The sequence below is a fragment of the Phascolarctos cinereus genome, unplaced genomic scaffold (genome assembly GCF_003287225.1).
Source record: "Phascolarctos cinereus isolate Bilbo 61053 unplaced genomic scaffold, phaCin_HiC Scaffold_5;HRSCAF=322, whole genome shotgun sequence".
Taxonomy (NCBI): Eukaryota; Metazoa; Chordata; class Mammalia; order Diprotodontia; family Phascolarctidae; genus Phascolarctos; species Phascolarctos cinereus.
The window spans coordinates 216,618,308-216,762,486 of NW_027555958.1; the positions used below are offsets into that span (position 1 = coordinate 216,618,308).

The 144,179-nt window shown below is 38.9% G+C and overlaps 1 protein-coding gene across 3 annotated transcripts; it reads left to right on the forward strand.

Moving 5' to 3' along the window:
- Nucleotides 1-17,159: 17,159 nt before the first annotated feature.
- Nucleotides 17,160-109,445, forward strand: ELOVL5 (ELOVL fatty acid elongase 5). Of its 3 annotated transcripts, XM_020993914.2 has the most exons (9): nucleotides 17,160-17,546; nucleotides 66,310-66,477; nucleotides 79,641-79,706; nucleotides 81,958-82,145; nucleotides 95,648-95,725; nucleotides 99,511-99,682; nucleotides 102,741-102,865; nucleotides 105,659-105,793; nucleotides 107,403-109,445. In XM_020993914.2, exons 3-9 carry the CDS (start codon nucleotides 79,649-79,651, stop codon nucleotides 107,532-107,534), a joined length of 888 nt encoding a protein of 295 aa, XP_020849573.1. In that variant the 5' UTR covers nucleotides 17,160-17,546; nucleotides 66,310-66,477; nucleotides 79,641-79,648; the 3' UTR covers nucleotides 107,535-109,445. The 3 variants fall into 3 exon arrangements, with proteins under 3 accessions (XP_020849573.1, XP_020849574.1, XP_020849572.1); XM_020993915.2 differs by lacking the exon at nucleotides 81,958-82,145; XM_020993913.2 differs by lacking the exon at nucleotides 66,310-66,477.
- The last annotated feature ends 34,734 nt before the right edge of the window (nucleotides 109,446-144,179 follow it).

Consider the following 144,179-nt stretch of genomic DNA (forward strand, 5'->3'; position numbering starts at 1 on the left):
TTTTCCTAGCTCTATAAAAATAATTCTTTGGTTTGTCATTTTTACAATATTGGCTCAGCCTACTCATGAGCAATCAATATTTATGCAATTATTTAGATCTTCCATTATTTGTATGAAGAGTGTAATTGTGTTCATATAGTTTCTATGATTGTCTTGGCAGGTAGACTCCCAAGTATTTATAAGGTTCATAATTATTCTAAATGGAATTTCCCTTTTTCTATCACTTTCTGCTGGATTTTGTAGGTATTATGCACAAATTCTGATAATTTGTGTAATTTTATTTTATATGCTGTAACTTTGCTGATGTTAATTGTTTTGGTTTTTCAGTTGATTCTCTGGGGTTCTCTAAGCCAGGGGTATCAAACATGCAATCCAAAGGCAGCATGCTTCCCACAACAGTCCTGAGTGTGATATGAACCAGATTAAAATGTAATTGGGGAATATTTAATAAAATAAACAGATAAGATAATAAAAAGATAAGGTGATAATAAGATATAGATAATATTACTTTTTAAAACTAAGTCAGGGAACCATATAGATTAGTGGCCCCCATTTCAATTTGAGTTGGACACCATTGTTCTAAGTAAAACATCATGTCATCTTCAAAAAGTGATAGTTTTGTTTCCTCTTTGCTTATGTTTATACTTTCGATTTCTTTTTCTTGCTTTATTACTATAGCTCACATTTCTAGTGCAATACTCAATAGTAATGATGCTATTATTGTGGATCTCCTGGCCTCACCCTTGATCTCAGTGGAAAGGCTTATATATAAGATAACCCCGTTACAGATCATGTTTACTCTTGGGTTTAGTTAGATACTACTTATAATTTTAAGGAAAGCTCTATTTATTCCTATGCTTTCTAACAGGAAAAGGTGTTTTACTTTGTCAAAAACTTTTTCTGCATCTATTGAAATAAACACACAATTTTTGTTGGTTTTGGTATATGTCAATTATACCTAATATTGAACCAACCCTGCAGCCTAGTCATAGTGTATGATCTTTGTGATATGTTGCTATAATCTTGTTATTATTTTACTTAAATTTTTTGCATCAGTAATCATTAGGGAAATTGATCTGTAGTTTTCTTTCTTTGTTTTGACTCTCCCTAGTTTAGGTAATAAGGCCGTATTTGTGACATAGAAGGAATTTGATAGGACTCCTTAATTTTTTAAAATAACTGGTATTGGTATTAGAATTTGGTATTGGAATTTCCTGTTGTTTAAATGTTTGGTAGATTTCACTTGTAGTGGTTCTGTGTTTTTCCCCTTTTTGGGAATTCATTTATGAGCTTATTCAGTTTCTTTTTCCAAGATAGGGTTATTTAAGTATTCCATTTACACTTCTGTTGATATGAGCAATTTATATTTTTGTAAATATTCATCCATTTCGTTTGTATTCCCAGATTTCTTTGCATATGGTTTGGCAAAATAGCTCCTACTAATTGTTTTTGTTTCTTCTTCATTGCTTGTAAATTTATTTTTTTTCATTTTTATACTGGTAATTTTGTTTTCTTCTTTCTTTTCCTTAGTCAAATTATCTAATGCTTATCTATTTTTTTTAAAAGCTCCTACTTTTAGTAATTCAGTTTTTAATTTTCAATTTTGTTCATCTCTCCTTTGGTTTTCAGGATATCTATTTTGGTGTTTAATGGGGGGGTTAATTTGCTGATTTTCTGGTTTATTTTTTCAGTTGCACATCTAGTTTGTTGATTTATTCTCTCTCTTATTGATTAAATAGTTTAGAGATATTATTTTTCTCCTAGTTACTGTGTTAGCTGTCTCATTTGACCTGCACCACAACCCTAGGAGGCAAGTACTGTTATTATCCCCATTTTATAGATGAGGAAACTGAGGCAAACAGAAGTTAAGTGGCTTGCCCAGGGTCAAATAGCTAGTAAGTGTCTGAGCTAGGATTTGAACTCAGGTCTTCCTGACTCCAAGCTCCTTAATATTTACATTAATTGTCTATGGTACCTTTTAGCAAAATGTAATTTCCTTCATCTCTTTTAATTTGTTCAATATTTGCTTTTGCTCGATACCTCGGCCTCTTACTTCAGCTGAAGTGTAATAGATTCTGATCTAGCCCTTTATTTTTACTCTGTATTTTTCTGTTTCAAGTGTATTTCTTGTTTGTTTGTTTTTACGAGTCACTTGCCCAGGATCACACAACTAGTAAGTGTCAAGTGTCTGGTCTGAGACAGAATTTGAACTCAGGTCCTCTTAACTCCAGGGCCAGTGCTCTATCCACATTGCCACCTAGCTGCCCCTCAAGTGTATTTCTTGTAAACAATATATTTTTGGATTCTAGTTTCTAATCCATTCTACTATCCTTTTCTGTTTTATGAGTGAGTTCATATCTTTATTCCATTCATATTCAGAGTTATGATTGCTAACTGTATATTTTCCTCCATCCCATTCTCTTATACCTGTTCTTTATCTCCTGTCCCATCTTTAAGGGTCTATTTTGCTTCTGATTAATGCCTCTTTTAACCTACCCTCCCTCTTATCCTCTCCCTTTTCACTTAATCCCTCTTCTTCCTTTAACCTACTGGGTAAGGTGTAATTCTCTACCCAACTATGTGTATATTCATTCTTCCCTTTTAACCAATCCAGATGAGAATAAGGTTCAGATGTAATCAGCTAAAATCACCTTTGCACACTCCACTTCTGTGAAGTAATTTTCCCCTTTCTTCTTCTCCCTTCCCCCTTTTTCCAGTGCATTCCTTTTCCCCACTCATTCCATTCTTTTGAGATGATCAAAACACAACAGAATCACACCCAGGCTTTTTGTATAATTAGACCTCTGTGACCCCTGGTGATGATAAACTTCTGAGGGGCTATATGTAGTATTTCCCCAGATAAGAAGGTAAACAGACAAATTGTTATCAGGAGGCAGATTCAAAATGGTGGCGTCATAGGAAGCAATGCAGTGAACTCTTCTTCACAAACTCCTTTTAGCAAGCAGATCTAGAAAATGCACCAGACTGAATTATGATGGGGAATCTAGAAAAACTCACAGTGCATCCTTTGTTGGGCCCAACTTGGCATAAGGAGACATATAGGGAAGTCTGTGGTCACTAGAGACCAGTCATGGTCAGAATTATGCTACATGTGGAGCACTCCAGTGCCTGGGGAGAGGCTGTATATAAGGGAAAGAATAGGTCTTAGACCCATACCAGGACACCCCACCCTGCCCCAGACCCCCACTGGGGCACTGCAACTGGGACAAGTGCCAACTGGTAGCTTTGTCAACCACTATCCAGTCCCTCATCACAGATTTACAGTGGAGTAAGGAGACCCAGTCGGGGGAAGCCCTGTATAGAAAAAGGAGAAAGGATACAGACAAAGGAGAAAGTTCAGAAGCCAGTAGAAACAGCAGCAACAGCAGGCACTAGTAGTGTGTCTCAGACCTCAGGCAGAAAGCAGGGTCTTTTAACATCTAGCTCAATCTGCAGGGGAATAACCAGGACAGGAATCCTAGACCAAAAGGAGCCTAAAATGCTGTTGCTCTGAGACAACAGAGCCTTTCAGGTGGCGGATAGGGGCAGAGTCCAGCAGTAGTCTTGTTAAGACTGAAACCCAGGTCAAGAACTTGCAGAGCTCAGACCAAGGAGGCATCATTCAGACTTTGTACTGGATCAGACCACTTTGGAAACACTAAAAGCTTGTAGGTCCTCAGCCTGTCCCTGAGACCCTGGAATAACATAACCCCAAGAAAGCAGCAACAGAATGAGCCCAGACTTCCCCCTCCAGAAGTTCCACAGCCTGGCTCTTACATTAAATCCAAAGTCAGGAAGAATGAGCAAACAAACAAAAGAACCCCACCATAAGGACTTGTTGACAACGTTCTCTTCCAGTATATTCTCTCCTATCTGATTTTTTATGACAACACTATCTTGATTCTCTTTTCCACTTGTTTCACACCCCCCCGGGTCTCTTCTGCTGAATCTTCTGACTACCCCCCCAACTTTCCCTTCCTTTTATCACCCCCTTCCTCTTATCCCTTTCCCTTCCTATTTTCCTGTAGGATAAAATAGATTTCTATGCGTAATTGCATGTGTATGTTATTATGTCTTTGAGCCAAGTCTAATGAGAGTAATATTCTCACCCTCCTTTACCTCTGCCTTCTTCCCCTCCTTTGTAAAAGCCTTTTCTTGCCTATTTTATGAGATAATTTACCCCATTTAACCTCTCCCTTTCTCTTTCTCCCAGTACATTCCCCTCTCTTATCCCTTAATTTTATTTTTTAGATCTCATCCCTTCATATTCAACTCATACCTGTGCCCTCTGTCTATATATACTCTTAACTACCTTAATAATGAGAAAGGTCTTATGAGTTACAAATATTGTCTTCCCATATAGGAATGTAAACAGCTTAACCTCATTATGTCCCTTACGATTTCCCTTTCCTGTTTACCTTTTTATACTTCTTTTTGAGTCTTTTATTTGACAGTCAAATTTTTTACTCAGCTCAGGTCTTTTCATCAAGAATGCATGAAATTCCTCTATTTCATTGAATATTGACTTTCCTCCTGAAGGATTATACTCAGTTTTACTGGGTAGGTGATTCTTGGTTGTAATCCTGGATCTTTTGCCCTCCGGAACATCATATTCTAAGCCCTCCAATCCTTTAATGTAGAAGCTGCTAAATCTTGTGCTGTCCTGTCTGTGGCTCCATGATACTTGAATTGTTTCTTTCTGGCTGCTTGCAACTTTTTCACCTTGACCTGGGAACGCTGGAATTTGGCTATAATATTCCTGGCAGTTTTCATTTTGGGATCTCTTTCAGGAGGTGATGGGTGGATTCTTTCATTTCTATTTTACCCTCTGGTTCTAGAATGTCAGGGCAGTTTTCCTTGATAATTTCTTGAAAGATGATGTCTCAGTTCTTTTTTTTGATAATGGCTTTTAGGTAGTGCAATAATTTTTATATTATTTCTTCCTGGATCTATTTTTCAAGTCAGTTGTTTTTCCAGTGAGATATTTCACACTGTCTTCTATTTTTTCATTCTTTTGGTTTTGTTCAATTGTTTTTTGATTTCTCATAAAGTCATTAGCTTCCATTTGCTCCATTCTGATTTTTTAAGGAATTATTTTCTTCAGTGAGCTTTTGGACCTCCTTTTCATTTGGCCAATTCTGCTTTTTAAGTTGTTATTTTCCTCAGTATTTTTTGTGTCTCCTTTACCAAGTTGTTGACTCGTTTTTCATTATTTTCTTGCATTTTCTTGCTCTCATTTTCTCTTCCCAATTTTTCCTCAACTTTCTTACTTAATTTTTAAAATCCCTTTTGAATTCTTTCATGGTCTTAGACCAATTCATTTTTTTTTTTGGAGGCTTTGGATATAGGAAGTTTGACTTTATTGTCTTTTTCTGAGTATGTGTTTTGATCTTCCTTGTCACCATAGTAGCTTTCTATAGTCAAGAGGTTTTTTTCCATTCTTTGCTCATTTTCCTAGCCTGTTACTTGACTTTTAACTCTTTGTTAAAGTAGAGTTCTGCTTCCAGGGTGGAGGGTGCATTGTCCCAAGCTTCAGAAGTTTTGTGCGACTGTTTTCAGAGATATTTCTAGGGACCTCTAAGTTTTCAGTTTTTGTGCTCTGGTCTCTTAGTAAGCACAAGCACTCTACCCTGGAACTGAGGAGGGTTGTCCCTCCTCTGTAGCTGCAAGCTCTGCTATGCTAATGTTCTCCTTGCCTTGTGACTATCACTCAGGAATGTGACCTGGATCTGAGTATGGGCAAAGCAAAAAGATCCCTATAATCTCCTTCTGACCAGATGTTTGACCTCCTTACCATCTGTGGGCTGAGAGGTCTGGAAGCAGCTGGTGCCACTGCTGATTCAGTCACTCTCAAGGCCTACTCCTGGTTTGCTGGGGTCAGGACTGTACTAGCATAGCTTGCAGCTGGACTGTGCTCCTCTCTCACCCTGTGCAACAGACCTTTCCTGCAGACCTTACAAGTTGTTTTGGGCTGGAAATTTGTTTCACTCCATCTTTTTGTGGGTTCTGCTGCTCTACAATTTGTTCAGAGTTATTTTTAAAGGCATTTGGAAGGGTTGGGGGGGAGCTCAGAGAGTCCCTGCCTTTACTCTGCCATCTTGACTCTGCCTCCTGAAGGTTGTTTTTTTTTTTTTAAGGATGAGGAAGATAGAGCATATTTGTAGGCAGCTGGGGGAGAGAAGCCAATAGAAAAAGACTGAAGGTTATCAAAGTGGGGGAATCCAAAGGAGATAACAAGAGGAGATGGGATCAGGGCTACATGAGAAGGGGTTGTTTTGGCAAGCAGAAGAGTCGCTTCATCAGAGACTAGAGTGAAGGAAGAGGCGAGATAATGTCAGAGAGATGAAAGATGAAGAGGAAAGGGCAAATGGCTTAAATTGTGGTGTTATTGAAGAATGAGTCCAAGTCCTCAGCAGAGAGTTGAGTGACCAAGTGTTATGGGAAGCTTGAGTAGATGTTAGGAACAGCTGTTGTGAGTAATAGAATAGTAAGATTGCCTTGTGAGGACTCATTTGACATTAAGTTATTGTAAATTTGTGTGAAACACAGTAAGCATGGTTTGATCCAGTTCCATTCTGCTGCAGATGAGTGGGATCAAAGGAAGAGGTGGGAATAATACTGGCTGGGTTTGGCAAGATGTGATTGATGACAGGACAAGGGAGCATAAGATTAAAGAGCAGAGGACAGTATAGAGTTAAACTGCTTTATTAAGAGGGTTTAAATTGGGAAGAGAGAACAGAATAACCAGAGCAGTGGTGATAGCCTGGGATTGTCCTGAGGGATAGAGAGATTGGAGATCATGGTGAAGATGAAGAGTAGATTTAGGAGAAGTGAGGCATGGAAAGATGATAAAAGATTAAGATCAGATAAAGGAAATCCAGAGTTCTTGACCATTCTGGAAGCACAATACTTGTGGGTGATAGCAGGATCAAAATATAACCATTTATACCTGTGTATAGTTGAGGTAAAGTGGAGGAGTAGGAAATAGGAGTTGAGTAGATTGCGTAACTGGTAAGTTAAGGTCTTTGAGGGAGCATTTATATATATATATATATTATATATATATATATATATATATATATATATATATATATTATATACACACATAATATATATGTTGAACTCTCCTTGAATGAAGGAAGGACTTGAGTGAGGTTTTGAGCCAGCCAATTAATTCATTGAGAAAGGAGGGAGAATTTTCTAGGAATCAGTAGGTAACAGCTACAAGAATCTTGATTGAGTGATAAATCTGGATTTAATGAACTTCAAGAGTTGCTATAGAATAGAATAGTGACAATAGAGATCAAGGACTACTCTGACTCTACCACCATGAGCAGTGAAGGGAAAGGGGAGGATGAGTGAAAGTGAAACCAGTGCTAGAAAGGGTGACAAGGAAAACAATGTCAGCAGGAGGAAGCCAGATCTCAATAAGCGCAAGAGATAAAAAGAAGAGAGAAAAGAAGACATTTGAGATGAAATCTCTCTGGACCTCAGTTTCATCATCTGTAAGATGAGAGGGCTGGGCTAGGTTACTTTTAAGGTTTCTTCTATTCTAAATCTACAGTTTTATTGTTTGTGAATTTTTTAGTTTTTAGTCTGTTCTCCTTTACTTAGGGAACATGCAATTTTCAGGGAGTTATAAAGGGACAGTAAATCTTGTTATTTTTAGATTTTTCTTTAAGACCAGTTATGATGAATCTTTACATTTCTCTAGCATTTTGAAGTGCTTTCCATATCTACTGTTGTGATGTGAAAAATCTTTGGAGGTGGGTCAAAAATTAATCATTTGTTTTTCACATGAGTGAACTGAAGCACAAGGGGTATTGCACTTTGCTGAAGGTCATAAGACTCTGGGAAGGCTTCTGGACACCTAACAGTGCTCTCACTGGACCAAGAAGGTCAAATTAGGCCCAGCCCTTAGCAAATTATGATTTAGTTGAAGTTAGTTTTTGGCACCTCCTCTAGGAACCATTCTACAGAGAATTCTAATAATTTATATTGGCTTTAAGATTTATAAGGCTCACTATGAATATCATCTCATTTTATCCTCACAACAATTCTGGGAGATAGGTACTATTATTCTCCCCATTTTACAAATGAGGAAACAAAGGCAGACAGAGGTTAACTGACTTGTCCGGGGTCACATGGCTAGTATATGTCTGAGGCTGCATTTGAACTCAGGTCTTTCTGATTCCAGGTCCAGCACACTATCCACTGTACCATCTAACCACCTTTGGACACTTTTCCACTTCCCTGGCCCTGTATGTTCATGATTATCTTGAATTGAGATTCCACTAAGGTATTTCCCCTAGGTTTAGCCTCTACCCTTTACTTTGGACTTACCTTAATTTCTTAAGTCCAATAAGATTGTGTTTATAAGATTGAGTTCTATATCCTGCCTTGTAGTAGTTTAATGAAATTAATTTGTGGTAAATAAAGTACTAACTGATGAAAAACTTTACAGTTCCCAGGTGATACATTTGCATTTTAGTGGGTCCTTAGTGCCTTAATCCAAAATACTAACTAATGTAGAAATCTGGGACAAAAAGCAAAGCTATTTATATGAATAAGAGCTTTTTACTTATATTTATTATTTGGGACAAAAAGAAAAGCTATTTATATGAATAAGGAGGAGCTATTTCTTGATGGTCTTGTCTCAGCCCCTCAAATCCCATTTCATTGAAAGCAACCTATTCTTAACAAGTATAATCAGCCCTACCTCATGTTTCAAAATTTGGTAAAGATACTTCCACTGATTTGCTCTATAGCTTTGAAACATGGAACACAACAATTTCTGAAGAATTGAAAATGTATATTACACCAAAGACAATGAAAGGAGAGGTGCATAGTGGGTGTGAGGAGGTTGCAACATAAAACCAATGAAAAAATTTTTTAAAAATTTTAAATCAATCTTATTTTTAGTTCCAAATTCCTGACCTCCTTTCTCCTCCTCTCCCACTCATTGAGAAAACAAGAAAAATGGGTTAAAATATTATAGTCAATCAAAATAAATTCCCACATTAGTTATGTTCCTCCCCCAAAAAATGTATACTTTAGTCAGCACACTGAGTTTATCACCTCTCTATTTGGAGATAGCATGTTTTATCATGAGTGCACTAGAATACTGTGATTGGTTCCTTTGTGTTGATCAGAGTTCCCAAGGCTTTCACAGTTGTCTTTAGAGTATTGTTGTTATTGTATAAACTGTTCTCGTGGTTTTGCTCATTTTACTTTGCATCAATTCATATAAGCCTCCCTAGGTTTTTCTGAAACCATCCCCTTCATCATTTCTTATAGCATAATAGAATTCCATCATATTCATATACCATAACTTATTCACCTCATTCTCTGTGGGACACTCCCTCAGATTCCAATTCTTTGCCAGCACAAAAAGAGGTTCTATAAATATTCTTGTACATATGGGTCTTTTACTTTTTTCTTTATCTCTTTGGGTTATTGACCTAATAGGGATATCACTGGATCAAAGGATACACACAGTTTAGTAGCTTTTTGGGCATAGTTTCAAATTGTTTTCCAGAACAATTCAGACCAGTTCACAATGCCACAGCAGTACATTAATGTACCTGTTTTCCCACAGTCCCTGTAGCATGTCATTTTCCTTTCTTGTCACCTTTGCCAGTCTGATGGGTGTGAAGTGGTATCTCAGAGCTGCTTTAATGTGTGTTTCTCTAATTATGAGTGATTTTGAACACTTCATCCTCTGAAAATTGCCTATTCATGTCCTTTGACCATTTGTCAATTGGGGAACAGCTTTTATTAGTATAAATTTGAATCAGTTATCTGTATATTTTAGAAATGAGACTTTTATCTAAAAAATTTGCCAAAGATTTCCCCCCTAATTTCTTACTTCATATACACTAGTTTTGTTTGTGCAAAAACTTGTATATTTGATATAATCAAAATGATCCATTTTACCTCCTCTGAACCTATCTGTTGTTTATTTATGAACTCTTCCCCTAGGATGATTTGTAGTGAACTGATGGAATGATACATACAAGAGGCACATTAAGATGGCCTGGTATGGATGGGTTCATCTTTAAAGGTAACATGAATAACAGACCCATTTGTGTATTTGAGAGTATTTCCATTGGCTATGGAGATGTAGTTTTGTACTTCACAGGGAAATTAGTATGAAGAGAATACAAGGCTTAGAAGCTATAATGGTGATATAGTTATCAAAAGCTATGTAGATCTTGCATTCTGTTTCCTGTGAGAGTGTAAACTCATTTCATTTCACTCTTTGCATCTGTGATGCAATCTTAGTGGCTTCAAAGTATTGCTACTGTCTCAGTAGAGTATGCAGATACAATTACATTAAGCTCCCAATCTCCCTTTTATAATAAAACATGAGAGACAGCTTCTTGACTTCATATACTGAATTAGTAGTGAATGAATATACAAAAAATAATAACATATTTGAATAGCCCCTGACAGTTTTAAAAAGTGCATTCACATACATTATCAGAGAGGCAATATGCTGTACTGGAACTCAACACTAGATCTGAAATCAGAGGATCTTCATTCCAGGAAGCCACTTAATGTCCTAATTTTTCTGAGTCTTTTACCTCTGTAAAACAGATGGGATGACAGACTTGATAATCTCTAAGATCTCTTCAGCTCTAAATGCTATGATCTGGTTTCATTCTCATATAACCAACCTTTGAAATAGGTAGAGTAGGTATAAAACACCTCGAGGTCAGGTCCTGGCTTATTTATTTTTGCCTTTGTATTTTCTCCCCCAACTCCTGGTTTCCTTAGCTATTTCCTTGCACTTAGTTGTGTATTTACTACTCCATTTGTTATTCATTTATAAATGATTGCTGAATGTTTGAATGAATTTTATAGATGATAAAACAAATTCACATGGTTAAGTGGCTGGCCCAAGGTTATGTGGTAAGTGGCAGAGCCACTTTTTTTTACTCCAAGTCAGAATATGTGTGTGTGTGAGCACGCACATGCGTATGTGCACACACACACACATTTTAATAATCTAAAACTACCCAAAAAGACATGTTCAGAAAGTGAGACAGATGAGGAAAATATTATGTGTAGATGGATAACGTAGATTTGATTAATCAACAACGTGATATTAGCATTATAATACATCACATTTTACTCACCATAAAAGAAACTGAAATAGCTTTGTGGTTCAAAACATATTGTGACTATTAAAAATTAAAGGAGGAAAAAGCATCTTGCAACAGAAAGAGTGCTGAATTAAGAGACAACATAGGTTCAAGTCCCAGTTCTGCCACTTCCTAGTCAAGTAACATTGGGCAACTCATCTAACCTTTTTCAACCTCAGGTTCTTCATCCATAAAATGGGAATAAAAATATTTTTCATTATCTAGTTTACCAGGCTACTCTGAAAAAAGTAATAGGACATAAATGACAGGATTTAAAGCTAGAAGAAACTGTAAAGATATCTAGTCTTAGTCCTTTTTACAGAAGAGAAAATTGAGATCAGAGACAGAGATTTGATCAAGGTCACACTGGCAGTAAGAAAGAAGAGCTTGGATTTGAACCCAGGACTCCTGACTACAAATCTGTATCTCTTGAAAATTACCAAGAGTGATGTTAGTGGGAGTTATTTGATATATATGGTAAGACGGCATTTGGAATATCATTTCACAAATTTAATTTCACAGCTGATAGAAAAGGCAGAGTCATTTTAACAGGTCAAATAACAAAAGAGATAGTAGGTAATATTATAATACTATCAAACCAAAAGGTCAGTTTATTTATCAGGTTCAAATGAATTGGGTCTTGGGATGTGTCTACTTGGAACAGAATTGTGCTGTGGGTATAAATACTCTTTTGTTGTAATAGCCTCTACATAGGATTTAATTGTATCTTCATTTTTAAAAATTGCACTTCACCTATCCCCTACTCTTCAACTACCTTATCAAGCTTAACCTCTTTGGAACTCAGTTTCATCATCAGTAAAATGAGGGGGTTGGACAATATGATATATTGTTAAATTCAGTTTTGCATTTGTCATGGTAGGTTCTAGAAAAAAATACTTAGCATATAAGAAAACTGATTTCTAGAAAAAGCAGAAGAAAAAAATTTATACAGTTTTAAACAATAGCCTAATTTCCCTTTTCTTCTAATCCGTATTCACTGATTTTTTTCCCTCATCTATACCTTTGAAATAGAACATACTTTGGAAAGAGAATATTTTTCAGATTTTAATACTTCAGAGAAGATGTCAGTAGTTATGATAAAATATATTCAATTTCACTTTAAAGGGGAACAGTTCAAATATAAACAATCTTTTTAAAAAAATTTATATTTACAAGCATATATTATTTCTACTACCTCTCCCCACTTCCACTCCAATTGAACAATTAAAAAAAACAAAACAAAACAAAGCTGTCACAACAAACATATATAATATGTCCAGCAAAGCAAATTCCCAAATTGGCTATGTCCAAAAATGCATAGACTATAGTAAAACTCTCAATCTATTTACCAGTCACTTCAGCCTTCTCCTTGTGCCTATGTGTAAATCTAAGCATCTAGCTCACATGATCAGTAAGTGCTTAGTAAACTGTTGAATTGAATTTTATCTACTCTCCCTCCTCCCCCTACATCCTGGAAAAGACTCTGATGACAGTGAATTAAAAGGGGGAAGAAAAGATCCCAGAGAGTCAACAAATTATTAATCAATTGATGCATAACAAAAAAGTTGAATGTAGATTCAACTATTTCTTGGAAATGACAGGAACACTAAGGAAGAAAGACAAGTCAAAGTGGCAAAGGAAGGGAATACCCTGACATCTGAAGGTGAAAGAGAACTGTTTATTGGTGTTTTTTATCCTTTCATGCTATGAGTAAGACTGTGCAATACTTATGGGCATGGCACTCAGATGGAAAGATAATGAACAGGAGAAAGAAAGGAAATGTATATGGCAGGTGATACCTACCCTTGGTCTATAAGAACTTTCCCTTCATCAATATGGATCTCAACTTTTCTACAACACAATTAAGTAGCAAATTTTAGGAAATTGCTTGAGGCAAGCAAGATGTTAAATTACTTGCCCAGAATCACAAAGCTAAAAATTTTCAGAGGCAGGACTCCAACCCAGGGCTTTCTGAGGCCAACCTCAGCATTCTATCCACTATTACACCACAGTAATACTACTACATATAGTGTTACTACTATTATAGTACTACACCACTGTGTAATAGTACTACATAGGATTACACAGTAATCCTATTTTGCTCTTAATCCTAAATTACTGTGTAATCCAATTTAGTAGTAAACTTTAAAGTATTCAGAGGCAAGCAATCTAGTTAATCCATTCTCAGAGACTGGACTTCATTGTGTCTCTTGCATGTATCTTAGGCACATTATGGTATAATTAAGTCAAATAATTCTTGCTAATTAGAACAATGCTGTAATTAGACTTTTAGTTGTTTTCTTTGAGTCAGCTCCAACAATATAACAAATTTCTCAGTGTGTTATATCTTTTTCATGACTCCAAGTAAGAATAATTCTGAATCCTAAAAAACATTTGGATTAGGTAGTATTAAGATTCAGGACCATGAGGGAAAACTGACACTGGGGGAAAAGGGTTCATTCTGGGAGACAAAGGGACAGGAAAAGTTGGACCTGGCCATTGAAAACTATACAATTTAACTATATAGTTTATATAATTCAATTAAACTAAATTGAACAAGCATTTATGCATTTAATCAACTTCATTTTTCATAATGAAGGAAAATGACTCATGATGCATAATGGTTTGGTTGTACAAAGGGAAGCCTCAGAGTAGTTATGCTTTTTCTAAATTCAAATTTGGGAAGAAAGGAGGACAGGGGACAAATGAGTGATGAGAGAAGAGAGACAAGCTACATACATGGACAGTAGTCATCTGAACAGTCTTTAATGCACAGTTTACCATGACACATGAGACAATTTCTGAGACAGCCATATAATGGTTCTAAGACTGATAAATTTTGGATGCTGTCTTTTGATGAGCCTTATATTGTGTCTTATGTGCTCACCTGTGTCAATTTGAAAAATAGATAAAGGGAAGTATTTCAATTCTGCTTCTTCCTTTGGTTACCTCCTTAGCTTCTATGAGTTCAATGATATTCTTTCTGAAGGTGACTCCAAAAATCATCATATCCAACTGTAAGGATAATTCCTCCATCATTTCGATAAGTTTATAAGACACTGAGCCTTTGTCTGAAAGCATTTCCACCTACAGAATATAGATATGCCCTCTGGGGCCTTGTTAAAATAACAAACTATAACTTGCTGATTCAGACCCAGTCAATGACACTTAATATTTTGTCATCTTCTTATGAGATGCCAATGGGTGCAGCTTTAACCTTGCTACTGAACTCCAGTTGCATATTATTGGCTTCTGTATTTTACCTTGATGTTCCTTGATGTTTGAAGCATGTCAAATTCTACATGTCTAAAATGGACTAATATTTTCTTAAAAATTCATCCCTCCTCCAAACCTCCCTGTTATCTGTTGTTGGGACCACCATCCTGCCTTACATCTCCAGAACCTTCATTCTTCCAATCTAATAAGTTGGTGCAATTTGTTAATCTTATAGCCACAACATTTCTTACATTTGTCTCCTCTCCATTCACAATCCACTACCCTAGTTAAGTTCTCATCTTTCACTTAGATTATTTTTATTAGATTAGATTATTTTATTTTTTCACTTAGATTATTATTAAGTCTTTCACTTAGATTATTTCAATGGCCTCATATATTCTCCCAGTCTCTATCTCTCCTATCCTTCACATCATCATCACATAGCTGGCAAATTGATATTCCTAAAACGTTTCTGATTTTAATCCCTATCCCTTGACTCAAAAAGCTTCAACAGCATTTCTCAAGGATAATATACAGAATTTTAGTTGGCATTTATTAAAGAGCTCCACAGTTCAGATTACATCTGCCTTTCAAGTCTTATTTCATACTACTTCCCTCAACCCCTCTCATGCACTCTCCAGTCAAATTGGTCTGTTAGCTACTTCTTGTATGCATGTTCCATCTCCTTCCTCCATGACTTTATACAAGTGGTCCCTCAGGTCTCTAATTTCCTTCAAAGCACAGTTCAGATGCCACATCCTACATGTGTCCATTTCTGTCCCTTAGTTATTGCCATCCTCTTGAAATTACTCTGTCGATTTTAAATTTATCAACTTTATATTTACTTACACTTATCTCTGTACATTTTCAACCTCCCTCTCCCTCAAGAATAAAAGCTTTTGGGGGGCAGGGACTGGTTCATTTTTGTCTTTGTATCTCCAGGACATGGTCCTTAGCACAGAGTAAGGTGCTTTAATAATTTTTTTAATTGAATGCATGCTTAAGCTTGTTACTATGTCAGTAAGAATCAACCCCCTCAGAACAATGAGAATGAAATACTGCATACACTGTCAGATTTTGCTGATGTATTTATTAGTATTTCTGACTTTTCTTAATTTTTTTATTGTTATAAGAGCCAGCTCCTTGGGTGGGACAGGAAAAGGGATATACTTGGAAATGAAGATAATATAAAAACAAAAGTTATCCATAAGAGAAAATTTTAAAGAGGACTTCCATCTGTCTACTAAGGATGTCTTAGGTATTCTTTCCACCACAACATAATGTAAGTCATTTACACATTTGCTAACTACGACAAAAGCAAAAACCTTCCTTTTCCAATCACATGTGGACCCTCAGTCTGGCTGGAGCCAGAGTAAGCAAAATGCAGTTACACTGTAGAAATGGCTAATGTTTATTGCAAAAGAGATCATAGTCCAGAGAGATAACTCTCTGGGATAGGTTTGAGAACAAAATAGGAGAGAACGTAAGATCTGGTATAATGAGTGATTTCTGTAGGGAAGAAGTTGTGTGGCTTTCAGAGAAATTGTGAAATCAAAAGGGATGAAGAAAATTATACAGCAGAAGACTGCTAGAGCAAGAGCATTAAGGAGGAGCTTAGGCCAGCGGCTCTGTGCCAAATTCAAAGAAGATCATAGGTCTGACAATCCAGGAGAGCCACAAGTTGGGCATTTCAAGTGGTTTAGGGGAGAGGAACATTATTCATTAAGCAACCATTCATTAATCATCTATTGTGTGGCAAAGTGCTATGCTTAGCAGTGCGGAAGATAGAAACACAATTGAAGATGTCCAGTAGGTGAAATGACAAACACAAATATATCACAATTTGGTTATCTAAGTAACAAATCTGACGTTTAAGGCCAGACCTACTTTGTTAAGTCGTTAAACTGGTTGTTAATTACGGTTAACTACAGCCGAACTAGAACAGGGACGATAAGGCTTCTGTGCTAGAGGGCACTTAAGAAATCACCTGGTCCAACCCTATTATTTTACAAATGAAGACACTACTAATATCCCGAAAAAGTGAAGTTACTTGCCCAAGGTGATATAGGTTACTACGCGATAGAGCCAGAATTCAAACCCAGGTTTTCTGACTCCAAATTTAATGTCTTTCCAACTAAAAAGGAAAACTAGCAATAACTGTAAGTGCTTCAGTAATCTGTAAGGAAAGGTGAAGATAGAGAGGAGCAAAGATTTCTAAAGGAGAAACCCTGATTCCTGAATGATGGAAGCTGAAATTAACTCAAGCGATGGCAAAAAACGACGCTGGGCCCAATTCTGTCTCAGAAGTTACCACATTTGCCAACCAGCAAGGACCCTCTACCCTTCCACCATCCCAGCCATCCCGTCGGCGTCCTTCTTTCCCCACCCAAAGAACAACATCCATTATAGAAACATCTCTCTCAAAAACAAAAAAAGTATTTGATTTACAATACTATCAAGGCAACACCAGACAACATATTTTGAATGGGTTTCCATCTTCCCCTGACGTCCTTGCCCTTTTGCGATTTTAAAAGCCATTCTCTCGCCCGTCTCCTTGTTCCTTCAAATCTTTCTCGTAAAATCCTGAAGTAGCGGTATGCTGTCCCGGCGCAGGAAACAAGCCCTCCTGCTGAGCATGCTCAGTACAAGGGTAAGCTTCTTGCTAGAACAGTAACACAATATGGTATTCTTTGGGATTAGGACTATTAGAAAGAAGAGTTTAGGGCAGCGGGAACTTCATTGCCGCTACTGCGCAGACTCTTCTTTTCACGCAGGCTTATTGGGAAGAAAGCGGCTAAAATTGACGGTAGACACGTGAACTAGAGCGGACCACCCCTCCTTCCCTCAGCTGTACTGCTTTGGATTCTCAAATTTACAATCACGAAAGTTCTATTGTCTCAGGATTGGCCCTTTGTGACACATGACATCATAGAACTTGATTCATAATTCGGCTTCCTATTCGCCCATCGCACCATTGTGACGTCACAATCAGCCCACGTTTTATTGTAGGTACCCAACTCCCCCCTCTCCTCATCTTCGTGGTTCATCTCTGCCTCGGCCCTCCCTCCCACATCCTCTTCGGTTCTAGCGTGACAGTCTGGAAGAGCCGGCTGTCCCTCCAGCTTTTACTGCTGCCGTAGCTGTTGCTGCTTTCGCAAAGCTGCTGCCACTGGGTCTAAGGAGGTAAGCTATTAGCGTTAAGGAAACTTCGTCCTGGAACTGTGTTCTGCCATGGCAGATATGAAAAAAATGAAGGAAGCAGAGGGGCATGCCTTCTAGCGTTACATTTTCTCTGCCTCGTCTCTCTAGGCTGGACCGAGCCTGAGAGTGGTTTATCTTATAAATGCAGCTGTTGCCGCTCCACCACAGTGGGTTGGAAGAGCTATGTTTTATTTCGGCCGCCTTTTCGGGCATGGAAAAGTATGCCTCTTTGAAAGGTGAATGAGCAAGGGGTAGATTTTGTAGGTTCTCTCCTCTTCTGCCCCTCCACTCTGCACCTCCTGCTTCATTTTACTCCAATCTTATTAGGAACCGAAGCTTAAGAGTTTTTGCCCTACCAGTGCTTATCGCACCTGTTAGGCTAGTGGAAAGGACTGCAAGCTGGTTTTCTACACCTAGCAGATTCTGTGTGGATGCACAGACTCTGCAAAGAGAGCTAAATGCGGGGCGGGATAGGGTTCTCTGTGGTAGGTCTCTCTATGGTTGTCGGCTGACCGGCTTTGGATGGATTTGCAGAGGGGAGGTCGGGGGAGCTGTTGCTGTTGCTGCGGCTTCCGTTTGGGTGGATTTACAAATGTTGAAGAAAGAGGGGAACGCTTTGGAGTAGGGTTTCCCCTGCTGTTGTGAGAAGCTTGAGACAAAAAAAGAGAGAGAGAGAAGACATCAGCTGCTTGAGTACATTTCTGCTCCCAGGGCCGTGAAAAGAGGCAGATGTTAGGTTCTCAGCTGCCTTGGCCGGGTGACTTAACCTCCCTAGCAAACCAAGAGGGGTTTTAGGAGGGTGGGGGAGCCTGTTTGTCGGTTTGTGACTGTGTGTGCGCCTGCCTGTGTATGCCGCCCTTCCCCCAGGACCCGGGTGGAAGGATTGCTTTCCTGGGACTGCTTTGGTTTTATTAAAACCAGATAGGAATGGCTTTAAAACCTTATGATGAGTGGTGAGAAAGATGAGATTGGTGAAGAGGCAGAGTGGCTCCGAGGGAACGACAAAGGCAGCCGTTTTAGGGAGGCAGGGAGCGAAGAGCCTCGCTGCCGACCCCGTCTACCCCCCAACATCAGCTCATGAGAGCGGTGGGAGCTGGTTGGCTGTGTGTGAGAGCCTAAAGCCGACTACCTCTAGGGAGAGAGGAAGGGGTGGGAAGGAAGGGTTGCTCGGAAACTTGAGTACAGGATGGTGAGCGGGCTAGGGGGGGGAGAGAGAGAGACTGGGAGGAGGAGTGTATCTTTTTTTTAACTTTATAAGGAAAACAGCTTATTTAGCATTTTCATACAATCCCCTTTTCCTTCTCTTCTCCCCCCTAAACAAACGAACAAACCCTGTGTGCTAGAGCTTTTAGAGACTGTCTTGTAAACGTTGAGTGCGATTGCAAGTTAAGGGTGAGAATTTCCCCTTTCGGTTGTGAGTTGACTTCACCCCCCCACTCAGTTCCAGGTGACAAATCTGGAATATAGTATGTGTTGTCCAATTCAGGTCACAGAAACCCGTACAATTGAGAAATTCGGTGAGTGGTTATTAGCCGGGTGGGAAGGCATAAAGGCGGAGTTTCGAGTTGGGAACTGGTAACGGTAGGTAGAGACTTAACTGGATCAGTTACAGGAAGGGCTGTATTAGTGTTAAAAAAGACGGAAGAGCTGCAACATTGCAACCAGGTCCCTCCAACTTTGCAGATGTCTTGTTTCTCGATGTTGTTTTACGTGCTTGCTTTCTTCAGTTAACCAAAAAGTTAACATTTAACTAGTTTTTTACTGGCTTGTTGGGGAGGAAAAGGTACTTAATAATTTTCTTTTTACGTCTTAAATGGAGTACATTTTAAAAGATCTGGAAGTCTAGTTCATTGAATCAACTCTGTGATATAGAAGCTAAAAAAAACAAAAAAAAATACCCGAGGATATAATGCTCACCTCATGAAAGGTAAAAGTCCAGTTGTACCCTGCCCTGGTCAGAACACATCTGGATTTTTGTATTCAGTTCTGGGTACCACAGTTTAGGTAGGACACTGACAGGTGGGACCATATTCAATGGAGAGCTAGCAGAATGAAGAAAATAAATAGAAATCATGAATATAGGGAGATCAGTTGAAGGAACTGGAGTTACTTAGCTTAGAGAAAAGACTTTGAAAGGACAGGATAGTTAAGTGAGTCACTTTGTAAGACTGTCTGGTAAAAAAGCAATCAGACTCCTTCTGCCTGGCCCAAAATGAACCTTAAAAAAACCCCAAACACTATTTGTGATTCTCCAGAGAAGTAACATCATAAGAATCCCTATTTCTGGATGTGATTCCAATTTCTTTCTGTTACTTAAGTGTTTGCCTTTTTCTCTCCTGTGTGTTTTGTTTGTTTGGTCTTCAGGCTAAAAGAAAACTGTGGTTGACAGTTACTGATAGATAATTTAATAAAATTGTGTCTTTTGCCTGAAGATGAAAACCAAAAAGAAACTCTTGCAATTGCCAACGTATACCTGTGGTGACTTCACAGACTTTTCCCTCCTTCCCCATTTTTGTAAAGATAAAACCCCAAGACACTTAATTTGCAGGGTAGGGGTTGGAGGAGGAAAATTAGATGAACTTATTTTTTCAAAACTACCCTCAGAGGTTCATGATTCAGAGAGCAAAGGAGCTAGGTTAACTTGGATTTCCTCACCTCTGAATTTACTTTGACAGATACAATTAAAATTAAAAAGACCTATTTGTTTGCATCTTAGTATTTGTAGTAAATGGTAATCACTCATCTTCCCTAGTATTAAGAACACTGGACTAGGAGGATACTTCAATTTCTAATTTCAGCTATACCATCTGCTATACCCCCAGGCTGGTCACTTCGATATGCTGGGTCACTTTTTTCTTATGTAGAATGAAGAGGTTGGACCAATTATCTCTTAAGTCCCTTCTAACTGGAAGGCTGACAGCATCTTTTTCATCCTTCTTGCTCTCTACTGTCTCTGGAAGTTTTTCTCTCCTCATCCATCCTTTTGACTGCTAACCTGAAATGAGACAGCTCGAAGGAGAAATGTTTGTTTCTTTTTCTGCATTGCAACTTGTGTGGTACTGAGGGTAGATAAAATTTCGCCTATCAACCTCAAAACATGAAACTTTGTAGTTATCTATGGTTCTTTATCCTTTGTATTTTAATATCCACTCCAAATGAAGTTCTCCCCCCTTTGGGCAGTTTGAATGTCTTCGTTTTCCCAGACAGATCCTTTAACTAAATACTATTTTTTTTGTCTGTAATGCTCTAACAAAATTATTTTCTTGCCTGCTATATTGTCCTAGTGCTTCTTAGGTATGTTGGCATTTTTTCCCATCATTACCTAAAGCTTCCCCCATTGAATTATCTAAGAATACCTGTTCGTTCTCCTGTCTACCTAGTCTTTGTTTGCTACTGAAAACATATCCCCTCACTGAGACCATGGGGTCTCTCAATACAACTGGTACCAGCATCCAGCTTTCACTTAAAAAGAAGTCTTGAGTGGATCGATTACCTCTAGAGGGAGCCCATGGTACTTTTGGATAGTTCTGTGATTAAGAAGTTTTGCCTTGTGGGCAGGAAACCTGGGTTCAAATTCTGTTTCCCATACCCTATTGTGTGACCAAGAGAAAGCTACTTAACCTCTCAGGCTCACTTTCCTTTGCTGTAAAATGGGAGTAATTAATGTGTTCATCACCTTACGTCATGGGGTTGTGGTAAGGAATTCCCTTTTTTCAAATCTGAGTTGTCCAATATTCTTTATTAAAGCAAACCTAAGTATGCCTCTTGAAGCTTCTGTGTGATGCACCTTATTCTGTAATCTGGTGCCAGGCAAACTATTATTTAAGCCCTTTTCTATGGTGACAGCTCTTTAAGAGCTTCAGTACAACTTATCAAGAGGGCAGCCAGGTGGTGAAGTGGATAGAACAATGGTCCTGGAATCAGGAAGACCTAAGTTCATATTCAGCCTTGACACTAGCTGTGTGACCCTGGGCAAGTTACTTAACCCTGTTTGCCTCAGTTTCCTCATCTGTATAATAACCAGGAGAAGGAAGTGGCAAACCACTCTAGCATCTTTGCCAAGAAAACCCCAAATGGGGTCACAGAGAGTCAGGCACCACTGAAAAATGACTCAAAAACAACCTATCATGTTCTCCCTGAATCTTTCCTCCTCATTTCTTTCAACTCATCTTCTGTCATAATTTCCATTTTCTGCACCATCCTGCTTTGCTTGTTCACCATTAGATATTCTTCAGCTTGTCAGCATCCTATCTAAACTGTGGTGTTTAGAACTGAACACACAAAATTCCAGCTATGGTTTGATCAGGACAGAGTACAGTGGCCTGTCGCCTTCCATAAGTTTAATACTATACTTTTCTTAATGTAGCTAAAGTTGCTTTAGTTTTTTCAGCTTCAGCAATCAGTAAGTAAACGTTAAGCACCTCCAGTATGCCAGGTGTTAATGATTCTGTACGTAGAAAATGAAGCAGTGTCACAGTGTTGAGTCACTGACTTTGCAGTCCACTAAAACCATAACTTCTCCATAGGCACCTTATACTTGTGAAGTTGATTTTTTTTTTTAGAACCCCAGGTGTAAGACTTTACATTTATGTCATTAAATGTCATCTTATTCAGCCTGTCATTCCAGCCTGCCAAAATCTTTTTGGATTCTGACTTTGTCATCCAGTGTAAGGTATCCTCTCCCAGCATCAGGCCTTTTATTTTCAACTCCCTCTCCAAACACACCATGCTGCTTGGCTACGTTGCTTTCAAAATATAATTTTCTATGCTTAGGGCATCCTTTGTCTATCCTTAACCATTTCCCTTCTCTGACTTCCTCAAATCACTTCACATACCTTCTCTAAATAATAATAAAAGATAAATTATGCTTTTACTTTTTTTTTTAATGCTAGTGATCATATGAATCAACATGGCTATCAGAGTTCATATATATTGTTCACAATATATAAACCTCTTAGAGGAATTTCCACTTAATTTTCTCCTGTTTTTTGTGGTTTTTAGATTTTCTGTGTCTGTAATTATCATTCCTCTCCTTAGAAGCAGGTTTTTATAAACTTATGCAATGACGAAAAATGAGAGTATTGCTCTACTGTTGATTAATCATGGTAAATTTATTGCTTTGTCAGTTGATTTAGGCCACATTTCTCTATATCTGTCTTATATAAAATCTAAATTTGGTTCGTGGTCTATTTATTCAATATACATCCTACATATGCTTAATTTATCATTTTTATATGAACATCTCAGTCACTCAGTTAGCTTTGGTCTCTGCAGGCATGGGACCTTTGGTATGACTGGTTTTATGGCTTGTCATACAGAATGTCACGCATAGATTTATTCAGCAAAAATTTTCTTCCTCTGTGTGTGAGAGATATTGAGCTAAGTGTTAAGGGGCCTTCAAATAAATATATGATAGATCTTACCCTCAAAGAGCTTACTTTCTAAAAGAGAGACAGTATTTATACAAAAATAATCGTAACACCATAGGTAGACAATACACAATTTTAATAGGAGAAGTTAAAACCAGGAACTGTGGGATATCAGTGAAAAGATTTCTTTTAGCTAGGGAGATAAGGAAAGGGCTTTGAAGAACTTTAAAGTGAATATTATTGAAAAGGTGGCTTTAACTAGGGGTGAGGGGGGAGAGGAAGCTTCTTAGAAGGGTGAGGGAGAACTATGTAATGGTGGCATGGAGGAAGGCGAGCATATAGTATGTTCAGGAAGGATTAGTCTGGTTTGGTTGAATTTAGGTTAAGTGAAGGGAAGAAGTGACATAAAGCAGGTACCACTTGAATTCTGAACTAAGACATTTGGCCTTTAATTGAAAGCCATTGCAAATTTTTGAGCAGGAGATTGACTAGACCATTGCATATGTCCTTTTGGGAAGTTTAATTATACAGTGCGGTGTGAAATAAATTGGAGGATAGGGGATGGAGAGGTAGTGGGGGAACTATCAGTTAACAGGCATTTATTAATCATATCTGTATGTGCCAGCCACTAGGGAAGCAGCATGGTATAGTAGAGAGATCAGTGGGCCTAGAGTCAGAAAGAACTCTGGGTTCAAATCCTGCTCTTAGATGTTTATTAGTCATGTGACCCTAGGCAGTTATTTAAACTCTGAGTTTCACTTTCCACATCTTCCTCCCTTCCTCTCCCCTTTCCAGCTTTTTTTGCATGTTGTCTTCTCCTATTAAATTGTTAGCTCCTTGAGGACAGGCTTTTTCATATTTGTATGCCCAGTGCTTAACACAGTGCCTGACACAAAGTAGGTGCTTAATAAACATTGAATATTATCTGATTAAGTGGTGTAGGGATATGGATGTACATTTTGTGAAGGATGGATTGTATAGGGGAAAGACTTGAGGTAGGGAGACCAATTAGAGTCTGTTGTAATGGTATAGGTAAGAGATAATGAGGTGTCCTGAACTACAGTGGTATATATGAGTAGAAAGAAGGAACAGATCCAAGAGATGGAGGTAGAAATGTCAAGATTTGGCCATTAAATGGATACGGGAGGGGGGAGGAGTGAGAGAGAGTCAGGATTCAAGCATGACACAGACTATGAACCCAGGTGATTAGAGAGATGTTTTTTGTTGTTGAGTCATGTCTAACTCAATTATGACTGTTGGGAAAGATACTGGAGTGGTTTGCCATTTTCTTCTCCAGCTCATTTTACAGATGAGGAATTGAGGCAAACAGGGTTAAGTGATTTGCCCAAGGTCGTGAAATTAGTAAATGTCTGCGGCCAGATTTGAGCTCACAAAGATGAATCTTCCTGATCCCAAGCCCAGTGATCTATCCACTGGGCCACCTAGCTGCCCCAGAATAAAATAGTGCCCTTAATAGAAATAGAGAAGTTCAGAAGGAGGGTTGGGTTTGGGGAAAAAGATAACAAGTTATTTTGGAAAAGTTGAATTTGATATGGTGGTGTTGGTATGAGGAAGACTTAATCATATTCTGCCTCAGACACTTACTTAGCTGTGTGACCCTGAGCAATTCACTTATCCTCTGTCAGTTTCAGTTTTCTTTATTTCTATAAGACTGAGGATAATAATAGTACTTATCTCAAAAGGTTTTGAGGATCTAAGTAGATGTGAAGTTCTTTGTAAATGTGAAAGTGTTATAGAAATGCTAGTTTTTATTATATAAATGTTGATGGGATATTTAGTTCAGAATGTCTAGTAGGCAGTTGTTGCAACTAGGGCCAGGAGTATTTTTATATATATATATATATATATATATATGTCTAAGAGTCCTTAGCATAGAGAAAATAATTAAACCCATGTGAACTGATGTGAATACCAAGAAAGAGAAAAGAAAAAAAAAAGAGTCCAGGACAAAGCCTTGGGGTTACATCCGTAGCTAGGGGGCATGTTGTGGATGATGATGTATCTATTGCAATATTCCAGTCTGTGACAATGAAAGCCTTGAACTGGGATTGGAACACAGAGAATGGAATGTTACAGAGTGATGCCAAAGATATTATGAAAAAAATAATCCACAGGATTTGGCAGCTGATTGGATGTAAGAGTAGAAAGGGGGGGAGACAAGGAGAGAATATTCAGATTTGGAGCCTAATTAAGTAAGAGGATGATGGTGCCATTAACAGATACACAGAGGTCAGAGAGCTTTGGTTGGGCTTATGAGAGGTTGAAAGTATCATGTGGAGATGATTACAGTTTTGAATTTGGTGAATATGAGTTGCTGGATGGACATCCAGATATAAATGGCCAGCATGCCTGAAATACAAGTTTAAAATTCAAGAGACAGGTATGAGCTATCAAATCTTTTCTCCTTTTCTCCCCAGTAGTCCTCTTCATCATGTCTCTATTGCCTTCATTCTGTGACTTTTATTTTTTCTTCTCTGTCTTTATCATATTTAAGATATAGTTAATTTTTTCTGTAGATTTCTGACCATTGAGTTGGAAGAATCCCACAAAGCCTCAGTTCTTGGCTTTGTTTTCTTCCATCCTTAGAGCCCTCTTTTCCCTTTAATACATCCTCTGCCGTGGACCCTGTTGGGGAGGGGATAATTTCTTTGGAACTTAAAAGAAAAAAATTTATCCAGACAATTCTGTCATTTGGCGCACCCACAGAAAATCAATAGAACGTTACAATGGAAAAGCACCATCCATTCTAACCACTGCCTCTACCTCCTCCCCTGCAGAAGTTAAACATCCATTAAAAGGCCCTTCAGGCCAATTTCTATTTTACCATTGTATCCCTATTGCTTAGCACCCAGTACTTTATACAGTAGTATCACTGAATAAATGTTAATTGAATTGAAGTCACCGGTCCCTTGACTTATTTCTAGTCCAGTGCCTAAGGTGATAAAATAATCATAAGAATTTATGTTTTAAAGTAGTATTTTACATAACATGTGTAGAACATAAGGTCTAGGCTTATGCTCCCAAGTCACACTCTTGACTAGTAGGCTGAATCCACAGAATACACGTGGTTTGCTATGTTTTCTTTCAGAGTTCTTGGGGGAGAAGCTGAGGGTAGTTTTCTAATGCTATCACACAGAAGCCCCCATTCATTTTGTTCCCTTGGTATCATTTGACCAATTATTATCCTGCCAATATCAGTTTGGCCAGTTGATCACTCCTTAGTATTAATCAGTTAATATTAATTAGCTTTTACAAAGGGATGTTTGCTTAGAACGTATAGCAAGGACAGTAGTACAGAAATATCCTGGCAAACTAAGGCACACTCTCCTTTTCACACCAACTTGGTCCTTGGGAGTGTGGGCTCACACTTAAAAGTGATGACTAACAAACATATGTCCACCAAGTTCACTTCTGAGTGTAGACAAGGTATCTTGGCTGCTGGGTCAATTTACTTCTGGGCTATGTCAAGCTCCATGCCACTATCTCACTAAGCTCCCCTGCTGTGGCTACTTCGTAGATTCTACCTATTGCTGGACCTCTAGTGGCTCTTCTGATCTCCTGAAACTCATAAGGTTGTAACCTGGTTAATTCTATTTCTAGCTATAATCAAGAAAGAATAAGCACAACAGAGATAAGACACATTTGAACCACGTGTTCACAGCCACATGGTGACAGAATGAGAAAGAAGCCAAGCTCCATCCTCAATCCAGATGGGTACAGCAGTTCTTGCCTTTATTCACTACTGGGTAATGTTCTTTTGAGCCTTTTGTATGCATACTCAATTCTGGCTCAAAAGACAGTTAAAAGGATTTGTATCACCACATTAAGATTTGTACTTGTGTGCAGAGAAACAGAGTTTAAGGCCCCATCATCTCTCATTTCCAGAAGCAGACTCAGCAGCTGTCCCTGTGGAATGCCAAAAAGTAGAGGATGTTATGAATGATGTAACCCTGGTTCCAAACACCTTCCCTCCCTCCCTCATCCCCAAGTCATTTAATTTTTAGCTGTGACTTGCTTGCTAGTATATTGGTAGTTTCAGCCTTTGACATTTAATAGAGAAGACACCATTGTTATGGAGGATGTCTGAACACTGCCACAGCATCTGGTGTTACCATTCTGCAATGCCATCCTTTTCCAAAGCAGTTCATTGCTTTTTGCCTCAGGGCTGTATAATGGGACCAAAAAAGAGACAGACTATATTACCTGAGGGTTCTAGATTAGATTAGTAAATAAGACATAGGTAAAACACAGCCTTTCTTTCTGTTAACAAAAGGTAAATTTCAAAATTTCATGGATTTTTCTAAGTAGTTATTTATTGTTTAGTAACTTTCAGAGAATATGCTTACTTGTATTTTGTTGGTTTGTTTATACTAGTCATCTAGATTAAAAGCAAAATTAATTAAAAAAATTAAATGAAAAAAACTTGTTGCTGGCGACAGCAATAACAGTAATAGGCTGCTATTAACAGGCTTTTTTAAGAGGAAATTTTCTGTGAAGTACATTGTACTTAAAAATGAAAAAGATTTGACCTAATTCAAAGTTTCCATTCCATAGTAGAACATACCACCTGACTAATTTCTAAATGTTATCATTCCCAAGCTGTTCAACTCCTACTGAACTATGGCATGTTCCCACTGTGGGAACATTTTTAGTTGATTTGTGTCTATTTGTTTTTATAATTACATGGGTCTTGTATCAAAAAGTATCTGACTGGAAAATTTTTAGAAACATTAAATAGCCAACCGAATTCTATGCCTCCTCTAGTTGAGCTTCAGCTGGTGCTTTTAAAAAGAAGAGCCACTCTGCTAGAGAGGAATATAATTAAGCACGATAGAGACCTTTGCTCTTGTTTTTTGGCAGAGTCCTAAGTGGCTGAGATTTAGGGGGATATATTTAATCATTTTTCAGTCATGTCCAACTCTTTGTGACTCCTTTTGGGGTTTTCTTACTAAAGTGGTTTTGCTATTTCCTTCTCTAGCTCATTTTACAGATGAGGTAACTGAAGCAAACAGGGTTAAGTAACTTTGCCCAGTGTCACATAGATTCAGGGGGATAGCATCTCCTTTTAGAGTGATGCATAGACCCTAAAGGAAAGAATAACAGCTTTCTCAAAACAGAGCTGTGGTTATGGATATATCTATCTGTCTATATAGATAGATTAGATATATCCATAACTACTATACTAGCTTGGGTGGGTGGAGTTCGATATGTATCTATGTAGATATATATCTAACTCCACCCACCCAAGCTAGTATATCTATATAGATATAGATATCCAACTCCACCCACCCAAGCTAGTATAATATCAGTTACTTTCTCCCTACCTTCATGAATTTGCACTTTCCTCTCTTGCCTTCACCCTCAGCAACACCATCTTCTAAAAACTTGTCCTTATCTTCTGTTGTTATCATAGGATTATAGATTAGTAATGTACCTCATTGATCATTTAGTGCAATCCCCTGATAGTACAGATGCGGAAACTGATATTCAGAATGGTAAAAAATGATTTGTCCAAGAACACATAGCTTTTCAGTAGCAGAGCTGGTATTCAAAACCAGTTCTTCCAACTCTGGATCTGGTGTTCCTTCCACTCTACAGAGCCAGAAATTATTCCTGTGAAGCGATTGTTATGAAATTCTTCTTCCCCAAGGAATAGTTCTCAGGAAACCAAATTCAGTAATTATTCATTTGCTTCTCTAGGGTGTAATAGCTGTCTGGTGTGCTTATCCCTAAGGGTAGTATTCAGGGCACCTCTGCTCATGTCTTTGGCACTCTTTGCATTGCTGTACTATAGAAGAAATTACTTTCACTTTTGAAGGAAAATTTATAGATACTGCCTTCCCTTTATTTTAATTGATCTCAGCTTTGTGTAAATCTGAATTTAATACCAATGGCTTCTCAGCTTTGCTTCACACATTTTAAGTGATAGTCTTTATTTAGACTGGAAGCTTTGTGGAAGGTAGGGCAGTTCTTAATGGTGTATCCCTGTCATAACAACCTAGTCAATTTCTTGAGTAGCAATATGGTCTAGTAGTAGAAAAGAGTTGGAAAACTTCAGTTCAAGTCTCAAGTCTACCACCTTGTGTGATCTTCCCATTTAACCTTTCTGAGCCTCAGTTTCGTTCTTTGTAAAATGAAGATAGTTTTTGGTAGGGTTCTTGAGAATCTAATGAAATCATGATCATGTATATAAGTGTTTTGTAAATGCAAAATGCTGAATGTTGATGGTGGTAATATAATAATTCTTTTAAGTAGCTTTTTTCAGCAGTTGAACTGAATTCTATCTTAAAAGCTTTGTACCCAATTTGCTTTAGAGTGGCTTTTTGATCCTAGTCTGCAGGTGGGGCCAGTCATGTTGACTGAGCAAGAGATAATTGATGGAGACTTGCATGTACTGGAGCATTGTAGATATTTAGAAGAAGCCTGTTGGGTGAATTCTTTGTGGAGGAATTCCTGGATAATGAGGAAGAGTGGCACAGTATGAGGTGGCCTGGATAGGTTAAGACTTGAATTGTTTATGGGAGAGAGTCCTCAAATTGAAGACCACACATCCATGGAAGTATTTACCTATATACATGCAAATTTAAAGTCTTTTCTGGTTTCTTCCCCAACTCCTAAAGGAGGTTGTTTGATTTGTAAGTGTTCTGCTTGTAAAATTTTTGGCTGTAGAACTTTTCTATTTCTTTGCTTTGTGAATTTTTGCATTTATTTTCTTTCTCATCCTTTCCTCTCTTTCCCTGTTGAATCCATATAAGAAATAGAGACTTTCAATTATCTTTAGATAATGCTGGCTTTTGAATGTTTTTTTGTACCTACCAGATTCTTCCAGAAGTCTGATTTTTCTTTTTGATCATGGAAATAGAGGTGACAGTTTTGTGGGACAGCTCTATGGCTAAAAAGTCTGTATTCTAGGCACTAAACCTCTGCAAATTTGTGGCATTGTAGACTCTGAAAATTTAAAGGACCAAACTAAACTAGCCTGCCCCTCACTCTCTGTGTGTAAACACACACACACCCCTCCCCAGACCCACATCAGCCCCAAGGGGCTGACAGTATTCTTATGATGCATATACTATATGCACTCAAAATTAATTGCATAATTTACTACATATTTAATAAATGACCTAATTTTTTAAGTCAAAATTTATTTTATCCAATTATCAAGCATTTTTCCCCCTCTCTTTTCCCTTCATATAACATCTGCTACATGCTAGGCACTATACTAAGTGCTTTAACCAAACTTTTGTAACAAATATGTGTAATCAAACAAAAGAAATTCCCACAGTCATTATGTCCAAAAATGTATGTCCCATTCTACGTATTAATCAATTGCCTGTCAGAAAGTGGGCAGCATTCATCTGTCCCTTAGAATCATAGTTGATAATTACTTGGTCAGAGTTTTTTTATGTGTTTCAAAACCATTTTACAATGTTGATGTCATATAAATTGTTTTAGTTAGCTCATTTCATACAAATCTTCCCAGGTTTCTCTGAAACCATCCTTTTCATTATTTTTTCTTCTAGCACATTAGCATTCTGTTACATCCTGTAAATGTGCCATGATTTCTTCAGCTGTTCCTCAATTGATACACACCCCCTTAGTTTCCAGGTCTTTTTGCCACTATGAAGAGTTACTATAAATATTTTTCTTATGGTATATCCTAACACTTGAAGAATCTAAGAATGTTGTTAAGATGGCCAGACTCTATTTACTCAAAAAATTGATTGCATAATTTACAAGGCAGGTTTTCTGTGAATTTGACATCTGATGAAATGTTAAAGCAGCTCTTGTTAAATATAAAACAGATAATTATATTAGCATTTGACCTTGCTTCTTTTAAGAACCATGCCGCCTATAGGATGTTTAAACTTGCTCTAGCAAAGGAAAACCAGCACATATATTTGAATAGCATTTAGGAAGTGAGATTGAGTTTGAAGAAGAAAGTGACTTGGTGTCCCTGCCTCCTCAAGGTATGAAATGAAGTAATCTATTGGGTTTTTTTAGGGAAAGTTTAATGTAACTTATATTTGTGACTTTCCATTTTTGGGGTTGCATTTGTTTGGAGTTTTTTAGGTCGCCTCTATTCTGCACTCTTGAGCCAGAGGAACATGACTAATTTAATTGCATATTCAAGTAATCTCATCTGACTGTAATCAGCTAAGACTTATAAGCAATTTAGGCACAGCATAAAATGTTGATTAAAAGCCTTTAGCATATCTGCCTCTCCCAGTTATCATCCTATAGTTTGTTCATTTAAAAAATTCTAAATTACTTTTTTTTTTTAAAGAGCCTAGGTCTCTCCAGTCTGGAAATATCTACCTTAAAATGGGAAGCCATTTTTGGCAGCTTTTACTGTAGACAAGAATAACTTTTGCTGTATGTTTCAGCCTTAAAGATGCATCTAGACTGCCATACTAGATTCCCAATCCCAGAACCTCTAGCCTAGCATTTGGAGATACTAACGGCCAAGAAATTCTAGGAACACCCCAATAGCTCCCATTTACGTAGTACTTTACTTTCATTTTCATCATTTCCTCTTTGCCTCCCAAGGGGATACATTTTTGTATAGGCTCAGCTGCCTAAAGGGGCCACTAGGTGGCTCAGTGGGTAGAGTGCTTGGCCTGGATTCAAGAAGTTTCATCTTCCAGAGTTCAAATCCAGCCTCAATACTTATTATCTGTGAGACCCTGGGCAAGTCACTTAACCCCGTTTGCCTCAGTTTCCTCATCTATAAAATGAGCTGAAGAAGGAAATGGCAAACCACTCCAGTATCTCTGCCAAGAAAATCCCAAATGAGGTCATGAAGAGTCAAACATGACTGAAATGACTGAATAACAACAGCTGCCTAGAAGGAATTTATTATTTCATGTAACAACCTTTCAATTAATTTCCCTACCTCAAATATGGCCAATCTCCAATCCATCCTCCTTACAAAATACTTGGTTTTCTTGTTTTAATTTTTTTTGCCAATTAACAATCATTTGTTTTCTTTACCTCCCACTTTCCCCTCCTCTCCGTTGGAAAAAAAGAAAAACAAAGTCCTTGAAACAGATATCCATAGTCAAACAAAACAAATTCACACTATGGCTATGTCCAAAAAAATGCATGTCTCATTCTTCATATTTCATCCATCACTTCCTTGTCGCAAGAGATGGGTAAGATCCTTTATCATCATAACCTCTGGTGTCTTGGCTGGTCATTGTATTGATTAGAGTCTCAAGTTTTTCAGAGTTACTTATTTTTGCAGTGATAATATTAACAATAATGTGGTTCCCAAGTTGATTTTCCTAAAGCACAGGTCTGACCACATCACTCCAGTGACTCAGGAAACTTCGGGTCCTTATTACATACAGGGTCACATATACCCTCTTCTGTTTGGCTTTCAAGCCCTTCATGATTTGATTTCAGACTACTTTTCCAGGCTTAATATTTATTTTCCCTCTTTACACAATTTACACCCCAACCAAACCAGCCTTCTTGCTGTCCTGTATACAAGTGCAACCCTTGGATTTACTCCCAACTTCCTGTACCTTGAAAGATAAGATTTACAGAGGAGATAGTAGGGAATGAGAACTGAGGCAGTGTTTTTAGGAATTTTAATGCCATTGTTTAGGGATTGGGGAACAGTCCAGTTTGATTAGAATGTAGGCTACATAAAGGTAGTGTAATATTAATGTGATCTTCCTGGTTTTAAAAAAATTGCTAATAATTATAACTTAATAGTACAGACTTTTCATTTTATTTAAATCTATGACCATTAACATGTGGTAAGAATATTTGTTGTAAAAAGTTTACTGGACTGGAATTAGGAGTTTTTGTTTTTGTGGTGTTCAGCTATTTTTTAGTTGTGTCCAACTCTTTGTGACCCCATTTGGGTTTGTTTGGTTTTTTTTGGCATAGATATTGGAGTGGCTTGCCATTCCTTCTCCAGCTCATTTTATAGATGAGGAAACTGAGGCAAATGGGGTGAAGTGACTTGGCCAGGGTCACACAGATAGTAAGTGTCTGAGGCTAGATTTGAACTCAGGAAGTTGTCTTCCTGGCTGTAGGCCTGGGACTCAATCCACTGTGCCATCTATATTTAAATCCTGACCATGTTAATAACTGAGTAATATTGGTAAGTACTAGGAAAAGACTCTCTGGGTTTCAGTTTTCTCATTTGTAAAATGAGGAATTTGGAGTATATGATTTTTATGTTCCCTTTCACTCTAAATCCTATGAGAAAGGGCAGAGGAATTATATCATTAAAAGAGTCTTTGCCTGTTCTCACATTTATTATTAAAAAAACAAACAAACATGCTATTGATGTGTTTCATTTGTTATAATCTGATCTTTTGCTGAATAACAATGTTGTGAATAAAAGAACTATTTAATCAGCTTCCTGTAACCTTCAGTATAAATATATTTGTAACAAATTAAAACAACAGCAATTCCTTTTTTTGTTTGTTTTAATTACATTTTAAAAAATTAATAACTATTTTTTCTCCTCCTTTCCCTACCCCCCAATGTTTAAGGGAAAAAAAAAGACTAAGCCTTTGTAACATATGCAATTAAACAAAATAAATCCCCTCATTTGCTGTATCCAAAACAATATGTTAAACATTCTGCATATTGAGACATTCACTTCTATGTCAGTATCAGTTCTCTGGAATCATGGTCATTGCATTGATCAAATTTTTTTTGTCTTTCAAAGTTTGTTTTTATACTATTGTTGTTTTTGTTGCATAACAACAGTAGTGTAATCTCTTAGTTCTGCTCACTTCATTGTTAGGTTTTGATGAAACTCATTTCTTATGGCACAGTAGATATTCTGTTCATAATATATAAAAATGTAATACATTTTCATAGATAGTAATCGTTGACACTAACCTTACTACTCTTCCACCATTTAATCACTTATCATTGCTATTTTGCTCCTTCCTCCTAGCACTGATGGGATTATATGTATGGTATCTCACTACTTTCCTCTGTGGACTCAATGGTATCTGCCGCATATAATTTGAGAGCCTTGTCTTTTTAGAATTGGAAGCAACCTTCAGCAGGGACCTAGTCCACTCCTTCTTGTAAAGAGAATGAAACTGATGAAGTTGGTCACATTATCAAATACAGAGCTTCATTTAGAACATGGCTTCTTAAACTTTTTCTATTCTTGACCCCTTCAGTGCTTCTTAAACCCCATATGGTGTTGCAACCCACAGTTTAAGAAGTACTGATTAGAACATAGGTGTCCTGCTTCCTAATTGACTATTCTTTCTACTATGATATTCTTTTTACAATTCTAAAGGGCTTTATTTTTATTGTTTTTGGTTTTTTACTTTTACTTTTGAGGCATTTGGGGGTTAAGTGACTTGCCCAGGGTCACACAGCTAGTACATGTCAAGTGTTTGGTCTGAGGCCAAATTTGAACTCAGCTCCTCCTGACTTCTGGGCCAGTGCTCTATCCACTGCACCATCTAGCTGCCCCTGGGGCTTTATTTTAAAAAAAATAAAGAAGAAAAAGCTAATGTAGAACATTTCAAAGGAAAAAAAATTCAGAAATGAGAAAAATGAATATTAAAAAAGACAGTGGTTTCTGGAGTCTGTCCTCAGAACCATGCTAATAATCGTCTGGTACAGTAAAGTGAAGGAAATGAGTGGCCTCTATTTTTCTTTCCTGTCTTATCCAACTAAACTCTATCTCCTCCCTCTTTTCTGCCCTTTGGTTGTATTGATTAAAGATAGGCACACGATGCTTTAAAGTGGATTGCAGTGTGTGGATTTGGAAATGGGTAAAAAGCCTATGATAACCATAAAAGATGATTATGTTTTAACTTGGTCTACCCACCAGCTTCTGCTGTATTTTCTTGAACTGTTTGCTGGCCTAGAATTTAGAATGTTAATGAGTTCTCTCTTGCTATCAAAAGGTTTCCCTAGTGAGACAGTCTGTTTCTCTGTATTAATTTTCAGCGCTAAAAAGTCAAACAAGAATATTTCTCAGAAAGGAAATACACAGATGTTTGCTTGGTACCAGTAGCCTGATACTGGATTTTTTTTGTTTTTCATTACTTCATAACACCTATGAAACTTAAAAGAAGGATTACTGTTTTAAAGTAAGGCCTACTTTTCCTGGGTGGTGGAAAGCACTCCTAGAAGGATGAAGTATCTTTTTTGTGTGTGTGAATTGGTGTGTGTCCTCTAGCCATTTGAGGGACCAGGAGAAAGAAGGTTACATTCTTATACCATGGCATGACCTCTGCTAGTGAGATGTAATTATTGATATGTTTAAGGTGCTTTTTACATTTCGACCTATAGTCTGGAAAACCATTATGTCCCCCTCCCCACCCGAAGTGATGGTAAGTGGGAAATGGGACCTGAGAATGAGTCATTTAAAAGGTAGGGAAAGGGAAAGTGGATCTAATAAGTTAAATGTGTGTGTGTATTTTATTGAGGTACTTTTTTGGTTCACATCTTTGTCACTTTCCAGTGATCCCCTTGAACCAAACCTATCACACCACACCCCAGGCAGCTCCTGCTTTTGTAACTAGGAAATACAGTTAAAACAAATCGACACTTCCAGTAGTGGGTTGGTGTCTGGCACACCTGTGCCTTATTTCTCACCGGGTGGAGAGGAGTCATGTTTTACCTATTTTCTGAAATCAGGATTGGTCTATAAATTGATCATAGTTCCAGTGTCTTTTCAGTGTTTTCTTTTGTTTAGTAAGAAGCAGCCTCACAGTTTTTCGTTGGCCCCAGAGTATATCTATTATCACATTTCTACCACTGACCTTAAAGTCTGAGAGTCTCAAGTAAACATTTTGTGTGAGAGAGATGCAGAGACCACAGAAAGAAGTTCAATTTGAAAAGAGACCCATTTTGCTTCCCAGAATGAGATATGAGATTTTATGTGAATGAAGTGAGGCCAGAGCTTCAGTGAATGTTGAAAAATAATAAGAGCCCCAGGTTCCAGCCTAGGGTAATGGAGTAAAGAATTTTATATTTTTATTTAAATAAATTTATGTATTTTATCATGAACTTGACAGATACTTTTAAAAGTGAATATTTCAACTTTTAAAGAATGGGAAAAGAATTGTATAAACTGAATTTTTATGTAGTTTGCGTTTTTCCAAAAAAGTATATATTAAATTTAACAAAACTGCCCTGTTTGTCATTGTCTTCTTTTAAAAGTGCTTTCTAACCAAAAGGTTAACTTTATCAAAAAAGGTGGCACCAACTGTTAAAGCTAGCTAGCAAAGGGATCTGTAGCAGCTAAATCAATCATATCTGAAAGAGTAGTGGGTCTGGAGCCAGAGAAAACGCTTCCAGGGGCTATAATCATTCATCTTCCCATACAGGAAGAACAAATAGATGACCACTAGAGAGGCTGAATATCGGGTAGCTAGGTGGTGCAGTGGATAGAGTGCTGGATCTGGAGTTAGGAAAACATCTTCCTGAATTCAAGTCTGGACTCAAGACACATACTAGTTGAGTGACCTTGGGCAAGTTAACCCTATTTGCCTCAGTTCCTCCTCTGTAAAATGAGCTGGAGAAGGAAATGGCAAGCCACTCTAGTATCTTTGCCAAGAAAACCCCAAATGGGGTCACTAACAGTCAGGTACCATTGAATAACAATAAAGGCTGAAGCATTGGTGTGGCTGGGGAGGAATCTTTGGAGACTAGGTTGGCAAGGGTCTTTATTGTTTGGGGAGGCAGGAAGGGCCGGTTTTAGAAAGGTGATTTCAAGTTTCTTATAACCTGAAGTTTCAGCAAATGACTTATTATGTAGGGGTGGGGGAATGATAGTGTGCTAATATCTGTCTTCCTGAGATCAAGAGGTTGGTTCCATGTCCTGGGATGTGGATACAGGGAAGGAAACTGACTCTGGGGACTGATGTGTAACTAACAGCCTTACCGAATCTACATGAGGGAAATCTGGATTTTGTCCCAATATCTGGTACTGACATTTTGCACAGTGAACCCTAGAAAAAAGTTGGGGAGAAGTGGATCAGGAGAGGGAGGGAGAAATGAGAGTTCTCTTAGAAGACCAGGATTAGCTATTATATAGTTAACTTACTAGTATTAACTTAAGAATTTTGTAACTTTTAAGTACATATGTTTGCTCCTTTGAGAAACTTCTTTATATTTTAATTTACTACCTAGTAGTAATAACATCCAAAGGGAGGCCATGTGGAGTTTTTTTGGGAGGAATGGGAGGAAGGCAAAGAAGAAGGGGGAAAATAACCCCAACCTAGGGTTTAGCACTATGCCTGGCACTTAATAAATGCTTGTTGACTTGGAAACTTAGAAGGAATGAATAAAAAAGTAGGAATAGTTGTAAGTTTGGTTGTATTTGGTTCAATATTGTTAATAATCTTTTTTCTCCCATGAAGAAAAAAGTCATGGGCCAATTTGCTACAGTAAAGGAACCCTGATTCAGATGTGTGAGAGGCTGTTTAATGCAGGGGAAAATCAAAAGGAGGGGGAAGGGGGCACCAGTTGGTCAAGCTTTGATTCTTGCCAATGGAAGAGAAGCATGGGTTCTTTTGGTATAGTAGCCTCTGATTTCACATTCACTTATACTTTTTTGTTGTTATTATTATTACATTTCCCCCCCTCTAAACTGGCCTTATGACAGTGAACATGGCTAGGATTGATTTGGACACTTGTCCCTACTCTGTGTTAGGAACCCTTCTGTGATTAATGCTAGTCTTAGAGGAAAGTAGAATGGAAGGCCTGAGAGCCCATCAGTAATTCCGAAAATAGAGATGACTTTGTCAACCTTACCAGTCTAAACTGATTGTAGTCCTCTGGTGGAAAATGCTGATATTAAAAAAAGGGAATGTATATGATGAGATCAAATAAGATAATGTATATAAAGTGCTTTTCCTGCTTTTCCCCCATAATTCTGGTGCCCTCTATTGATTATCTGCCCTCTGTTATCTCTAATTTATTCTGTGTATATCTTATTTGTATATAATTGTTTTCATGTTGGGGCAGTGGGTAGAACACCAAGCCTGGAGTCTGGAAGACCTGAGTTCAAATTTGGCCTCAGACACTTACTAGTAGGTATGTAACCCTGGACAAATCACTTCTCTTTGCCTCAATGTCCTCATCTGGTTCTAGTGAGGATCAAATGAGATAATTGTAAAAGTACTTAGCACATTGCCTTGTACGTTGTGCCATGGCACATATTTTTTTGTTGCTGTTTTGTCATCGTTGTCATCTGCCCCCATTAGACTGTGTTTTTCTTGGATCAGGGACTGCCTTTTGCCTTTCTTTGTATACCCAGCATTTAGCACCTTGCCTGGCATGTAATAAGTGCTTATTGACGGGCTTTGTAAATCCTAAGTTGTTATATAAACATCAATTATTATTTATTATTGAATTTTACTTTATAATTGAATGATAACTAAATATCATTTATAATTGAATTTATTAATTGTTGAATACTGAACCATTTAAAAGGAGTTTTGAAAGAGGCCTCATACTCTGGTATTGTGAATTGCCTTGCAGAAATAATCATGGAAAGTCATACTTGGTGAAAATGTGATGCCAAGATGGCAGGAGGGCAATGGAAAATGTTAGGGTGACATTTTGTTATGACAGGTTGCAGTCAGGAAAAAAATAAACTTAGGTCAGACTTGTTCAACTCTTCATTTCTGAATAGCTGCAGTGCTTGGGTTGAGAGGCTTTTGGTGGATGATAAGGAAAAAAGTTCTTGTGGCTGTGTTGCAGGAAGCATTCACTCTTTTCTTGCTTGTTTTTAAAGACTGGACTGAATTGGGATGATAATGTCTGGAAAATGAATGTATTTGTCATCCCCCTTGGAGGTTGGGGAGAGGGAAAGGGAGAAGGAGGAAGAGCGAGGGGATGGAGAGGGGGTAGAGTGAGAGAGAGAGAGAGTGTGTGTGTGTGTGTGTGTGTGTGTGTGTGTGTGTGTGTGAGTGTGTGTGAGTGAGAGACAGAGAGAGAGAGGGAGAGAGATGCATGCAGTACCGTCGTTAGAAACCAAGAGACCTTTGGACCAAATTCTTAAGTCAGCAGAATACTGTGAAGTTCAACACATTCTTCTCTGGTTAATCACAGTATGTTCCTGTAGATCCAGGGTTCTTAACCTTACTTGTATCTTGGGTCCCTTTGGCAGGTCTGATGAAAACAGTGGACCGCCCCCTTCTCAGAAGAATGTTTTTAAATGCCCAAAGTAAAATACTGAAATACAGTTATCAAAATGTTAAAAAAAGACAAGTTCACAGACTCCAAGTTAAGAATTCCTTTTCTAAGGGACACTGGCAATTTGGGATGTGTATATTTCTGTTTCTGTGCCTGTATTTTGTGGTATCCTTAATTTAGGCCACTGAGTATTGTTCTACTCCTGGTATTTTAACTAAGCTAGAAAGGTTTGGCACCCTCTATCAAACTCTACAGTGTTTTTGCCTTGGTGTTCTTTTCTTAAGCATAAATTTTCATCCACTTTGTAGCTAACTAATCTTCCTGTAAAACATCTAATTATGATGACTATCTTCCTTGATCTCTTTATCCTTAGTAGATTCTAGGTCCTTTACACCTCTCAATTCACCACCTTTTTGTTCAGCCTACTTTATCACTTTTTTCCCTTTCTCTCCCCAGCCTTGGTTGACTTTTGAAACATTTTTTAAGTTGCATATTCCCATTTGGTTCATTATTGCAGTATGCTCTGTAATTGTTGAGAGATTCTTGGTGAATGAAGAGTTGGCCTTAGAGTCAAGAAGATCTGGGTTTTAGGCCCTCCTTCTGACATATGTCATATGTAGTCACTTAGTTTTTGTTCTGTTGAATACCGTTTGTGTATTTACATTTCACTACATATGCATATTTTTATTTTACCTTATATTCAGTAGCCTTTTCAGGATGTGACATTTACTACCCATGTGACTGTGGGCAAATCAGTTAACCTCCCTGAGCCCTAAGTTTGGGTGAAATCCCTTGTAACTCTAGATTCATGATTCTGTATGTAAGCTAAGGATCTATCAAATCTGTGTCAGATAACAATACTGAAGATAATGTAACCCATTTCTAGGGTGATTTTTTTTTATTTGTCCTTTAGAATGCTTGTTTTGAAAGGAGTGGGCTATAGTGAACTCACGATTCTGAGATTCTGTGATGCTAATATAATAGAGCTCTGCAAAGTTAGGATAAATCTCTAGTGATCAACTTACGCTCCTTGATCGTATTTTATTTTACTCATTATAAATAGCATTAAACATCAGTGCAACTGATTTTTAAACATTTTTTAGTTAGACAAAATTAATTTCAACACATTGGTCATTATAACTTTAAATCACTGTCTCTAAGTCTCCTTCAGTATTGTCTGTTTCAGTACACTAAAATGTTTTGCTCTTTGCCTTTTTTTTATGCCACTGTCACTTCCCAGGTCCTTCCTTCCAGCATTCCCTTGTAACAAAGGAAAAAAAAAGTTTAAAAAAAAACACCAGAAGAGTAACTGCATTTGAGAATTTATGCAACATTCTGTATCCATAGTATATACTACCTGTCTCCTAAAAGGAAGAAAATGTGTATTATCATTGGTTGTTGAATTTAATATGGATTCTGATGTTCTGAGGGCTTGTTTTTTTCTTATAATGGTCCCTATGTCTCTGTTGTTCTCTTCTTTGTTCTACATCAGTTCATACAAGTCTCCCCCAAATTCCCTGAATGCCACATTGGTTTTTCCTTTTGGTGCAATAATATTCCATTTATATACCATTATTTCTTTTTTTCCCCTTTTCTTTCTTTCTTCCTTTCCTTTTTTTTTTTTGTGAGGCAGTCGGGGTTAAGTGACTTGCCCAGGGTCAACACAGCTAGTTAAGTGTTAAGTATCTGAGGTCGGATTTGAACTCAGGTCCTCCTGACTCCAGGGCCGTTGCTCTATCCACTGTGCCACCTCGCTGCCGCTATACTGTTATTTCTTTAGTCATTCTCCAATTGATGGACACCCACTTGATTTCCATAAGTGTTTTAGTATTTGTAGGACCTTTTTCTTTGATTTTCTTGGGCTCTTTGATTTCCCAGTAGTGGGATTCCTCAGTCAATGGGAAATGAACAATTTAGTAACTTTTATACATAATTCCAACATGTTTTCCATCATGATTAAAATAGTTCACAGCTCACCAACTGTATATTGCTTCCCACAGCCCCTTTTAACACTGACTTTTACATCTTTTGTCATGTTTGCCAATTTGCTGGGTGTGAGGCAAAACCTCTGGCGTACTCTAATTTGCATTTATCTCCCAAAAGTATTTTTAGAAGCAGCATAAAGCTACTTAGCAGCCTGATAGAACTGTTTTCTTACTATTGTTTAGATAGAACTGTTTTCTTACTATTATTTAGGCTATACTGCTTCCTGAAAGTCTGAAACTACCTAGATCTGTCCGCTTGTGAGTCAAGGTCTCATGTCTGCTGCTATTTTGGAGCTCATTATCTTAGGATACTGACATCATTTAGAGAATACTGCTTAGATGTACTTGCCTCAGTGAAAGGCTGTGTGTGACACTTAAAAGTCTGATACACTTGTCCTCTTTCTTCACACACCTTGAAGGAGGCAATGGGAGGCACAGATGAGTTGTCCTTTTTGTTGTCTCCATTACTCCACTCATCTTCCTTCCATTTTCTTACCTTTCTCAGAATGGCTTCTATTGGGCCTTGAGTTAATTGTATATGTTCAATTCTAGGAAAGTCATTAGTTAAGCTGGAACATGTCTAGAATAGGGTGACAGGATGGCGAATGACCTCAGAATCTTGCCATGTGAAGATCAGTTGAAGAAAATGGAATGTTTAACCTGGAGAAGACTTAGAAGAAACATGGTAACACTCTTCAAGTCTTTGAAGGGTTATCTTGTTGAAAAATGATTATACTTATTCTGCGTGGCCTTTGAGGAATAAAACAATAGGCAGAAGCTGCAGAGGGCCAGATTTAGATTTGGTTGATATAAGAAAACATTGTGACAATGAGAGTTGTTAAATGACCTGTGGGTTTCCCCTTTACTGGAGATATTCTGACAAGAGACTAGATTCCTTGGAATTTCAAGGGAATTCTTATGCAGGTAGAGGCTGGACTAAACAGCCTAAGAGGTACCTTCCAACTGGTAATTCTGTGGCTAGCAGTTGTGACCTTTAATAAACAATGTTATAGAGTCCAGGGCCTCCTTAACAGGGTAGGAGTCACAGAAGAGCCAGCCAAATTCAGAGAGCCGTGAGACCATATCAGCTCCTCCTTTACTCTTCCCCAAGTAGAGACTAATATACAAGTGGTGTAAGATGACTCATGGAGAATTTAAAGTTCTTATGCAGATATATCTGTTAAGTTGAATAATTAACAGAGATAAGTAACAGCTGACTGTTGAAGAAAATTGAAATAAAAAAATTTGGTTCCGTAAAACATGTTAAAGGCAAAAGTTTTTTTGGTCTCTTCAAAGCTCTTTCCCTAAAGAGGCTCAAACTGGGCCTCCTTAGATATTTTACCTAAAAGAGGTTAGTCCCCAGTGAACTTTAAACTTAGGAAGTTAGTGGGGGAATTTTCCTATTATTCGTGAAGCTACCACTATCCTTCCAGTTACCCAAACTTGACACCTCGGTATCATCCTAGACTTTTCACTTTCTCTCACCACCCATCCCCATATCCAGTTGGTTGCAAAGTCTTATCAACTCTACTTTCATAACACACATTGTTTTTCCTTCCTCTGTTTGTTCTGTGTTTACTTCATAGCATCTCTGATACTGCCGTCAGCCTGGTACAGATTGTCATCTCCTCACATCTGACTATGGCAGTGCTGGATGATAGATCTTCCTGTCTCAGACCTCTCTTCTCTAGTCCATCCTCCACTCCTTTGTCAAATCGATCTTCCTAAAGTGAAGGCCTGACCACATGACTCCCCTACTCATCCTGTTTAGGATCATATCAAGTCCTCTGGCATTCAGAGCCCGTGTTAACCTGGTCTCTGGTCCTCTTCTATCTTTCCAGCCTTCTTACATCCGTACTCTACAATCCATTGACATTGGACTCCTTTGCTGTTCCTCAAACACGAAGCTCCATTTCCTGACTCTGCATTTTCATTAGCTCTCTCCCAGGCCTAGAATTCTCTCCCTCATCATCTTCACTGCTTTGCTAGCTTCCTTCAAATCCCAGGAAAATTTCATCTTCTACAAGACGCCTTTCCTGATATCCTTTAATACTACTGCTTTCTCTCTGAAATCATCTCCAATTTATCCTGTATGTATCTTGTTTTGCATAGTTGTTTATATGTTGTCTCCTCCATTAGACTCTGAGTTCCTTGAAAGAGGGACTGGCTTTTACTTTTCTTTGTATCCCCTGGGCTTAGCACATTGTAGGTGGTTAATGAATGCTTGTTTATTGACTGAATGAAAAAGTGCTCTGCACATGCAACAGTAACAACAGTAGCTAATATTTTTATAGCTCTTTAAGGTTTGCAAAGTAATTTACAAATCTCACTTGATCCTCAACCTTGGGGAGGGTGTTATTATCCCCACTTTACAGATGAGGAATCTGAGGCAGACAGAAGTTAAGTGCCTTGACCAGGATTCTACAACTAGTCAAGTGTTGAGGCTGGATTTGAACTCAGTTCCTGACTCCTCAAGGTGTTCCATCTTTTATGCCATGTAGCTGTACAAGGAAAGCTGTGATATGCTGAGGTAAAAGGATTGGGTGTAAGAAATCTGATCCTGAAAATCTGTACTTGAACAGTCCTTGCCCCACTTTCTTCGTTATGGGTACCTTCTCCACCCCCCTTACAGATCACCTTCCCCTCTTTTCAGGTTCCATTTATGTTCTGTCTTCCCTTGTTAGAATGTAAGTTAGGTAGTAAGTCCTCTCTTAAAAGCAGCAAATTCGAGAGCAGCTAGGTGGCACAATGGATAGAGCTCTGGCCCTGAAGTCAGGAGGACCTGAGTTCAAATGCGGCCTCAGACCAAACACTTGACACTTACTAGCTGTGTGACCCTGGGCAAATCACTTAACCTCAATTGCCTTGAAAAAAAAAAAGGCAGCAAATTCATCATGGTGTGAATCAAATTTATTAGGCTGCCTCATTCTCTTGTTTCTGAGTGGTCGTATAAATAGCCCTTAACAATGTAATATAAAACAGCTGTCTTAGGTTTATGCTAGTAGTTATGACAAATTTTTGCTAAAGGCCATGGTAGCCTCGATTTTCTCTTAATATACCTTATCCACTAACATGTTGCATTCTCTTAAAATCTTTGCTGGTGTTGCTGACTTTTTTTTAAGAATTGGTTTTAAAAAATACGTTTTGGTGACTTTTGCCTTTACATCATAATCATTGCATTCCAGCTGCCCCTCGTCCTTCCCCACATTGAGTTCCCTCCCTTAAGACAAAGAAAAAGAATATCCAGTATATAGTGACCCTCTTAAGTAATATATACACTTTCTGTCATACCACTCAGCCAGGAGGGAGGAGGGATCCATGTTCTGGTATTGGACCTTCAGTGTCCTGATTCTGAATTTTACTTAGCGTGATACTGAATTTTCAATATAATCATGGATCCAGGTTTTGCTTTTCAAATGTTTTACATTTTCATAATGGGAGTAGGGTAGAAGGAGGTAGTGAAGAAAACCAAACTATTGCTTTACCAACCAACCAAAACTGTTGACCATCTGTCTCCTAGATGTCTATTTTCTCTTTCAAGATCCATATAGAATCTAGAAGATAAAAACCCTAGACTCTCTCAAGTGAGTGCCCAATCTAACCTAAAAGTAAGGGCAAGAATTAAAAATTCCTAATTGGAACACATTCATGTGATAGAATGTAAAGTACATTCCTGTTCATATGAGTAAAAGTAAAGAACCCTAGAACTGTGGACTATCAAAAACTCCATATAGAGTTGTTCATGCTTTTAGAACTTTTGCTTCTGTGTATTTGGGGAGGAGGGAGGAAACAGCAGCACACCCTTGATTTTTCTATGTGTAGGGGACTCCCAGAAACTCAGTCTTCCAGGGCAGATCAACAGCTTTTCTGCAATTTATGACTTGCCAAAGTTGTTATGACCAGTCTCATGTCTGGTATTTGACTTAACCCAGGTCTTTCCTGGTTCTAAAACTGCCTCGTTTCTGTGTACTTGGTGGAATACCTCAAAGTGTGCTCTTCCTTTGTCTTTGTTCCTCTTCCTTGCCCCACTTTCTTCGTTATGGGTACCTTCTCCACCCCCTTACAGATCACCTTCCCCTCTTTTCAGGTTCCATTTATGTTCTGTCTTCCCTTGTTAGAATGTAAAACCTTTGAAGACCTGTGCTGTCTTTCTTATTACTTATAGTTGTATTCCCAGTGCTTGGCACACAGTAAACACTCAATAAATGCTTGATGACTTGCTTTCTCTAATCTAGGGGAATCAAAGCTTGCTATTTTCAGTAGTTTTTCACTTGCTAAAGTAGAGAACCAGAATAATGCTATAATTGTAGTGACAGCAATAGCACTCAGCATTTTCAAAAGAAAAGTGGATGAATGTCGTTGCTGCTGATGGGACTTAACTGGCATATAAAACAGGAACAGGAACATTTCCTTCACCTGGTGAATTTTAGCCTTTCCAAAATAATGTTGGAGTGCAAACTCTTCTTTAAAGTCTACCATTGGGTAACAAAAAGCCCATGGCTCATTTGTGGCTCCACATCTCCTGCTTGTGCCTGACACACTGAGTTGGTCATAGGAAATGTTAAACACATGACATCGTTGTGGGAGACCATTTCCTGTGTGGTCTCAGGCAAGACACTTAACCTTTCTGGGGCTTTGGCTTTCACAGCTTTCAAATGACTAGTTTGGGTTCAGTGACCTCTGAAATCCTTTCTGGCTCTGACTGATGGTCCTAAAATGCTTGGTGGATATCATCTAGCCCAAAGGTGAGGAACCTGTGGCCTCAAGGCCAAACGTGGACTTCTAGGTCCTTGAGTGCGGCCTTTTGACTGAGTCCAAGTTTTACAGAACAAGTCCTTTTACATAGGGGATTTGTTCTGTGAAGTTTGGATTCAGTCAAAGGGCCACAATTGAGCACCTACAGGGGTATGTGTGGCCTCAAGGTCACAGGTTCCCCACCCCTGATCTTAGACTATAGGTGAGCATATATTCCTCATGGTACTAGAGTTATCTAAGGCCTACAAACCTCTTTCATCCTGTAATCCTATTTTTTCTTCTTAGGGAGTGTGATGCAGTAGAAAGAATTGATTTGGAGTCAAAGAATGACATTTGAATCCTGACACCATCACTTAACTGTGTGTGATCTTGGGCATGTTACATGGGCCTTAGGATACTCCAGTGTAAAATGAGAGGGTTGGACTAGATGACCTTTTAAGGCCCCTTCTTATACCTCTGATTATGTGTACAATGGAGCCACGCTCTAGGAAACAATCAGCCTTCCTTAGCGCCGGCTAAGAGGGCCTTCCATCAGGTGACCCTGGTGCTTACATCTAGATTTATGCCTGCCATTAGGATGCAAAACTCTAGCTTAAGTTGACCATTGCCACTATAGAAAGCATAAGCCCCAAAGAAAAGCCAAACATTCCAGACAAGCCTCCAAGTTTATACTGAATCACTATAAACTCAAAGAGTGCAGCTAGGTGGTACAGTGGATAAAATGCTGGGTCTGGAGTCAGGAAGACTCCTTCCTGAGTTCAAATCTGACCTCAGATACTTACTAGCTGGGTGACCCTGGGCAAATCATTTAACCCTGTTTTCTTCAGTTTCCTTATCTGTAAAATGAGCTGGAGAAGGAAATGGCAAATCACTCTAATGTCTTTGCCAAGAAAACCCCAAATGGGATTGTGAAGAGTCAGACATGACTGAAAATGACTGAACAACTACAAATTCAAGATGTTTGGTTTTGGGCCACAGGTTACAGGAACAGAAGTCCTTATGTTTTAGTCCTGGTCCCTTCACCAGCTAGCTTTAGGGCAGTTAGCCTATCTTATCTCTCTCCTGTGTGAATTTATTTTGTTCAGCCTTAGAATTGATGGTTCCTCAATTCTTTTTATATTTTCTTTGAATTTGGCTGGCCAGTGCTATCCATAGCCCTGTGGAAACTGCTTCTTTAGCCTTCAAATCTATCCCTAGATTTAAGCTGTGAGAGAGGATAAACTGTGTCTTACCTAAATTTGGTATCCTCCCCAGCACCTGGAACATACCAGTTCTTTATAATTAATAAATGATGTTGAAATGAATGGAGTGACCTGCCAGAGTCTGAGAATAACTCCTTCTTTGACATCTACTCCAAGGTTTTGTGATTAAAAAACAAAAAACAAAACAACCCTACCTCCTTAGATGATCTCAATAGCCACATCTGAAAAGAGACATAGAGAAATTCCAAGCTAGTTACAGAACTCATAAGAAGTTGTTGTTTGATTGTTCAGTTGTGTCCAACTCCTCCATGGCATTTTCTTGGCAAAGATACTGGGATGGTTTGCCATCCTTCTCGTAAGTCACAGAGTAATATATGCTGAGCATACAGAAAGCATTGCTTTCTGACTTCTGTGTCTTAACTCCCAGTAATATACCCCAGGGATCACATTTGTTATTTTGGCAATATTGCTGACTCTTTCAACTTGGTGCCTTCTGTTCTTCTCTGGGTCTCTCTAGCTTTATTTTTTCCCTCTTAGTTCCTTTTGGATGACTTAATTTTTCTTCTCCCTGTACCACTTAATACTTTATCTTTTATTGGACTTCACTGTGAAAAATCAAAGCATTAGGTTTACTTGGCTGGTTAGGATTACTCATAGTGTGGTAATCAGCAGCTCATTGTCAATCCAATTGTGGATATTTTTGATTGATATTGCAGAGGTCATTACTGACATTTATTTGCTATCTGGATGAGTGATACGGAAAATGGAACCAATATCATGCTAAATAAATTCGCAAATGACACCAACTTTGATGGACCTGCTGATGTGTCGGAGTGTTTAAAATGACCACGTTCTTGATACATACTTTTGGGCAGAATACTCCAACCAAATCGATCCACCTAATAATAATAAGGTTCAGATAATGAAAATTGACATTTATATAGCACTTTACATGTTTTGCCTTATAACAAAAGGTTCAAGGGGGATGATGCATGTAATAATTATCATCATCACTTTACCGATTAGGGCAGCAGCCTGAACCTAGGTAAATGCCTTAACCTCTCAGAGCCCATCTGTAACTTCCTGCCTGAGATTTTCACAGAAGTAAGCCTTGCTGAAATGTGGGTATATTCACAGAAAAGCTAACTTCTTCTCCTAATGATACAGTACTAACAGGTTTGGATTTCAAGAGAACTTAAGCTTGATGCACAGCTCTGCCACACATGATACTACCCTTGTGATTTTGGACAAGTCACTTGATCTATCTTGGCCTCAGTTTCCTCATCTGTAAATGGAGTTGGATTTGACCATTCTCATTAAATTGGCCTAGTACATTGTGTAAGCACACCAAAAATTTATCAAATGAGTCAATTCAATAAGGGGAAAAAATAAGTTAAACCCTTTTTCTGTGTTAGATATGCTACAAGACAGAATGACATAGTATATAGTGGAGTCAGGAGGACTTGGCTTCAAGTCCTGTGTCTGACATGTATTAGCTGAGGATGGCCACATCTCTTTACCTCTCACCACCTCCAGGCTAAGGGAAAAAAAAGTTCATCTGTCTGGACAGAGTTTTTGTCCCCTGATAAGAGAAAAATCTGGTCTAGACTTTTGAAGAAGATGTTCAGAGTAACTCCTTGGATGAATGACTTCGTATTTTTGAATTGTTTATTTTTATGTTATATACCTAGTATCTGGTTTCTCTTGCATAGGTATTTGGGTAGTATTGGATTACCTTTTTCCATTTGTGAAGAATCTTACAATTACCTTTTTGAATAGTTCAGTACTTTTCCATTCTGTCCAGAGAGGAAAGGGGGAGGGGGGAAGAGAACAAACATTTATATAGTACCTACTATGAGCCAGGAACTGTGCTAAGCGCTTTTACAAATATTATCTCATTTGATCCTCATAACAATCCTGTGAGGTAGGTGCTATTATTATTCCAATTTTACAGTTGAGGAAACTGAGGGAGACCAAAGTTGTGGCCTGCTTAGGGTCACACAGCTGGTTAGTGTCTGAGACTGGATTTGAACTTGGTTCTTCCTGACTCTGGGGCTCTAACCACTGTGCCACTTAGCTGCCTCAAAATTCACTCACAGCCTTTGTAAAAGACTGTATTATCATCTTGCAGTAAAATTCTGTCAAATATCATAAATGATACTATAAATGAAAGGTTAACAAGGCTAGTGAATAGAATGCAAACTTCTCAAAAGCAGAGATTGTATCCCCAGCACAGGTCCTAGAACCTAGTAGGTGTTTAATAAATGCTTATTGGTGTAGCTAGGTGGCACAGTGGATAGAGCTCCAGCCTTGGAGTCAGGAGAACCTGAGTTCAAATCTGGCCTCAGACACATAACCCTTACTGGCTGTGTGACCCTGGGCAAGTCACTTAACCCCGTTGGCCCATCAAAAAAAAATGCTTGTTGATTGATAATGATGTAAGATCTGTTTGAGGGCCAGCATGAATGCTATAGGGTAGAAGGCTGGCCTAGGAGCAAAGGAGACCACTGTTCAAGCCTCACTTTCCATATGTACAGGCTGTGTGGCCCTGGGCAAGTCATTTAACCTCTTTGTGCTTGAGAAGATGGCTAAATCTGTATTGGTAGAGGGGACTTCCTCATCTGGGAATTTCCTGTACTAATGAAATCAGACTTGCCCAACATTTCAGTGATATCATTCCTGCCAGCGTTAGCATGAGTTCTTGGCCTGCTTGCCTACTCTGTCATTACTCTGGTGATTGTGATTTAAGTAGGTGCTTGTCTGATTCTAAATTGAAATCATCCTTTAGTCCCCTTTGTTTATTTTAAGTGTGGTGATATTACAAAGTGGCTTAGAAAAAGGATTCCATGTTTATTCCCTATGACAGCCATAGGGACTATCTTTATGAACAAGTCAAACTATTTTTCTAAGTGGTCACTCAGTGCCCTTCCTGGGATTAGAAAAATCAGACTGTTTTCTGCTGATTACATGAGGCTAATTGACTGTTGAACTTGAATTTGTCTGACTAATGCATTAATGGAATCTTCTAGTTTCTAGAAAATGGAGTGCACAAGTTAATATTTGTATTATTACCAGGTTGAGGTAAGAATCTTCTTATTTGAAGTGGGCATATCTTAAATGTAAAATAAAATTATTTTGTAAGAAAGAAGACAATTTTATGTACTTCTCTAACTGAACTTGGCTTATTTGATTCCTATCTTTGCTATTTGTGCTTATTTGGAAATAAACCAGCCATTTAGGCAAAAGGAAAGAACAAATAGCAAAATTATAAAATATGCTTCTGTTTCTAATTGTTCTCAGGGATAATTCTTTGTTTAAGTAATGGTTTAGGACATGAGTTCAAATCCTGTTTCTATTTTCTGTGTGTGACCTTAGGTATGTCACTTAACTCTGAGTTTTTCCTCATCCGTAAAATGAAGGGGTTGAACCAGGTTGGCTCTGAGGTCCTTTCCAGCTCAAAATCTATGACTCTATAATTAGATCGTTAGAAATGTTCATCTTTAAGCCTGTTATCTGAGTGTGTCTTAGGTGAAATACAGACATAGTCCATTAACCCAGTGAGGTGAGAACCTGCTGCCTAATAAACATATAAACAGTAGCTTTGCTGATCTTCTTTCTGTAGACATTCATTGGATATGGACTACAAGAAATTGTGTGTGTGTGTGTGTGTGTGTGTGTGTGTGTATACATATACATGTTACCTGCCCAGCTAATGTATGTCTATAAATATAAATTTGTTTCTGTTTTTTATTTTCTATAAAATAGAAGATCCTATTAATGTGTAAGATAAATTTAGTATATTTAGATAATCTGAGGTCCCTTTCATATCTAGAAAAATGATTCTATGATCCCATGCATATGAAATAAAATGTACTAGGAATTCAGATTCAGATCAACTGATATTTTAGTAAACACCTCCTGTGTGCCATGCGCTATATACTAGGCACTGGGTATACAAAGACCCATAAGACCTTATGAAGATGGTAACAAGTCTATCTAGAATGCCTTCACAGAGAAGGTGACAATTGAGTTGAACCTGGAAGGAGGAAAAGGATTCTGTGAAACAGAAGTAAGGAACATACATTCTGGACTGTGAGGATGGCTTGTGCAAATGCATAGGTGCAAGATGGAATGCCAGGTTCAAGACATTCATTCAACATCTAGTTGTCCAGTTTGATGAGTATGAATGACGTGCTATCAGCCTGGGAAAGTTAGTAGGAGCCTTATTTTTGTTCAGGAGATCCTTAAATGACACCCTGAGTTTATATTTTATCCTGGATGCCACAAGGAGACACTGAATGGTTTGGACAGGGAAATGACATGTTCAGGTCTATATCTTAGGAAAATTATTTTGTCAGTTGTGTGAAGATGATTGATTGGAGAGAGGAGTCACTAGAACCTAGGACACCCAACTGGGAAGCTATTATACTTTATATTAATTGAGGCCAAAGGTATAAGGAATGGCTGTGTAAGTAGAGAAGAAGAGATAGGTACAAAATATTTTATAGAGACTTGGCAACTGAATATGATGGAGTGAGGGAGAAGGAAGAGGCAGGAATGATTCAGAGGTTGAAAACCTAGGTGCTTGGGATATTATGGTGACAATACGGCTGATGCCTTTGACAGAAATAGGGAAGTTTGGAGGAGGTACTGATATGGGGGAAAGATGGAATTGTGCTTTAGACATGTTTTATTTAAATTTTTTAAAACTTTATTTTTATTCTGTAAAGCAAAAACTGTCTATACATAGAGTTCTCACTTTACATAATTCAAATTATGCAAATTTGACTATATATAAAGAATTCTGAAAGAAATCCACATTCCACCTATGTTAACTTTACTGAACAGTGCTGTGCTTGCTCTCTCTCTCTCTGCTCTTGCCCCGAAGCTCCTCCATTAGTGGTCTCTCAACACGCTGCCCCCATGCCAACCAAAAAAATAACCCCCAAAAACCCTCCAAGAGAAAGCCGAAGAACAGACACACAGAGATCCCTGATCAGGGGCTTAGCTCAAGACCTTTCTGGGAGAGATCTTTGCTGTTCCTTTACTCTCCCCACCCTCCTCCATACCTGTGTCTGTCTTCAGTCAGTCTGTCGTATCTATCCCACTGTCCCGTGTCATCAATCTTTTCCTATCTGTGTCCATGTCCACTCTTACTTCTCTGTACACAGCCCCCACATGTACTTGAACTATGTGCCAGCACCTTCCTTACATTCCCTCCCTTTCTTTCCCATGACAGCAAATTTGCATTGTTAAAATTTGCTTAGGGTCCACTTACGTAAAGTGAGAACTGTCTCCGTATATATATTATATACGTGTATGTAATATACATACACAAATAAACCAAAGATGATTGTACATGAAACAACAGACCTTTTTAATGTACAGTTTGCTTTTCTTTGGACATAGCGAGTTTGAAATGTTAATGGGACGTCTAGAAGGAGATGTCCAGCAGACAGTTGGCATTTTAGGACTAGAGACTTGGGGAGAGTCTGGTGATAAGTATGTAAATTTGGAAGTCGTCTGCATAGAGATAAGTGAAACTGCTCCTCCAAATTTCCCAATTTTTGCCAAAAGCACTGTCACCATATCATCCCAGTCCCACTCAGTGAATTTAGGACAAGAGGAGCCACATTCTTTTGATGATTAGTGACCTATTTAGTGTAGAGACATTGTAATTTGCAAAATAATACAGCTCCCTAAAGTCTGTACTTCATACTGAGCCCTTCTGGCTTAATGCTTGCTTAGGCTTAGAGTGGAGGGCAAAAAAACATCCCTAAACAAATTGATGTCTTATATCCTAGCTTATGTTTTGAATTACCTCAGAGGTTGAGAGACTTGCTCAGTTACACAGCTATTTGTCAGAGGCAGGATTTCAGAAGCCCTGGTTTCTTGATGCCAAATCCTGGTTTTTATTTACTACCCCTTTGTTTCCTCCACATGGCATATTGCAAGTTGGTTATTGGCAGATTTAGAGCTAAAAGAGACCTTAAAGGCAATAAAATTCAACTCCCACATTTTACACATGAGTAAATTGTATCTGAAAGAATGTCGGGAGGCCATCATTCTGAAACTGAGGAACAGAGGTTCAGTGACTTCCCCGGGGTAATAAAAGCCAGCCAGAATGTTCAGTTTTAGTAGTTTAGAGAGTCCTGCCTCCATAAAATGTCATCACACTGTCCTGTACCTTGCACATACCTACAAGAGAGCTATGGAGTCATAATACTGGTCGAAGGAGTTTACAAAAGACCAACAAATTTGAACACTTTTCTAGCTTTTTGGCTATTTTCAGGAAAAGGAAGACAAAATTACTTCAATCTTGCATGGCACATAAACCTCTAATGTCTCATGGTCAGAAGCTTGCCTGGGATTTGTCACTGAGCAATTGATACAGAATTCCATTCCAGACGGAGTCACGAGTATCTTGGCCTTTTGGAATGGCTCCAGGTGTACTTTGGAGTCTAGTATCAGCATAAATGAAATAATCTTTATATGAGGTAGATCTGTCCACTATTAATGAGAAGAAAACACTGTGAGTTGCTCTCTAAACCTTCAACTAAGTAAAACTGTCACCGAGTCCAGTGGTGATTTGGCTAGAAGTGTTAAAACAGTGCTTTTTAATCTCTTTTCATCCTCAGTGAAATAAAGTGAAATGTTAAGAGCACTGTCATAGAAAAGGAGCATTTTTCATTTTTGTTTTTCAAAAAACAAACTCCTTTTTATTTGGAATCCAAACAACCAGAAAATTAAAAGTACCAGGCCTTCTCCCCACCACATTAGTTTCTACTTTTGTTTTGTCTAATTACCAGTGTTTCCCCCACACACACATGCATACAAGTGTGCTCACACACACACACACACACACACACACACACACAGTGTTCTACTTTCATTTCATCTAATTTCCAGGGTTTCCTTCCCTTCCACACCCCACTGTTCTCTTCAGTGTTCTATCATTTTATGTGATTACCAGGGGTTTACCCTACTGTGTTCTATTTTCGTTTTATCTGATTTTTACCTGGAACTGTGATTTCTTTATTCTGGGAAGTACATAGGGTCAGCAATTCATTTGTAATCTTAGAGTATTATAATTATCTTAAACTTCCACCAGAGCAGTTAAGTGATCAGGTCTTGAACCCTAGTCTTCCTGGTTGCAAGGCTGATCTGACCCCATCATACCATTATGGTTTTATAAGAGAGAGCATTGACAAGTAAATTAACTGATATGGAAAATTTAATTAAGCAAGCCACTCTCAGAGCATGTCATAGGATGGGACACTCTAGTCTCACCACATTCTTCTATACATAAATCAAATTGACACTTGGTGAGATAACAATAATGATACACATTTCTCTTAAGCATCTATCCCCAGACTGTCAAAGGGGTTCCACGGCACACACGAAAAGGTTGTGGAACCTGCTGTAATGCTTTGAAGGATATCACATGCTTTTCTCACAACAAACTATAAGATAGACAATACAAATACTATTGCCCTTGTTAGGCTCAAAAATCAAATAACTTGCCCAGGGGCATATAACTAGTGTTAAAATTACTCTAATGGTCTGTGCTGCCCTGCAGTGCCACTTCTTGATCTTCGGATGAAGACTACATGAGGTGCAATGTGGTATCGGTGTTTTCCATTTTATCCTTTTCCAATTCTCTGATTGGTGATCCGTGTATGGTAGCTATGGCAGTGTTCAGCTAACAAGAGTGTTAACAACTGCATTGTTCCTTTAGGGTGCTGTCAGTTCACAGTACTTTTATGTAAATAAAATAATTGGAATCAGCTGGCAAAGAATATGCCAATTGATAATGATATGCCTCTATCATAGATGAATATTTTGATGTCTGAAAGAAGTAAGAAAAGAACTTTGGTTTAATAAAAACTGCTCAAACTCCATCTGAAAACAGTATTTCTTTATGTACATATTTTAGCAGTTTTGCTTTGTTTAGTTGGAGGAGGAGTACTTCTACCCAAGAACCAGAGGATCACTCACTGGCTTAGCTACTCTTCCTGCTATACACTTATTATGCAAAAGGTCAGTGAGAAAACATGTAAAATATCAAAGCAGGTAAGTAAAACTGGAATTCTAGGAAGCCATACAGATCAGTTTCATCTATAGGATACGGAAGAGTTTTAGGGTACTGTGCAAAATGGGAACAAGAAGAAATTTCAGATCATTTGGGAAGAGAATCATCTCACCCATTAAGTCTATTCTTAGTAGTTTCTGGGGATATAGCATTGGAAGTCAAAGGGCATGTTGAGCTGCTGTCTTTTCCTACGCTCCTACACATTCCTACAGCTCCAGATATCACCTGTTCACTATTAAAGTCCCCACTTTACTTCCTCTTGCCTCATCTCTCTCCTCTGCTTCTGTCCCTAAAGTCTCTCTGCCAATCAGTGGGTCATATATTCTTACTCTAAGCAGCAACATAGGGTTGCCCCAGAGTTATCCTTTAGGGGAATATCCCTTTCAGTTCTCAGTTGTTCCATATATACCTGCAGCACCTTAAAGAAGTAGGTGGAAATTTGCTAATTCCTGACCACTCTGAATTAAAAATCTTTTATACTGTGGATATTTTAAAGTTTTTATTATGTCTAAAAATAGCTAATGCCTTGTGAATAATGTGTGTGTGTGTGTGTGTGTGTGTGTGTGTGTGTATTCAGATAGATAGATAACCACCCAGATTATTTCAAAAGAATAGAATTTAGAGGCAAGGGCATGAAGGAAAAAAAAGAATATATATTTAGGGGAAAAAGCTAGTATTTTGGAGTTTCCTTTTAATCCAAGGCTTTCCTACCTTATAGACCTGATCATTAGTCAATAGACCTGATCATTAGTCATTAAAGTAATTGAAACAAACAACAAAAGGTGAGAGCTACTTAAATGTCCCTTCAATATTTGAAGCATTTTTGTGCTGCTGAGACCACAATAAAATTCAGAAACAGTTAATAGGCCTTTGCTGATCTAAACTTGGGAAACTCATAAGGGTTTTCAGAGTTGGAGACAAAATCCTGATGTTTTGGAGTTGTGATCCAAGATAGTGGTGTCAGTGTAGGCAACTGTATATCCTCCCTGCCTCCTCACCCCCACCACCGACTAGGATAGCTTTTTTTCCTACCATCCAGTTGTCCTTTTCAAGGGACTAGGTTAGAGCACATCTGGCCACTTGAGGACTGCCTCTGTTTTCTTCTGACATGATTGCTATTTTAAAATACAGCTTGTTGAATTTTTCATCCCAGGGTTCATTCCCCTCCAAGGTTACCTTCCATGTATTCTGTATTTATCTTCTAAGTTTACTAGTCAAGGACATCTCCTCCATTAGACTGTGTGATTTTCTTTGAAGGCAGGGAATGTTTTTACTTTTTTATCTCATTTGATTTTCACGACAACCGTGGGAGGGAGAGAGGTGCTATCATTATCCCCATGTTACTGTCAAGAAAATTGAGGCAGACAGAGAATAAATGACTTGCTTAGGGTCATACAGCTAGTAAGTGTCTGAGACCATATTTATTTAAACTCTGGTTTTCCTGACTCTAAGCCCAGGACTGTATCTGCTGTGCCACCTAGCCCTGTCTGTGCGTGTGTGTGCATGTATATATATATATATATATATATATATATATATGTGTGTGTGTGTGTGTGTGTGTTTGTGTGTATACACATACTGTGTATACATATATAATATATAAAGCTTTAGCTATTTTCAGACACAATTAAAAAATATCCATAGTCAGATCCTTTTTTTTGTTCATACGGGTCATACTTTAAAAGAATGAAAAGATGGTTATTCCCTTACTATTTTTTTGTTTTGTGTTGTTTGTTGTTTGGTTCTTTTGTTTTTGTTAGGATTTTTTTGTATCAAACCTGTTATTTCATCTGTGTAGAGAACTCTTCATGAAAAAACACCCTCCATTGAGATAGATTTGACCTGCCTTGTAACTTCTATTCTTTGAGGGTTGCTGAGAGGTTAAATGATTTACCCAGTTACACAGTATGTGTTCAGAAGAGGAGCTTTGAACCCAGGCCTTCCTGGCCTGAGGTCAGCTAGCTATCTACTCTGCCAAAGCTGCCTCTCTTTTCTCTTTTTAAGGGTAATATTGTAAAATTCATTACAAATCCATACCTCAATCACAATGAAGTATGCACTAATAGAAATTCATTCAGTGTGCTTAACCCCCAGAGAGTGGTCCAAAGTAATAATGTCTTGGGTGATCTCTTTACAATGAAATTTTCTAGGACGTATAATTCAGCACCATCTTTTTTTTAAGAAAAGGAAAAAAACTATAAAGGGGGGGAAAGGTGAGGATTTTAAGGGAGCAGATAAATTCAATTTTGGATTATGTGGAGGGCACTCAGAAAGGAAAAATCTAGTAGGCGCAATAGATTCCTGGAGCTATGATAGGTAGAGATGGGTGTGGAGATGAAAGATTTGGGAGTCATCCAAAATCATTACAAGCATCATTACAAGTGATAATTGATTCCATGGAAGTGGATGAGATCACCAAGGGAAGGGAGTATAGAATAAAAAGAGCCAGAGGATTAAGGCTATAACCTTGTGGCTAGCTCTTTTAATGTAACAAAAAAGATCAAAGTTTAAAAATGTTTCTTTTTAAATTACAATGTAAATGTATCTGTATTTGGTCCCTTTATAATATACAATGATAAAGAAATGATGAAGAATAGGATTCATAGCTTAAGGGATATTTTGTCTTTGACATCCTCCAACTGCCAATCACCTGTGCCATCCTTCCATCCCAAGCCAAAATCCCAGAGTGTCAGGGAGCTTTCTGTCAGGCTTTTTGTTCTCAGGACCTCTTTACACTCTTTAAAACTTTTTGAAGACTCCAAAGAGCTTTTCTTTATGTGGGTTGTATTAGCATTTTTTCAAATTAGAAATGAAAACTGACAAAATTTTAAGATTATCTGTTCTTTAAAAATGACTATAATAAACTCATATGTTAACATAAAACATTTTAATGAAAACTATTTTCCCAGACAAAATCAGTGAGAAAAGTAGCATTGTTTTATATACACACACACACACACACACACACACACACACACACACACACACACTTTTTTTTTTTTTTTGGCTAGGCAATGGGTTAAGTGACTTGCCCGGTCATAGCTAGTAAGTGTCAAGTGTCTGAGGCCGGATTTGAACTCAGGTCGTTGGTTCTGAATCCAGGGCCGGTGCTGTATCCACTGTGCCACCTAGCTACCCCTGTTTTACATATTTTTGCAAATCTCTTTAATATCTGGCTTAACAGAAGACAACTAGATTCTCATCTGCTTCTTCAGTCTGTTGTGATACATTGTTTTGGGTGAAGTGTCTGAAGCTAATTCCCACAGATAACATAGTTAGAAAAGGGAGGAGGGGATATTTTAAAAGGTAAACAATGTCTTAGTATTGCCTAAAACTAGTTTTAACCTTGAGGAGGACTGTCTGGTGTCTTTGGAACACATTTTGAGTACCCTTGTTCTACTCTATCAGGGTTAAGGAACACAGAGATAACAAAGACATTTACCACAGCTTTAGGTAGCAACAGTTAGCAAACACTGAGTGTGTGTCTGGTGCATCTGTAGACCACTGTCTTGAGAACTCTGGGAAGTAAACACTCACTTGATATTTTTATTTTTTTAATGAATAATTATTTCTTTTCTCTCCCTCCCACTTTCCCCCATTGGAGGAAAAAAAATAAAACTCTTAGAAGTTTTGCATAGTCAAGCAAAACAGATTCCTACATTGGCCATGTCCAAAAATGTTTCTTATTCTGCATCATCACTCTATCTCCATACGTCACCATTGGCCCTCTGCAATCTCGGCTGAAAACCGAATTTTGTAACCTGTTTAAAAATCTCCCAAATGAACAATTTTCAGAGGGCTTTGAATCTGTTTATTAAAATACATTTAAATACACCACCTTCTGATTAGTTTGCAAAAACAACTGATTGACATAAGGGAAGATGGAAATGTATGAGCTGAATTTCAACAAAAGCCATTGGATAGGATTGAAAAAGGAGTGTCTTGTTTTAGTAAGTGCAGCTAGTGATGCACTTCTTCCAGCATCTTTGTGAGCAATACTTTTCAGCTGAGACAGCCATGAAAACCAAGTATTAAAATAAAGTAAATTTCGAATCACAGCTTCCAATGGCATATTCAGTCATAATGCCTGCAATAAAAATATTTTAAATAATATTTTTCATGACAGCAAAAGATTTTTTATACTGTTAATAAAACTGAATTACTATTCATATATTGCTTATTTTATCTTTAGCTCACCCTTTTCTGTTACTATTTTTGGTATGTGTTTTATAGTATACGTAATATATCAGCATAGCATGTGTATAATTTATAAGTTTTCATGTAGTGGAAATACATGTTCATAAACTTTTTCACTCAGAGTACATGGTCAAAAAATTTTGGAGACTTCTGTTTTAACTAACAGCCCATACTGATTCTCTTTGCCAACATGTATTTAAGCCATTATGTTAACAAAAATTCTGTGCAGTTGATGTGTGTGTGTGTGTGTGTGTTCAAATTACCTGTTACTAATTCATCAAGTATCATGTATTTTACATGCATGATGTTCTTCCAGTACGGTACACAAACATATACTAGCCCTTTGTTTCAGTGTTTTGTTTTGTTGTTTAATTTTATTTTGTTTGGGGGGGGTCGTTGACTAGGCAGTGGAGTTGAGTGACTTCCCTAGGGTCACACAGCTAGTAAGTGTTATGTGTCTGAGGCGGCATTTGAACTCAGGTCCTCCTGAATCCAGGGCTGGTGCTATATCCACTGCGCCACCTAGCTGCCCCCTTTTTTTAATTTTAGGTTTTATTCAATAGATTCCTAAGATTTAGAGCTGAAAAGATTATAAGACATCCATGATCCTCATTCATTTTAATTTTATTTTAAATTTTAAAAAAGAATTTCACATTAGCTTAGTACAAAGAACTACATTTGCTTAGTAATCATTTGCATTTAAATGAATTTCAATGCATAAATTATCATAGTACTATTTCATTTACTCCCAGAATAGCTTCATCAAGAACAGGTCATGCTAGACAAATTTCGCTTCATTTTTGACAGGATCACTCAACTACTGGATAAGGGGGCAATGGTGTGGGTGTAGTGTGATCAAATTCTATCAAAGTCTTTGATAAAGTATCCCATCCTCATCTTGTGGAGAGGATGGGAGACCGTTATATGGATTCAGAACTGATTGGATATGTAGGTTCAAGAAATAAATGTTGATGGTTCAGAGTCACCACCACAATAGGAGGTCTCCTGTAGAGTGTACCCCAGAGATCTGGGTTTGGCCCTATGATATAGTTTTTGTCAGTGACTTTGATAAAACACAGAGTAGTGTGCTCATCAATTTTCAGATGACGTCAAACTGGGAGGGATGCCTGACACACTGGATAACACAGTTAGGATCCAAAATGATCTTGGCAGATTAGGCTATTGAAAGCACGAATAAGTGTTTCATTAGTGACCTGCTCTGTGTCAGACACTGTGCTGGGAGTTGTAAGGCTGAAGAATGAAATAAAATCAATGAGCTTGCATTCTAAAGGGAAAGATGAAATTCAGTAGGAATAATAGGCTTGAGTAAAAAAGTCACTTTTACAAGTCCACCATGGAGGAATGCACAGTTAGACTGCAGTTGTTCTGAATAAGATCTGGAGATTTTAGTGGTTGAGGGGTGAGGTGTGTTAGTGGACTTTTTGTATTCCTTATATTTAGGGATAGGGACTAGACCTGTTACTTCATTGATGTAGAGAACTCCCAGATGAGGAAGTTACAATTCAGGTCATCACTTTCTCTGTAACTTCTACTCTTAGAAAATTGTCTAGAGCGCTGAAAAGTGACTTACCCAAGATCACACAGCCTTAGGTGTCAACTCTATCCAGCAAGCCTTGCTGCCTCTCTCCTCTCATAACTTTTAAAATTACGTTACAGTTTTCCATTATAATAATATATCACTATTTAATCATTCCCCTGTTGTTGAATATTTAGGTCTTCCCTCTGCCCCTGCCCTTTTTTTTTTTTTGGCAAACATATTTAATGCTTCTATGAAAATCTTCGATTGAAAACTTTTTCTTCTTTTTATAACATTTTAGGCATATCCCCTACAAGGATATTATTGTGCCAGATGTTTTGATAATATTTGTAACTTTTAAAGTACACTGCCAATGCACTGTAAGTACCCTCTTGGTAGAATGTGAACCCCTTGAGGGAAGGGGGAACTCTTTCATTTTTGTCTCTGTATCCCCAACCTGACATGTAGTTTCTCTCTTCTCCCCTCCCCCATTAGGCTGTGAGCTCCTTGAGAGCAGGGCCTGAACTGTCTTTTTGGATTTCTTCATATCCTCAGCACTTAACATGGTGCCGGGAACATTAGGTGCTTAACAAATGCCTGTTGACTGGCTGACTAGTAGGTGCTTGATAAATACTTACTGTTTCATTGTTAACAGTTTTTTATTTTTCATAAGGTTTGGCTACAAGAGGGGAAGCATGATTTCTTAGAGTGCTGGTCCTGGAACGTGGAAGACAAGGGTTCAAATCCTATCTCAGATACATATTAGCTCTGTCATCATAGACTGGTATCTTTCTTAACCTCAAGCACCTACCTGTTTAAGATTTAACTACTAAGCTAACGAAGGGTTAAGATCTTTGTGGGATTCCGTTGTTTTGATAGGAGAGCTAAGTTTTAGTGGTAACATTGGTCTGTGACCTTGGGCTCAAACACTGGGAGTCCCTGAATCTCAGTTTTCTTCATCTGCATTTTTATTAAAATGGGGTTCTGCCTGTGTTGTCAAATTAATACTCAGAGAAGAGAGGCTCCCTGCCTTTCTGTCTCCTCAGGAAACTTATTCTTGATGAGAGATACCGTACAGAGGTCCAAAGAAAAGGGAAATACATTGCTTTGGTGATTTCTATTCAGAGTCAGCAAGCCATACCCGAAGAGATTGGGGGAGGGGGTGCCAATTGTGCAAACTTCCTGCCTTTTATTACTTACAAGGTGAAATCTTTCTAAAAGTATTCTGTGCTGTCAGGGCAGCTACAAATTTTCCTTGGTGCTGCATCATCAGTCACCTCAACCCATCTCTGATTTGAGGTCTCCACAATTCAAAGTTGAGTATTATTAAAGAATAACCAAGGCCAACAGTTATTAACCATTTAATAGTAAATAGCTGGCATTTATAAAATGTCTTAAATTTTGAGAAGCATATTTGACACTTTCATTTGGGCCTCACAGCAACTCCATAAGGGAAATACTACAGATATTAGAATCCGCATTTTGCAGATGAAACTGAGGCTCAGAGAGGATAAATAATTTGCCTATGGTCACCCAAATGTTATCAAAGACAGTACTTGAACCCAGGTCTTTCCTCTCAACTTTCCTCTTCTTAACTCTAGTTTCAGGTCTTTCCATTGTACCAGGAGTTCCCAACCCTTTTAAGTCCCTGTAACTTTTGTCATTCATTAAACCTTCTCTGACACACCCTATTCAATAGGAAAGGAAATAAATTTTAGATCTTTTTTACCATATGTATGCACACAATAAATAGATTAATTTTCCAGAAGAAAACTTCATTATGCAATGAAAAAATTTAGAATCATAAGTTGTCAAATGTTTATCAGAACGCAGTCAAGTAAATTCATGAGAACTCTTGATTTTATTTCTGGTCAACCAACAGTTTTATTCTTGATACAGTTTTGGACAAAGATACCTGAATATCATCTTCAGCCTTCATTTTATTTCTTGCTTTGGATTTGATGGAAAACAAGACTGAGAAAGGGCATTAGATTTGGTAATTAAAAGGTCATTGGTAACTTTGGGGAGAGCAGTTTGATTGAGTGATGAGGTGTAAGAAGCCAGATTGCAGAGGGTTTAGAACATAGTGAGAGGCACCAGTTATAGACATCTTTCTCAAGTTTAGCCACAAGGGATGAGAATAATGATATAGATGAGAACTAGCAAGGATGGTCAGATCAAAGGAGGGATTTAGGTACATTTGTAGGCAGCTGGGAAGCAGCCATTACATTGGGAGGGACTGAAGATCAGTGAGAGCGTGGGGATAATAGGGCAATCTACTGGACGAAATACAATCATGGGTAAATGTAGAGGGGTATCCTTACCTTGGCAAGAAGGACCCCCTCTTCATGAGAGACAGGAGTGAAGGAGGAGAGGAGGCGGGATGAGGCAAGGATAGAGAGCTCTTGGCAAATGGCCTCAATTTGGGGGGGCAAGGGCAGGTAAAGTCAGAGTCTTTAGCTGAGTGAGTTGGGGGGAGGGAGAACCATGGAAGTCTTCAGAGAAGAATGAAGAGGTTTAGAAAGTCACAGTGCTGAGTAGGGATAATGAATGGATTAGGGAGATGTAAAAGGATTACCTTGCTGCAGTGAGGGCCCAGTTGAGATTATGTAACATATATTTGTAGTGGACACAATCAACAGAGTTTCTTGATTATTCTTCAGTTCCACTGAGCAGCATGATATTAAGAGTGAAAAGAGGAAGGCTAATCCAGCATTGAGATTTTGTAGGGCATGACTGGTGATAGCATAAGGGGGCAATAGACCCAGGTCTAGAGGTTAGTGTAGAATTGAATTGGTTTAACAAGGGATTGAGATTAGAGAAGGAATGAGATAGTAGTCAGTGCAAGAGTGATGGCCTGGAAAAGCATTAAAGGAGAGTGGTAGGTAACTATGAAGATGAAGGACTGGGGATAAGTGTTAAGGGTTGTAAAGCAAAAGGAAAGATAGAATGATAAAAAAAAATTTTTTTCATCAGATAGAGCAGAGAGAAAGATACAATTATAAAATTATACTCAGATTAAGGAATTTCAGAATTCAGAAACATGAAAGTGAAATACATTGGTGGCAAGATCAGTGGTTGTGATCATCAGGATTCATAGATTCAAAGTTGGAAGAAGCGTTAAAGGACTTCTAGTTCAGCTAAGGGAACTGAGACTCAGATAAGTGTCTCATACCAACACCGCCACTCCACTCCCCATGTCCCTGGCAAAACCAGGTCTTCTTAACTCCAGGTCCAAGGCTTTATGGCACTATTCTGCTTTCAGGCATAGACATTATAGATAGCAGGTAAAAGTAGAATAAATAGAAATCACTGAACATTAAATCTGTACTCGGGTGTGGAGATCAGTCTTTCACCTATTATATTCAGCTTAGAATAATAGTGAAGAAAATTGTGAAACCCCCTAATTAGTCAACCTAAACAAGGAAATACTAATTGCTTTTTTTTTTTGGTAGCTTGGACTTATATAGCACTATTAAGTTTGTGAAGAACCTTATATAAATTATTTCATTTAATCCTCAGACATCCTGTGAGGTAGGTGCTATTACCATTCTTATTTTACAGGTGAGAAAACTGATACTCAGAAAGGTTAAATGGTTTCCCCAGGGTCACACAACTGAGATAGCATTAGAACTCAGGACTTCCAGATTTCAAGTTAAGCACTCCACTTATTTCACTGCCTCTAGCAAACTATTTGCTGTACCATTGTTTTGTTTTATTTTGAAACTTGATTCATGGTAGCTATGTGGGCAGAGTTACTGTTGTTGGTCAGGATACAGTAGAATACTCAGTTTAAAATTCCACCTGTAGCAGTGACATTCCAGCAGTGATCTTCAAAAGCAAGTCAGCATTGGGGTAGCTGGGTGGTGCAGTGGACAGAGTACTGACCCTGAAGTCAGGAGGACCTGAGTTCAAATCCAGCCTCAGACCAAACACTTGACACTTACTAGCTGTGTGACCCTGGGCAAGTCACTTAACCCCAATTGCCTAAAAACAAAAAACAAAACAAACAAAAGCAAGTCAGCACCTTATGATTCTCTCCTACTCCCTCTCAATTATGATAAATCTACATTAGTAGATTTCACTTGAGTGGCTCAGTAATTATCTATCATTTGTTCTCTGTAACTCAGGATAAGAGAATGGAATGGTGTAAGGCTCCCATGTTCTTTTTTTTCCTTCAACTAATTTTTCACAATTACATGTTAAAATGTTTAACATTCATTTTTAAAAAAAATTTTGAGTTCCAAATTTTATTCCTTCCTTGAGAAAACAAGCAATTTAATATTTATTATACACGTAAAGTCATGCAAAACATATTCCTATATTAGCTGTTGGAAAAAAAGAGACAAAAAATAAAACAAGAAAAGTAAAACAGTTTTTAAAAGTATGCTTCAATTTGCACTTATTTTTGTCGTGGGCTCCTTGGAATGATCTTAGTTCATTGTTTTGATCAGCGTAGCTAAATCTTTACAATTGATTATCCTTATAATATTGTTATTACTTTGTACACTGTTCTCCAGGTTCTGGTTACTTCACTTGGCATGAGTTCACATAAGTCTTCCCAGGTTTTTCCTGAAACCATCCTGCTCAGCATTTCTTTTAACACAGTAGCATTCCATCACAATCATACACCACAACTTGTTCAGCCATTTCCCAGTCAAATGGCTATTTCCAATTCTTTACCACTGTAAAAAGAGCTGCTGTAAATATTTTTGTGCAAATAGGTCCTTTCCCCTTTTCTTTGATCTGTTTGGGTATTGCTGGAACAAAAGGTGTGCAAGGTTTTATAGCCCTTTGGGTGTAGTTCCTAAGCAGTTCTCCAGAATGGACTAGTTCACAACTCTGCCAACAATGCATTAGTGTTTTGGTTTTTCCACATCCTCTCCAGCGCTTGTCATTTTCCTTTTCTGTAATGTTAATGTTCTAATGGGAAGCTGGTCCCTCCTCCAAGAGAAGAGAACTTTCATCAGAGAGATAACAGAACTTGAAATCAAAAGACATGAACTGAAATCTTGGCTCTGCTTCTTATTGGTTGTGTGATTTTGGACAAGTCATTTCACTCCCCCCCCCCTTTTTTATACTTTCTCACTTCACGATCTCTGCTGGAGAAATAAAGTTCTTTGTATGTTCAGAATGTATGACTCCACATATCCAGAACACTTGGTTAGTTTTTTTAAAATAATCTCAATGTTTTTCCATTTTTTCCCTTGATGCTTTTTTAGCATCCTTGTCATCCTTGTCATCATCAACAACTGTCTTGCTGACTTTTTTGTTTTGTTTTAACATTATGGTCTCTTCCGAATATCACCTAGAGAAATGAGTGACCCTTTTGAATGCATATTAGATTTCACATATCCAGAACACTTCCCGTTAGAACTGTTTTGGCCTCCGTGCTTGCCTAGTTCTTTTGTCCTGACTTTTTATTTCATCTTTGTCCTCAGCCACACCAGACACGTGATGGGTGACCCCACTATGTGAAGAACATTTGTGTGATCCAAGAAGTTTTAAGACTGAGTCCCTAAGCGATGCAGACCATTAGTGTAACAAGGAGCCTCTGAGGTTTTGGGGAAGCTTTCTTGATGAAAGTGGGGAAAGGCAAGAGAGAGAAGGTAAGATAAAAGGCAGAAGCAGTGAGACCAGTTTGTAGCATAAGGTATGCTGGGGACCTGCTGGAGATCCAGTAACAGGAAGGAAGTTTAGAGCAGGAAGGGATCCTGTAAGTCACTAATCCAGTTCCTTTGTTTTACAGAGGAGGAAACTGAGGTTCAGAGAGATATTAGTTGAAGGCACATGGGTAGTAAATCACAGAGCTGGGATTACATCCCCGGTCCTCTTAGCTCCAAATCTGGTTTAGGAAGCAAGTGTTCTGTTTTGTTTATTTTAAACAGCCAGCAGTCAGGGAGTTCTTCTGTACTCTGCAATCTATATTTTAATCTTTATAGCAAAGTAAACATCTTAGTGTTTTAATTGGGGGAGGGAAGAAGAGCTTTTTTTTTTTAAATCATGAAACTAAAACTATTCAAAGGGAGAGAAGGGTCTCAATTATGATGGATAAAGTTCTTTATTTTGGTTCTTCAGAACAGATTTTTATTACGAAAATCATGAGCTGCTTTGCTGGTTTGTTTGCTTATTTGTTTGTTTCGTTCAGACACTTAATATCTGGTGGCATGTTTTGAGTAGAGTAAATATCTCAGAGAGCCAGTCTCAGAGTCTGGACAGCCTGGACCCAAATCCTATACATACAGACTAGGTGACCCTTGTTAAGTCATTAGTGCTCAGGCAAAAGTTGGTAGGAGATGGTCCCCCACTAGGTAGAGCTCTACAGAGATATAATCACTGGGCCAAAAAAGGCAGGGGTGGGATGGTGGTTACGCATCAGTGATTTTATTGATATAGGACACTTGTGAAACTCAAATAGAAATAGATCCCTACAAGTCACATATTGACTTAGAAAATCACATATTAACATTATCTACATTGTATTTTTATTTATTTTGGTAAACATTTTCCAGTCTCTGGTTTAGGGAACTTCATTTCTGCAGAGTTTTTGTTTTGCAAATTCTAGGCCCTGAGAGGTACCTGGGACACTACAATTAAGTGACTTGCCTAGAGGTCAAACAGCCAGCTAAAGGAGAGTAGATTAAGAACTGTGGCAAGGCCCTGACCTGCAATTCACATTTCTAGCTCTCTTCCATTCTTCATCTGCATTTCTTGCATTCCAGCTCAAATGCCCATTTAGCCGTAAGAACACCCTTCTCTCTTTAGTCCTGATGGATCGGATTTGAAATGAGAAAGACCCAGGTTTAGGGTTCTGACACTTTCTAACTTAACCTGTGACTCCAAGGAGAAGAAATAGTGAGAGGTGACGTTTTCCATTTTTAGGAAAGGAGGAATGGTTCCGTATCAGGGTCATAACAAAATACAGTGCTAGACCAAGAAAAGTACAATTTTACCATACTTGTCCTTGTAACGGTGCTTTTTAAACAAGCCTGCCAGCTTCTCCCTGGGTCTCTTCCCCTGGAGAATTTCTGCTCCCACCTAACACCTTCATTCTCTTCTCAATCTGAGGTTCTTAACCTATCTGTGTGTTATAGACCCCTTTGACAATATAGTGAAGCCTAGGGAGACCATCTCAGGTAATGTTTTTAAATGCATATCATAAAATTTAGCATTACAAAGGAAATCAAGTCAGTCTTTTTAGGCCTCACTCCCACTACTCTGTGCTTGAGGGACACTGGCCTCTTGGCTGTTCCTCCTGAGGGTGGTCCTCTGGGCCTGAAATAGTCTTCCCTCCTCATCTCTGCTTCTTAGCTTCCCTGACTTCTTTCAGGTCTAAGTTAAGAAGCTTTTCCTGGTCTTCCTCAGTCTTAGCTCTTCCCCTCTAAGGTTATTGCTGATTTTATCTGTGTATAGCTTGTTTGTACATAGATGATTGTATGTTGTCTCTCTTATTAGATCTGAACCCCTTGGGAGCAATTTTTTTTGCCCTTCTTTGTATCCCCAGTGCTCAGCACAGCACCTAGTACGTAGTAGGTGCTTAATAAATGCTAGTTAACTGTATAGAAATCATTTATCAAATTAACTTTTTTAAACACAAGTTCATAGAATTCAGGTTAAGAACCCCTGTTTGAGAGCAGCATATAGCAGCAGGCATGTTTTCTATGAAAAAATGCATTCTGACTTGCAGGCAAACTAATATAAATCTTTAGGAGTGATTTGAGAACTGCGTTTATCAGATCTTTATCATCTGCCCTACGTTGTAGATGTTAAAAGAACATGGCCTTAGTACTGATTTGTAGAAGGGTGTTTTAAATGTTCTTCTAATAGAATTTAAAAGTCCTATGATCTGTTTAGCTATAATAACAACAGATTGACATTGATTCATAAAGATGACCCCAAATGAGTCATTGTTATCAGACTGTGAATAGGCCCAAGGGGCCTAATTTTTTTTAACGAAGTCTCTCCACCCTCCCCATCTCCGAATCTTTCTCACTTGGTGAAGTAGATGGTGTCAGAAAACTTATCATAAAGATTTGTTGTTGTTCAGTTGTTTCAGTTGTGTCCAACTCTTCATGACTCCAGTTGGAGTTTTCTTGGCAGAGGTACTGGGAGGGTTGGTCATTTCCTTCTCCAGCTTATTTTACATATGAGGAAATTGAGGCAGACAAGCTTAAGTGACTTTCCCAGGGTCAAACAGCTAGGAAGTATCTGAGACCACATTTGAACAAAGGTGTTCATGACCCCAGGTCCAGCACTCTATCCTTCGGCCGCCTAGTTACCCCCTTAAGGATTTAGTCTCTATTTAAAATATAAATCTCAAAAAGGAGAGGTAGTGCTTATAAACTGTCAGCCATTTACACTTCAGTATAAATGAGTTTTACACTCTCCCCCCCAAATGAAAGACTAGTAAATTTCTAAGTAGCCTAGTTGGTAACTGTGAAGCTGGAAGCATGAAAAGAAATTTCATATATTTCACAGTTTTACCTAGAACCAAGAGTGACAGTTGTACTGTGAATTATTATTATTTTTCTACCAGTAGAGATGGGCTTGCACAGACCTGCCCTGGCTCATTCACTCATTGTTTCTTAAGTTCAATAGCATATGTATGTTTTCAGTATGGCTCCTTAGGGTGTAGCTTGTGGCCAGGGAATATAGTAATGACCCACAGAGTGATCAAGCCTGTAACCTTGGCCTTATTTGCACAGTTCTCTTGCCTATGGTAGGGGGAGAGTGGTTCATAATGCAACCGTCATACTACAACCTTTCTTTCCAGATGCTTAGTCCAAGTTCTTTAATATCTGATTGGAATTTAGAGTTTCTTTCTGCAGTCCACAAGACATGCAACAGAATATTTAATTATGGTTTGAGGATTAGCAGTGGACCTAACTGGCCCCTGGGATTAAGGGCTAGAGGTTAAAATTACTGATGTTTAAAGCAGGATTATGACAGCTCATCAATGAGTTATCAAACCATGTGAAAAGTAGAAACCTTTTCATGGCTTTTTTTCCAATAGCTTGATCTAATCCATGTTTATTTTCATATGTCTTTGAATATCAGCATTCTAGAGAGATCATCCCATCACTCTACTTTTGTTCCAGAGTATCTTGGCCATTGTTAGGTACGTGTGTGCACGTGTGTGTGCACGCGCGTGCACCCCCCTTCTCCCCCCAGCCTTTCATTATACATATTTATATATGTCTCATCTCCCCCACCAGACTCTATAAACTCCATGACCCAGGTCTCTAATCTTAGGGATCAATTATTAGGCCTAATTCTTTTTTTGTATCCCTTCTAGTACTTGGCACAAGTACTTAGCACACAGTGGGTAATAAGGAAATATTTGTTGAATTGAATTGTTGCTGTCACTTAACTAACTCTAGAAATGAATGATAACCTTTTATTTTTGAGGATCAGAGTAGAATGTGGTTAATTCTCCTCCCTTCCCCCATATACACACTGCCCCGGTAGTTGCTGTTTCCAATTTATAACCCTCTGTTTTAAATTCAGGAACCTGTGTTGGGACTACAGAGTTGAAGCAGTGCTTAATTTTTGTGGCATCATTGGCAGCAGAGTTAAAGAATGTTCCCGTGCCTACTTGAAACAAAAGCAGACTGTTTTTAAAGGGAATGAATTTGAATGAGAAGAGAGAAAACCAGAGAGAAATTTCATCCCTACTTCTTCCTCCTTCCCTAAACCACCATCCCCCCTTGTTGTAGGATCGGTTCTGTGTCTCGTTTTTAACTTAACTGTGTGAGATGCAAAAGTAACAAAGCAGGTTGTGATAAGGGAGGCTGTGTGGGCTTTTTTGGAGAGGTCTGTTTTTAAAGCAATACAAATGGGACTCTGCCTGCCTTGTGGGAAAGGGAGGTTTCTTTTTAGAACAACATATTAAGAAAGTCTTGTCAAGAAAAACAAAATTACTCCAGAAAATTTCTTAAACTGGTTTATTCTTCTTATTTTCCTCCTTCTCCTCCTCTACCACTAATAGTGATGATGATAATAACTAGCATTTTTATGGTACTTTAATGTTTGTAAAGTAGGATCACATGAAGTAAAAGGCAGCGGATCTCTTCTTCCTTTAACTGTTCACCTATCCATGACTCCATTGTACGGGTTGTTAACCTTTTTTGCTTTTAATATTTTGATGACTATTTCAGCACAATTGATTTCCTTTGTTATGTTGTATATTTCGTCTTTGACGTCTGAAAACTCTCAGAAGAGGTACTTGGGCTTCACCAAACTGCCAAAGTCCTTCTGTCTGTGACAGAAAAAATGGTTAGGAACTCCTGCCTTAGTGAGTGAATGTTGACTGACTTAAGATCAGTCTCCTTTCTGATTCTTTTTTATGCCTTTTTTTCTTGCTCATTTAAAAACAAATTTTACTGATGTCTCTTGATTTTATATCACCTTTATTCCCAAATAAGTCTCTCCCCTGTCTGGTGAGACTTCTTTTGAAACAAAGATTTTAAAAAATTAAAAGTGGGGCAAAAAAAACCCCCAGCCCAGCAAAATGAGCCAACCCATCAACCAAGTCTAACAGTATATGTGATATTCCTCATCCTTCCTACCTTTCCAGTGATGAAAGGACAGATTTGCATTTTCTTAACTTCTTGGGGCTAAGCTTAAGGTCATTATAATGTAGGGAATAGTGTCTGAATCATTTAATGACATCAAGGCCTCCTGCTGGCAGCTTTCTTACTTCCTTAATCAGTTTTCCTATGTCTTCTGGAGGAGGAAGGGGGTTTTGTACTTATTGGGCATTTTGGGTATAAGGAAGGAGGGAGGTGAGCTAATAATAATAAGCAAGAGGCTTGTTGTGTTACTCTCCTCAGACATGTTACAAGGGTCTGTTTGATGTTGGACCAGAGTGAAAGTAGTTGTGTCTTTAACTATACAGAGATGACTCACCTGGGAACATTATGCCAGGAGATACTGAACAAGGAGATAGATGGACTTAGATGGATTTTCCCACGTCAGTCAGCTGTCTTTGAAGAACTGGGTTTTTGCCATTTTGTTCTCTGTTGGCCTTACAGTATTTCTGTGATTCTACATTTTATGGTGGTGTGGTTTAAGTCTTTCTGTTTTTTCCTTTGGACTTATGGTAACATTTGATGTGTGACCTCTTGGTCTGTTGTTGAATCCATTTATTGTAACAGACCATAACAATATAAATTCATCTTGTAGAATCATAGACATAGAGCCAAAAGGGACCCAGAGGTCATCCAGCACAACACCCTCATTTAACAGATGAGGAAACAGGAGGTCCAAAGAGATTTAGTCATTTACAGAAGGTGGGTCAGGCTTCCTGACTCCAGATCCAAGTATTTTTTCCACTGCATATGCAGTGTTACCCTGACCAACATGGTTCTGTGCAGTACCGATAAATGATACTGTGGTAATATAGCAAAACCCGTGAACTCAGCCTGTTGCCCAAGGCACAGTTTGAATAATGATAATGATCTGAGTTAGTGCTTAAATACTATTGGTTTTCTGCTTTCTTGAGTCAGTCTTTTCACAGTTGTTTGTATGTAGGGAGGTGGAGAACAGAAGAAATCAGGGTATCTGGGCTGTGGGACAAGAAAGCTTTGTCTGTTAATAGTAGGCCTAAGGAGGGCACCAGCCTCTTTGCCGTACTGGGATACCCTGTAAAGAAGGGAGAAACAGCATCTGGCTAAAGTTGCATAGCTGATGCTCTTGAAAGGTGGGAGAGAAAGTGAATCCCATGTGCAATCTCTTTGTAGAGGAGTATTTTGACAGAGAGAGAGAGAGAGAGAGAGAGAGAGAGAGAGAGAGAGAGAGAGTGTGTGTGTGTGTAGTCTTTTATTTTGAAGAGGCTCTCCCTGTGCATTGAAGTCTCCCTGTGTTGCATGTATCTCTGGGGAAGTCTTTAAGGATTGGGCTGTGTTACAGGCTCCCCAAGGTCTTAGGCACAGAGAACATGGAGTGTACTGTTTGGCAGTTACCAGATCATTGGAAGGTTAGCAGGAACTCCATGATGACACCTTCAGAGCCAGCCTTTCTCTCTTCTTTGTAGGTATGCCAAAGTGAAAGGATATGCTGCTCTGCAGAGGACACAAGCTCCTGAGAGTAATACCAATATTATCGAGACTATTCTCCCCTAACCCAGTTTTCCCGGACAGTCTGATGGAATTTATCCAGAAAAAGGAGGAGAGGAAAGGAAAACATAGTTGCTCAGTGGTGAAACAGCTGGAGTCACACTGTCTTTGCCCGAGTCCGATTTTGAGAGGCAGAGGCAGTATGGTGCAGTAGATAGGGTGCTAGATTTGACCTACCTCAAATACTATTTGTGTGACCTTGGGAAAATACACTACCTTGCTCTTAGTAGGTGCTTGATGCCTGTATAAAAGACCCATTACATATAATAAAAATTTAATATGATAGAATTAATCCATTCCTTTTGTCAGTATGTTGGATAAATCCTCTGGAAGCCTTGAAAGACCTAGACAAGAATCCCACAGATGAGAAGGCAGGGATAGATTGCATTATGAAAGAAAGTAACCACCACATGTATGAACTCACGGGCATGATTTTAGCCAGTAACATGGATGCTAATTATGCCATTGGAAGTGCCAGGCTCATGGTGCCATTGAAGCAGGATTAGCCTGTAACATAGATGCCAATCATATTATTGTCATAGCAGGGATAGAAAACAGAATATACAATTCCCATTTGGTAGGAACAAAGTAGGAAATACTAGAATTTCTTCTCTCAAGTTGTTTAGATGCAATGTGCCTACAGTTTGCTCTGTAACAGAGTCTTCAGTACATGTCTCAAGTGCTCTAGTAATTTCAAGATAATTGCATATTCCTTTCATTTTCAGTTTCAGACTGGGGAAGCTGTGAGGTGGTTTCTGAAGGATCTAGAATATTACTAATATCTCAATGTTAACTGACTTCTAAAACCTAAGAATAAAACACTTGACTATTTAAAAAGCTCTTTATATCCCTTATCTTATTTGATCCTCACAGCAAGTCTGTGAGGTAAGCAAGATAGATATTAGCCTCCCCGTTTTACAGAAGAGGCTAAGGCACTTGTCCAGGTCCCACAGCTAGCAAATATCCTCAGACATTTATTAAGTGCCTGTGCTGTCCTAGGTGCTGGAGATAGAAGGGTAAGAATCAAAGTCCCTTAGCTCAGGGATTTTATGTTTCCTCGTGAGAGACACATACACATATATATGTGTATATATGCAACTAGGTGGTACAGTGGTGGATAGAATGCCAGGCCTGGAGTCAAGAAGACTCATCTTCCTGAGTTGAAATCCAGCCTCAGACACTTCCTAGCTGTGTGACCCTGGGCAAATCACTTAATCCTGCTTGCCTCAGTTTCCTCATCTGTAAAATGAGCTGGAGAAGGAAATGGCAAACCACTCTAGTATCTCTGCCAAGAAAACTCCAGATGGGGTCACAAAGAGTCTACTGAAAAATGACTGAAAAACAACAAAGATTTTGTGGCTCTGTGGCACCAGTAGCTAAGAATATCAGGAAAAGTTTCATATAGGAGATATTCAGACTGAATTTTTATTTTAATATTTTTAAAAATAAGAATTTGGCAATCAACATACTTTCAATATCTCTACATGCAAAGGACAGAAATAAAGGATTGATAATAACAGCCCTGCCCTTCTTGTCTCTGTCCCCTTCTGAATCTTCTGTTGTTCTCTGCATTTTTTTTTCTGTGTTTTATCGACACAGAACCTAGCACAGTACCTGGCACATAGTAGGTACTTTGTAAATGTTTATTGAAAGAGTTAAATGACACTTTTTTTTAAAGTCACCATCATTCCCTCCCACAAACTGTCTCCCCTCCTCCAATAAATTTGAACTAAACTTGTGCAAGAACTAGGAATTCCAAAAAGCAGAGATGAGAGAAGTGCAAATATCTAACCCAGGATTCTCCTGATGCCAAAACCCATCCCTCTGCACTATAAGATACCACCTCTCTAATACAAGTACATCCCATCTTAAAGAATCCTAGGTTAGGAGTTATAAGGGATCTTAAATGTAGTGTAGCTGTTAAATTTCCTCATTTTTGCAAGTGAGGAAACTAGCCTCAGTTAAAGTGGCCTGCCAAAGTCACACAAGCTGAAATTTGAACTCGGGTCATCTGATTCAAAATCCTAATATTTTTTCACTGTATAAATCTGCTTCTGAGAAGTTGTATAAATTAAATTTTTGAAATTCAGGTTCTAGTCTCCTAAAACTGGGTTAGTTATTGAGGAGCTAAGTCTTCTTTGAAAGAAGGAGCAAGTTTTCTTTTTGCCCAGTAGGGTTTGAGCCATATTTCCATAATGCTGTGAGTGTGACTTGATTCCTCTTCTAGTCCCTGTAATGGGCCAGGATGATCGTTGAAACCCCATATGAGTGTGAGGTGTTGGTAGATGGTTGGGCTTATTATTGAAGAAGATAGAAAGAGAATGACTTGCCTTTATGTCAGTGTTGAAAGGGAAGTAATTGCCCTTTTGCAGGAGGGGTAGCAAAGAGGTGGTTAGAACTTTAGGGAACTGCCAGCTCCTCCGGGCTTCCTCTCCCTTGCACAAGCATAACAATTCCCATTTTTTAAAAAATGGTGAGTTTTATTTTTTCATCCCGTTCATTTTCTAATATGTCTCTCTACCCTCCCTCCCCGAGACAGCCATCTGTTGTAACAAAGAAAGGAGGAAAAGTAGTCAACAAAACTGGCAAGCGGTGTTCCATGCCCACAGTCACCGCTCTTCACAGAAGAGCAGAAGCGTTCTCCTCTGCTGGACCAAATCTGGTGGTTCGGATTTCACAGTGTTTAGTTGTTGTTTTAATTAAATTTTACTTTATTTAGTTATCAAGCTTTCATCATTTTTTCTCCTTCACAGTTCCTTTCCGAGAGAGAGAGAGAGAGAGAGAGAGAGAGAGAGAGAGAGAGGGAATATTCCCATATTGGCCATGTCTAAAACTGTGACTCATTCTGCTTATTAGTCCATCATCTGTGTATCAGGAGCATGCATCATCATTGGAACTCTGGAATCATAGTTGTCATTGCAACTGTTCTTTTTTACAATGTGGATGTTTTGGTGTAAATTTTTTTTCCTGGTTCTACTTATTTCAATCTGTATCAGTTCATAGAGGTCTTCCAAGATTTCTCTGAAGCTGTCACTTTCTTCACTTCTTACAGCAAACATTAGTGCCCTATTAAATTCATACATCTGTTTGTTTAGCCATTCCCTAGTTGATGGGCATCTCCTTGTTTTCTAGTGTTTTCCCATTATCTCTGGATTTAAAAAAAAATCACAGTATTTGATTGTCTCTAGCAACATCTCTGTGGATAAATTGTGAATTGGTCCAGGCTTTGCATGATCAGAACCAAATATTGATGTTAAATGGGCTTGATGTCAGCCTGCAGGGGGGTCTTGAAATGAGTAAAATCCTAGATTTGGAGTACAAAGGAACCTTGGGCTAGCCAGACCAATGCCCTCAATTTATAGGTCAGGGAACAGAGGCATAGCAAGGTTAAGTGACTTGCCCAGGGTCACGCAAGGGATTACTCCAAGGCTTCATCCATAGCCTTGTTCTGTTCAGCATTTTTACTGTTGACTTGAGTGAAGGCATAAATAACATGCTCAGCAAATTCTCAGCTGCTATATTGGAGCTACATCTGACATGTTGGATAACTAAATTAGGATCTAAAATTATATGGACAGGTTAAAGCAGAAAGCTGACTCATAAGATGAAATTTAATTGGGATAAATGCAAAGCAGTTTAAAAAAAAAGGCAACTGCAGAAGTTCAGGACAAGGAAGAGAGACATATCTTGACAGATTTGGTAGGGCCAGAATCAGTCATCCAAAAAAATACCCAGCAACCTGGAGTTAGGATCCTATAAACAGAGTAGGTTGGGAGCACAGATCAGGATCTGAGGAAAAGCAGACACAGCAAACAGGAAGCCAGGTCAGACACTCATGGGGTTAGCCAGGGTTTGCTAGGCCCAAGTCAAGAATACCAGAAGTCAGGGGGCAGCTAAGGCAGCACAGTGGATAGAGCAACGGCCCTGAAGTCAGGAGGACCTGAATTCAAATCCAGCCTCAGACCAAACACCTGACACTTAACTAGCTGTGTGACCCTGGGCAAGTCACTTAGCCCCAATTGAAAAAAAAATACCAGAAGTCTGAGCTGGAAGGGTTAAGGGGATGCATTGTAGATTGAGTTAAGGTAGGATTCAAGGCAAACAAAAAGGGTTCATCCCCTAGTAAAGTATCCTTAAAGGGCCTTGATTTTGGGGGGTAAACCCAAAAGAATAATGCCCAGCACATAATAGGTTCTTAATAGATGCTTGCTGAATTCAATTAGATTGAGAGAATACAGTGAATGCAGCATCCTTTGTTCTGGCTATGAATTACTATTCACACAACATCTCTATAGACAGAGAAGACAGGAAAGATGGGGGTTGTACATAAAACTACAAATCATCTAATAAGGCTTATTCCTTAAACAGGAAAGGGGACACAAAGACAGGAATAATAATTACGTCACAATTCACACGTAAACCAACCTTCTCCCTCTTCCACACACCTCCACTCACTATCTGGGTGAGACCCTGAGAGGAACATATAGGTGAAGAAAACCCACAGTATTATATAACTCTTTTTTCTTAAATGTATTTTTATTTATTTTGTCAAATAATTCCTAATTACTTTTTTTATTTCAACATTCATTATTTAATTTGTTTCAAATTCTTTCCCTTCCTTTTGCCCCTCCCTCACCCCTTGAGAAGGCAAGCAATATGAATATATATACACACATGTACATATGTGTGCGTGTATATGTACATACATACATACATACATACATACATACATACATACATACATATATATATATATGTAAAATAAACTTTTCAAAGTTGTCCTGCTTATCTGTTTCATTCTGGCCTTCCTTCTGGGTTTTTTTTTTCCTATGCATTTTAAAAAATGCATTACTGTCCTTTTTTTGGAGGGGGGCAACCCTATTCTGCCCCACACTCCTTATCTTCCCCCCAAAATGAAAAAAAAAAGACAAAACAATATCTACTATCCTTGTAACATATACATAATCAAACAAAAGACAAGCTTCTACGTTGTCTGTGTCCAAAAATAGTCATCTCCCTTTGCATCTTGAGTCTGTCATCTTTCTGTCAAGGGAGGTGGTCAGCATGTTTCATCATTTAGTCCTCTGGAATCATGGTTGCTGACCCTTATTTTACTAGTTTTCTTACGCGCTAGTCAGTTTAATATAAATTGTGAACCTCAGAGTTATTAAATAATTCTTGTTTATTCTCTGCATGCTTTTCAGAGTGGCGAAGCATATTTTGAAAAAATTGAAGAACAGATTCATCAAGTGGGGTGGCTGTATGACAACATTACTAAAGCTAGTTACAGAAAGGTTATCTATTCTTACTACCTCCCTATTGTCTTTGCCTTCTGGCAGTTCTGCCTTTTCAGTAGTTTTTGTTTAATGCAACTGTCCCTGGAAGGCTGAAAAACTTCAGTAGTATAATCATATTTAGAAAATTACAAAGTTGTGTGTATGGGTGTGGGAGAGAAGATTCCTTCCTCCCTCCCTCTCTCCCTCCTTCCTCTCCTTCCTTTTGTTGCATTTTGAGTTCCAAGTTGTCTTCACCCCCCAACCCTGCTTTAAAGAAGGCGTGTGTGTGTGTGTGTGTGTGTAATCACACAATACATACTTCCATATAGCAGCTCTTTCTCGGGAGGTGGATAGCATTTCCCTTTATAAGTCCTTCATAGTTGATCTGAATGATCATATTACTCACAGTAGCTTAGTCACATTAACTTCAAACAATATTGCTATTACTATATACAATATTTTCTTGGTTCTGCTTGTTTCACTGTACCTTATTTCATGCAAGTCTTTCCATGTTTTTCTAGAACCAATCATCATTTCTTACAGCACAGTAGTGTTCCAGATTGATTTACTTTAAAAATGAAATAAAGTGGACGGTTTGAGAGGAAAACTGAGAAGTCCTTTATGAACTGATGCAGAATAAAGTAAATGAATAAGGAGAACAGTTTATGCTATGACAGCATTGTAGAGAAAATCGACTTTGAAAACCTTTAGAATTCTGATCAATAGAATGTTATGCCACAAATTGAGAGGACTACAGAGGAACAGTCAGCTCCACCCCAACCTCCAGGCACAGAGGTGATGGACTTAAAATGCAGAATGAGACATACGTTTTTGTACACAGCCAGTGTGAGAATTTGTTTTGCTGGACCATGCATATTTGTTTTATTCTTTCTTTTTATAATTATTCAGTGGGGGAAGCAGTGGGAGGGAATGCATAAATTCTTGCAAAGCTAAGTAAATAGATACATTTATTTTTAAAAAGAAAATTTTGGTCCTTACAAAAGTCCCATTTTTTTGGATTTATTTCTCTTTTGTTCTCTTGCTAGTCATGTTTTGGGCTCTGAACGATTATTTATTCTTCTTATCCCCCTTTCTCCAGTGAGATTTCAACTTCAGGAACAGAGTTCTTGAGGAACTGAGAAAATTTGGAAAGTTGGTGTTTTAGTTAAGTCAGGATTGTGTCCTTTTGGAACTGTATTTGTTGCTTTTGTAGATTTTTTAAAAATGTATTGAAGAGAAATTATCTAAGGTATGAGATTTATTTGTTTTATTTTGTTTTCAAGTAAATGCTTTATAATTCTCCTAATAAGTTGTACTTTTAAGGGAGAAAATGCATTTTGAGTGAAGAATAATCAATGTCTCTTTTGTTTCTCTTAATAGATTAAAATATGGAAGCCTTTGATGCATCACTTAATAGTTATATGCGGACATGGCTTGGACCAAGAGGTAAGGTGTTAAAATTTTTGTTTCCTTCTTAGAAACACTTGTATAGCTATGTTTAAGAAACCATTTGGATACTAGGACTTGCTCCAACCTGAAAAAGGCAGGTTCATTTCTGTATTCTGGATGAAATCATGGTCACGAGCTTTTATAAGTCCCTGTAATTTAGCAAGTTATATAGTATTACATGGTTGTCGGAGCAGGGAGGAAGCCGCAGCAATTCCTGACTTTAGCTAAAAATCAAGGTTTAGGCCTCCCAAAGCTTGTGGCTTGACAACTTTGACAATTTTACTATTTCCATTGGGATTGTAAGTTCCAGATTCAATCCAGTGAATTCTTTTTAATATTGCTGAGTGCCCTGATCAGGTAGGAGTCCTGTATAGGCAGAGGCTGATAGGTCAAGAGTTTAAGTGAAGACGGTCTACTTTACTTCTTCTTTCACCATTTTATTTTTTAAAATACCCTCCTTTTTTAGATCATGGCAAAGATAAATGTGTGTATAGAACATCATCTCTCATTCTCTGTTACTTTCTTTCTGTCCCAAGTGTTTTATTTGCCAGTATGTGTGTATGTATATATGAGTACATGAATTCATACACACACACACACACATTTTCTAACAATTACACATATAAACATTATATCTCAATCCCACCCCTTTTTTTTTTAACAAGAGAAGCAGTATCCATTGGTAGGGCATTTTCCTGATTTTTGAATGAGTCTTATTAAAAATTTCTTAGGAAAGAGGTCAGATCTAAATCTGGGTAGGACTTCAAAGATCATTAATCCAGCCCCCTCATCTTATATAGGAGGATGGCAAAGCAATTAAGTGAGTTGCCCAAGGACACATAGGTAGTAGAGGGTGTCAGAGTCTGACCTGCAACCCAGGTTCTCTGACCCCAGAACTGGTATTCCTTCTGTTGTATCATACTGAATATCTCTAGGTTTCCCGACCACAGCCACCACCGTTTTTGGGGACCTTATCCAAATAATATAAGCAGAGGAGAAAATATACAGTTTCATTTAAGGGGGAAAAACCTTTAGTTTGCAATTTGGCACCCCAAATTTAAATCAGATCTTCCTCTGAGCTGTAGAAAATGAAGGAGTAGCTGTGAAGTGATTGAACAAGCTTCCAAACTCAGGAAAGAACCTCAGATATCATTAATAAACACTTGGAGCAACTATTTTGTATCGGAAGGCAAATCTCATCATCTTTTGAATTTCTTATTCTGTCTCAGTCTTGAAAATGAGAACTTGAATAAAACTAACTTGACATTGAACCTTAAAGAATGTCTGTCAAGGAAGGAAGTTTGGTTTTCCTGATCATGGCATTGTGACGACATCATTGCCTCCTGTCCTACACATTCAGCTCACCAATTTAGATCATTGGTTTATAGGATTTTAGAGTTGGAAGGGACCTTAAGAGATGATCCAGTCTTCATTTAACTGAGAAGAAAACTGAGGCCTGAAGAAGGGGAAGTGACTTGGCCTAAGGCCACACCTGGGGCAGAAGCCTGTATCAGAACCCAGGTCTTCAGGCATCAGTGGAGGGCCTTTCCCATCAAGCCACATTGCCTTCCCTACCTCTATCCAGTTCTCCTCTTTTCTATTGCTTTCAGTCATTCAATTCTGCCTGCTTTAAATATTCTACTTATTTTGCTGCTGTTGCTTCTCCTGAGTTTCTTTTCTGAGTATTTTCACCATAGCTGCTCCTCACCTACTTAGAGTAACCACATCATTAGCCTAACAGTACCTCCCCCTCTTGGGCTTGGCTTTGCTGGCCACACAGACAGAGACAGGGCCTGCACGATCAACTTCCGAATTCCAGCACTACCACTTTTTGGTTTTGTCTTCCTTCCCTACATGCAGTTCTAAAGACCTAGTTTAAATGTAGTATTTGGCCCTTAATTTACTTAAAAACATTTCTTTGGAAAGGAATGTTTGTTTTGGATGCATTATTTCTCTTAGTAACAAGTTTAAATAAAATCTCCATTCCCACATGTTTCAGAACCCATCCTGAGGAAGTTTATTGTCTACAAAACTTGTTGGAAATTCACCTGGGAAAGGGTACTGCAGGTGTGGTTTTTGTTAGTTTTTATTGAGATGGCCTTCTGCTAAAGGGACCAGTCTAAAAAAATGGTTCAGAAAAACTCCTTTCTGAAGAAATATTTGACATGTTTCCACTATTTTGGATATCTGTACTATTTGTTTCCATTCACTAAATGTTTTTCTTTTCTTTTTTTTTATTCTATTTCAGATTCCCGTGTAAAAGGGTGGTTTCTTCTGGATAACTATATACCTACTTTTGTCTTCTCTGTCTTATACTTATTAATCGTATGGCTAGGACCAAAATACATGCAGAATAAACAGCCAGTCTCCTGCAGGGGCATTCTAGTGGTTTATAACCTTGGACTTACGCTGCTGTCTCTATATATGTTTTATGAGGTAGGAGATGGGTTGAGATTTTATTTTTATTTCTGACTGTTACTCTTGACTCCCTCCTATCTGTCTACCTATTGCTGACCTGAAAATGATAAAGAAAAGGAAGCAGAGAGAAGGGGTCATGCTAATGCAACATCTGTTTTCAGTGGTTTTATCCTAAATAGCCACAGTGTCTTTATATAAACATCCCCTACAGAAAGAGGGATGTGGAAACAGTTATTTACTTTCAGTATTGCTGCTTATTATTATTTTAGTGGAAACAGGTTTGAACTTTTAGTTAGTTATTGATTAACATATCACATTTTTAGGGTTCAGAATCTTACAGTGGATTTTTCCTAGAGTTTTTGTAATGCCAGCAGAATTCAGGGGGAAATTTAGGCCAAATGTGAGAAAAAGGGGGAAAAAACCCTGAACATTTTATTTAATAATAATAAGCACCAAATAAGTTATTGGTACTTGCTGGTTTCATTTTGGTGGGTTTTGGGGATTGGGATTTTTTGTTATTGTTGTTTGGTTTTTTCAGGGATGTAAAGGGATTATGGGGAGGAGGTGTTTTTTGCTTTGGCTTGGTTTGGTGAATGTGAGCACACTCTACCTTGAGCAGATGGAAGTAAATAACTAGAGATTTGACCATTAAGACTAATGTCCTTTTTTAAAGTTTAGAAGAAAGCCTGGTTTTAGGTTTTACATACACTAGGTACATGGACTGAGTTCAGTTCAGATTTGGTAATTTCTCCTACATCATCAAGAGCTCATCAGATCAGGTTGTTTCTGAGACAGTGCTATAGCTTAATGAAAAGGACAAGTCCAATCTAAACCCACCTTATTTCTCCCATTGCCTGGTTTTATGGAATGTACCTATATGCCTCTGAGGCCCAGGGGCTCGATAATTTGTTCTCTGTGACTCCTAGGACAAGAGTAAAGAAAGAATCTACTACTCTTTTAGAAACCTTCAGAGCTCTGCCCCTCTGTAGGTTTACAAAGGGCTGATTTCCAGGCACCATTTTGCAATGGAGAATGTCTTCAGTACTTCATTCCTCACATTTACATTTTTCATCTCCTTTGTGTTGTAGTATGATATTAACTCTTGAAGTTAAGAGTTTGAAGGAGAGGCTGGAGCTTAATGAGATTTATGCTGGTGGAAAATGGAAATTTCTGTAATTCACCTCAGTTGGGTAGATAAAATCCTTCCCTTATGTAGATGGATCTCTTATTGAGCCCCAGTGTAAAAGATTCTGTTTAATTAAGAAATCACATTCTTCCACAGATATTTTCACAGACCAGTCTAAGCTGAGTGGTTAGATTGTGAATAAATATGTTCTTTTTTTAAAAAAAATATTACATAGAATAGATTTCTTTACTGAAACAGCGATGTTTAATCAAAAACTAAGTAAATATAAAGAAGTTAATGACTTTACAGTCACAAGCAACTAAATAAAGTATTTTAAATGACAAAGATAGTTTTAAATTAAAAGACAGATAAGTGTCTTTATTTTACTATATACTGTCATTTTATTGGTACTTGTTATAACCCCATATAACCTTAAATTGTAATTTAATATGATCTGTTAATGTCATGTAAAACCCTCACCTTTTTTTTTGCCTTTTTCCCTTTTTTGTCCTGTTCTAGAACAAAGGAAGTTTAATTAGCCTCCGTGAATGGATGTTGGAGGATTGGAGGCAGGGGCTATTCACAGAAATGAAGTTCAGGGACTTCTGGCCTCAACAATGTGTGCAGAACATTGATCAGTATACAAGTGACTTAACAACAATGCAGACAGATTCCTTTGAGTAAATGCTTTATTTTTCCCATTTACATTTATAGATGATAGAGCCATCTGCTTAAGGAAACTTTTGTTTATATAGTTCAAAAGATAGTGTTCTATTCTTTGTACAACATTCTGCAACTTTTAAAAATACATAGCCAGATTAAGAAAACAAAAAACTAAGATGTTATTTGGCATATTTATTTTTTTCCTAAACATAAAATTTGGATTTTTTTTCTCTTTTTATAAATTGAGCATTTTTCATATTCTGCCAGTATATTTTAGAAAAGGCTTCAGATCTTAATTTTGAATCAGTAACAAATTAGTGCAATAATTATAAGGTGACAGGCAAGTAAAAATATGTTTGCCTCAAAACGTTATAGCTCCCCAGCATTTTTCTTACCACAAAAATCTCAAAGTTGGAAGAGACTCCAGAGACCAAGTAATTCAACCCATACCTGAAAAGGCTCCCTTTGTAACACCCACGATAAGCGTTCACCCACCTAGCTTCTGCTCATGGCTCTGGTTAGAGACAAGCCACCATCTTCCAGGGCAGCCCATTCTGCATTTGGGTGGCTATGAATGTGAGCAAGTTTTTCCCTAACATCAGCCAAAATTTGTTTCTGCAACTTCCACCTATTGATACTAGCTCTTGGCCCCAGAAGGCAAGAAGAACAAGTCTGATCCTTTTTCCACATTCCCACTCAAATACTTGAAGATAGCCAGATAGCCCTCCTGTCAGGGGTTTTTAACCTAATATCTATGGACCTCCTTAGATGAAGTCTGTGGACAAATTTCAGGGAATCCATGAATGGGGAAAAAAATATGTGTGTATTTGAACCTCTAGCCAAAATTCAACATTTCCTTCAGTTATGAACCTAGTCAACAAAATTATTCTGAGAAGGGGTCCATAAGCTTCATCAGATTGCATAGGGGGGTCCATGACACAAAAAAGCTTAAGGACCCCTGGTTCAGGGATCTCCTAAACCTCTCAGATTCCTTCCACAGATCCTCATATGGCGTTATCAGAATCTGGTTCACCATCATGATTGCCCTTCTAGACAATATACAGCTTATATGTTCCTTGTTGTTGTTTTTTCTTTACTTTCATCCTCTTTTTAGCAGGTATACTACTACTATAAAAAGGAAAGAGAACTGTGTATAACTGCTGCCTGACTAGGTGAACCTGATGCATTATAGTACCCATATAACTGGAAGTAGAATTTCCCTCCTGTGCACTGCTAAGTAATACTTAGAACTCCTGGCCTACTCTTTAAGTATCTTGGAATCTTAAGAGCTGTAAAGAATTTCAGATTCTAGTCTGATCCCATACTGGTGAAAGAGTCCCCTGAACAACATAATTTTCTCACTGTCAGTTTTCTGAAAGTATTTTTCTTACTTTTGTCAGGCAAATCCATTTACCCCTCCTTTGCTATTCTTAACCTTCATTTTAAAGATTGGGGAAGAGGGTAGAAGGTTTAGGACTTGTCTGAAGTGAGAAAACCACACTATATTGTCTTCTTCAGTTTTGTATAGGGCATGGGGGAGGAGGGACCAGGGATGCACTCAGGAAAAAGGGAATAAGGACCAGAACACGGAGAAGGGAATAGGGACCAGAACACGGAGAAAGTACTTGAATAAATACAATAGGCTGTGTTCTCTTTAAGTAGATTTGAGGTCAAGGACTGATACTCCTGGTCTAGAATTGATGTTTATGTGTCAGGTGAATTTGGTCCTGTGTAGACCTGGCAGTAACCAAATCACTTTCCAGGCTATACTAGTCATTGTAAGGTTAAGGTTTTCATTTTTTTATTGACCATTAACAGAGACTTGTCTTGCCTTCTTGCTAACTTGTCATGAAGATTTTTGTTTTCTTAAGTCTGTGTTAAGAAACCATGCCAGCCTTGAAGAGTTTGAAGTTAATCAGCTTTCAGTCAGTGTAAGGGAGAGATATAGAAGGAAAACGGAAGGAAGGAAGGAAGGAAGGAAGGAAGGAAGAGTAAAGTGGTCTTGGGAAACCCAAGACTCAAGTACCAAGAGAAAGGAGTTGGGGGGTAAGATAAAGGAAAAAAATACTAAAATGACATTTGAAGACCATGAAATTAAATTTTGAAATGTAGACTATAACCTGGTTCATCATTTAGGTGTGGTTTTTGCCAATGCAATTATTACCAAAAGAAAGAGAGAAAGGAACTTGGAGGTTATAGTAAATTTGGAATTTAGAAAAGCATCTTAGAGATCACCTAATCCATCCCCAACATTTTATTGATGAGGAAACAGGCCTCAGAGACAGTTAGTAGGTTGGTCATACAATTATAGTAAATGTTGCCAGGGGGGGGGAAGGGGGACCCCTTCAACTCAAAATCTGGTATTCTTTCCACTTCATTATTTATATATTGCCTCAACTTAAGAGCCACTGCTTCCAAGTGGATGTTGTCTGTTATTTTAGAGTCTGTTCTGAGAGAAAAAAAATGAAGATCTTTCATTTTATGCCTGTCAGAACATAGATTTCAGTATATGTTTGCACTGATTAAAAAAAAATCTTAAAATTTTATCTAAACTGAATTAACCTGAGATCAGTCGTTGGTTGAACCAAGAGGGGAAGTTGGAACTGCAAGTTAAGATACGATATAGTCTGCAAGATATTTGTATTTAGGAATACTTCCTCTGTAACCATTTCCCCCTTACCGTTTCTGAACTGAATTATTCCACCAAGAGCATATGGAGCAGCCAGGAGGGGAAAACATATATATACATAAGTACCTAAACCCCATTTTTACCTTATCTGAAACTGTTGTTCCAAAGAATTCATGAATTAAAAGCACCAAAGTATGTATGTTTGTATGTTCTCTTACTCCTAGATGTCCAGTAATTGTTAAATAGCATCATGTATCTTATTTGTGCCAGGTCCTGCAGATACAAATATAACTGGGACAGTCCCTGCCCTCAAAAAGCTTACATTCTCTTAATTATTCACCACTGGGGCTAAGAAGCTTACATTTCCTAGTCTGGGGGGCGGGGAGGCGGGGAGAGAAGTGGAGGACGGTGTCTCACATTAGTAAATTCAAGGTATATACAAAATTACTTCAGGAGACACTATCAAGTAGGGAAATTAAGAAAATCTCTCTTGAAGGAAGTGGATCCTAGGTGACCCTTGACTGTTTATGACTAGAGGTGAGAAAGAGCATGACAGATATGTTGCATGAGGAGAGTCGACCTTTGCAAAGGCACAAAAGTAGGAATGGAAATATTTGCGTGGGAAATAGCAAGTGAGCCAGTTTGGCTGGAAGGTAGAGGATTCTGAGGGCTGTAATTGCCAGACAAATAGGGTTTGTATTTTTTCCAGAAAAAAAAAATGATGTTTCATCTCTCAGAATGTCAAAAAATCACAAATGCTAATATTTTAAATGGAATATGTGTGTATATATACCGAAATCAAATGACATTCTTTTGTAGCTTTTTTTTTTAAGATTTGTGAAGTAATTTTGTGTATTATAAAACAAGAAAGTAATTGGAACATTTGATGTATACATATTTAATGGGCTTATTGGCCAGTCAAGCCTGTGTTCTCTGAACTCTTGAGGTCATACAGGGATATTAATAGCATCCCATTAGTACTTGCACAAAAGCTCTTTTAGACCAAGCTGACAGGCCATCCTTTTTATTGCACGTTTTGAAAGGTATCATGATAGAATTGAGCAGCAGTGGCTTGGGAAGCTCGTTGCTCTCTAAATTGATTTCTTGGTTTTCTGGCCTTCCCTTTTGGGGTTCTTAAAATAGCAGCAGCAATTTTAGGAAATTCAGATTTTTAAGTATTTAAAGGATTTAACATATGATGCATTTCTTGCATACATCACTGATACTTTGCTGTGACAGAAACACATATGTACCAAGTATATAAGGTTCAGCACAGTTCCCTTTATTCTCTCAACTCCTTGAAAGACATATTCAGGCCTCTCTCTTTATTACTGGTTGCAAAGACTGCATGGCTATAGTTGCATGTGTTGTAGAGGGATTCTTGTTCAGGTATGGGTGGGTCCTGGTGACCTCTAAAGTTCCTTTCTCAACTCTTTGATTATTGGATTTTATAGAAATACAGATTTAGAGGTTGAAGGGACCTTAAAGATTACCTAGTCCAACCCCCCCCATCCTTTTATAGAAAAAGAACTGAACCCCACAGAAGGATAGGGACTTGCCTAAGGTCACACAGAGAAATAATGGCACAGCTACGGTTACAACTCAGGTCCTCTAACTCCAAATTCATCGCTCTTTGACCACACGACACTACCTATTTTTTTTATTGTATTTTGAAAAATGTATTTATTATGCTTATTAACTGACTCTTATTTCCCACTTAACAGATGTGGAAATGGAGGGTACAGAAAGGTTTTAAAGGTCAGGGGTTGGTAATATGTCTAGTAAAGGCTTGGCAGAAGTAGTATGGTCCTTTGGAAAAAGTACTGGATTTGAAGTCAAAGTACTTGGGTTCGAATTCTTACTATCATTCAATAGGCAAGTCACTTAATGTCTCTGGGGCCTCAGATTACTTATCTGTAAAATAAAAGTGTTGGACTAGATGGCTTCTAAGGTCCCTTAGCTCTAAATCTGTGGTTCCTCTTGTTCCTTATAATACCAACCCATCTTAATCTTCAGTACTTCTTTGACCTTGCAAGTCCATCATGTTCATTCAGCCATAGCTTTTTAAAAATGAGGTTGAGGTTCTTCTCTACTTCTTCACCCAGTTTCTTTTTATTAAGAGTTTTTTGGCAGAAAAGTAAGAAGGATAAAGGGGAAATGAGTGCATTGAGCTCCTCAGTTTGGGTAAGGAGAAAAGGTTCTTTCTGTCAGAAAGAGGAGGGTCAGCAACCAAATACATATATTTAGTAATTTTAGATCTGATGTCTATCTCCCTACTACCTTTCTAGTCTTCTTATACCTTAATCCCTGCCAGTACTGTCCAGTCCAGTGACACTGGCCTCCTGGCTGTTCCACAAACAAGACATTCCATCTCTCCACTCTGGGCCTTCTCTGTGGCTGTCCTCCATGTCTAGATTCCCTCCTCAACTTCACTTATTGACTTCCTTGGCTTCCTTTAAGTCCTAACTAAAATCCTGTCTTTTACAATCCCTCTTAATTTTAGCATTTTTTCTCTGTTAATTATTTCCTACTTATCCTGTATATAGCTTACTTTGTATGTATTTGTTTGCATGTTGTCTCCCATTAGATTGGAAACTCCTTAAGGGAAAGCACTGTCTTTCGCCTGTTTTTGTGTCTTCTGTGCTTAGCCCAGTGCTTGGCAAATGGTAGGCGTCTAGTAAAAGTTTATTGATATCGCTATACTGAGAGAGATTCAAGAGCATCTCCCAACTCAGTCACTTACTTATCTATGTTACTTTGAAAGGTGAGAGAAAATAGGTAGACAGGATCCCTCTCAATTACTTGTTTATCCATGTTACTTTGAAAGACAAGAAAATAGGTGGATAGAGTCCCTCTTTTATTTGTAATAGTAACTGTACTTAACCACCACTTCACTCCCTCAATAGGCAAGGGAGCCTAAAGAGAACTACTGTCTAGTGGTAGACAAGCTTAGGAAAGTAGGAGGCCCTCAAAGACCCGAGTATTACAACCTGACTTTGGTTAGGTATCAAAATGCCCCAAATACCTGATTCAGGTTGGGCCTAGAAGACTTCTTGTTTCTCCGTGCCTGGTTCTCAAACATAAAAAACCAGGCCTCGTGACTTAGCTGAAATCATTTTCAATTATGGCTCAAAGGAGTTGCCGGTAACAGAAAACAAAACTCCCTTGGGCCACTAGGGCAAAAGGACATTAATGGACATCTTTGTATGTCTTGCACAAGTTACAGTCGTAATTCAAAACCTCATACTCCTCCTGGATTTATTCTTCAGTGATGCCACCAAAGTTAGGTTGCTTTAGAGGAAAACTTGTATTAATAATTTGATGTGACTGATAAGCAGCCCCACATTCTTGTAAAGGTATTGGCTGCCGCTACTTCTACTGATGTGGGGCAGCATGGGTAAAGATGTTTGTGAAGGGTTTTAGAGGCATGTTTTATAGAAAAGGCTGAGGCCAACTCTAGAGCTATCCAGACAAGTCAAGGTGTTGAGGATCTGAGTTTCAAGGTTCCCTAGAGACCAGGGAGTCAAGTGACCTGGGTTACCTTTCCTGGCCTGCCATTAATGGCCTTTTGTATTTATTTGCAAATCATTTCCCCTTCCTGCATCTTGGTGTTTCCTCATCTATAAAATGGGAGTGGAGTTGGACTAGCTAAGACCCTTCTAACTCTGTACTTGTAGGAGTCGTGGAAAGGAACGATACTTGATAGTTTGTCAGCTTTGCATTCACGTCACCACATTTCTACTTCTCACTCATGGTTCTCTTTAGGAGGTCCTCCTACAGCGGACAACTCTGGAATGCAGAGGCCCCAGACAAAAGCAGGCCTGCTCATTCAGCTCTTAGTAGCAGCGGTGATGGGACTGAAAGACTTTGTCCTACAGTGTTTTTTCCCCTCGGTCTCTGAGTTCTTAAAATGACCTTGGTTCCCAAGATGGTTTTCTGTTTTTTGGCTTTGGTTTTTGGGAGCATTCCAAGAAGTTCTGTGTCTTTTTTTTTTTTAAGTGCCTGTAGCTCTCAAGCTTGAAAAATCCATTTGATTTGTCCAGATGCCAAGCAGAGAATCTTAAGACAGAATCAATACCCGAATACCGAATGACTTCATTTGTGAAGAAATGAAATGTTAGCTTTAAAATGCCCAGACCTCACTGTGGCAGATGTTTGAACAGCAAGGTTCAGTTCTGTTCATCACACTGGTCACAGGCTAGCTGTTGTCAGGGGTTCAGTACTTGTCCTCAAAACACCAGGATGCACCCAGTCATCACTGGTGATTTAATTTAACACATCTGAAGACAAGAGATGTGTGCCGTTTAATTATAGGCTCAGCAAATCCGCTGGTACCAATTAAAACAAGCTTTACTCGGACAAGATAGGTACCTGTTGACATGTGGCTGAAAATAATCTTGGTTTATTGGAAGGAACAGAGTAAATAACAATCCCTAGCTTTATTTGTGTGTTTGTTTTTGGAATCAATTGTGCAGCCCTGAGAAACAACATAGACGTAATGGGGGAACTGTTCCACCCTGTTTTGGGAGCACAATGGCGCTTTCACTTCATTTCCTGAAAAATCAAGCCGATAGAATCCTCCCACATTTTCCGTGTGGTCAGAGGGGTTCTGAAGAAGGTAAAAAAATTATGCCGCTGAATCCAGACCACCCACCCTACAAAGGAAGGCTATATGTAATTATATTCATTGTAAAGAAGCTAAAAGGACAGTCTGAATCGGGGCCATCTCATTGCGTATGAGGAGACTTACAGTGCCTGAAGGCCATTTCTTTTACCTCAATAATGCTCTGAACTCTGTTGTTATTGTTGTTGTTGTTGTTGTTGTTGTTGTTGTTGTTGAGATCTGCCCTGTGAACCGTATTGTCCATGAGGTTTTCTTAGCAAAGATGGTGGAGTGATTTGCCATTTCCTTCTCCAGTGGATTAAGGCAAACAGAGGTTAAGTGACTTGCTGGGGTCACATAGCTAGCAAGTGTCTGAGTCTGGATTTGAACTCAGGTCTACCTGACTCCAAGACCTGCTTCCTCTACTGCCTCCTCCCTAGCTTAATCCACTCATTCATCTAACACCTAGTGTAACACTCTAGAAAATCCTGCCTGCCCTTAAGTAGTTTATATTCTACAGTATGTACTCAGAGAAGTAAAATCTAGGTAATCTGAGAAGACAAGTTCAAAGTGATCAGGAAAACCTTCCTATCAGAGGTTGTCCCTCCACCTTTCCCTGGAAGAAAAAATAAGGCTTCTACCAGACAGAGAGATGTGACCTTGGGCAAGTCTCTTAAACTCCTCTGGGCCTCAGTTTCTGCATTTGTTAAAGATGGAATTGAACTAGATGGCCTCCAAAGGTCGTTTTCCAGCAGTAGAAGTAGATCTGTGGTCTATGTGTTCGTGTGTGTGATATGTGCATATATACTGAATTGCATCTGCCATTAAGTATTTAATGGTTCATATTCTGGAACTGAAAACAAGCTTTTCAACAAGAAAGCACTTAACTATCTTGAAGAAGCTAGAAGTCACTGTCTTAGTGGTAACTTCCCTAACTGATTTGCCTAATGATCTAGGCTGCTTTTAAGCACTTCCTGGAGAGTTTGCTTTGTCCACTGGCAAAGGAGTGATGAAATGAGGCCCTCATAGAAAATGGGAGTTTTTCTTTGGAGGAGATTCATAGTGCCTAGAGTCACTTGGAAGGGTAAGCCAAGTATAAATGTTAAGCAATGGTGTTGCTGTAGTATTTGAACTACTACTATAGTTTGCAGGCTCTGTTCCTTTTTTTTTTTTTTGAATGGGGTACTTTGTCTTTATTCAGCAAATAACAGTGCCTCTCCTGCTCCCCAAGATCTCTTGGGAGTGGCTTGTGGACAGCAGCTTGACCATCAGTCTCGTGTGCCATTTTCTTTCAGCCATTAAGATTATAATGTATTGTTCAGCTGGGCCAGATGGTTAGAATTCATCAGGGACAGTTAGGTGTTTTCTTACTATCTCTTTAGTCTTAGGTAACTATGTAATAAGGGCTTAATAAATGTCTTGTTGAGTGGACTTCCTGTTAGCCATTTTTGTCATCAGCAAAAAAAGAAAGTAAGAATTGAGCAGTTCTACTTTACCAGTTGTCAGACAGTGTTCCTATCTTTTTTTTTTTAAACCTATCTTGTTTCTTCTGAATATGGGATTGCTGTCCAGAGCCATCAATTTTCAGTGAGGCCTATGAGGTAAAATATATGTTCATGCATTAAGGTCTTCAGGTCTTCTTGGATAAACTGAGCACAGCCATATTGCAGCCTTTAGATTTTATAACCAGTTCCTTTTTTTGTTTTTGCATTTTGTCCCTTATGAACTAACAAGTATCTCACATAGTGTCTTTATCGTTGTAGGTATCCTCTATGGTATATAGCTTGCTGGGGGGGAAAAATGGGCAGTTTTTCTGCTTTTGAGGCAGCTGGTGGTGCAGTGGATAGGGCTATGGAAGACCTGGGTTCAAATCCAGCCTCAGATACTTCTTAGCCATGTGATCCTGGGCAAGTCACTTAACCTTTGTTTGCCTCAGTCCTTCATCTGTAAAATGGGGATCATAATAGCTCCCACCTCCCAGGGTTGTTGTGAGGATCAAATAAAATAATAATTGTAAAGCACTTAGAACAGTGCCTGGCACATAGTAAGCACCATATACAAGCTATTAGCATTATTATTATTCCCTGGCCTTTTTATAGTAACTCTTTTTGATTAGGTTTGCTAGACGTCAAGCAAGCACATTCTTACCAACCTTTGTTAGACTCCCTAAATTTTCAGCTGTTGTCCAGAGATCAAATGTCCCATTCTCAGACACCACCTTCTTAGCCAGCTGCTTACTTCCTAAAGCAGTTTTCTGTTCTGTATACTTTGATTTGAGTGAGCAGTGGAGAGGAAAAGACAGCCCAGACTATGTTCTTGAGTTTCTGGCCCACGATCTTGTAAGCTCTTTTTTTCTATCAGTATCACCAGAAATTGGGAATTGTCCTGTTTTGACAAGCCTTGGAAAGTTCCCTGTTTACATCTTGGGTTACATGCCCTGGAGAAAAGAGGCCTCTCTATTGTAGTTTTCAGGTCTGAAAACAAAGACTTCAGTCACCCCTGATGAGGGCCCTCAGCTTCTTCCTCTAACTACTGGATAATCCCTCACTTGATATTTTCGGTGACTGTACCTTGGAGAATGAAGAATTTCTCCCTCTTCGGGAAGAGATTGCCATTTGTTTTTTGCCTTCAAGGGTACAGTTGTCCTGAATACCTTCCTCTATCAGACAACATCCTTCCACTCTCCAACTTGCTTATTTTTTTCCTTTTGAAGTCCCACTGGGGATTTTAGTTTGTTTCTAGTAAAACTGATTTTCAATGTAAGCAAACCTTCCAAATCCTATTCCACATAGCTTGTATTCTTGTTGTGGGTTCAGTCATGTCCCATTCTTGGTGATCCCATTTGGGGTTTTCTTCTCAAAGATACTCAAAGAGTGGTTTGCCATTGAGGAAACTGAGGCAAACAGAGTGAAGTGACTTTCCCAAGGTCACACAGCTAGTAAGTGTCTGAGGCCGGATTTGAACTCAGGAAAATAAGTCTTCCTGACTCAGTTGCCACCTAGCTGCCGAGCCTTATATTCAGTTTATCTCAATTTCTGGTTTATCATAGAACGTAGAGGCATCTAGGCATTTAGGTGGTGCAGTGGATAACAACAGTGAAACCTGTCAGGAAGACCTGAGTTCAAGTTCAACCTCAGACACTTAATTCCCTTTGTGACTGAGCAACTCTCTGTCTGCCTCTCTGCCTTTACCCATCTATAAATTGGGTTTCCTACCTCCCTAGGTGGTTGTAATGATCAAATGAGATATATTAATAAAGCACTTTGCAAACCATAAACAGTGTATAGATGCTATAGCTGTCTTTACTACTACCACCACTGCTACCACCACTACCACCTACACTACTAAAATATTAGCACTGACACCTAGTCCAACTCATATTTTAAGTGGAGGAAACTGAGACCCGGAGAAGTCAAATAATGGACCCAAGCTAGCTAGGGACAGAACTGGGTCAAGAATTCATGTCTTCTGATTCTCAGACTCTCTATGTTCCACCTAGTACACCCCAATGCCTCTTTAAAAAAAAAAACATCATCATCTTTGGTCATACAACCACGTTATTAGTTCTGGCTACTCCTTTACAGCATAGATGCCAAACCAGAGGGAGATCAGAGAGCAAAAATCAGCTACCTGGTGGCCTCTTGAAATTTTAAGTACTTTAATAAATTAATTAATTTTTTTAAAAGAAGAAATTTTAAGTTCTTCTAAGACGCGAGTTCAAACACCGTCTTTGACATCTGCTGGCTGTGTGACCCTTGCCGAGTCCCTTAACCTCTCAGTGCCCTAGGCAACTCAAGGGCTCCTAAGTTACAGTCCAAGCTGCATTAGCCAAGGGAATCCTCTCACTGGGGAGCTCTCCCTACACTGGTGAAATCACAGATATAGACTACTGTGCACTATTGTGTTAAAGACATATCAGGAGAGATGTAGAAGGGAGTAAGATCTTGCCTCTTCCTGATCCCCTGTAATAACCCAGTGCCTTCCTTCTGTTGACTGTCTCCAGTTTATCCTGTAAATGTCTTTCTTTATACATAGTCGTTTTCCTAATGGTTCCCCCTTAGACTTTGAACTTCTTGAGAGGAAAGACTGGCTTTTGCCCTTCTTTATATCGCTAGCACAAGTAATAGACACTAAATAAAGTGCTGTTAACTGTTGACTGGTAGGGATAAGATCAGCAAAAATTAAAAAAAAAACCCACCGTAATATGAGATAGAAGATAGTGGAGTCAGGGTGTTGGAAGTGTGCTGCATGTCCTGGAGCTGCACATTCCCCCATGTCGGGGTCTGGAGTGTAGTGTCTGGTGAGCCGCGGTGTCATCATCTGTGAAATAGTGATAAGATCTCCAGCACCTGCCTCGCAGGCTAGTTGGGATGTCAGTTAAGGTCATGTTCATAAAGTGTTTGCAAACCTTAAAGCATTTATTTAAAAGTGTCAGCTGTTATTGTTATTGTTACTTATGGACTGATGGGCTGTTTTTGTTTTTGTTTTGTGCTTTTTAGTTAGTAACGGGAGTATGGGAAGGAGAATACAATTTCTTCTGTCAAGACACTCGTAGTGGAGGAGAAGCAGATTTGAAGGTAATTTATCATTTTGTTGTTGTCTTTAGCCTTTTAATGCTTTGAAACTCCATTCACATCCCACCTTCATCAGGAGACCTTCCCTGGCCCTTCCCTACCCATCCCACTCTGTACTTCCCATGCTGGTGCCTTCCTTCTGAAATTACCTCCATTTACTCTGTAAATATCTTGTGTGGACATTTTTTTTTAAAAGTCTGCGTTTTAGAATGTGAGCTCCTTTTAGTACAGGGACTGTTTTCTTATCTTTGTTTGTACCCCCAGGGCTTAAGCACTTATTGATGTTAAGTCTTTTGGGTTTTTTTAGGCAATTGGGGTTAAGTGACTTGCCCAGGGTCACACAAGTAGTAAGTGTCGAGTGTTTGGTCTAAGGCTGGATTTGAACTCAGGTCCTCCTGACTTCAGGACTGGTGCTCTATCCACTGCACCACCTAGCCGCCCCCCCCTTTTTTTTTTTTTACAGTTATGTCCAGCCCTTTTTTGAGAGAGTCTGACTCTTCATGACCCCTTTTGGGATTTTCATGGCAAAGATACTAGAGTGATTTGCCCTTTCCTTCCCCAGCTAGCAGATAGAGAGAGCTGACCTTAGAGTCAAGACTACTGTCTGTGAGATCCTTGGCAAGTCTCTAAACTCTGTAGTGTCCTGGGCAGCTCTCTAGGACTCTGAAGTCATGGACCAACCTGCATTAGGCAAAGGAATTTCTTCCCTGAGAAGAATTCCCTACACTGGTAAAATCATAGGTGTGGACTATTGAGCACCTACTGCATAAAGAGAGTTGTGAATAGGATCCAGGGCCTGCCCTCAAGGAGCTTATGATCTTAGTAAGGACGAGACAAGTGGAAATAACCTTGTGATGTAAGGTGGAATGTGCTGGGTCCGTGGATGTCTGAGGCTTTAGGGAAGAGACGGCATTTGAACTGAGTTTGGGTTTGATTTTATTTTTTATATTCTCTCTCTCGGCTCCTAGTTACTGTTTAATTTTTTTCTGTGTATCTCTTTGGCCTAGCACAGTCTCTGGTACACAGTAGACACGTAATGAATGCTTATTGATTCAAAGACGAGCTAGACTGGCAGAGGTCAGGGCGGAGAGGGAGACATTCAAAACAGAGAAATCTGCTAGAAAGTTAAGTTGGGATCGAGTTGTGGGAGGCCTTAAATGCTAGTCAGCAGACCTGGGACTTTATCTGCTGATCGTTGAGGTGCACTCCCTCTCCTCTTAAAAGAAGTCAGTTCCGAGTTCCAAGTGTTTAGTCGGTGCCTTTGTTCTCTGTTTGATACCTCTTCTTCTATGAACTTCTGAAACGGAAGATCGGGCCTCCTTTTTTCTCTGCCTCACTTCATTCACTGAAATCAAATAAGCCTTTTTTTGTGCTGATTAATCCCAGTGCTTTCAAAGAGAATCCAAAGACCTGTACTTTTCGGTTATTAATGAGTGCTGGTGGCCCTATTTAAATATCTTTCTCATTGTCATTTCTTGCTTTTCCTGCTGTTCACTTAAAGTTATAATTCACACTGGAGAACTTACTTTGTGGCTAGAACTTGAGGTCTAGGAATGATTTCACCTCTTCAAAATCACTGAAGGCTATTTGGTCCAACCCCATACCAGAATGCAGGAATTCCCCTCCTCTCCTACAGAATAATAATTCTAATTCAACATCTGCTTGAATACTCTGAGGGACAGGGAATTCACTACCATGTAAGGCAAAACGGTGTACTTTTGGGATTGCTCAAATGATTCTAACTTTTTTTTTGATTGTTCATCTACTGAGTCTACCACTGTTTCTAACTTTTGCTCATCGGTCCTCTGCCTGTCCCCTAGAGCCACAAAGGAAAGTCTAATTTTAATACCTCTTCCATACAGTCACTTTTTCTAAGGTATTTGAAGATTGTGATCATATCTTATTAATCCCTAAGTCTTCTTTTCTCCAGGTTAACTGCCCGATTTCCTTCAAGGATTCCTGTGACATCTTGTTCATTTTCTTCCAGACATACTTAGATTTGCTAATGTATCCAGCAGAGCACAGCAGTTCTCAAGCATTGTAGTCTTGGGACACCTTTCTACTCTTAAATTATTGAGGATCCCAAAAAGCTTTTATTTATGTGGATTACATCAATATTTGCAATATTAGAAATTGAAACCTAATTTCAAAATATATTGATTCATTAAAAAATTCATTTTAAAATGAAAAATCACTATTTTCTAAGACAAAAAAACGTAGTGAGAAGAGTAGCATTGTTTTACATATTTTTTGCAAATTTCTTTAATGCCTGGCATAATAGGAAACAGCTGGATTCTCATCAGCTTTTGCATTCAGCCTATTGCGACATTGTTTTGGTTGAAGTATATGAAGGCAATCTGGCCTCCCGCAGATATATGTTTGGAAAAAAGGAGGAATATTTTAGTGGTCAAATAATCTTATTATTATGAAAATAATTTTGATCTTGTAGACTTCCTGAAAGGGTCTTAGAAACCACCGCCACCCCTCCTTCAGGAGTCTGCAGACTATGCTTTGAGGACCACTGATGTAGTGAAAAGAGTGCCAGATTTGCCATCAGAGGACCTGGGTTCAAATCCCAAGTCTGCCACTTGTAGATTACCTATGTGATGTTAAGTGAATCAGTACTCCTCTCTGCGCCTCAAGTTCCTGTGGAATGAGGGGGTCGGTCTGGGTGCCCTCTGAGGTCCCTTCCTCTGTGACCCTATCTATGATCTTTACCCAGAGCAGAGTTGTCCTCTGGAACCATCAGCTTCTTTGTTCTGGGCATTAGGCTTTTAAAGCAACTTGAGGGCTTGTTGGTTGGTTTGTTTTGTTTTCTTTTTGGCAGCTATGTCATACTTTGTTGGTGGTTAACTCTCTTTCACATGAATATCTATTGAGTCTTGTCACCTTGCTCTTGTAATTCTTCAGTTGTTCCCTTCCCCTGAACCCTCCAGTACAGGGCTTTAAGGCCGCAGTGGGATGTACTGAACTCCTTTGTGTCTTTCTTAGATGTTAACAGACACTCTGTGTGACTCTTTTGAGGACTAAAAAGAAATTCAGAGTGTTCCAAAAGTCTAGTGCCGTTTTAAGTTAAAAATTTGAAGCGAAAAGTAAGCTAAGAAATTAGCTAAGAAACTCGGGGTATCCCAAAAGTCATAAGTTTTAACTTAAAACCACATGATGACCTGTGGAACACCCTGTATGTCCGCAACAGGACAGCTTTGGAAAGACATACCGGTAACCAGGCTTTAATCCTCTTTCTTCCTTTTCCGTCCTTTTTTTATCCTAGAGGCAACTAGGTGATACAGTGATTAGAGCACTGCAGCTGGGGTCAGGAAGTTTTGTCGTTGTTTGATCATTTTCAGTCATATGTGGCTCTTCATGATCCCATTTGAGGTTTTCTTGGCAAAGATAATGGAGTGATTTGTCATTTCCTTCTCCAACTCATTTTACGGATAAGGAAATGAGGTGAACAGGATTAAGTGACTTTCCCAGAGTAACATAGCTAGTAAGTGTCTGAGTCCAGGCCCAGTACTCTATCCACTGCGTAGAATCTCAGAGTCAGGTAGACCTGAATTCAAATCCAGCCTCAGACAGTTGCTAGTTGTGTTACCTTGGGCAAGTCACTTAACCTCTACCCGCCTTAGTTTCTTCGTCTGTAAAATGGGGATAATAATAACACCTACCTCTCCAGGGTAGTTGTGAGGACCAAATGAGTTAATGTTTGTAAAGTACTTTACAAACCTCAAAGCCCTATATAAATGAAGTTTGTTTATTATGAGTATTGTAATTGTTATTCCCCTTAGATCATCCGGGTCCTCTGGTGGTACTACTTCTCCAAACTCATTGAGTTTATGGACACCTTCTTCTTTATTTTGCGAAAGAACAACCATCAGATCACCGTCCTGCATGTGTACCACCACGCCTCCATGCTGAATATTTGGTGGTTTGTCATGAACTGGGTGCCCTGTGGTCACTGTGAGTATCATTCAGACTGAAGTGACTTTATCAGATGCACGTGCAGAGATGGCAGCTGGAATCTTGGGGCACTCAGTGAGTGGGGACTATCTCTGCCTGTTTAAAATGCTGTGACTCAAGAATTTGGACTTTGTTGTCTTACCTGTATAGTGCAGGCTTGGGTAGGCCCAGGGAGAGATGATGATATTGGAATCTACTCTTTTTTTTTTTCTTTCTTAAAATATCCGGTGCTAAGTAGCCTAATGGGATGATTAGGAGAAGTACCCAGTGATATTTCAAGAGACTGGGGCACCAGTGACACCGGGAGCCCCTGAGAGGTCCAGTCTTACTGTAAGTCAGCCAACTAGCTATGTAGCTGCTGTCTGGGGATCCCCTGACCTACCTCTCCTCCCAGATTTTTTTTCCCTTTCCGCATCTGGTTAAGCCCCTCAAACCTTCTTTAACATGATTTCATGGATTTTCTTTCCCTCCTGAACTGTGTTTGGGTCTTTCTTAAAGGGGTAGACCAAGCAGCACAGTAGAAAGACCACTAGATTTTAAATTACAGGACCTGAATTCAAGCCCTGTACTTTTTACACCATTAAATCCAAGGTCATATGAGCCTAAGTCACTGGACCTCAGTTTCTCTATCTGTAAAATAAGGTAATTGGACTAGATGTCCTTCAAGGTCCCTTCCACACCTAAATCTTTGTTCCTGTGAGCTTGAGTCACCTAACTTCCCTGGACCTCAGTTTCCTTATCTGTCAAATGAGAATGTTTAGACTAGACACCCACTGAGGTCACTTCTTTCTCTAAATCTGTGAATCCCTGAGTAGGCCAGGTTGGCTGTAGCATAGTAGGCAGAGCAGTAGACTTGGAGACAAGATGAATTCAAATTCTGTCCCAGGCTTACTAAGTAGTAACCTTAAGCAAGTCACTTAATCTCTACTAGCCTCTTTTTTTTTCTTTATCTGTAAAATGGAATAATAACACCTCACAGAGTTGTCTTGGGGATTAAATGAGATAACGTGTTAAGTGCTTTGCAAACCTTAAAGCCCTATATGTAAATGCTGTTGACATCATCATCATTATTATTACTATTATCATCATCATCATCATATAGTTTTTTTTAAACCCTACTCACATATATTGATGTAATCCATTTGATTTTCCATTAGCATGTGTATAACTTTCATTTCTAACAAAACTTGAAAACTGGAAATGAACTCTCTAAGAAGTGTCTCCTCTGCTTTTAAAGGAGCAGCTTGGGAGCCTTTTGCTGTCATCTTTCATCTGAGAGGGCTTCTGATTTTCACTATTCAAAATGTTACCTTTGAGTTCAACCAGTTATTGTAGCCCAGAATAGCTATTCTTCCTGATAAGAATCTCATCATGCAAAAAGGTTTAACAAATGGCTTCAGTTAAAATGCTTGCCCCACAACCCTCCTGAATTTTGATGGGTACCTTCTGGCCCTTTCAGCCTTGCCAGTTTCTTTAGCATTTCATAGGACCTTAGCCTCAGAGCTTCAAGAAGCTTTAGAGGTCATCCAGGCCCTCCCTCTCTTTTTACAGACAAGGAAACTGAGGCCCAGGAGGTTAAAAGGTTTGCTCTGTCGGGACTAAATACCAGGACTAGGATTGAACTTGGGTCCCCTGACTCCAAATTCATTGCCTTTCCCACTACAGCATACTGTCTCCTTTCCACATTAGAGCTCCTTTGATAGTGCTACCCTTTTATGAACTATGCCTACTAGATTTCAGAGAGATAATGATCATTAATAATGACTTGCATTTCTCCAGCAATTCAGGGTTGGCAAAGCTAGTCCCTGGCAACAGCCACATGGAGTAGGTCACTGAAGGGTTATCCTATTTTTCAGTTAAGGACACTGAGGCTCTGAGAAGTTACCATGATTTACCCATAATCACACTCACATCCATTGAGGATCTAGGGTGAAATTGGAACCCAGGACCCCTGACTCCATGCCCAGAACTCTTTTGACTCTTAACATTACTGCTTGGAGATCAACTCTTGAGTTTATTGTTGCTTCCTCTATACCAAAGCTGACTTTTGCACATAATTTGACTGCTTTAAATTAAATAATAACAATTACACCTAATAGTAATAATACCATCTTGCAGATTTTTCAAAGAAATTCTGTCTGGTATTACATTTGATTCTCTCAGAAACCCAGTGAAGTACAGAGTCTGGCATATATGACTCTTTCCATGTGATGCATAAGGGTACTGAGGCATAATGAGTTTGTGACTTGCCTGGAGTTGGTTTGTGGGTAAGACCTAGACCTCAGCTTGAATTCCCTGGTGTATAGAAGGCCCCATGCTCTTTCCACCAGTTTGATCATACATGTAAAATCTTAGTCCATTTCCTAAGCCAGGGGTGGGGTACCTGCAGCCTTGGGGCACAATTTGTTCTGTGATATTTGGATTCAGTCAAGGGGCCACCGTTGAGTTCCTAGAGGGCTGCATGTGGCCTCGAGGCCGAAGGTTCCTCACCTCTGTCACCTAAGCTTTGTAACTTAATTGCTTGTGGGCAAGTTGATGAGCCTCCCTCTCTAGGCCTCAGTTTCCTCATCTTTAAAGTGAAGAGGTCAGACTAGCTGATCTTGGAGGCATCTTACTTGATGACCCTGCAGAGTAGCAGTAAGCATCTGTTAGCTATCTTTTCTCACATCCTGGAGATACAGCTTAAAACTGTGTGGGAAATAGTTAGGCATGAAGGCCCTGGGTCACAGTATGTGTCCCCCATTTGAGGGCATGGAGCCAGAGAATTGGCCTTAGGCCCTTGGATCAGGTGAACCCTGCCTTTGCAGCCCATCCCAGCTGCTGCAGCCTGGCCAAGGAGAAATTGAGTTCTTATTCGTGACGTGTTTACACTGAGATGGTTGACAAGGCACTTGCTTAGGAGTGAATGATAGATTTACTCCCTTTTCAAGATACAACAAGGAGCTGTTTTCTGTTGTTGTGTTTTTAAAGTTTTCCTAGCTTTGTGAACATTTTAACCAGTGATGTAGAAAACCATGATGACATGTCCTTCTCTTTTCTCTCCCTCCAATCTCTACAGCTTACTTTGGTGCCACCCTTAACAGCTTTATTCATGTCCTCATGTATTCTTACTACGGTCTGTCTGCCATTCCATCCATGCGCCCGTATTTGTGGTGGAAGAAGTACATTACTCAGGGACAGCTGGTGAGTGATATTGGCCTTTTCTTCTGGATATGCTATCAGGTAAAAGTTAATTACCTCTGAAAGGCAGTCAGGCTAGATGTCTTGCTGTTCTTTTTCTGTGCTGTGATGCATGTGGGGTGTGTGTACGTGGGTGTCTTTACACCTTATGCCAAAATCCAAGGTGTGGAGAACTCTGGGCTTCCGCTTCCTCCTCTGTAAAATGAGGGAGTTGGACTCCCTGACCTCTTAAAATCCCTCCCAGCTCTAAATGCCTGACCCTTATCTAAGTTCCATGCCTGTTCAGAGAATGAAGGAAGGTCCAAATTTCAAAACATTTCTTGTGAGTCAGACAGCTGAGAAGTGTATGCTCAGCAAAAAGCAGGAGAGCTGTATGTCTTCAATCAGCAGACTTTTTTGGAGGGCCTCATTATATGCAAGGGTGTGATGTTGAGCATAGCAGCCCTTTGTGGAAAGGCTGAGCCTGCTGCCAGTTGATAACATAATAAAACCCACCATGCTCCTGGTTGAGCTCAGTTACTGCTTCTTACCTTACCTTCCCCACAGAATTTCCCAGTGATCATCATCGTCCCGGGCTCCTTAGATTCCCCATTAAATTGATGGCAGCTGCATTATTGCAGTGGTTTGTGAGTAGATCTCACTCTCTGGGGCTAGCTGTGTGATACCTGTGGGGGTTAGACATCTGAGAGTCTGAGTGTTTCTGTAAGGAGCCAGGAGAGGAGAGGTATGTAACCTGTCTGAATTCTCACGTAGTCTTAAGCCCTTTTCCCCATCTGGGTGCAGTGTACCTTCTCAGGCTTATCGTGCTTGACACCACTCCTCAACCACTCTCCATTCCAGCAAATGTACCTGTTCATTCTTTCCCATACCTGACATTCCATCTTTTATCTCCTTGCCCTTGCCTGTACTTTCCTATGACTGAAGTGTACTCCTTCTTTGGGATCCTAGCCTCCTTCAGAGTTCAACTTGAGGGCCACCTCTGTCCTAATATGAGTTCTTTCCTAATCCCTCTAGCTATTAGGGTGGGGTGGAAAAGACTTCGTGTTCATTTGTTCTGTTTTAAATTATATTCCTGACCTCAAGTAGCCGGCAGTATAGAAGAGGGAAAACATGCACCATTGACACTATTCATAACATTACCCAAGTGCCCTGGAGGTCAAACAAGAAAAAAATGATAACAATGGACTTTTAAATAAACTGAACTAGTATAGAACTCTCCAGATAGATCTTTGTCATTGTTAAAAGATTCTTCTTAGATAGAATTTTTATTCAGAGTAGGTCTTCATCATAGGCCTCTTTAGTTTCCCAATTCTTTTTTATGGTATATAGTACCTACTGTGTGTTAGGTACTATCTGAAATACAAAGACAAAAAATGGTAACAGCTCCTGCTCTCAAGGACTGAGGAGAAATAACCTGTATGCGAGTAAATACAAAATACGTAAGGGGAAAGCACCTCTGACGTGAAGCCCCCAGCCAACAGTGCCTCTTCCTCTCCCAAATTATTTTGTCTGTATTTTGGATATACTTATGTACATGTTATCTTCCCTGATAGAATGTAAGCTCCTTGAGGGCAAGAATTATATTGATTTTGTCTTGGTATTCTCAGTGCCTGGGACAAAATGGGTTGGTTCTTTATGAATGCTTGTATTTTAGTTGTTTGATAACCTGAAGAGAAAAAATAGACTTATTTGTATGACATCACCCAACAGAACAAACATCAGAACTACTAGCTCTCCAGTTTTCAGAATTCTAATGATCTGTTGGAAACTCAGTTTATTGAGGATCCTCTATTTTGGGAGCAGGAAGGACCTGACCCTAATTTCCTTCTTTTTATTTTCAGGGCTATTCTTAGTGGATTCACTTGTACATTATTTTTTAAAATAATCTTCAGCAAAAACAATCTCTTCTCAAATCTCAAGCAGTGAACTGCACTCCTACACTGTTATTAATTTGACAGAACATGAGCCCTCTGTAGCAGCAATGCACTGTCTCCAACATGTTAATTTTGCTGAGAGCTGCTTCATGTGGTTTGCCTTTGTCTTGTTTATCAGAAGTGGTGCACAGATTTAGCTTAACTTCCCTCCCTGCAAAATCTGTAAACCAGACGGTACCTTATCCCAAAAGAGATATACAAATATGAAAAATAAGCAACATTCTCTTATCTATTTTTCACATTTCCGACCAGAGCACATCAGCCATTGCCAGATCACATTTGTACCCTTCCTCCTTCCCTAAAAGAAAACAAACCCCAACTACCAATATGTACTTATTAATTCAGCAAGCGTTTATTACTCTCCTGCTATAAACGAAGAGTGCTTGCCTTGTGGGGTTGTTGTGAGAATCAAATGAAATTATGTGTTTGTGTGTGTACATACATACATACATACTCACGTACACACACATACATGGAGTGGTGTATGACACACATATGCCTATATATGGTGTGTGGGTGTGTATAGTATGTATACACCACTCTGCAAACCTTCATATAAATGTTAGTTTATTATTTCTACTACTACTGCCTTTATTACTACAGTTATTAGTAGGTGCTAGAGATACACAGATGCAAAATGAAATGCAGCCCCTGCCCTGAAGGAGCTTACATATTCCCCCAAGTCACAAAGCCTTAGAGGGTTTACTCTGCTTGTCAGTACATTTCTTTATATACTATGTTAGAAAGGCTTTCCTTTGGGTTATCTAGAGACCTGTAGAGGCAGTTCTGCTTATGTTATTTTCTACATTATTTTATGATGAAGAGTTAAGATGCTAACCCCTTTCTTTCCATTTCCCAACAGCTCCAGTTTGTGTTGACAATCATTCAGACTAGCTGTGGTGTTGTGTGGCCTTGTGCATTCCCTCTGGGATGGTTGTACTTCCAAATTGGCTACATGATTTCATTGATTACCCTCTTCACAAATTTCTACATTCAGGTAAAATCACTAAAAAAAACCCCAACAACTTTTGTATTTGGTGCAATTTGAGCCTGGTTTGATAGCATATCCAAGATGATTTTAAAGACTCATTTCTCCAATGCCATTTGAATCTAGATGCTTTGTAGGTAGTTCACCTTAGAATCCATAGTAGAAACTTAAAAACAAATTTTCATGAAAGTTATATAAGTGAGCACTCCTTTCTGAAGTACTCCTATAAAGTGATTTCCACCCAAGTCTTATGACCCAGAATCCTCTGTGCTCCCACTCCAGGGCTCACCAATGGTAGATTTCCACATGTTCTCAGTGACTAATAGGAAATGGTCCTTGGTTCTAACCTCTGCTACGTGTGCCCTAATGAAGTCTCAAATCTTGCTCTATGTATGTAATCTTTACCGTGCTCTCATTTAAAGGAAATGATCAAAGGCAATGAGGCAGTCTGATGCAGTGAAGAGAGGGCCAGCCTCATAGTAGGGAAAACCTGGGTCCAAGCCCTGCCTCCGACACACACTAGTTGTGTGTGGAATGCTGGACAGGTCACTTAGGCATCCCAAGCAGCCACCTAAGACTTTTAAGTTGTAGAGCAGGACAGATCTGCCCTGGCAAAAGGAGTTTGCTCATTGTGCATTTCCCATAACAAATCTGTGATACTGCAAGATTCCTTTGACATAGATACCACAGGTATTTTTGGATCAGACCTATGATTTCGTTGATACAGGGAACTTGCAGTAAGGAAAATAGGTTTTACCAATGTAGCTCAGTACCTGCTTTATATGGGCAGTTAGGTGGTACAGGAGATAGAGTACCGGTTCTGAAGTCAGGAAGACTGATCTTCCTAAGTTCAAATGCAGCCTCAGACACTTAATAGTTGTGTGACCCTGGGCAAGTCACTTCACCCTGTTTGCCTTGGTTTCCTCATCTGTCAAATGAGCTGTAGAAGAAAATGGCAAACCACTCTAGTATCTTTGTCATGAAAACCCCAAATGGGGTCATGAAGAGTGGGACATGACTAGAACAACAACCACCACCTGCTTTGTAATTCATAATCTTAGAAAGCTACTTATTGCGCTAAGAAATTATGTGATTATCAATATTTTACAGGTAGGAAAACTGAGGTTCAAAGGATAGGTGACTTGCCCACAGTCACTCATCTTATAGGTGTTAGAGACATATTTTGAAACCCACATCTTCCATAATCCAGACCTCATACCCTCTCTACAACACCCCCCTGCCTACCAATGTGTTCATTTTCTCACTCATCTCGATACTTGAAGGTGGAGCATGATGAGAGGTCTCTTTGTTGGCTAATTTACTTAAGGCCAGGGTGTATTATTAAGATCAGAATTAAGCCTTGACAGAGGGATGAGTATATGAAAGTAGAAGACAGAACTTCAGATTTGGTTATTGACCTCAAAGGTCATTTCACACTACAATTTAAATAGAAAAGAAACCAGCAGCCCTCTCCCAAAAAAAAAAAAAAGAATTTTTATGTCAACGTGTCTAACATTAGGTGGTTTATGCTAGAAGGTAGCCTTACCCACGCTCCTCTTCCCCCATGAGGTCATCTTGGCCACCATATTAAAATCCCCTTTACCCTTGTACTCCTCAGACTTACAACAAGAAGGCATCAGCCCGGAGGAAAGACCACCAGAATGGGTCCATGGCAGCAATGAATGGGCACACAAACAGCTTTTCTTCTCTGGAAAACAATGTGAAACCAAGAAAACAAAGGAAGGATTGAAGACCAAACATTTAGAAACCCCAGACAACAGAATCATCTGATTGTAAGCACAATGTGAGTTGTGCACTGATACTCCTAACAGCTACTGTAACTATTCCTGCCTGCAATAGTGTGATTTATGTAGGACTTAACCAGTGCAAACTAGAAAAATTGTATAAAGATTATTAAAGTAGGCATAAGACTTTTTTTTAACAATTCTGGGCTTTTACTGACCCTGCTCTAGACTGTGGAGGGGAATATTATTATAGTAAATGACACTGCTGTTGCCTTATTAGTCAATATGATAGGTGCTGAATTGTGATTCACAATTTCCAAACACTGTAATCCAGTCTCATTTTTTTTTACTGTAGATCATGCATGTGATTATAAATGTAAATTTGTATGTTGTTTTAGTAGAGATAAACACACATGCCTTAAAAGTTGAACAAAAAAATAACAAAGCAGGGCCCAAAGCTTTTCAGTTTAAAGTTAAAGTTATGTTTTAAGTTTTGTTTTTTGTTTTTTTAATTTGATTTTCTTAACATGTTCCATTTAGCAAGATCAAAGACCACAGTTCATGAGATGAATAACGTCTGAAGCATAATTTTAAGTGGCATGTGCACATTTCAGTGAAATCAGCAATGGCACCTCCGGTTTTGTAATATTGGCTTTCTTTAAGCAGGCCTAGATTCTAATGAAGCAATCAGTTTAACTTTTTAACAGATCGTATTTTTTTATTTTGTGTGCCGCTATTAATGTAAGAAAATAAAAATTAAAATGTGCGCTAGAGCAACCATAACAGGAGATATATATACATATATATCTATGTGTATATATATATGTATGTATATATACATACATATATATATGTGTATGTATATATGTATATATATATATATAGCTTGTCTTTAAGGTTTAAAGAAGAGTGTATGATGGACAAACTGTTTTTAATTTCTCAACTCCAAATTGCTAAGTGGCTTTTATACAAGGGAACAATGCTGGTTTTGTTTCACACATCATGGGTAGGATATACACCTTTCCAAGAAAGACAACTGAGTACTTTTGATGTAACATAGTCCTACAGATGATCTATGATTGGTTGGCAGGGGTCATATTTAGATTGGTTTCTGTACTGCTGTCTGTTCAGATGCAAAGTTTTTTTGTTTTGTTTTGTTTTTTTAATGTGCCTAGATTACTGAAAAGAAAAGAGAGAACACTTTCCCAAATTTGAGTGTTTTTTTTTTAAAGGTAAAATTTAAACAGATAGCTACAGTGGAAGAGAGAACTGGGAAATTTGGAGATGATTGTTTCTTGTAAGTCTTATATATCACCTGTAATTTTTCTGCTTGATATCTAAAGATTTGTTTAAAACTGCTTATTTAAAAAAATGATATACTGCTTACCATAAAATCTTGTCTTACACCCTTGAGTGGCAAAAACAGACAAGAGCTATTGTATATGTCCTTTAAAGTGTTGGAACTTAGCCTATAAATAAATACCTTATTCACTGAGCAGCAATTACATTTAACCACTCATGCAGTATATCTTAGAGAATCATTGATCTAAATGTATAGACTGTTGGTTTGATGTTTATGTAAATATCAGTTTACCATGCTTTAATTTTGCACATCCATATCTTAGGAGAACTAATGAGTTCTCTTATTAGTCTTGTGGGTTTTCTTTACTTGTTTTGAAGAAGTCATGGCATCTGTTTACATTTACCTTATCAAAACTAGAGAGTGTATGTGTGTGTATGTGTATGTCTTCATTCCTAGGTACCAGTTTGCAAAAATCTTTACATATTTCAGTACAGAAGCTATAATACTCAATAGTGCTAAGTGTGCTAGAAATAATCCTTAGCTCATCTGGATATACCCACATTGTTAAACAATGTCAAAGCGTTAATCATTAAAACATTTTTGATTATCTGTGCTTGGGCTCCTTGGTGTTTGTGTGCTTTCAGATTGATGGAGGGTGCCCCATCTTTCCAAACCAGCTGTACTAGTCAGTGGGTGGGTGCCAAGGCCATAAGAGATGCTGGCACCCCCGGAATCTAAAGGACATTTTGGGGGGAGCAGGGCAAGAGTTAAGTCAAAGGAGGGATAGGAGTGCTACACAGGGTGGGCTAGACAATTATAGTGGACAGAGAGGACAGAACTTAGCATCTCCTATTTTGCTTCTGTTTTTCTTGAGAAGGAGAGTGGTCTTTGAACTGGGAAGGCTAATGTGGTTAACAGCGTGTTGAAATCCAAGATAAGTGAGGTACTGCAATAGGTGGAAATTACAAAAAAAGCAGGCTTTGGCTCAATCCAAGGAAGAACTTCCTCACAATTAAGAGTCCAAAGGCAGAACCCACTGCCACAGGGTGGAGCGATGACTAAGATGGGAAAACCAAGGAGTTACAAAACCCCAGTCCCGTACCCCAGGGCACCAACATTTAGAGGGTATAAAGAGGGTTTTTTTTATTTAACAAATTACACAGTTTTTAAATTCGCTTCATTTACATTTTAGCAGTATGTGTAACATCTTCAGCAACATAGAATCAACTGAATTTAGCACCTTGTATAGCAAGAATTATTCAAAATAGGAAGCTTCCAAAGGGGATACTTCCTCCTTTTGCCTCTGTCCTGCTGTACCCTGACTCAAACCTAATGAGTCCTTTCCCAGGAAGTAGCCTCCTCAGAAAATGCTGCTTGGTGCCCTGGTGTCTGTGTGACCCCAAGTTGGACTGCTGCTCTAGGCTCCCCTTTCCCATTCAAATTAACTTGTATTAATTTCACATCATGCATTAGAAAGTTTACCATAGAGGAAGCTTTTGGCCACATGCCCCAGGAGCCAAAATTACCAGTTATAGCTCAGCAGGTAGTAAGTTCCTTCCTTATGCCCTAGATGTCTTCTAGTAGAAGCCAGAAGACCCTTTGTCAGGGATGTAAAGAGCATTCCTGCTCGGGCCAGGACTGAAGTAGGTTAGCTTCAAGGGATCTCTTCCAGTTCTGAGTATTCGTGGTTCTGTGACTAAAATCAGCTACCACCCAATGAAAGAAAACCTTATATCTTACACAATAGCTGGTAAAGGCTAGGTCCCCTCCTCTAAGAAAGAAAATGAAAATCCAGATGAGGATTAAACCAGATTTGGATTAAAAATTAACTACTGTCCAGAGGTTTCATTTAAGTAACTAGATGGCTGTATTAGAGGAAATGCTATACTTGCTTCTGAATGCTCACATAAGAGTGGGCATCTGTACATCTGGCCTTCCTGTTGAAGCGGAATAGAACAGGCAGTAGAATGCCTTTCCCAACACTTGAAATAGCAGTAGTTACTGACATTTATGTAGTGCTTGTATGTGTCGGATACCATGCTTATTTGATCCTCACAACCCTGGGAGGTAGGTGCTAGGTGCTATTATTATCCCTGTTTTACAGATGAGGAAACTGGGTCAAACAGGTTAAGTAAGTGATTTGTCCAGGATCACAGAGCTCGGTGTCTGAGGTTGGATTTGAGCTCAGGTCTCCCTGACTCTAGGCCCAGTACTCTTTATCATCCTCTGTACCATCTGGATAACACATGAGTATTGAATCGACGTCCCCTGAAGTTCTATGGTCCAGTCCCAAAAACCTAACACATGCAGTGTCTGGAGAAAACATACGACTGTGCCGAATGTATGAAGGCTTGGAGGCCTTTGGGAAAGTGATTTGCATTTGTAGCCAAGAATGTGGAATGAGGTAGAGAATTCATTCAATCAAAATATTAAGTATTAAGTGTTTATTATGTGCCATACATTGTGCTAGGTTAGGTACTGAGGATACAAGTATATGTAAATAATAAAGCACTCTCTGCTCACAATGAGCTTATATTCTAATGGGAGAAATAAGCATATATAGAAATTGGTGCAGAATAAGTAACAAAAGTGAAATAGTTAAATATAGGGTATATGAGAGGGAAAGGCCTAAGGGCAGCTGAGATTGGGAAAGGCTTCTGACTGAGGTGTGTCTTGAAGGAAAAGAGGGATGCTGTGAGGCACAGCTAAGGATAAGGAAGTACATTCTAGGCATGGGAAATGGCCAGTGAAAAAACTTGGGAGACAGGACGTGAAATGTATGTGAAGAACAGAAGAAAGGCTAGTTGGGTTGGATTGTAGAGTTAGAAAGGGAAAAGGACTGTTTGCTCCAGTGGCATTATGGAGAATCAAATTGAATGCAGCCTTGATATCAATGTATGCTGAGCCCTGTAATTTGTTTATTTCTTTTCCTTTTTAGTTTAACAAAAATCTATTTTCTCTCCTCCCCCTTGCATTGGGAAGAAAAAAGAAAAAAAAAGCCTTGGAATATATAATGAATAGTGATACATTTCCAGAATCAGTGGAATCTGTCAGACCATTTATCAGATCATCTTCTGGAGTAAGTTCTGTTCTCCAATTTTTTCAATTTTTCATGGAAGCCTTCTTGGAGTCTCCTTAGGAAAAAGATTACAATGATCTTATACTCCATGTTTTTAACCAGAGTTTCTCGTCTGATATGATCTTTTGCTTTTGGGATCAAAAATGACATTGTCCTTCATGAAAGGACATTGCTAGCCATCTATACAGCATGCTACAGGCTCCCTGCCCAGCACCTCGATATGCGCCCTTATGAACTTGGGTTGACAGGCTCCAGTAGGTGAAATTTTGCCTCATTTTACCCAGATCCAGGCCTTTATACTCCTTCCTGGTCAAGATGACTGTATACCCCTCACCTTTTCCAGCTCCCCTTTCTGTTAAGAATATAAACTTTTGTTAGAATGTAAACTCCTTTCTTGGTAGTATTTGTGTACTCAGAGCTTAGCACAGTGCCTAGCACATAGTAAGCACTCTATCTCCTACTGTCTACCTATCTAGCTATATCTACTTGTAGCTTCCTATCTATCTATCCATCCAGCTGTATCTATCATCTATCTATATCTCTTCCTATCTATCCATCTAGCTATATCAATCTCTTCCTATCTTTCTCTTCCTATCTATCCATCTAGCTATATCAGTCTCTTCCTATCTTTCTCTTCCTATCTGTCCGTCTAGCTATATCAGTCTCTTCCTATCTATCTTTCTCTTTCTATCTATCCATCTAGCTATATCAGTCTCTTCCTATCTATCTATCTCTCTCTTCCTATCTGTCCATCTAGCTATATCCGTCTATCTCATCTCACTCCATCTATCTACCTTATTTTGGAATAAGAGAAAACAGTGGAAGGAACGTTAGCTTTGGCTGAGTCAGAGAACCTGGGCTTAAATCCCACCTGATGTTTACCATCTGTGTGACATTGGACAGATCACCATAACCTCCCTGGGCTTCATTTTGTTCATCTGTAAAATGAGGGATTTAAGAAAATCCCTGTATTTTATAAAAATACAGGATTTCATATGGATTGATAGATGGCCTCTAAGCTCCTTTCCAGCTTTGGTTCTCTTAACCTATGAATGATATTAGGTTTTGCACCATTCTTAATTATACCATGTAACTGTCCAGACTGATTTCATTTTCTGCCTAAAAATTGACAAATTATTGCATACAAGAATAGCAGCAGCTAATGCAGTCAGTCCTTCCCAAGGACAAGCACCCATTCTGTCAAAGGCATGGAGCCCTGAAATTTTGAGGTGTGCTATTTGCTTAATATGACTTTCCCATTTCAGATTGATAACCCTCCAATTGGTCAACCAACATGCCTACTATGCCTACTGTTATATGCCTGCTATATACCAAGTACTGTGCTAAGTTCTGAGGGTACAAAGAAAGACAAAAATGCTAACTACTCTCTCTGTCTCTGCCACTCTCTGTGTGTCTCTGTCTCTCTCCACATATATATGATGAATTGGAGGTAATCAACACTAAGAAGGCATTAGAGTGATACGGGGAGGGCAGGAAAGGCTTCTGGTAGAAAGTGGGGTTTCCTCTGGAACTAAAAGGAAGCCAGGAAGCAGAGATGAGGTAGGAGAGAATTCCAGGCCAGTGAACAGAACAGCCAATGAAAAGGCAGAGTTAGAGGTAGAGCATCTCATGTGAGGAACAGGAAGGAGGCCAGTGTCACTGGATTGCAGAGAATGTGGGGGTGAATAACACGTAAAAGACTGAAAAGGAAGGTATGAATGAGGACCCCAGGTTATGAAATGCTTTCAAAGCCATACAGGATTTTATATTTAATCTTGGAAGTAATAGGGAGCCCTGGAGTTTACTGAAATAGGTGCCTATTTCTATCAATCAAGTATTAATTGCTTCCTAGGTGTCAGGCACTGAGAGAACAGGTACAAAGAATGAAGCGATCCCTGCTCATGAGCAGCTAATGTACTCTTCTAACAGCCTTGATAGTGAAGATGCTTACACGGAGAACCTCTGGCACACATCACACAGACCCTTGGCAAGAGACGTTTATGGTGCATCCTGATGGCACAGAGGTCCCAGTTCAAGCTACTCAGGGTCTTCTTATACAGTATGCTGGGCCTAGGGCCTGGTAAGTTTGGGTCAAATCTACAAAACAAGCCAAGGCCAAAAGTCAGACCCTTCCCTCGCCAAATTTAAAGTAAATATCCAGAAGCTGGTCCGCGAGCTCAGAGCTTATTCCCACCAAGAGAGAACAGGTCAAGGAAGGATGTGATCTCTAAGCAAATCTCCACATTCAGCCTTTCTCTTGAAGAACTGGATAGTAACTGAAATGGCATGTATTTTATTAGTTCCAGGCTCCCTGTATAAATTTTTTTTGTGTGTGAAACAATCAGGGTTAAGTGACTTGCCCAGGGTGTCACACAGCTAGTAAGTGTCAATTGTCTGAGGTCACATTTGAACTCAGGTCCTCCTGACTCCAAGGCCAGAGCTCTATCCACTGTAGCCTACATATTGGTCTTCATATTCCTATGGCAGGTAGGTGATACAGTGGATGGAGCATTGGAGTCAAGAAGACCTAAGTTCAAATCCACCCTCAGACACTAGCTGTGTGATTCTGACTTGGGCCTCACTTTTCTCATTTGTAGAGAAAGAATAATGATATCACCTACATCCTAGGGTTGGTATAATAAAATGAGAAGATATTTGTAAAGCACTTTATTAGCTTTAAAGCAATATATAAATGCTAACAGGGCATCTAGGCGGTGCAGTAGATAGAGCACTGGTCCTGGAGTCCAGAAGACTCATCTTCCTCAGTTCAGATTTGGCCTCAGAAACTAACTAGCTGTGTGGGCCTGGGCAGGTCACTTCAGACTGTCTGCCTTAGTTTCCTCATCTATAAAGTGAACTGGAGGAGGAAATGGCAAACCACTCCAGTATCTTTGCCAAGAAAACCACAAAAGGGGTGACAAAGAGACACAACTGAAAAATAACTGCAGCAAAAATAAATGCTAACAATATTATTATATTTTATTTAATTTATTTAAATGATTTATATTAATTATATATAATTAGTATATGTATTATCATATTATATATTATTATATAATTACATGTTATATATAATATATAAAATATAATATGTATATAATACATAATTATATGTAATATAAACATATCATAGATAATTATAATTAAATTATATTAAAATAAATTATTTAGATATAATTGATATCTTATTATATTTTACTTTGACAATTATATACGTGCAGAATAATTGTAGTTTAGGAACAAGATAAGCAGCTAGATTGCTCAGTGGATAGAGCACTAGGCCTGGAGTCAGGAAGACCTGAGTTCAAATCCAGCCTCAGATATTAGCTGGATGACCCTGGGAGAGTCACTTAATCTATGTCTGTCTTAATTTCCTTATCTGTATGGGGATAGTAATAGCCCTTACCTTCCAGGGCTTTTGTGAGGATCAAATGAGATACTGTTTGTAAAGTGGGCAGCTAGGTAGCCGGTGGATAGAGTACTGATTTGAGTTCAAACTTGGCCTGAGACATTTACTAGCCTTGTGACCCTGGGCAAGTCACTTTAATCCTGTCTGCCTCAGTTTCCTCATCTGTCAAATGAGCTGGAGAAGGAAATGGCAAACCACTCCTGTATCTTTGCCAAGAAAACCCCAAATGGGCTCACAGAGAGTCAGATATTACTAAAACAACAGATTTGTAAAGCACTTTGCAAACCATAAAGTAATATATAAGTGCTAGTTATTACATAGAAAAACTTCCCTTTAGAAACTATGAAGTTTGGGCCACGAGACAAATGAAATATTTACATATTGTTTCTAACATGGAACATATTTTATGTGCATGTTTGCTCTCTACCCCCACCATATGCTCCTCTCTTTCTTTCCCTTTCTTTCTTCCTGCCTTGCTTACTTTCTTTTTCTTTTTCTTTCTTTCCTTCATTCTCTTTCTCCTCTCTCCATATATATGTATATGTACATAATACATAATATGTCTATGTATACATACTTAGTATGTATATATTCACACAGATACAAAATCTTTTTTGCATATAAATATGCTTTTCTATATTTGTATGTTGCCTCTAAGATCCAGCTGGAATCAGATATCAGAAAATAACTGTTAGCAAATTCAATAATCACAGGTTGTGTTGAGACTTGTATTGACAATTGTTATCGGGGCTTATTTAAACTGATGTTTATTGTAGTTATCAGCCGATAGCAATAGATTCCGTCCTTCAGTAACTCAAACAGGCTCAGATCTATGCACCTTTTAAACTTGGCAGCTGGAGACTAGCCTCACCCCAGGATTTTTATATAACGGTTCACAAATAAATCCTGACAGCAGTTATCCAGTCTCAAAGTCTTAAACTAACAAATAATTCTCTCTTGCCATTAACCATCTGCCTGCCCTCTCCAGGTTTGGGCTTATTTTTCAAGGTCCCTTTTAGCTTTGGGCATCTGTGATTACAGCTGGCACTGAAAACAGCCTCAATTTGCTTCTTTTAGCCATTCATTCTCTTTTAGGGACATTCTCCCAAAGCTAAATGATGTGCTCTGCATGCTGACATGTTTTAGCATATGCATACTATGCTTACTTAATCATCAGCAAGCATTTATTAAATGTTTACTGTGAGCTAAGCTTTGGATTTCAACAAACTTTTCAAAATATTAATTGCATTGATATCTTCTGGTTTTGACTACTTTTCCAAATGTATTCTTTAATCCTCTTGCTGCCACAAAAAAAGACCACTGTGAGTCACCTCATTTTTTTAACTTTCTTATTTATTTCAAGAACCCTATCGTAGAGTAAATCTGAAAGCACTCCCTCCTTTCGAGTTTGAATGCTTGGCAGTTTAGTTCGAGAAAGGGCCTCAGTGTCTGGGATTTTCTCCTGCCAGGTGATTTTCAGAATCTTCGATTCAGTTTCCTTGCGTGGTGCTGGTATGCTGTCCAGGTTTCACAGGCTTGCAGTGAGGTCCACACAACGGCTCTGTAGACCTTCAGTTTGGTAGTCACTCTACTGATTTCTCTTCTCTCCCACACTTTCCTTTGGAGCCTCCCAAACATTGAACTAGCTCTGACAATGAGTGTGTCAACCTCTTTATCAATGTATGCATCCCTGGAAAGTACACTGCCAATGTAAGTGAACTTATCCACAGAATTCAAAACTTTTCCATTTGCTTTAAGTGATGGTTCCACATATGGATGGTGTGGTAATGGCTGATGGAGAACATGTGTTTTCTTGGTGTTAATTGTTAGGCCAGAATTAGCACTAGCAGCAGAGAAATGATCCGTACTTTGTTGCATCTCAGCTTCGGAGGCTGCATTGAGCAGGGGGCATAATTCTGATGGGCTGGCCACATTATTTGAATGCAAAACGTCCACTTGCCAAAAAGACTCTTTTATGGAGAAATCACATGGTGATCAGAAGAAGTGATACAAGGACACTCTCAAGGTCTTTCTTAAGAACTTTGGAACTGATTGTGTGATGTGGGAGATGCTGGCACAGGACTGCTCAGCATGGCGTGCCCTCATCAGAAAGGTGCTGTGATCTATGGGCAAAGCAGAATTGAGGTAGCTCAAAAGAAATGCGAGATGTGCAGATTTCAAGAATCCACCCCAAATGTTCACATGTGCCCAACCTGTGGTAGGGCATTCTGAGCTCATATCAGTCTGATCAGCCATAGTCAGACACACTGTAACTTGACTCCAGCATAGTGATGTCACTTTGGTCCTCTCCAAGAACAAAGGATAAGGGACAGCGAGGTGGCACAGTGGGTAGAGCACCAGTTCTGGAGTCAGGAGGACTTGAGTTCAAAACTGGGCTCAGACACATAACACTTACTGTGTGACTCTGGGCAAGTCACTTAACCCCAATTGCCTCACCAAAAAAAAAAAAAAAAGAACAAAGGACAGCAACCATACCATCACCTCCTTTAGAAACACCTTGGAAAAACTGGTACACAAATAGTAGTCCCCTTGGGGGGAAATCTAAATGTTTATTTTTATTTTATTTTAATTTTTTATAAGGATGTATTTAGTACCACTGCTTGGAAAGAGGCAAACTAGCAGTTTTAGAGAGGCATGACCAAGTAATGAGAGTCAGTGTGGTACTATGGGAAGATCCCTAGACCTGAATTAAGGACACCAGAGTTCAAATTCTCATTCTAATATTAATTTACTCTGTGGTCCGGGCAAGTCTTTTAACCCAAGCCTCAATGTCCACATCTGCCAAATGGGAATAATAATTACCAGTGCCATCTCCTAAGGTTATCAGCTGTAAAATGTTCTACAAACCTTAAAGCATGATAGAAATGTGAGTTGTTGGGTTCGTTTGTTTGTTTTGTTATAAATCATTAATATTTTCTATGCTACAACAGAATTTGTACTGAATCAAGATTTAGCCCTTTGCTTTGGAGGTGAAGGCAGGGAAATGGATTTTTAGTAGGCTACTTCTTGATTTTCACAGTCCATATCGATTTCACTTTATTTTTAAAAATAAGATAGATTGATTAGGTCTGGAGTGGTTGAAATATGGTCCTGATCTAACTTAGAACAGAAGACTAAAAATAACCTCAAGGTCTCTAATGCCCTAGCCATCAGACATAAAACCAGTATGTAACGTGTCTATATAAATGTATGCACATATGTGTGTGTGTATGTGTGTGTGTGTGTATGTGTGTGTGTGTATGTGTATATATATATATATATATATATATATATAATGTTTGTGTATGGGAGCAGCTAGGTAGTACAGTGGCTAAGAGCACCAGGGCTGGAGTCAGGAAGACTCATCCTCTTGGTTCAAATCTAGCATCAGACACTTACTGTGTGACCCTGGACAAGTCATTTAACCCTGTTTGCTTCAGTTTCCTCCTTTATAAAATGAGCTGGAGAAGGAAATGGCAAACCACTCCAACATCTTTGCCAAGAAAACCCCAAATGGGGTCACAAAATGTTGGGGACTGAAATGATTGAACAATAACAGCAGAAACATGTTTGTACATATATACATGCACAATATATGTACATATACATGTAAATGCATGTATGTCATGTCCCCAAAGTCTTCATTAAGTTTTAGCTATTAAAATTTGATACACAGGTGTATATGTGTATACATGTGTGTATCCCCTTCAGCATCAGAAATAAAATCCTCTGTTTGGCATTTAAAGCTTTTTATAACCTGGCCTTCTCTGCGCCTTCCTAGTTGTCATCACGCGTGATCCTCTGGCTGTTGTGTGTATGTGTAATCCACCGATGCTGTTACTCACACAAGGCCCTCCATCTCCGGACTCCGGGCATTTTCCCCAGCTGTGCCCCATGCCTGCAATGCCCTCCCTCATCTCTGCCACCTGGCTTCCTTCAAATCCCAGTTAATATCCTCCTTTCTGCAGGAAGTAATTAAATTGTCTTGTCTTTGCTCTGTTGATTAGTTTCTGTTTATCCTGTATATAACTTGTTTGTACATAGTTGTTGCATGTCATCTCTGCCATTAGTCTATGAGCAGTTTGAAAACAGGTGCAGTCTTTTGCCTTTCTTTGTATCCCCAATGGTTAGCAGAGTGCCTGGCATATAGTAGGTGCTTAATAAATGTTTTTGACTGGCTGTGTATTTACACACACACACACACACACACAACACATATGCATATGCACTGCATAATATACATGTGTACACATATGCATATACACATACATATACACACAAGCTACACCTTTTACATACACACACATTTATATGCATGTGTACATGTGAATACAACATATGTATACCTCTGTGTACATATGTGCACTCATGTACATACATGTACATACAAAAGTCTTTGGGGGGCCTTTCAAAGATGTTTGCTGAAGGCCTCAGGGCAGGGAAAGAGTGAAAAAAGGTCTAAGATGTGAGATTAAGGTGAAAGTGAAACTTTAGTAGCTGAAAATTCAGGAGGAGAGAGGATCAAAGACTGAGCTGGAAAGTACCTTAAAAGAGCTTGCTAAAGGGTCCAATCCCTTTATTTTATAGAGATCAAAAGAAAAACTGACAAAGAGGAAATGATTTCCCCAAGATCACGCAGGTAGTAAGTGGCAGAGCCAGGATTCCAGCTATGTGACATTTTTAGAGATGTGGACAAGGTTCTCATCTTTTTTCATGGATTGAAGGAAAAAGAAAAAACATTAAATAAGCAATTAATGCCTCTCCAAAGGAAAGTACTGTGTTAAATGGTGGGATAACAGATACCAGCCAGAGGGTCAGTCCCTGCTCTCAAAGAGTTTACATTCTAGTAGGGGCCGACCTAAGGACAGAAGAGTAGTGGTCAGGGAGGGGTGTTCAGAGCTGGAAAGCCAAGGAGATGGTGATGGAAGTCGTGGGGTAATTGATTGACAAGCCGTTCCCAGGAATGTTAATATAGATTTGATTACTCTTCCCAGCTCTTACAAATTCTGAGGATGGCTCTCTATCCACGTCACCACATGGCCTGACAACCAAAAACAAATACCTACGTGCCATGAATCACAAAATTCTATGACGTTAAAAACATATATACATATACATAAAAGTTCTGCCTTAGACATGTACTGGTTGTATATGTGATCCTGAATAATTCAGTTATGCTCGGAGGGTCTCTTACACTCCTTTAATTCAGTGAAGGAGGGAGAAGGAGAGAAGGAAATGAACATTACTTAAGCACTTAACTATGTGTTCAGGCACTTTGCTCTTGTTTTTATTCATCTCTCCTTCTCAGGAAGAGAACCAATGACGTCACAGGAGCGATGCCTTGACTTGTCTGTGAATTGTATTTAAGTAAAGCAGAGCTCCCACAAAGTTATCTGCCTCACTCTCTCCTTTAGCTTTTTACAAATATGTCATTTAATTCTCACACTCGTTTTACAATTGAGGAAATTGAGGCAGATAGGTTAAGTGAATTGCCCAGTGTCCCAGTACTAGTAAATGTCTGAAGCTGGATTTAAACTCATCTCTTCCTGACTGCAGGCCTAGCGCTCTATCTGCTCTGCTACATAGCCACCTCTGTAGCTATAAGTTACCAGATAGTTGTTGATCCATATTGGTTGAGAGAGTTTCAGATCCCCTGTTACATAGATGAAGTCACAGTCCTAAACAAAAAAATAAAAATAAGGGTAAAATTTTAGTCATTACCTACCTCCACCCTTAGGAACTGCCTGCCCTACCTACCCATGGGCCCAGCTCTGATGAAAAAAGCACACCACAGTGAAAACAGTCAACTCCAAACCAACATTGTTCAAAAATTAATGAGCTTCCCATCCTCCTCTAAGCTTAATTTATCAGCACTGCTATGCTATAACATGCTGACTTCAAAGGGAAGACTAAAATAGTTTAAGGTGAAGGACAGCATTAGGAAAATTATTATTTTTAGAATCCTAGGGCAAATGAAGTTTAACAAGATGTCTTCCGGGTTGGGTTTTATTGGACCTCATCACCTCCCAGCATCTCAAACTCTTCATGTATAGTGTGGGAATGATAAATGACAACTTTTAAGGGTAATAGAATAATGGTCCTTGGTGGGGAGTAAACTCAAGAAACATTAGCTTGAGGTCTACTGTTGAGAATTTTTAAAAATACACAAGTCACAAGCTCATAAGAGGTTCACCACTTCCAATGTCAGAGACGATAGACATTTTACTGTTGGTTGAGGTATCAGCTGCGAAACTGGCATATCAGCTAGCAAATCCACTAGAATATAAGCTCTTTGAGGGCAGGAACTTTTTATTTCTTTTCACTTTTCACCTTTGTATCTTCACTGTCTTGTACCTAGTACTTAAGGTAGCGAATTTATGTTGAATTGAATTGTTGAATACCTAAATGGAACTGCCTCTGCAGCAATGGCAGATAAATAAACCTAGTTTGATGGTTTAGTTTCTATTTTTTTTTCAAGCATTAAAGAGAAGACTGGAAAATGGCTATTCAGAAGCTAGTTTGAGACAGCAAGCATTGAAGAATGGGGCTTGGCTGGTTGTATGTTTGAATATTCACTCTGAACATAAAGTCCTCAGCTTGTTCCAGGAACACATGGTACTCAATGAAATAGCATTGCAATGGACAGTTCAATTGGAGTAACACTAAAAATATCATAAATGGATAATCAGGTGACATTACAGTGATGTTTCAAGGCTGTAAGGAAGTGAAAATGAAATAATAGAATACAATAAACATTTACTAAGTGTTTACTATGGGCCTAGCACTACGCTAAGCAGTGGGAATAAAAATAAGAAAAAGAAAGTCTCTGGCCTCAAGTTGCTTAATCTAATGGAAGAAGAAAACACACAAAGCTTAAATGAGATGAGAGGAGAGAGGAGCAGAAAGAACATGGCTTGGGGTATGATGATGGTGGAGTCAAAACCATTAGTATGGGGACTTCAGGACTTCAGTTTGCCCTCTAGCCAATCATGGATAGATGAAGGAGGCTCTGCCTTTAAGGTAACTCCAGAGGACAGAGGCTTGTTTACATGGGGGCCTAATTTACAATTTGATGTTCAGTCTTTTCAGTCGTGTCCCACTCTTTGTGACCCCATTTGGAGTTTTTTTGGTAAGCCATTTCCTTCTCCAGGTCATTTTACAAATGAGGAAACTGAGACAGACAAGGTTAAGTGACTTGCCCAGGTTCACACAGCTAGTAAGGGTCTGGAGGCTGGATTTGAACTCAGAAAGATGAGGCTTCTTGATTCCTGGCCCAGCGCTATCCACCAGGCCACTTAGCTACCCTTACACTTTGAAATTTATGATGCAGCAGCAATACCACTACTAGGTCTGTATCCCAAAGAGATAATAATAAAGGGGAAAGGACCCACATGTACAAAAATATTGATAGTAGCCCTTTTTATTGTGGCAAAGAATTGGAGATTGAGGGGATGCCCATCAATTGGGGAATGACTGAGCAAGTTATGGTATACGAATGTAATGGAATACTATTGTGCTATAAGAAATGATGAACAGGCTGACTTCAGAAAAAACCTGAAAAGACTTACATGAACTGATGCTGAGTGAAGTGAGCAGAACCAGGAGAACATTGTGCACAGCAACAGCAACATTGTGCAATGATTAACTATGATAGAATTTAGCTCTTCTCAGTAACACAATGAACCAAGATGGAAAATGCTATCCACATCCAGAGAAAGAGCTATGGAGTCTGAATGCAGACCAAAGCATACTGTTTGCTCTTTTTTTTTCTCATGGTTTTTCCTTTTTGTTTAGATTCTTCTTTCACAACATGAATAATGTGGAAACATGTTCAATATGATTGTACATGTATAGCCTATATCAGATTGCATGCTGTCTTAGGGAAGAGGTAGGGAAGGAGGGAGAAAAAATTTGGAACTCAAAATCTTATAAAAGTGAATGCCAAAAACTATCTTTACATGTAAATGGAAAAAAATAAAATACTATTAAAAAATACAAAAAAAAAATTTACAATGCAGATCACTTTACCCCCAACTTCTGTAGTAAAGGAGAAAAGAAAGGATGAGAGAGGTAGGTCAGCCAAGAGCCTTCTTCCCATTACTTCTCCCAGAGCCCTACCTGTTCTAATCTAGCAGCATCTGCTGCTGTTCTAGAGTCTGCTCTACCCTAGAATTACCTAGTGATGTGTCTACCCAGCTTCACTGTATTCATGGGATCAAAGGTCTATATCTGAAAAGGACATCAGATGCCAGCTATCTAGTCCCTCATTTTACAAAGGAGGAGCTAAGGCCAAGGAAGGTTAAATGACTTGCCTAAGGTCACACAGCTAGTTAGCAACAGAGATGGGATTTGAACTCATATCCTGTAACTCTAGAATCAATGTTGTTTTTCCCCCCATTGTACCATTTTACAAGAAATATTTTTTTGTTCTTTTAATTTTTAAGTAGGTGGGGTTAAGTGACTTGCCCAGGGTCGCACAGCTAATAAGTGTTAAGTGTTTGGTCTGAGGTCAGGTTTGAACTCAGGTCCTCCTGACTTCAGGGCCAGTGCTCTATTCACTGTGCCACCTCGCTGCCCCTACAAGAAATATTTTAACTTCTACTGAGTACCACCATAGACTAATTCAGCAGCTTCCTTCCATTTTGGAAATAAAACTCAGAACTCGGTTACTTTCATTACAAAATAATATTCTTTGTAAAAAAAAAAGTCTCTTTGAGGAAAAGAATTAAGCAGAACACAAACTCCTTGAAGGCAGGGATGTTTTCATTTTTGTCTTCATATGCTCAACACCTAGCACAGGGCCTGGAATTTAGTAGGTGTTCAATAAATGTTTGTTTAATTGAGGAAAAAAAAAGTCTCTTTGTCAAATACTAAAGTTCTACCTTGATGTATGGAGAAGATAGTTTTTGAAGGTTATGGAGAAAGGGGAGAGGTTCTGGGACATTTTACCAAGCTGGAAAGGCATAGAGGCCTTGCATTAAGTTTTTTGTTTGTTTCTTTTTTCATTGGAATTCTTTTTTTAAGTTTTATTTATTTTATTTTTAATTCGTGGAATAAAACAAGTGTTTCCATAACATAGTCTAATAAAAAAAAAGATGATTGCACATGAAACTGCAAATCTGTTATGTACAACTTGCTATTTCTTTTAAATATATGATAAAGTGATCATGTAAATTTTGGGGTTTTTCCCTTTTTTTCCTCCCCCCACCCTGCCCTAAAGATGGCTACCATACACAAATATGTACATATATGTAAAATCATTCTATACACACTTCTACTTATCATTTCTTTCTCTGGATGCAAGATAGCATCTTCTTTCATATGTCCTTTGTAGTTAATTTGGTTATTTATAATAGTCAAAATAACATATTCACTCAAAGTTATCCTTGAAACAATATTGTTACTGTATACAACATTCCCTTGGTTCTGTTCATTTGACTCTTCGTTATTCACGTGTTTCTAAGATCATCAAGCTTGTTATTTCTTATAACACAGTAGTATTCTATCACAGTCATATACCACAACTTGTTCAGCCATTGTTCTTTGCCACCACAAAGAAAGCCGCTATAAATATTTTAGAACATACAGGTTCTTTTCCTTTTTCCCTCATCATCTTTGGAAATAGACCTAGTAGTGGTATTAAGTTTTAAAAAGAAAGAAAAGTAAATGTTTATAACCTTCCTCCCACCCCTGGACAACAACATATCCTTAAATTCCATTTTAATTGGAACAGAGGAGAAACAAAAACAGGGAACATAATTTAATCTGAATGGGACCATTTTTGTCCCAAGTGCAAAGAACCAGATCTGTTTCAAAATGGACACTTCTCCTAAAATAAGTCTTTACCTTTCCAATGCAAGGCAACTCTAGCAATCTGAAGACTTATAGTACTAGTGATTAGTCAAGGTCATTTATATTTTTTCCCTCTCTTGGCCTCTCTTTTCCTCCCAAATTCCCTTCTCTTTCTTGTTCTGCTCTCCTTTCCATCCCTTCCCCACCCCTAATAGGATGTTATACTCAGAGTTAGAAAGGACGTTAGTGGTCACCCACTCCACTCCACCTCTTAAGAACTTTGAAATTGATTTTGTGACATTGAAAGACTCCCTTATTTTATCACTTAAGAATAAGATATGGCTAGGGAAACTGAAGTTATCTCTTCCACATCTCAACTTTTCCCATCAAGGTTTTCAATATATCTTGGGTCAACATAAGAAATTAAATGAGAATTTTGGGAGAGTTTTGCAGAAGCTGCAGATGCCATGGAAAGGCCAGCAGATGACAAAAAGTTCAGAAACTTGTAAATGCATAAAATATATGTATATTACTGTATAATATCAAGATATTTTATCTTTTAATGCCCTAATAATTCAGACTTCTCTGATATGAAGGGAGGGCCAGGAGATTTTAGACAAATTTTCCAGATGGGGGTAAGGAGGGTGGTGGTAGGCCCATAACTCCCATGATGTGTAAGGGATAACGGGAGATCTGTGATTTCTTTGGTACAGGGAACTTCCGAATGAGGAAACTTCTATGATTTAAGGTTTCAGCATCTTCTCCACAATGTATAATCTTAGAAGGCTGTGGGGATTGAGAGTTTAAATGATTTGCCCAGGATTACATGGACATTTATGTGTCAGAGGCAGGCCTTTAACCAACTCTCTATCCATTAGTGAACATAGTCACAGATTAAGAAACTGAGGTAAATGACCTGCCAGAAGTCATACAGGTAGCTAGGATTTGAATTCAGGTCCTCTGAGCCCAAATTCAGCATTCTTTCCATTCTACCACATTTCTTTTATTTTTCTTTTTTGGAGGCAATTGGGGTTATGTGACTTGCTCAGGATCACATGGCTAGTAAGTGTCTGCGGCCAGATTTGAGTCAGGTCTTTCCTGACTCCAGGGCCAGGGCTCTATCCACTCTACCCCCTAGCTGTCCCTCTACCACATTTCTTCTTTCTTTTCCCTCCCTTTTTCTTTCTTAACTTCTTCATTGTTTTTGAGCTCTTGTTATCTTCAGCCTAGGAAATTGTCTTCCCTGTACTTAGATATCTTGTTCTTTTTCTAACCCTTATCCCATGATAAGGGGACCCATTTTACTTTTTTTGGTCCGTGACTTTCTAGCCACTGAGTCCATTCCTAAACAGGATGGGAACATTATGGTTACATTTTCCCACCTAATATAGTCAAATGTTTTTCCTAGACATTTTGTGATGATACTCTTTAACAATAACAGCAAAAAGTTTTATTGAAGTCTTTTATTCTTACAACATGGTCATGCCCACCCTGTTCCTACTAAACCCTCCCTTGTAGCTAGTAAGCAAATATGCAACCCCAAATCAAGCAAAATCAACTGATGGGAGAGGATGAATTTAACAACATAGTCAATACTCTTCACCTGTGATCATTATTTCTTTGCCAAGAGGAAGTGTGTTTCATCATCTCTATGACGGAAGTTAGTCATTAACAATTAATCTTTCATCAGCCAGCTTTGCTGTCTCTTCTCCAGAGCAGCTCATGGGATGAGGGTAAGACAGTGACAAATGTATCTGCTCTCTTCCTAGAACTGCTTCTGCTCCCCATTAGAGAGGCATCATGATACATTGGTTAGAGCACTGATCTTGTCTGAATGTCATTTAGATCTTCAAGCTAGAGACAAAGTGACTTTCTCTTACCAATACAGCCTGCTCCCAACCCAGGCTGAGATGGCCTGAGGTCCTAAAATAAGGAAGCAAAAAGGCAAAGATTTTCAACAACTTTTCCTCCCATTCCTCTTTCTCCTCCTTTCCCTTATCTCCCACATTAAATTCTATATTCTATCTAAAAATGTCAATCAACAATACAGAATTAAATACTTTATGATATTTTAAACATTTCATTTTCTCATTTTTAGTTGTAATAAATTTCAAGAGGATAACCACAAAAAAAAAGGTAAAGGTCATTTTACAGATGAGGAATCTGAGGCCCAGGGAGATTAAGTCACACTGGAAGGAATGTCCCTTTGTCGGAGGCAGAATTTGAACCCAGGTCCCCGGGCTCCAGAAACAGTATTTTTTCCATCCTACCCCACTGACTTCCAGTTCAGGGAAATGCACTGACAATGAAGCGTCTGCCACTATCTCCTTGAATTATCTCATACTCTCTGCCCTTGACAAATAATAACCACACTATGTTACATGAATGATTCATTCTATTAATGTTTAGACAAGAGGAATCGAGGTGGGCACAATGGAAGGACGATACAGAAACACCAACAAGCTTATCTGTTAAATGGGGAGGATGAGCCTTTGGAAATGCAATCCCTAGTGGCCTCCTCCCCACTTCCCCTGCAATGAGCCTGTCTCCTGTCTTTGGCACAAGGCATCCATCTTGCCCTGGAAAGCCAAGGCCAGGTGAGAAGGGCAAATCCCTGGTGAGGGAAGACTTGCCAGATACAAGAATGCAGCTCCCATGCTCGACTAAACCCAGCTTTTGACCGAGAAGTTACAGAGACAGCAGAAAATTTTTGTCAGTTGGGTTGCCTACCAAGGTCTGTGGCAAGATTTCAGATCTGGCATCTTCCAAAACAAGAGAGTAAGTGTTGTTGCTAAATGTTTTGATCACCATGCCATCTGGAGGTCTGAGTAACTCCCAGCCTGGCGCTCAGACTCTCCCGAAGGAGGCCGGCTGCTGTCTCTTCACAGAAAAAATAACTGATAGGTGGATTTACTGGCCGACTCAGAAGGCTTTATTAGCAAACATTGTCACAATCAAGACCAAATTGGTGGAATTTTATTTCCACCCTCCTGGGCTCTACTTTTCCTCTGCTTTACTTCTACCCCTTAGGTGCCCAATGTCTTCATTCCCTCTTTTTCCTGCCTTCCAGGGATCTCAAGGTATTCATTTGTTATTTTGTTGTTCGGTCTTTTCAGTTGAGGCTGACCCTTCCTGACCCCACTTGGAGTTTTCTTGCCAGAGACAGTAGAGCAGTTTGCCATTTCCTTCTGTAGGTTGTTTTACAGATGAGGAAACTGAAGCAGACAGGGTTAAGTGACTTGCCTAAGCTCTCTGAGGTCAAATTTGAACTCGGGTCTTCCTGACTCTAGGCACAGCACTCTATCCTCTGTGCCACATAGCTGCCCTTAGTAAATTGAAGTCATGTGACCAATCAGCCACCAAACTTCTATTAAGTACTTAATGTGTCCTAGTCCCTGTGTTAGGAACTCGGGATCTTGCCCTCAGGGAGCTTATACTCTATCAGGAGAGTAAATCGTATCTGGGTTAGGCAGTGGGGAGTGGGGGAGTGAAGTTTGGGGACAGGAAAGAGGTGGCTCCCAAATTCCTTGATGACGTCCAACCCTTTTGGTAGCGCCTCTGGCCCAAAGGGGATCACAGGATCATAGAGAGAGGGGACTGGAAGAGCCCTTGAAGTTGGCTAGTCCAACACTCCCATTTTTACAGATGAAAAAGCTAAGACTGATAGAAATAGTCACTTGCCCAAGGACACCATGAGACTCAATGACAGAGAGGTTGCTGATTCGAACTCAGGTCTTCTGGGTCCACATGCAGTACTGTAACATGCTGCCTCTCTAGATGCCCTTACTACCTTCCCCAAAGATACATTTCAAATCTAATTGTGGAAGGAAAGGCTGTATTCCTGTTTAAGGAATTCAGTTTCCCAGGGAAGCTCTGATCGTGTCATTACAGATACTTCCTCTAGTGGTACAGATTGCCACCCTTCCATTCCTGACCATTTCGTGGAAATATTGCCCCCACCATGCTAGAAATCATGCCCTAATTCCCATGATCTTCAGAGCTATCAATTCTCCTTCATTCTCCCTGTTACTGGCCCATCTTTTTTTTTTTTAAGTCATATCTATCCAAAATTAATTCAAGACATCAGTAAAAAGGTGAGGCAAACTTTCAGTGAGTATTAGGGGCTGCTCCCTTGTCCTAATGTTGTCTCATGTTGTAAAGTTAAAAAAAAAAGTAAAGTAAAAAAGTACATCAGATCTAGAATCAGGACACTGGGAAGAGTCCAAGCTCTTCTAGCAGCAAGATGGCTCAGAGGATAGTGAGTTCGGTCATAGTTGAGATGACCCAAGTTCAAATCTGGACTTGGACACTTCCTAGCTATGTGACCCTGGGTAAACCATTTAACTTCTGTCTGCCTCAGTTTCTTTGACTGTAAAAAGGGAATAATAATACTACCTATCCACCAGAATTGTCATAAGGATCAAATGAGCAAAGTGCTTAGCATAGTGCCTGGCACATAGTAGGGGTTTTATAAATATTCCCTTCCAAATAAGATATACAGGCAATGAGGTATAGAAATCTATCCTGCCCTACAGGAAAATAGAAGGGGAAGGGGATAAGAGAAGGGGGGGGGGATGATAGAAGGGAAGTCAGATTAGGGGAAGGGGTATTCAGAATGCATGCCATCTTGGGGTGGGGGGAGGGGGGAGTTGGGGAGAAAATTTGGAATTCAAAATCTTGTGGAAATGAATGTTGAAAACTAAAAATAAATAAATAATATTAAATTGGGGGAGGGGAATAAATGTTCCCTTCCTTCTCTTATTCTGTAGACTGGCTGTGTAACCTTGAGTGAAATCACTTCACCCTTGAACCTCTCTTTTCTCATTTATAAAACAGGAAAAGGAGGAAGGGACTCAATAATCTCTGTAGTCTCTTCCAGTTCTCTGACCTAGAAGGACTACTCAAAATCAATCAATAAATATTCATCAAATGCCAACTACATGCTAAGTACTGTGGTAGGTGCTGGGGGTCCAAAGGCAAGAGTGAAACAATTCCTATCCTTTTTGGCATTCGAAGCCCTTCATAACCTGGACCCCTTCAACCTTCCTGGTCTTCTTATGTTTTATTCCTCTACACTTACTCCAAAATCCAGTGACCCTGGCCCCCTGGCTGTATCACACCACCTCTCATCTCTGGGCATTTTCACTGACTGTTCCCCATGCCTGGAATTGTCTCCATCCTCATCTCTGCCTCCTGGCTTCCCTGGCTTCCTTCAGGACCCATCTTCTGTAGAAAAGCCATTCCCAAACTCTTTTTATTTTTTCTTTTTATTTAAAAAAAATTTTTTTAATAAAAATTTATTTATTTTTAGTTTTCAACATTCACTTCCACAAGTTTTTGAGTTCCAAATTTTCACCCCATCTCACCCCTCCCCCCACCCCAAGATGGCATGCATTCTGAATATCCCTTCCCCTAGTCTGTCCTCTCTTCTGTCTCTTTCCCCACCTTTTCTTATCCCCTTCCCCTTCCATTTTCCTGTAGGGCAGGATAGACTTCTGTACCCCATTTCCTGTATTTCTTACTTCCCAGTAGCATGTGAAAACGCTTTTTTTTAAACACATGTTTTTAAAACTTTAGGTTTCAGATTTTCTCTCTTCCTCCCTCCCACCCACCCTCACTGAAAAGGCAAGCAACTCAATATAGGTTGTACATGTGCAGTTATGCAAAACACTTCCATAGTAGACATGTTGTGAAAAACTAACTCTATTTCCCTTAATCCTATCCTGCCCTCCCATTTATTCTATTCTTTCTTTTGACCCTGCCCTCCTCAGAAGTATTTGCTTCTGATTACCCCTTTCCCAATCTGCCCTCCTCTCTATCATCCCCTGCTCTCTTGTCCCCTTCTCCCCTATTTTCCTGTAGGGTAAGACAGATTTCCATACCCAATTGAATGTGTATGTTATTCCCTCCTTAAGCCAAATCCTATGAGAATAAGATTCACTCATTCCCTCTCACCTTCCCCTGTTTCCCCTCCACTGTAAGAGCTTTTTCTTTTGTTTTTTTTTTTGTGAGATAATTTACCCCATTCTACCTCTCCCTTTCTTCTTTCTGAGTATAATCCTCCTCATCCCTTAATTTTTATATTTTAATCTTCAACTACCCTGTGCCCTCTTATCTATCTATCTATCTATATCTATCTATCTATCTATCTATCTATATACATACATACATACATATAATTTTTTTCCTCCAACTACCCTAATACTGACAAAGTCTCATGAGTTATAAATATCATCTTTCCATGCAGGAATGTAAACAGTTCAATCTTAATAAGTCTCTTATGATTTCTCTTTCCTGTTTACCTCTTCATGTTCCACTTGAGTCCTGTATTTGAAAGTCAAATTTTCTATTCAGCTCTGGTCTTTTTCAAGAATGCTTGAAAGTCCTCTATTTCACTGAATGACCATTTTTTCCCCTGAAGGATTATACTCAGTTTTGCTGGGTAGGTGATTCTTGGTTGTAATCCTATCTCCTTTGCCCTCCGGAATATTACATTCTGTGCCCTGCAGTCCTTTAACGTAGAAGCTGCTAAGCCTTGTGTTATCCTGATTGTGTTTCCACAGTATTGAATTGTTTCTTTCTGGCAGCTTGTAATATTTTCTCCTTGACCTGGGAACTCTGGAATTTGGCTACAATATTCCTAGGAGTTTTCCTTTGGGGATCTCTTTCAGGAGATCTGTGGATTCTTTCAATTTCTATTTTGCCCTCTGGTTCTAATATATCAGGGCAGTTTTCCTTATAATTTCTTGAAAGATGATGTCTAGGCTCTTTTTTGATCATGGCTTTCAGATAGTCCAATAATTTTTAAATTCTCTCTCCTGGATCTATTTTCCAGGTCAGTTGTTTTTCCAATGAGATATTTCACATTGTTTTCCTAATTTTTCATTCTTTTGGATTTGTTTTACAGTGTCTTGATTTCTCATAAAGTCACTCTTCCAATTGCTCTATTCTAATTTTTAAGGAAGTATTTTCTTCAGTAATCTTTTGGACTTCCTTTTCCATTTGGCCAATTTTTCTTTTTAGGGCATTTTCTCCTCATTGGCTTTTTGGACCTCTTTTGCCATTTGGGTTAGGCTTTTTTTAAGGTGTTATTTTCTTCAGTATTTTTTTGGGTCTCCTTTAGCAAGCTGTTGACTTGTTTTTCATGATTTTCTTGCATCACTCTCATTTCTCTTCCCAGTTTTTCCTCTACTTCCCTTACTTGCTTCTCAAAATCCCTTTTGAGCTCTTCCAAGGCCTGGGACTGATTCATATTTTTCTTGGAGGCTTTGGATGTAGGAGCTTTGACTTTGTTGTCTTCTTCTGGTTGTATATTTTGATCTTCTTTTCACCAAAGTAAGATAATATAGTCTGACTCTTTTTGCTGCTTGCTCATGATCGCAGCCAATTACTTGAGTTTCAAACTCTTTGTTAAGGTAAGAGTCTGCTTCCAATGTGGAGAATGTACTGTCCCAAGCTTCAGGGGCTTGTACAGCTGTTTTCAGAGATACTTGTAGGGACCTGTAAATTTTCAGTTCTTCCAAGGTGGTATGATAAAAGGGGTGAGGTGTTTACTCCTTTCCTGGCCTGTGACCACAAGTACTTTCTGTCCTGTAACTGTGAGGAGGGATTCCTGTCCACACCCACTACAAGCTCCACCATGCCAGCGCTCCTCCTCACCCCAGCACTGCCACCCAGAACTGTGGCCCAGATCCAAACACGGGCAAAGCAAGAGATTCCTGCCTCAGCACTGGCAAAGAGATCCTGCAATCCTTCTCTGATCATCCACTGGATTCCCCCTCACTCTGTGGGCCGAAGCTCAGGAAGCAGCCCCCCCCCCAGGGCCACGCTCTTGGGGAATGAGACCCCACCTTCCTTTCTCAGCACCGACAGAAACAGACTTTTCCCACTGACCTTCTAAGTTGTCTTTGGCATTCCTGGATTGAGGAGTCTGGAAACCTCCACAGCTGCCCGAGATTCAGTCCTCTGAGGCCTGCTCCAGGTTTGCTGCGGCCTGCCCGCCCATGCTGCGCTGTGCTGCGCTCCCACCCCGGCGCCATACACCTTCCTGATCAATCATCCATCTTGTCTTAGGCTGGAAATTTGTTTCACTCTGTCTTTTTGTGGGTTCTGCTGCTTCAGAATTTGTTTAGAGCCATTTTTTATGAGTATTTGGAGGGGTTTGGAGGGGAGCTCAAGCAAGTCACTGCTTTTACTCCGCCATCTTGCCTCCACCCGTCCCCAAACTCTTTTAATTCTAGTGCCTTTCTTCTTTGAATTTTTTTATTTATCTGTCATGTAGCTTGCCTGTACATATTTGTTTGCTTATTGTCTCTCCCATTAGATTCTAAGCTCATTGAGGACAAGAACTCTTTTGCCCACTACTTAGACCAGTGCCTGGGCACATAGTAGGCTTTTTTTTTAAGGCAATTGGGGTTAAGTGACTTGCCCAGGGTCACACAGCTAGTAAGTGTGAAGTGTTTGATCTGAGGCTGGATTTCAACTCGGGTCCTCCTGACTTCAGGGCCAGTGCTCTATCCACTGTGCCGCCTAGCTGCCCCATAGTAGGCATTTTTAAAAAATACATTTATTTATTTTTGGGAGGCAATGGGGTTAAGTAACTTACCCAGAGTCACATAGCTAGTAAGTGTCTGAGGCCCACTTCACCCCATAGTGGGCATTTAGTAAATGTTTATTGACTGATAGCTAGATATATACACATATACACACAATAAATTGTTAGGTCTTCAAAGATGGTCAACAAACATTTATTCAAACCTGGGAAAGACCTTAATTTAGAAAGGCCAAGGTCACCCACTGCATTCTGAGCCATCCCCAGTTGTCTTGACTTTTATCTCACCACTGGATTTTGATGACTCTGGAGGAGAGAGTGAGGCTGAGGACTTTGTGGTGCAGCTCTGCCCCACTTAAATCAAGCTCTCCTGCAAGTCAATACGTGACACCGGGTGATGTCATTGGTCCTCTTTGAGAACAAAGGACAAACAACAACAATGGCGACAACAACAAACATTTATTTTTTTCCTTAATAGTAATTATCCCAATTATATATAAGGATAGTTTTCAACACTCATTTTTGTAAAATTTTGAGTTCCAAATTTTTCTCCCTCCCCTCTCCCTAAGACAGCAAGCCATCTGATATAGGCTATACATGTACAATCCTGTTAAACATATTTCCACATGTCATTGTGAAAGAGGAATCAGACCAAAAGGGAAAAACCACAAGAAAGAAAAAACAAACAAAAAAAGAGAAAATTGTATGCTTTGATCTGCATTCAGACTCCATAGTTCTTTCATTTTTTTCCCCATAGTTCTTTCTCTGGGTGTGGTTAGCATTTTCTATCATGAGTCTTTTGGAATTGTGTCTTGGATCATTGTATTGCTGAGAAGAGCTAAGTCCGTCATGGTTGTTCATCACATAATGTGGCTGTTACTGTGTACACCATTCTCCTCATTCTGCTCAGTTCAGTCAGCATCACTTCATGTAGGTCTTCCCAGGTTTTTCTGAAAGCCACCTGTTCATCGTTTTTATAGAACAATAATATCCCATTACATTCCTTTACCACCACTTGTTCAGCCATTCCACAATTGATGGGCATCCCCTCAATTCCCAATTCTTTGCCACCACAAAAAGAGCTGCTGTAAATATTTTTGTACACCTGGGTCCTTTTCCCTTTTTTATGATGTCTTTGCTATACAGCCCTAGAAGTGGTATTGCTGGATCAAAGGGTATGCACAGTTTGATTGCCCTTTGGGCATAATTCCAAATTGCTCTCCAGAATGGTTGGATCAGTTCACAACTCCACTAACAATGCATTCGTGTTCCAATTTTTTCACATCTTCCTCAACATTTATCATGTTTGTTTTCTGTCATTTTAGCCAATCTGATAGGGGATAGAGAACAACAAACATTTATTAAGCACCTACTATATGCCAGGCACTGTACTAAGCATTGGGTATACAGAGAAAGGCAAAAGGATAATTCCTGCTCTCAAGAAGAGAACTGTGTATGGAGAGACTATGTACAGAATAAATTGGAGATAATCAGCAGTGGGAAGGCATTAAAATTAAGGAGGATGTCACAAAAATCTTTGTGCAGTTTTAAGCTATTTTTTTTCCTTACTAAGTCTTTTTAAAATTCAATTTTATTTTTATTTTCAGTTCCAAATTCTTTTCCTCCCTCCAGCCTCCCTCTACCTATTTAGAAGGTAAGAATTACAATATCCATTATACATGTGAAGTCATGCAAAAATGTCATGTTCTGAAAAAAAGAAAAAGAAGAAAAAAATAAGGTTCAATCTGTACCCGGAGTATATCAGTTTTCTTTGTGGAGGTGGATAACATTTTTCATCATGATAGCTTTGGAATCGTGGTCAATCATTGTAGGTCAGTTACTAAGTCTTTTGCAGTTGATTATTCTTACAAATAGGTGGCACAGTGGATAGAGCACCCTTCTTGGACTCAGGATTCTTCCAGAGTTCAAATCTGGCCTTAGACACTTCCTAGCTGTGTGACCCTGGTCAAGTCACTTAACTTTGTTTGCCTCAGTTTCCTCATCTGTAAAATGAGCTGGAGAAGGAAATGGTAAGCCACTCCAGTATCTTTGCCAAGAAAACCCCAAGTGGAGTCACTCAGGATCAGACATGACTGAACAACAATAATAACATCATTACAATATTGCTGTTACTGTAGACTGTTGTGCTTCTGCTCATCTCACTCTGCCTCAGTTCATACAAGTCCTTCCAGGTTTTTCTGAAACCATCCCCTTGATCATTTCATACAGCACAATAGTATTCCATCAAATTCATATGCTTCATAGTTTTAAGGTGTTAAACCTAACCAGGTGTACCAGATAAGGAAACTCTCCTAATCCAAAGTGATACTTTTGAAACTTACAGTCCTAATTAGAGAGTTCCCTGGAGAAATGAGAGGTCAGGTGATTTGTTCTGGGTCACATAGCTACTTTTGAAGAAAAAAATGTGAATACAGTACTCAGCATTTTAGGCACAAGTCTGCCAAAAACAATATCCAAGCATTTCTAGCTCTGTGTGTAACAGAGACAGAGAGGAGAGACAGAGAGAGAAAAAAAAAAAATCTGAGCTGGTATAGTTCTTCCATGTCTCCTGATATGTTTTTCTCTACCCCAAGACAATTTGAGGTAACATTTATAGGGATTATGAAGAAGAAAAATCTCAATATGTAAAAAATACAATTTGTAGTCAACATTTCAGAATGATAGTCCCTACTCAGTTCCTTCTTGCACTATTCCCCTCAAAGATTGAAAAAGTATCAGTATCTTGTCAGTATCTTGACCTTGAATGCAAAACAGAATTCTGCTCTTTGGTGAATCACAGCAGGAATCACTTCTGGTGAGTTGAGTTTGGGAGGCAATGATTTTATCTAGACCAGAGTTAAGTTTAGTGATCATCCTTAGGTCTTTTCCCTTAAAAAACAAAAAACCACTTTTGTTCTATCATTTTTTTAAAGGGAAAAGTCTGGAAAGGGTCTTAGGCTGGAGAAAATGTTGCGGCTTAATATTTTTAATCAAATTAAAAAGGTTTCTAATAAGCTTCCACACTAGAGTATGTCAGAGACTTGAACCCAGGTCTACCTTTCCCTATGCCACACTACCTGTTGGTACATATAAGAGACACAAGATAGCATGGTGGGGTGGGACAGTGGGAAGGGATGGCACTAGCAAGGTTTGGGGGATCAGGCAAAGCTCTGTGTAGAAAGTAACACTGGAGCTGAGCCTGGAAAGAAACTAGGGGCACATGCTTAAGAATTTCTTACTGGTAGAGGTGGCCATCAAAAGTCTGGAGAATATTGGCCTTCACAAGAGAATTCCTCCATCCACATGGCTTTTCCTTTGTGAACAATGAGGCTGAACTCTTCTGAGTTACTACAATCATTGCTACTTGTGACTTTTAGTTAGTTTTCTTGTTATTGTTCAGTCATTTCAGTCATGTCTGACTCTTCATGACCCCATTTTCTTGGCAAAGATATTGGAGTGGTTTGCTATTTTCTTCTCCAGCTTATTTTACAAATGAGGAAACTGAGGCAAACAAAGTTAAGTGACTTGCCCAGGATCACACAGCTAGTAAGTGTCTGAGGTCAGATTTGAGTTCAGGTCTTCCTGACTCCAGGTCGGGTACTCTATTCACTGCACAACGCAGCTGCCTCTTTATTTAGTCTTAGGAAAATAGCACTTGATTTACAGAAATCTACTTTATCATCTTTTAAGGGACATTTCCTTGTACCTAATTTTTCTCATCATCATCAACCAAGGTACTATGCTGTAATCTACAAACTCTGTCTCAGAATTTCTACCCAGCTATCCAAGCCTGGACAATAAATAACATGAATTTACCCTGTCCTTTTTTCAGACACATCCCATTTACATCAGCTAAGGGTTAACTGTACCAGAAATGTTTCCTTAATATTCTGAGGTTTTCTTAAATAACATAGACTCACAATGTTTGGAACTGGCTTCTAGAAGTGTTTAAGATTAACCCCTAGCAGCAAGGAAGTCTTCACCCTCTACCCAGGAAGAGTAGGTAACCATCTACACCTAATTATTTCAGAGATCTGGGAAGCTATCCTGACCTGCAAATTGCCTTCCCCTTTCCAACTCCATGATACCTAAAATTCACAATTAGAGATTAATTTGTTTGTTTCAAAAGGCATTAACAAATAATCCCCAAGTGTAAATACACTATAAACCCTTTTCAGTCCGTTAAACCTTTGTGTGACTATATTTACGAGGTTCTTTTCTAAGAGCAAGTTTCAGCAGGGACATGAAGAGGTTAAGGCCAAAGGACTATAGTACCCCAGAGGTGGAAAAGATTGCCATAGAAGATGAAGCTTTCTAAACATATTTCTCAGAGGTTACCTGAGAACAAAATTCAACATTGATTTAAGTCAAGCCCCACACGTATTAATTCATTGTTTGACTCTTCTTCATATTACCCTGGGGCTCTTTCTAGTTTCTCATTCAAAATCATATTTAATCCCTTTACTACTTTGGCCTCCATAAATCTCATCCCTGGGAGAGTTGGGGGAAACTGTGCAGCATAGATGGTAAAACTTGGACTTGGGTATTGGGAAGATTTGAGTTCAAATCCTACCTTAGATCCTTACTACATGTGTGACCTTCATCAAGTCACTTAGCAAGAATTTATTAAGACCCGACTGTGTGGCAGGCACTGTGCTAAGCAATGGGGATACAAAGAAAGGCAAAAGACAATCCTTGTTCTGAGAGTTCACAGTCTAATGGGAGAGACAAGAAGCAAATAATTATGTACCAACAAAATATATTCAGGATAAATGAGAGATCATCAGCAGAGGGAAAACACTAGACTTAAGAGTGATGAGGAAAAGCTTCCTATAGAAAGTGGAATTCTAGTTGGGACTTGAAAGAAGCCAGGAAGCTGAGGACGAGCATTTCAAGGATAGGGGATAGCCAGTGAAAATGTCTGCAATGTTCTTGGAATTGCAAGGAGGTCAGTGTTATTGGACTGAAGAGTATGAGAGTGGAGGGGGAAGGGTTTAAGGTGTAAGAATAATGGGGGGGGAAGGGTAAGTTATGAAGAGTTTTCAAGACCAAAAGGATATATATATGCATATGTCTATCTATCTATCTATCTATCTATCTATCTATCTATCTATCTATCTATCTAATATTCATTTGCAAACCTTAAAACTGCTACATAAAAGTGAGCAGTTTTTACCCTGGCTTCCTACCCCACTGGTAAGGAGAGTTGCATACTTGTGGGACCTTGGCCAAGTTACTTGATTTCTCTTGGTCCTTGGCCCTAGTTTCTTCATCTATAAAATAAATATAATAATATTTATCCTACATATCTCCCAAGGTTGTTGTGATGTAACCCCATTTGGGGTTTTCATGGCAAAGATACTGGAGTGGTTTGCCATTTACTTTGCCAACTCATTTTTACAGATAAGGAAACTGAAGCAGACAGAGTTAGGTGACTTGCCCAAGGGTCATGAAGCTAGTAAGTGTCTGAGGCTGGATTTGAATCTGCAAAGATGAGTCTTCTTGACTCCAGTCTCAGCCCTCTCTCCACTGCACTACCTAGCTTCCCCATCTAATGCATGTAAGGTGCTTTATAAAACTGAAAGTGCTGTGTAAATTGTCATATATCATAGTACTATCATATGTCTTTTGTTGGTGACTCCCAAAAGCCTCTTTGTGAAACAGACTAGATTAACTTCATTGTGGCACCTACCTCACAGGGCTGTTATGAAGATCAAATGAATTAATACAGTCATCCCTTCCACATTGCAATTTTCCCCATCATGCCTTTGATATATCACAGGTTGGTATAAGCAATTAAATGGGATTTTTTGGGAGTTTTGCAGAAGCCACAGACAACATGCAAAGGCCAGAAGATGACACACAGAAAAGGTTTAGAAACTTCAGACTTCTTCTCTGGTATGCAGGGAGGGCCAAAAAATTTTACGAGGATTTTCCAGATTGTGGGGGTGCTGCGCCCCTAACCCCATGATGTGGAAGGGATAGCTATACATATATAGTGCTTTGCAAAAGCTAGAGCATTACATAAATGCTGGCTCTTACTACTACCACTACCACTACTACCACCACTACTACTACCAGTACCACCACCACCACCACTACTACTACTATTACTTGTACCACTACCACCGCCACTATTACTACTATTACTACTATTACTACTATGACTACTACTACTACTACTACTACTACTACTATGACTACTACTACTACTACTACCACCACTACTACTACTACTATTACTACTAGTACTATTACTACTACTACTGAGGAAATAGAGGCACAGAGAAAATAAAGTATTTGTCCAAGGTCAAGGATATCGGATATCTGATTTGGCAGTAAGACTGCTTAACATTTCCTGACTCAACCTCTGGGCACTTGCCAAACTGGGAAGGTAATTTGTTGGTGAATAATGAAACATTAAAGTTACTGAAAATGTGACTTGTATTCATTAGCCAAATTGCTCATGAAAGCTTCTAGGTTCACTTCTGTCCCTCCTGGATGAATTTGCATCCTTGTTTCTTGTGTGAGGGTGGTGGGTGATGATCCTATACCCCAAACCCTCATTGTATCTTTTTTTTTTCCAATCCCGGAATTCATTCATATCCTATTTCAGTTTGAGTTATTACTACTTTTGTTTTCTAAATTCCTTGTTCTCGGCTGCCCTTAGGGAAGGACAAGTTCTTGGGCAATTGTTCCAGAAAATAATACAATCTTCCTCAGGCTCTTTTTTTTAGGGGTTTGTTGCTTTGTACTATACAAGATTAAACATAGGAGATTAAAATAACAAAGCGGAAAAATTTCAGCTTTATGGAAGTCAATCAGTTAATCATAGTTGCTCACACTAATATAGTAGGAGTTGGGACTTGTTGTGGCATTGTTGGACCTGGAATGAAGCAGCTCCCATCTGAATCCTCTTTTAGATGCTGTTTAGCTGCATTATCACTGGCAAATTGCCTGACCTCTTATTTCCTCAGTTTCCTCATCTCAAAGATGGGGATTAATTATACTTACACTACCTAATTTTTGGTGCCATTGTGAGGAAAAGCACTTAGCAAACTTTCAACACGATTTTTTACAACTGTCAGTATAGTGAAAAGAGCATCGTTGGGGAGCCTGAGCTAAAATCCTACCTCTGATATGCTTCCTACCTAGGTGACCTTTGACAAGTCACTTTATTTCCATAAATCTCAGCTTCCTGTAAAATTAGGGGCTCTGAGGTCCCAACCATGCATGGATAATCCTACTGTTCTTTCTTAGTGTATCCCCTCCTCCATCCCACCCCAGCTGTTAACTGTTTCCTTTCTTTTAGATCTTCTCAATGCCAGCCCAGCCCAAATCTTATAGCCTAGCTTAGCATCCTTTTACTTTTTAGGTGGGCATCCCTGGGGATCTAGGTGGCACATTAAGTAGACAGAGTGCAGGACCTGGAGTCAGGGAGACTTATCTTCCTGAGTTCAAATCCGGCCACTGACACTTACTAGCTGTGTGACCCTGGGAAAGTCACTTAATCCTATTTGCCTCAGTTTCTTCATCTGTAAAATGAGCTGGAGAAGGAAATATATCTTTGCCCCCCCAAAAAAAAACCCAAATGGGGCCACTGAGAGTCAGACATGACTGAAAAGTGACTGAACAATAAAAGCTCTGGGGTCCCCCTCCTCCTTTCTCTTATAGCAGGAAGTAGGATACTTCCCTATTTTTTCTCCCTGACCATCTAAAAGCAGGAGTTCTTTTTCCCCCTGCTTAATAGTATTTTATCTTTTCCAATTACATGTAAAGATAGTTTTCAACGTTCACTTTTATAAGATTTTAAGTTCCAATTTTTTTCTCCCTCCCCTAAGGTGACATGCAATCTGATATAATTTATACATGTATAATCATATTAAACATATTTTCACATTAATCATGTTGTGAAAGAAAAATCAGAACAAAAGGGAAAAACCACAAGAAAGAAAAAATAAGCAAATAAAAAAGAGAGAATGGTATGCTTTGATCTGCATTGAGACTCTGTAGTTCTTTCTCTGGGTGTGGATAGCATTTTCCATTATGAGTCTTTTGAAATTGTCTTAGAGCATTGTATTGCTGAGAAGAGCTAAGTCTATCAAAGTTAGTCATCACACAATGTTGCTGTTGTTATGTACAATGTTCTGTTTCTGCTTACTTCACTCAGCATCAGTTCATGTAAATCTTTCCAAGTTTTTCTGAAATCTGCCTGCTCATCATTTCTTATAGCACAATAGTATTCCATTACATTCATATACCACAACTTGTTCGACCATTCCCCAATTGATGGGCATCCTCCCAATTTTCAATTCTTTGCCAAGACAAAAAAGAGCTGCTATAAATATTTTTGTATACGTGAGTCCTTTTCCCTTTTTTATGATCTCTTTGGGATGCAGACCTACGGTGGTATTGCTGGATCAAAGGATATACGCAGTTTTATAGCCCTTTGGGCATAGTTCCAAATAAAGCAGAAGTTTCTTTACCATTTTTGTGTCATGGAGCCCTTTGGCAGTTTGGTAATGTCTATTTTTGTAAATGGATAAAATAAAATATACAGGATTTCAGAGGAAACTGATTATATTGAAAATCAGTTATCAAAATATTTTCAAAAACAAGCTCATGGATCTCAGGTTAAAAAGCCTTCCCAAAGCCCAGTCTAGAGTAAGAGTTAAATGGAACCAACTAGACTGAAGCAAAAGCAATTTATATTTCATAAAGTCTTCCAAACTCAGGGTCTGAGTATTAAGTGTCCCCCTCACTCAGGGAAGGGTTCATCCTGGGCCATTTACTCCAGTCTTAGGAGATGACTCACTTTAAACTTAGATGCTAATGCTAACATAAGCCAATAGATCCATCTTGTGTTTAGGAAAAAAAAAAGTGGGAAGACAAATCCAGAATTCTGAATAGGTCTGTGAGATCTCAGAGAAGCTCCTTTCCCTAGCCAAACCTTGGCATTCACATTTATAAAAACTGAGAGCTTGACTTATGCAAAGTATTCTTAGGGAGCCATGAGTAAAAAGCATTAAATCACAAGGGTGAGATGCATAAGCAAATGGATTGGCTAACAAATAAAGAACAACACACTCTGGCCCTGAAGGAAAGGACCAAATGAAGGAAGGAAAATGGCACTCATTTTTCAAACTACAATTTTATGAAATACGATTTAGGCAAATTCAGTTAACACCTTTTTAATCCACTTGTGTATATTTAGGCCAGACCAGTGATTTCACTGATATACAAAGCTACCGGTGAGGCAATCCCTCTAGTAACACAGATGGGCAGCTTCTCTTCAACTCATAGTCTATGAGAGTTTCCTAAAGCATTGAGAGGTTAAGTGACTTGCTTAGGGTATCACACAGCCAGTATGTGTCAGAGGAAGGATTTGAAACCAGCTCTCCCTAGCTCCGAAACCTAATAAGATAGATAATTCACAAGGATTTATTGTTTATTCTATGTCAGGTAATATACTGAGCACTGAGGGTCACAAAGAAAGTGAATCAGTCATTGCTCTCAAGGAGTCCACATTCTAATGGAAGGGCAACCCGTAAATAAACAGGCACATGCAAGAGGCATAAAGGGTGTTCCAAAAGTGTTAGTGCAACTTTAAGCTTTAACAGCCTCTTAAAGCTTTTATGATGTTCAGTCCTTTTTCGGTCAGGTTTGACTGTCTGTGACCCCATTTGGGGCTTTCTTGACAAAGATACTGAAGCGGTTTGCATTTCCTTCTCCAGCTCATTTACAGATGAAGAAACTGTGGCAAACAGGGTTAAGTGACCTGCCCAGGGTCACACAGCTAGTAGGTGTCTGAGGCTGGATTTGAACTCAGGAAGATGAGTCTTCCTGACTCTAGGCTTGGCACTCTATCCATTGAGCCACCTAGCTGCCCCTAAGCCTTAATAGTTATAGAAAATAGATGGAAAGAAACCTTGGAGGAGAAGGCTTTAGCAGCATGTGTGGGTCAGGAAAGAAATTTTGCAGAAGGTGACATTTCAGAGAGACAGAGGGATAGATGATAGAGATGATGGAAAGAAAGAAGAAAGAAAAAGAAAGAAAGAAGAAAGAAAGAAGAAAGAAAGAAAGAAAGAAAGAAAGAAAGAAAGAAAGAAAGAAAGAAAGAGAGAAAGAGAGAGAGAAAGAGAGAGAGAAAGAAAGAAAGAGAAAGAAAGAAAGAAAGAAAGAAAGAAAGAAAGAAAGAAAGAAAGGAAGAAAGAAAGGAAAGAAAGGAAGGAAGAAAAATAAGAAAGGAAGGAAGAAAAAAGAAAGAAAAAAGAAAAGAAAGAAAGAGGAAAGAGAAAGAAAGACAAGAAAGAAAGATAAGAAAGGAAGGAAGACAGACATATCTCTTGGATCAATGAGACTTTTCACGTGCAGAATAAAATCATCCCAACAAAACTGAATGACATCCTTCCATTTTATTAAACATGGTCCTTTGCTTCCTGATTCATCTTTGAAACAAGCTATGTCTACATGAGGGGTGGAAGGTAGGAGGGAAAATGAGAATATAGGTAAGTTA

Bases quoted from the DNA above. Each gene is read 5' to 3' on its own strand.
- ELOVL5 (XM_020993914.2), top strand. From the start codon at position 79,649: ATGGAAGCCTTTGATGCATCACTTAATAGTTATATGCGGACATGGCTT. The intron at 82,146-95,647 runs GTAGGAGATGGG...TGTGCTTTTTAG, and splicing joins CTCTATATATGTTTTATGAG to TTAGTAACGGGAGTATGGGA. The intron at 95,726-99,510 runs GTAATTTATCAT...TATTCCCCTTAG, and splicing joins GAGGAGAAGCAGATTTGAAG to ATCATCCGGGTCCTCTGGTG.